Source organism: Rhinopithecus roxellana, chromosome 5 (assembly GCF_007565055.1).
Source record: "Rhinopithecus roxellana isolate Shanxi Qingling chromosome 5, ASM756505v1, whole genome shotgun sequence".
NCBI classification, from domain to species: Eukaryota; Metazoa; Chordata; class Mammalia; order Primates; family Cercopithecidae; genus Rhinopithecus; species Rhinopithecus roxellana.
Genome location: NC_044553.1, coordinates 112,088,928 through 112,233,106, shown reverse-complemented (window position 1 = coordinate 112,233,106; position 144,179 = coordinate 112,088,928). Strand labels below are relative to the sequence as shown.

Sequence of the window (144,179 nt, the reverse complement as noted above, 5' to 3'; positions counted from 1 at the left end):
TCACCCTCCGTGTTGCCATCAATTAACATTTGTAAATATTAGTGACGCTATCTGCTACAGACACTTAGCAGCTCCAGTGGAGATTGGTGCTGACTGCTGGAAACCCGTCTCGAATCCCTCCAGACCCTATATTTCATCCTCTCTGTCCATAATTGATTAGAGAGGTTCGTTTGACTGAAGGGATTCAGGCGAATTATCTTTAAATTTCAGTGGCAGAGGGAGCCGCTGACTCTTCACAGTATGCTTTGTGGAGTTGACACCTCTAAGACTCACTGTGAGCAGAAATTTCACTCCAACCTCCAGACTAGTAAATCTGTGAAAAACTAAACCTGGTTGCAAAGAATCTAAACGGCAAAATTCAGTGAAGACGCTCTTCTTAGGTCCAACCACAGCTAGAAAAATAGAATTACATCCAATGGAGCCAATCTGTTTAAGCAGGACTTACAGAAAGGGGCCACAGAAAAGGAATGCACAAGACATGGTTAACCGCGGTTAGGGTTAGTAATTAATTGTACTTCTGCACAGAAATGAAAGACAGTACCTATCATCTTTTCACTGCAAATTTATGTTTTACTCTGAAGAATTTATGGGACTTATAGGCACTTATGCAATTCATCCTAACAGTGTTTGGATGACTTGAAAGTGTTATTCTGCTTTTACAGCTAATTGATTTGAAACAGAGGAGTTGAATAACTGCTGAAGGTCACAGTACTTGTCAGTGGCAAAACTGGAATGAAATGGTTGTTAGTGGAGCCACTGGAAGTATAATTGGAACTCCTAGATGTTATATCAATAATCATGAGAATGATGGTTATTTACATAATCTATGAAAAATACTATTAATTGTCGCTATTAAGTGAAAGGCAAAGCATGTCATTTGTAGGGCATTTTAAAATCCAAGCAAATAATCAGAATATAACGTCTACATCTTAGATGGTTTTTCCAGGGGGATATGCCAATTTCTCATGTTTGCTGGATGCGGTGCTACACCTGACTCTGATAACAGACATCTTCACACTGCTAGGAGACATTAGCTGATCAAATGACCATGAAAATTGCTACTGTTATTGCAGCCACCACCTACAAAGTTCCCCCTAAGTGGCCTCTATCTACCAACTTTCTGAGACTTAGCCAAAGGGACTATTACACAGTTCTTGCATCCCAGACACCACATTTTCCTCTGAAGATGGTAGAATTTTTATTACACTTTCCTGTCTTCACTTGTCCTTCCTTCTCCCCTTTTCTGAATATCCAAACCCACCCTTTCTTCAAGGCTCATTTCAAATGCCACTTGCCTTTTCTTTATCTATTTCACTATAATCATGTTCTCTACTAGATAATGGGTTTCTCAGTCTAACGGCTATGTCTTTTTTTTTTTTTTTTTTTTTTCCTAGTAGAGACAGGGTTTTACTCTTGCCCAGGCTGGAGTGTGTAGCAGTGTGATGATAGCTCACTGCAGCCTCAACCTCCTGGGCTCAAACTCAAGCAATCCTTCCTCCCCAGCCTATCAAGTAGCTGGGATTACAGGTGTGCACCACTACAACCAGCTAATTTTTTTAGTTTTGATTTTTTTTGTTTGTTTCTTTGGTTTTCTTTGGTAGAGACAAGGTCTAACTATGTCATCTGGGCTTGTCTCAAACTCCCAGGCTCAAGAGATCCTCCCACCTCAGCCTCCCAAAGTGCTGGGATTAGGAGTGTGAACCACCATACCCAGTGGGGCTATGTCTTATTCACCTTTATAATACCCACTGGCCAGTCAGTACTTTGTCATAGAAAGTAGAATTTAATAATTAAATTAACACTGCTAAGTAAGGGGACTGTAAGAAGTTAAACACTGTTTAATATGCTAGTTCATTTAATCTCAATATTATAGGAGTGGTACTTTTATTATCCTTGTTTTGGCCAACTCCTTCTCAGTTCTCTTGGCAGGTTCCTACTCTTTGACCCAGGCTTTGCCTGTTGGAAATTCCAGAGGCTCACATCTGGGGCCTATTCTCCTGTCTCTGTCAACTTCCTCCCTCAGTGATCTCATCCATTTCCCTGGCTGTAAATACCATCCATAGATTGATGATGACCAGATTCATACGCAGGTAAGTGCTGATCTTGCCTCTGAGCTCCAGTGTATTTGACTATGTACTTTACATTATAGTCACTTAGATATGTCGCTTAAGATGTCCCCAAACCATGTTATCCTCTTAGCCTTCCCATCTCAATCAATGCTACCACCATCTGACTAATTACTCAAGCTAGAAAACTGGAAGACATCCTTAGTTCCTCCCTCTACTTCACCCACCAAGTCTAATTCAACCCTAAGTGCTATTTACCTGGAATTTATTTATTTATTTATTTATTTATTTATTTATTTATTTATCTATCTTATTTTTAAGAAGGAGTTTCACTCTTGTTGCCCAGACTGGAGTACAATGGTGCGATCTCAGCTCACTGCAACCTCCGCCTACCGGGTTCAAGTGATTCTCCTGCTTCAGCCTTCCAAGTAGCTGAGATTACAGGCATGCGCCGTCAGGACCAGCTAATTTTGTATTTTTAGTAGAGATGGTGTTTTACCATGTTGGTCAGGCTGGTCTGGAATTCCAGGTGATCCACCCGCCTCAGCCTCCCAAGGTGCTGCGATTACAGGCATGAGCCACCGCACCTGGCCAGCCTTGAATTTATTTTGAATCCATCTCCTATATCTCCTTTCCACTCCTACTTTATTCAAATGCATCTCTATCTTAGACTCCTGCCCCAGCCTCTCACTGGGTCTCCTTCCCTGGATCCTCCAACACACTCTGCAGATGGCAGCCTGAGTGATTGTCTTCAAACAGAAACAAAATCCCAAGTCCTTGTCATGATTTTTAGAGGCCTCCCGCCCCACTCTACGCTCACAAACTCCACACCACACCCCTACCCTTTGCAAACTAAATTCCAGCCCCCTGGGCCCCTTCAGTCCAGGAACCACCAAGCCCAGTCCCGCCCTAGGGCCTTCACACATGCTGTTCCTCTGCCTGGACTAATCTCTCCCCACCCCTCCTCCTCCTCTGCTTTGCCTAACTCCTAGTCTTCCTCCAGCACTGGGCTTATTGTCACTTCTTGTATGAAAGCAATCTCTCTAACTAAGTTGGGCCCTGTACTCCCTCTGCTCATTGCTTTCACTGAATACATGAATGCTGACTGGTTTTCCCAAGATCTCAGAGCTAGCAAGCTAGAAAATAGTGGACAGGGATGCAAATCCAGGTGACCTGACTTCAAAGACTTAACCATTCACTAAACTAAAGTTAATCTCTTTAAGCCCCATTACTAATTTTTAAACAGTGCCATAAAACCTGCTTCACAGAATATAAAGTTAATAAAGTCCTTAGCACAGTGCTTGAGTATGCAATAGATGGTAGCTATTATTATTTATGTAGCAATTATTCTGTGACGTACTTTCATACTTACAAAACCCTTAAGTAAAGGCAGTTGGTGCTTTGGAGTTAAAAAGAGAGTGCATGGAAAGGGAATTTGGAGGCCAAATAAATAGCAGAAATCAAAAATAAACATTGTCATCTGTTAGTGGTATGGCCTAATGAGTTGTCTTTTATATCAATGTTGTTCACTTTTCTTTTTTATAATGGGGTCAACTGAGCTAAATTCAGCTTCTCTGAATCTTCCATTCAGCACTTCTATTATGGCTTGGTGATAAATTCTGCTGTGAGCCTTTAAGATGAAAGCCAAACTGAAAAGTTAATTAAAGATAAAAGTGGATGCTGTCAATTTTACTGCTGAAATTAAATTCATTTTCACAGATTAAATGAAAAAAGCAAGTATTGATGTGATATTAAAATTCAACCCTTCATAAGAAACAATATAAGAAGAAAAGGTCTCTTTAAAGGGCTATTTCAATGACCACAATCAAAACGTAAAAGTACAGACATATTTTAATGTGGAGAGCTTCAAAAAAGAAAATCAATTGGCCACATTTTTATTAGATTGTAATAACTAAATAGCAATGCATAAAATCAAATATCACAAAAATATAAGCCATATATAAAACTAAACCTTCTCAACAGAATTTAATAATAGCATATATATATAACATAATGTGACAGGTTCAATTACCTACGTTCAAGAAAAATGCATGTTAACAAGGAAATGGCAATTCAGCTACCAAACTTTTTTTCTTTTTTTTTTTTTTTTTTTGAGATGGAGTTTCACTCTTGTTGCCCAGGCTGCAGTGCAATGGCGTGATCTCGGCTCACTGCAACCTCTACCCCCCAGGTTCAAGTGATTCTCCTTCCTCAGCCTCCCAAGTAGCTAGGATTACAAGCATGCCTCACCACGTCTGGCTAATTTTGTTTTTTTAGTAGAGATGTTTCACCATGTTGGCCAGGCTGGTTTCAAATTCCTGACTTCAGGTGATCCGCCCCCTTGGCCTCCCAAAGTACTGGGATTAAGGCATGAGCCACCACACCTGGCCTACAAAACGTTCTTGTTAAAAATGAAGATACTAGGCTGGGTGCAGTGGCTCATGCCTGTAATCCCAGCACTTTGGGAGGTTGAGGTGGGTGAATAACAAGGTCAGGAGTTCAAGAGCAGCCTGGACAATACGGTGAAACCCTGTCTCTACTGAAAATACAAAAAATTAGCTGGGTGTAATGCCAGGAGCCTGTAATCCCAGCTACTCAGGAGGCTGAGGCAGGAGAATCGCTTGAACCCAGGAGGCAGAGGTTGCAATGAACCGAGGTCCCATCACTGCACTCCAGCCCTGGCAACAGAGTGAGACTCTGTTTCAAAAAAAAAAAAAAAATGAAGATACTGTTTTTCACTTTTAAGAAAGTACAATACAATATCGCATGTGCCCTAAATGTTGAAAGCTTTTAAATCTGGGAATGATGAATTACATTATAAAATAATTTTTCTTTTTAAGACAAATATGAATTTCCATAAAGTCCTAGAGTAAAGTAATAATTTTTAATATGCAAAAGTTCAACATTTGTCTACTAAATAAAGACACCTTATTAGGAATATGTAAATGTGTATAATACAAATACATATTGTCTGTTCTCCATAGATGGTATACTATTATAAATGTTAAAATGAAACTTACGCTTTTAATTTGATATCTACAAGACACAATTACAAATATTCAATTCTGTGCAAAAGGTAGAATTGGAATTTTTTCTAATATCAAATATCTAGCCTCTATCTCTCCCTCAGGCTTTCTATTCTGCACTTGAGAGGTATTTATAGACACTGCTATGTATACCAGAAGTATACAATTTATACTGCAGGTTTTAAAGTACAAATTATACTGCAGGTTTAGACCACAAATGTTCCAGATATTTGTGGCTATAGACCAGGAGAACTGTCATCTTAGAATTTAATGTATTGATTGCCAAATTATTTGTTCCCAGATTAACTCTCGTTCAGTCAAGAGATATTATGAAATTCTGATCCTCAAAAGCACAAAAAAATCCAAAATTAAATATATTTCATTTCCATGTGTAATCTGTAAACTGCCATATGTTGCTTTTAGGGAAGTGATGGTAAAATGAAGATAGAGCTGCTTCTCTGATACGGTTTAGAATCTCTGCTTTAATTATCATCTCTTCTAATTTATTTAGCAAGGGTTCACTTTCTCATCTAGCTTCATTTCCCGTGGAATACTAATTGACATCAAGGTTTCTATATGGATAAGAAACAAGACCAGATAAGCAACCTCTCAGCAATACAAAAAGCTCCTTCTGAAGATTAGAGTTATGCATGGCATTGATTGTTCCAGGGAATTGATTATCTTTAATCTAATTCTAAGCCACCTGATCCAAATCTCTTAAAACTGGAAATCATTTGGTAATTTCCAGTTCCACAGCTGTCTCACACAAAACACAATTTTTCCTTGCTCTTTTAGAACATGGCTGATTAATTTTAGGTGTTTTAAATTTTTTGAAAACTGAAGAATACTTGAAGTCACCTGTATGGAAAATAATATTTTGATCCTTGATTATATCTGATCTTCTCAGTCATTGGTGAACCAGAATTGAAACTGCCTATGTTCTTAACACACACATGATCTTTTCAATGCTCTATGGTATAACAGATTGGGAAATACAGAAAGCTTTTGGCATATTGGGCATCGCACAGCCTTTGATTTGATAAACATGAGTTTGAATCTTTGCTGTCACTCCCAGCTATTCATTCATTCATTCAACGAATATTTAAGAAACAACTAATGTATATGCCAAATTCTAGGAATGATTTAGTGAACATGATAGTTAATGTCCCTGCATTCTTGGAAAGTACTGCCTCGGGAAGGAACTCAAACAATAAACAAGTAAACAAAGCTGGGTGGGAAGGAACTCAAACAATAAACAAGTAAACAAAGCTGGATGCGGTGGCTCATGCCTATCATCCCAGCACTTTGGGAAGCTGAGGTGGGAGGATTGTTTAAGGCCAGGAGTTCCAGACCAGCCTGGGCAACATCAAGAACCCCCTTATCAATAACATAACATAACATAACATAACATAACATAACATAACATAACATAGCCAGGTGTGGTGGTGTGCACTTGTGGTCCTAGCTACTTGTGAGGCTGAAGTGGGAGGGTCCTTTAAGCACAGGAGTTCACTGAGCTATGATCATGCCTGCTGCTGCACCCTAGCGTGGGCAACAGAGTGAGAACTTGTCTTTAAAAAACAAACCTTGGTTGGGCACAGTGGCTCATGCCTGTAATTCCAGCACTTTGGGAGGCTGGGGTGGGTGGATCACCTGAAGTCAGGAGTTCAAGACCAGCCTGGCTAATATGGTGAAACCCCATCTCTACTAAAAATATAAAAATTAACTTGGTGTGATGGCACATGCCTGTAATCCCAACTACTTGGGAGGCTGAGGCAGGAGAATCGCTTGAGATTATAGTGAGCAGAGAGTATGCCATTGCACTCCAGCCCTGGTGACAACAGCAAAACTCCATCTCAAAAATAAAAATAAAAATAAGCTTTGTCTTAAAAAAAAAAAAAAAAAAAAAAAAAAAAAAAAAAAACAACATAAGACCTTGTCTTTAAAAAAAAATAACAAAAAACAAGCAAGATAATTTCAGAATTTGATAAGAACAATTGAGGAGTGCTTGGCGCGGTAGCTCATGCCTGTAATCCCGGCACTTTGGGAGGCCTAGGCAGGTAAATCACGAAGTCAGGAGATGGAGACTATCCTGGCCAACATGGTGAAACCCCGTCTCTACTAAAAATACAAAAAATAGCTGGGTGTGGTGGCGCATGCCTGTAATGCCAGCTACCTGGGAGGCTGAGATTGCAGTGAACCAAGATTGTGCCACTGCACTCTAGCCTGGCCTGGCAACCGAGTGTAACTCTGTCTCAAAAAAAAAAAAAAAAAAAAAAAAAACGATTGAGGGATAAAATTGATGCAGTAGTTAGTGGGTAGGGACTTTTACTTTAGATCAAGTGGTCAGGAAATGCCTTCCTGACAAGGTAACCTGAGTTAGGACAGAAGATGGAGAAAGTGGCAGTCGTGCAGGATGGAGGGAAGAGCATTCCAGATAGAGGGGTGATCTAGCTAAAGACACTTAGGTAGAAAAGAGCTTGCTATGGCTAGGCACAGTAGCTCATGCCTGTAATCTCGGCATTTTGGGAGGCCAAGGCAGGAGGATCGTGTGAGCTCAGGAGTTCGCCAGCCTGGGCAACATAGTGAGACCTCATCTCTACTAAAAATAAAAATTTTCTGATTGTGGTGGTGCACACCTGTGGTCCTAGCTACATGGGAGGCTGAGATGGGAGTATCACTTGAACCCAGGAGGTTGAGGCTGCAGTGAACTATGATGGCACCACAGCTGTGGTGATAAAGAGAGAACCTGTCTTAAAAAAAAAAAAAGAACAAAGAAGTTTGTGTGAGGGAGGGGCAGAGAGGAATCAGGTACAGATTCTCAACAAGATAGGGGGACAATGGAAAACAGGGACCAATTCTGGTTTATACTGAAGATTATATTATTTGGGAAGGTGGGAAGGAGTTCTGTTTAAGCAAAGAATATGACAATACAAGCCAGGTGTGTTGGCACGTGCCTATAGTCCCAGCTACTGGGGAGGCTGAGGAGGGAGGATTACTTGAGCCCAGGAGTTCAAGTCAAGCCTCAGCCTGGGCAACATAGCAAAACGCCATCTCTACAAACAGAAAAAGAATAGGATAGTACAAATGTGAAATTGGGTGTGAAATTGGTTATTTACTTAGAGCAAAAAAAATTTCAACAAATTACATTATTTGTTGGACCACAACACTCAAAGCCAGAACAAATTTTTTAAAAGATGACAAACATCACAGTAACTAGAAAATGATAGTTTGACTATCAGTCTAACATCCTATGGTACTTTTCCCACTTCCTGTTTTGGTAATGATGAGAACTGAATCCTTAGCTTATAATTTTATACATCTGGAAACCGGAAGTGTTTATCATAGACTAGCTTCTGACTCCATATATTTCAAGCCTTGTTTCTCTCTCCAGTATTCATAAACTTCCAATGATGGGCACCATAGAAGACGTAGTTCACGTGGTGACACAACCTCTGCCCCTGTATCTTCTTGTCATGATGCCAGGTGAGTTGGCACAACGGTGATAGAAAACATCCCGAAGCCATTTCTACACTGGAATGGTCAACAATAAGCTCACTGTCCATGAAAGTGACTGTGAATTAACACATTCCATTACACCCATGACCTCTCCCATGTCTTCCAAAAGGAGGAGAAATTTGTGCAGAAACAAACAGTAGTGCTTTTCAACTGCTGTTAAAAGATATTTTGCGGCCAGGCGCAGTAGCTCACTCCTGTAATCCTAGCACTTTGGGAGGCCAAGATAGGCAGATTGCCTGAGTTCAGGAGTTCGAGACCAGCCTAGGCAACATGGTGAAACCCCGTCTCTAGTAAAATACAAAAAAAATTAGCTTCGCATAGCAGCATACGCCTATAATCCCAGCTACTCGGGAGGCTGAGGCAGGAGAATTGCTTGAACCCAGGAGGTGGAGATTGCAGTGAGCCAAGATCGTGCCACTGCACTCCAGCCTGGGCGACAGAGTAAGACTCTGTCTCTGAAAAGAAAAAAAAAAAAGGTATTTTGCGTATGAGCATAAGAATACATTATTAGGGTCCTTCCCAGAGCCTAGGAAGGAGCCATGCAAATGAAGACTTGAATCTTAAGCTGCATTAGCTTCACAGTAAATTGGGGAAGTTCTCCGATGGGAAACCTATGTGAGGTTTAAGACATGTGTTCATGTGCTCCGACTGACATATTAAGAAGATCCCTCTAGCAGTGAAGGAAAGAATAGGTTGGAGGGGAACAAGCATGGGCAGCTATTATAGAAGTCCAGGCAAGGGAATGATAGTGATGGCTTGCATGGAATGATAGCACTGGAGTTGTGTGACTTGGCACAAATTACTCACCTTTTCTGATCTTTGGTTTCCTCAACTACACGATAGAGAAATTGCCTCTAAATCACTGAGCACAGAGTAGGCCCTCAAGGGTTTACAAGGTTGTTGTGAGAATTAGCACTAACATTTATAATGTAGCTGACACTTACTGTTTATTCAACAAATGATAGCTTCCACTCTGCTGTAAAGAGAAACAGGGCTTTCTAAGGCTGCAAAATACTTGGGCGCGGTGGCTCTCGCCTGTAATCCCAGCACTTTGGGAGGCTGAGGTGGGTGGATCACCTGAGGTCAGAAGTTCGAGACCAGCCTGGCCAAAATGGTGAAACCTCATCTCTACTAAAAATACAAAATTAGCCAGGCGTGGTGGTTTGCATCTGTAATCCCAGTTACTCAGGAGGCTGAGGCAGGAGAATGACTTGAATCTGGGAGGCGGAGGTTGCAGTGAGCCACGATGGTGCCACTGCACTCCAGCCTGGGCAAAAGAGTGAGACTTCATCTCAAAAAAAGGAAAAAGAAAAGCAATTAGAAGAAAAAAGTGTTTTTACATTTCTCCATTAAGAGTATTTTTAGGCTGGGCGTGGTGATGGCTCATGCCTGTAATCCTAGCACTTTGGGAGGCCGAGGCGGATGGATCACTTGAGGCCAGGAGTTTGAAACCAGCCTGGCCAACATGCTAAAACCCCCTGTCTGCTAAAAATTAAAAAAACAACAGCTGGGCACGGTGGCAGGTGCCTGTAATCCCAGATACTTTGGAGGCTGAAGCAGGAGAATTGCATGAACCTGGGAGGTTGCAGTGAGCTGAGATTGTGCCACTGCCCTCCAGTCTGGGTGACAGAGCAAGACTCCATCTCCAAAGAAAATAAAATAAAACAGTCTTTTAAAATAGCTTGCCTATAATTTGCTGAAGGTTACCAGTATACTCATTCAGTATCTAAACTGGGCCAATGAGATAAGTTAATAGTGGCTAACTCTGGGCAAGATATTATGGGTGATTTTTATTGTATTCACTGTGTGTTTTCCAAAGTGATCATGCATTGCTTTCCTAATCAGAGAAAGTAAGTTATTAGATTGTTCAGGACTCAGAAGACAATTTACCCTGGATTCTCCCATTCCATGTGATTCCTAATTTTTCAGAGGTCATTACATAAAGCTCTTAGGTACAGAATCAAAGACATGGCCTCTCTAGTGTTAAGTATAAAGAAACTTAGAGAAAACACTCTTCCTGCCAAGATGAAAGGAAGTGAAAATCCTCTCCAACTGTGAGACCTACTTCTATAACTAACAGATTCATATACATTTACTCAAATAATCAACCCATTTCCCATTTCTATTGGGTTCTTATAGGAGAAAATAGGGCAAAGTAGATTTTTAAAAAAATCCATATCACTAATGTTCATGTATGGCATAAAGATGGATTTTAAAATAAACCAAAAATTCTACTTCAAGGTGTATACTCAAAATAAATGAAAACGTGTGTCCACACAAAAAACTTGTACATGGGTGTACATAGCAGCATTACTCTTAAGAGTAGAAATAACTCATATTTTTGCCAATGAGTAGATAAACAAAATGTAGTATAACCATACAATGGAAAAAAATATATCTCTGCTTTTTTTCTCTAATCTAGTAAAAAATTACTAATGCATACTACAACATAGATAAACCTTGAAAACATTATGCTAAGTGAAAGAAGCCAGACACAAAGGACCACATATTGTATGATTCCATTTACATGAAATGTCCATAATAGGCAAATCCGTAGAGATTGTAAGAAGATGAGTGGTTGCCTAGGACTGGGCAGTGATTTGGGAGTGATGGCTAAGAAGTATGTGGAGTTTTATTTTTGGGGTGATGAAAATGTTCTAAATTGATTGTGGTGCTGGTTGCACAATTCTGGGAGTATACAAAAACCGTCCGAAATGTATGCTTTAAATGGGTGAATTGTATGGTATGTGAACTGTGTCTCAGTAAGGCTGTTACCAAAAAATAACAAAAATAAATGGAGAAAGGTAAATAACTATCATTTCATGTAATTCTGAATTCACTCAAGAATGGAAAATTCCCAAGTAGTCTGAACAATTGAATTAAAGTTTCATGATTAATTTAAATACTGCTTTTAAAAATAGATTAACAATTATATTTTGCAAATTGTGTATTATAAAGATGATTACACCACAAATTTACTAGAATAATGTTGATGTACTTTGGCATGGGGAATATTTTTATGTGCATTGTACTAACAAGAACTTGAAATGATAGCTTTGTTTACATAAACACAAAACAACCCTTCAGTACATCAGCATCAAAAACAAAATAAAAATGCAAATGCTACAATGAAAAAAAATGTAACACAGATGACAAACAACTATATTTAAAAGAGCTCACAAATGAATTTTTAGAAAGTTAAATTCTCTGATAGAAATTGGGCAAAAAAGATGATCAGACAGTGCACACAAGAATACAAATGAGTAATATCTGGAAGAAGAAGGGGAAAAAAGCATTTGACATGGGTTTACCCTGATGTGTGATATGCAATGTTGTTTATAGAATTCTTCCCTACTAGGAATATTAACTCTAACTGGTTTCATGTGATAACAATAGTAACAATAAAGGCATTAGGAAATTTTAAGAGTCGTTCATCATGTTCACTGAGTACTTTTTTAGATCAGATTGTGACTACTTGAATTTGACGCCCTTGTCATCCCTTTCTCTTTCTCTCTCCTCTGTCACTCCATGGCAGCTTCCCTTCCTCTCTGTTCCCTTTGCTACAGTCTTACACCGTCATCCTTCCTTGCCTATTTCAGTAGCCTCCTAACTCACTGTCTCTTCCCACCTAGTCCATCTTCTGGGCTCCCAGAATCATTGTTCTAAAGGAGTCAGAGTAATTGTTTTTCTTACTCACTAAAAAATCTCAGCTGCCTCTGCATTGCATACAGCACAGACTTCAAGACCTGCAAAGCTGTCTTCTCATCCTAGTGTACATTTCCAACCTCATCTCTTATTTCCCCAGTAAGTTGTGCTCTAGCTCTGCTTAGCTACTGTGAAGTTTTCCCATTACCAAGCCTTTGCACGTGCGGTTCCTTCTGCCTTTACTCCCTACCCTTCAGCACACAGCTACCTGGAGTCTAGCACTCCTCCACAATATTAAGTAGTTGATTATCTGCTTTTCCTGCAAGACTGCAAGAGCCGAGAACATGTCTTATCCATGTATCCCCACCACCTAAAATTATCGGGAACATGGTAAGTGTCCAATGAAGCAATGAATCAACTTTCTGGTTTTGTTTTTCAGAGTATGGAATATTTTTGCACTGCTAAACAAACACTCTCATGAAACTTTCAAAGTGCTAGACTGGCCAGGCGCGGTGGCTCAAGCCTGTAATCCCAGCACTTTGGGAGGCCGAGACAGGCGGATCACGAGGTCAGGAGATCGAGACCATCCTGGCCAACACGGTGAAACCCCGTCTCTACTAAAAAAATACAAAAAACTAGCCGGGCGAGGTGGTGGGCTCCTGTAGTCCCAGCTACTCGGGAGGCTGAAGCAGGAGAATGGCGTAAACCCGGGAGGTGGAGCTTGCAGTGAGCTGAGATCTGGCCACTGCACTCCAGCCTGGGCGACAGAGCAAGACTCCGTCTCAAAAAAAAAAAAAAAAAAAAAAAAAAAAAAAAAAACCACAAAGTGCTAGACTATACAAATTCCAGAGTCTTCCTTTATTTTCTAAGAAGAAACACCAGAAGTAAAATTATACATAGGAGTACATGATTTTTTTACATGATTTATTTTTAAAAGCATGATTTGAAAGCTCACCAAAATGAAATCAACTTGACTTTGATTTTAAAGTTTTGACTCAAGATTTAAAACTTAGCTGTCTTTGGTTTCTACTTAATTATACTAAGGTGCTTCTGAGCTGGTAGGGTCCCTGTGAAAACCCATAAGTTTTGCCCAGATGAATGAAATGCTCGCTATTAGTGATGGGCCCCTGTTCAGATGTGTATCAATTGCTAAGCCGACATTTGGGATGCATCAGGCAACGCTCTGGAAACCAACAGCCCTGCAACTCAGGTTAAAAATATGCCACAGAGGCCGGGCGCGGTGGCTCAGTGGCTCAAGCCTGTAATCCCAGCACTTTGGGAGGCCGAGATGGGCGGATCACGAGGTCAGGAGATCGAGACCATCCTGGCTGACACGGTGAAACCCTGTCTCTACTAAAAAATACAAAAACTAGCCGGGCGACATGGCGGGCGCCTGTAGTCCCAGCTACTCGGGAGGCTGAGGCAGGAGAATGGCTTGAACCCAGGAGGCGGAGCTTGCAGTGAGCTGAGATCTGGCCACTGCACTCCAGCCTGGGTGACAGTGAGACTCCGTCTCAAAAAAAAAAAAAAAAATATATATATATATATATATATATACACATATATATATGCCACAGAGCAGAGTGTATATATATATATATGCCACAGAGCAGAGGAAAGTGGGGCTAGTGTGAGAATCTAGACTAGGTAGGGAAAAAAACTGAGTTATAGAGTAGCCTTTGCCTCACCTCCTATCTTTTGCTTTTCCCCATGGTATGAATTTATTTCAACAAAAGGATGAATACATTGAAATTTGCCTGTTGTTAGGGTCAAATTCTGAAGACTTTCCTGATGTGGCAGCAAACTATACCAGACTCTCTTATCCACTATTGCCTTTGAAGAAGCTGTCCTAGCTTTCGGCAAGTGTTGAAGGGGTAGTCAGAATACAGAAAATCCACCAGTGCTATTGATCTGGATGGGAAGTGGGTATTTTTTAGGATTTCACACCAGCATATCCAGGGCATTTATTCATTCATCAGTATTTATTTGTTGCCTAACATGTGCCAGTTTCTGTTCTAGGTACTGAGACACAACTATTGAATGAAAACAAAGTACTGCTCTGGAAGCCTGTATTCCAGTGGAGAGAGACAATAAACAAATACACCAGTTGGTGATGAGTGCTATGGAGAAAAAATCAACAGGGTATGTATGGGGAATAGAAAATGTTAAGTGTGAAGGGGAAAAAGATTGCTTCTTCACAGAAGTACCCCAAAAAAGGTGACATTCAAGCAGAGACCTGGAGATGAGGGAGTGGGCGATAGATACCCAGGAAGACCATTCCCAAGGCAGAAGGATTGGCAAGTGATGCGAGGGGGGCTTGGCATATTCAGGACTGTGATGTCAGCACTTTGGGAGGTTGAGGCAGGAGGATCACTTGAGTCCGGGAGTTTGAGACTGGCACGGGAAACACGGTGAGACCTTCCCTGCTTGCTGTCTCTACGAAAAAAAAGTTTAGTGTTGTTCCTAAGCATAAGAGGGCTGTGATGTTAACACTCTGGGAGGTCAAGGCAGGAAGAGGGTTTGAGCCTGCAGTGAAATAAAATCACGCCACTGCACTCCAGCCTGGTTGACAGAGCAAGACCCAGTCTCAAAAAACAAAACAAAACTAAAACATTCAGGTAAAGAGCTGTTGGCTGAGTTCTATGTTAATGAATCCACAATATACATTTAAAAAGGTGTCTTTAAGTAGAAACACACAAAAAACAGGTTATGTACTGATCAGTTGGTAAAAATGTGACCAGTGACTTGTAGGACCCTAACCCAGTACTAGGTGCAAGAGTTCAGTTATTTAGTTTTAGTGGTGACTTTAGAATATAACTACCAAAAATAATGAGAACCAGCTGTACAGAGTAACGGAATAATTTAGAAGTTCAAAAAAGTACTGCAAATAGGGCTTGGAAATACCTTAGCCAATACAGAAAACTGCAGGGAGCTGCATTAAGAAAATCTGCAATGAGGCATTAGACCGCAATCCCGTATTTGATTGACAACAGCTGAGAGAAGGGTAAAGCCTGGCTCAATGCACGGGTCTCATTCTGGCTGATGGAAATGACCTGAAGAGTTTAAGCTATGTTACTATCTGGGTTCCACCACAGAGCTTAAGTTAATTGATATGGCATGCTTACAAGTTGCAAAAGCTTCCCAGGTGATTCTAATATGCAACAAAACCTTCTAAAGGTTTATTTAGCATTCCTGAGAATCACATGCAGAGCTTGTTAAAACAGATTACTGGGTTCCACCCTCAGACATTTTAATTCAGTAGATCTGGGATGGGACATCAGAATCTGCATAGGTGATGCTAAAGCACCATGGCTATGCATTAAGTGCCCCATTATCAATTCTGTCATGAAGCCACAGACACCCAAGGGAACTCCGGTTGAACAAAGCCCAGCAACAGAGTTCCCTTCAGCCAACACGTAACTGTTCTTATCTCTTGGTTCCACTTTTCCTCTGTGGCCGTAACTTCTATACCTCATCTTCCACGCAGCTTGGGCTGCTGCCTGTGGGCAGCCTCAGTCCTAGCTGCAAGATCCACACCCATATATCAATTCTGGCTCAAGTGTTCATTCTCAAACCAATCCCTGCAGACAGCGACAAATAATCTGGCCAGCTTGAGGAATGTGCCCATCTTTGTGAAAGGACCGTAAGCCACAGTGTGCAAAAGATGATCGCCCTGTCGGTTTTTGTATATTTAACAATTACTGCTACAGAGAATTTATTCCTTCATTTCCGTTTTCCAAATTTTATTCCAAAAAAAGAGGATGTGTGTGGAAGATTAAGATGTCCATGAAGAGTAACCATCATCATTACAATAAGGTATTCAATTGGACAGAAATGACAAGGACCCAATTCAGTATGTAATGTCCTATTTTCCCACTGCACCACTTAAAAAAAGTCAAAGACTTCCTAGTGTGGAAGAGTAGGACAGCTTTTACACTGAAATGGTGCCCCAAATGAGTAATAAAATCTCCAATTTTGTCTATTTATCCTTTTCTTTCTGTTCTTTTTCTTTCTTCTCACGCTCAGCTTTAGCTTCTTCTTCCTCATGTTTTTTGATCAACTGTTCTACTTCTTTTTGTTTGAGAACTCTGATTACCGTCTTTCCATTCTCTCTTGTTAGTGTTGCAATTTCCACTAAAAACAAACACATACATGTATTTGTATTGCAGGCAGGCATACTTAGCAGAGAAACTTAATAGGCACTCATGGTTTATGCTGGTCACATCATTTAAACATTAGTTCAGCACTCTCCTGTTTTATGCTTAATATTATTCCCTTTTATGAGAACAAAATATCTTTGATTTTGTAATGTTTTAATTACAATTTTTACTTAAATACCTTCTCCTCACCCATCCCAACTTTCTTAGTGGCCATTTTGTCACTCCCTTAGAAAAAGTATAATCGACCAATTGCTATTGCTGGCCTGCTATTAGCTGTGCCGATTAGACGAACCACAATTTTCTTGTAGGAACCTCTGAGGGCTCAGCCAGAATCTTCAACTGGTAATAATAGCTTATTTTTTACGGACTTTTCAAGTATTTTTAAAAAAAAAAAAAAAAAAAAAAAAGGGGCATGAAATGGCCAAGAAAAGCAGACTGATACCTCAAGTGGAAGGAATTTTTTTGTACCAGGGAAAGTGAGTAGTGCCTCCTTGAAACTGGGTGGAAGTAGACAACAGAGGGCAATCTGCATGTAAATGACATTTTCTTTTTCTTTTTATTGAGACAGAGTTTTGCTCTCATTGCCCAGGCTGGAGTGCAATGGTGTGATCTCAGCTCACTGCAGCCTTTGCCTCCCGGGTTCAGGTGATTCTCCTGTCTCAGCCTCCTAAGTGGCTGGGATTACAGGCATGCACCATCAAACCTGGCCAATTTTTTTGTCTTTTTAGTAGAGGCGGGAGTTTCACCATGTTGGTCAGGCTGGTCTTGAACTCCTGACCTCAGGTGATCCGCCCACCTCGGCCTCCCACAGTGTTGGGGATTACGTGCGTGAGCCAATGTGCCTGGCCATAAATGGCATTTTCTAAGGAACACCAGGAGCTAAACTGTCCTAACATAAAACAACATGTTAATTTACCACAATTTCTGAAAAACATTTAGAAATATTCTTTTTCAGGCCGGGCGCGGTGGCTCAAGCCTGTAATCCCAGCACTTTGGGAGGCCGAGACGGGCGGATCACGACGTCAGGAGATCAAGACCATCCTGACTAACACAGTGAAACCCCGTCTCTACTAAAAAAAAAATACAAAAAACTAGCCGGGCGAGGTGGCGGGTGCCTGTAGTCCCAGCTACTCGGGAGGCTGAGGCAGGAGAATGGCGTGAACCTGGGAGGCGGAGCTTGCAGTGAGCTGAGATTGCACCACTGAACTCCAGCCTGGGTGACAGAGTGAGACTCAAAAAAAAAAAAAAAAAAATTAGCTGGGCGTGGTGGCGTGAGCCTGTAGTCCCAGCTACATGGGAGGCTGAGGCAGAAGAATCACTTGAACTCAGAAGGCAGAGGTTGTAGTGAGCCAAGATTGTGCCACTGCACTCCAGCCTGGTGACAGAGCAATACTCCATATTTAAAAAAAAAAAAAAAAAAAATTTACAGCTGCTAATTCCCCTTGGCTCAGTTGAAATCATTAAGGTAGAGGATATGAATTACCTTACCTTTTTCAGCAGAGAGTTTACTAACATCCATGGTCTTATTTAGTACTTTGATAGCTAAAGCAAGTGCTGACTTCAAGGTCATTTCTCCTTCTTTGTAGTCTTGTTTCAACATTGACACAGCTGCCTATAAAACATGAATCAACACAGAATTTTAAGTTTTTACATTTTTTAGAAACATGAATTGGTCTAGAAGAAAAATGCCTGAATTACTATTGGCATTACAAGTATAAACAATTTTTTTTTTGACACGGGCTCACTCTATTGCCCAGACTGGAGTGCAGTGGCATGATCTTAGCTCACTGTATCCTGCAGTCTCCCCAGGCTCAGGTGCTCCTCCTCCCACCTTGGCCTCCTGCGTAGCTAGGATTATAAGCACATGCCATGGTGCCCAGCTAATTTTTGTACTTTTTGTAGAGATGGGGTTCTGCCATGTTCCCCACGCTGGTCTCAAACTGCTGGGCTCAAGCAATTTGCCTGCCTCGGCCTGGGATTACAGGCATGAGCCATCATGCCTGGCCCATATAAATAATTTTGATGACAGGGAGGGCACACATGGCACAGGGTGAGAAGAGGTGGTACTGATGCTCTATATAGTGTGTCTTTAACCTGAGGTCCTCAGTCTCCCAAGGGGTCTGTCATAGAATTCAGTGGGTCTGTAAACTAGGATGTGAAACAAAAATCACAACTTCTAATTTCACAACTCCTAACTGAAAATTAGCATTTATTAATGTAGTTAACGAACCCCAGTATATTAGCTATACCAGCAACTCTGTCCCCAACAGAAATCACAGATATTTCCATATCACATTAAGGCTGTTGCAGCTATCTTCAAATACTGTTTACATTCATCACCACGGCAAAATTATGGCATCTATCAGACGTTCTGCCAGATTTCAAAGCACAACAAAAATACTCACAGCGCTATTATTTCCAATGCATGTGGCCTTCCATCCCCCGTAATTTCCACTTGGGTCACTCTGATAGAGCTGAAAGCCATAGTGCTTATCCCAGCCAATGTACAGCAATGAAACACCAAACGGACGTTTTCCTTTAACAAAGACAAAAAGCCAAATATATGAATAATCTAAATTTAGTATCATTATAGTTACTTGAGCTCAGTGAATGTAGCTAAACCTTTCTCTGTGAACTTAAGCATTCATAAACTGTTCTGTATTCTGGCTACCAGAGATAAGCTCCATTACAAATTCCACTTTTGTTTCTACGATTTGGACACAGCCAGGAGAGGGAACAGACAAAGGACCAGTACTGAATTTCATTATTATGTAAACAGCAGTTAGTTTCCAGATTTGAAAATGCTGTTTTGGACTTTCAATATCCTATTAATAAAACTACGGTAATCTACATGGTGGAGAAACACGTTCATTCATGAAGCAAGAATGTATGGGCCGAGTGCAGTGGCTCAAGCCTGTAATCCCAGCACTTTGGGAGGCCGAGACGGGCGGATCACGAGGTCAGGAGATCGAGACCATCCTGGCTAAACCCCGTCTCTACTAAAAAATACAAAAAACTAGCTGGGCGAGGTGGCAGGCACCTGTAGTCCCAGCTACTCAGGAGGCTGAGGCAGGAGAATGGTGTAAACCCGAAAGGCAGAGCTTGCAGTGAGCTGAGATCTGGCCACTGCACTCCAGTTTGGGCGACAGAGCGAGACTCTGTCTCAAAAAAAAAAAAGAAAAAGAATGTATGAAATTCTAGTGTTTTATGCTACTGTAGGATTAATATGGTTAACTGTAACACGTTAGTTTCAAATAGCTAGAAGGATATGGAAGGCTCCCAACACAAAGAAGTGTTTGAGATGATTAATGTGCCATTTACCCTGATCTGATCATTATGTGTACCGAAACATCATTATGTACCCAACGAATATGTACAATTCTTTTTTTTTTTTTTTTTTTTTTTTGGAGATGGAGTCTTGCTCTGTGCCCCAGGCTGGAGTGCAGTGGCCGGATCTCAGCTCACTGCAAGCTCCGCCTCCCGGGTTTAAGCCATTCTCCTGTCTCAGCCTCCCGAGTAGCTGGGACTACAGGCACCCGCCACCTCGCCCAGCTAGTTTTTTGTATTTTTTAGTAGAGACGGGGTTTCACCGTGTTAGCCAGGATGGTCTTGATCTCCTGACCTCGTGATCCGCCCGTCTCGGCCTCCCAAAGTGCTGGGATTACAGGCTTGAGCCACCGCGCCCGGCCGAATATGTACAATTCTTATTTGTCAATTAAAAAAATTAAATTCAATTTAAAACAAAGGGTCTATTTTCAGTTTTTTACTACCTCAAAAGGGTTATAACTCATAAAATGTCTTAACTTTTTGGAATAACATTTTCTTTTTTTTGAGATGGAGTCTCGCTCTGTTGCCCAGGCTGGAGTGCAGTGGTGCGATCTCGGCTCACTGCAAGCTCCGCCTCCCAGGTTTACGCCATTCTCCTGCCTCAGCCTCCCGAGTAGCTGGGACTACAGGCGCCCACCAGCATGCCTGGCTAATTTTTTTGTATTTTTAGTAGAGACGGGGTTTCACTGTGTTAGCCAGGATGGTCTCGATCTCCTGACCTTGTGATCTGCCCGTCTCAGCCTCCCAAAGTGCTGGATTACAGGCTCGAGCCACCGCACCCGGCCCGGAATAACATTTTCAAAAAAATTAAGTACCTCCAAATTGTGTATAAGCTTGCTTGATATCACACAGTGCTGTAACCAACTGCTCACAAGGTATCGGCTCCTGATACTGTAATAAATACCTAGGATAAAGAGATGGGCATATTAGTAGTTTTCTCTAAAACACAGACTCTAAGGAAAATATTCTCTGAAAAGCAATCCATGCCATGGGGGCAACCTAACAGTCATTTGTAATTTGAAGGGGAGGGAACAAGTCAACATCCGAATATTCTCATAGTAAATAATATTTTGTAAGTTTGGTTGAAAAAAATCTGTAATTTTCAATTCAAAGATTTTTAATGACTTTAATCTTTGCAAAAGTGAGCTCTCCTTAGAAACTTCAAAACTAGGCCAGCCGCAATGGCTCATGCCTGTAATCCCAGCACTTTGGGAGGCCGAGGTGGGTGGATCATGAGGTCAGGAGATCGAGACCATCCTGGCTAACACAGTGAAACCCCGTCTCTACTAAAAATACAAAAATTAACCGGGTGTGGTGGCACGCGCCTGTAGTCCCAGCTACTTGGGAGGCTGAGGCAGGAGAATGGCATGAACCCGGGAGGTAGAGGTTGCAGTGAGCCAAGGTGGCGCCACTGCACTCCAGCCTGGGCAACAGAGTGAGACTCCATCTCAAAAAAACAAAGAAACATCAAAACTAATTTCTGTATCATCAGTTATGCTATTTATGACCATACCTTTGAGCAATAAGCCTTAGTTCATTAGTCAGAACATTAGCATCAGAAGTTATGCCTGCCACACTGCAAGCCATGTCCCTTGAAGAAAAAAAGATATTGATCTGTAAGCAGGGAAGATGCCTGCAAGGAGCGTTTATAAATATTAAAAAGCACAGAATTCTATTAGCAATTCACTACGTTTGCTTCACAGCAGCTACTTCCTTCAGAAGAAACCTATAAAAGTCTTATCTTTGTAGGAGACGTTTACTTGATGTCATTCAACATGAAAGATAAATAAATGCACCCTTAAGTTCGTTAATAGATGTATTTATCATTACCACCCTGTGAATAGGGTAACAGGATTAACGCCAAGAAGCTAAAGTAAATCTCAAGAAGATTTAGCAACAGAGAATACAAAGACAGGCTCGCCACAATGGCTCATGCCTGTAATCCCAGCACTTTGGGAGGCCGAAGTAGATGGAGGGCTTGAGCCCAGGAGATTAAGACCAGCCTGGGCAATGTGGCAAAATCCCATCTCAACAAAAACTACAAAAACTAACTGGGTATGGTGGTGCGCACCTATAGTCCCAGCTACTTGGGAGACTGGGGTGGGAGGATCACTTGAGCCTGGGAGGCAGAAGTTGCAGCGAGCCGAGATGGCGTCACTGTACTCCAGCCTGGGTGACAAAGCGAGAATCTGTCTCAAAAAAAAAAAAAAAAAGATTTTGCTAGACAGACTGCTCTTGAGTAGTATTCATTTCCTAAGGCCTGGCTTGATGGAGGTGACAGGGGACAGTGGCAGGAGGGTTTACAAGCCTGCTTAGGAAGTACAGGGCTAGACTCCTACTCGAGATGCATTTCATTTTTTTTGGAACATTTCCTGAGGGCTGCCCTGGCTCTCTTATAGCTGAGACTCACCCTGTGACTATGCCTAGCCAAGTGTGCCAGCTGTTGGGTGAGCCCAACAGAGGCTCTGTGGAGGGGTGACACCACTTTGGACAAGTGTATCAAAAGGCCCTGATAATCAGCATTTACCAAGCCCACCATCACTGAAGGGAAAGTCTCTACTTAGCATGGCCAGCTCTCCATGAGCTGCAAAGTTCTGCACACCTAAATATAACGAACATATCATACCGTGTACAAGGCTTGGCTAAATTCTTCCGAGACCTCCAACAGGCTTGTTCTTTAGTAAGATTCAGTATAATTCAACAAAATCCTGCATAGCTATTCTAAACAATACTTTAAGGGCCTACTATATGCCAGACACTATACTATTTTATTTCATTCATTTTATTTCATTAAACTGCCACAACCACTTTAGGAGACTCTGAGGCCCAAAGAAATTAAATAATTTGTGCAAGATCACATAGCCTGCACGGGGGAAGCCTGGAGCTGAACCCAAATCTGTGTGACTACTAAGTCTGTACTCTTACCACTACGCAATGCTAGTTTCTCCACTAAGTGTTTGCCCTGCACTTAAAAGGAGTAACACATGGTACCAGGCCTCAAAGAGGTTTTAAGCAAAATAAAGGCACAACTTCAATCCTACCACATCACACGGAAGAGCCCTCCCAAATTACATAGATCCCACTTATGTGAGAAAGTGAGATTTTTTTAAAACTCTTTCCTAAAATCTCACTTACTCATTGAGTTTATAAATTTTTTCAGAAAAAAAGACTTCATCAAGAAGCTTGTGGATGTTGCGTCTCTCTGCTGCAAGCAAAACACCATCATTTGCTAAAATTCCCAAACAGGTGCCTGCATGTCCAATAGCTTCCATGGCATATTCAACTTGGTATAAGCGACCTACAAAACAAAAGCAGTGAGAAGCCAAGACTCTCCTCTATGCTCTTGCACCACTGACCCAAAAGAAATCAGCAATGAAGCAAGCTAGAAACAAATTCCCACTTTCACTCTTCTATGGTATAATCAACCCGGTGACCATAATTGCTTCGAAGTACAAAAAGGATGAACTTTGCAACTACCAAAAAAAGTTTGTAATTTTTTTTTCTAAAAGTCTAACACATGTTTTTTTTAACTTGAGGCAGATTAAACAATTTCTATTTTACCTTCTGGAGAAAATATAGTGGTCCTGGAGTCATATCTTCGAGACTGCAAAGGAAAAACACATGAGTGATTCCTAACCACTGAAAGTAGGCCAACTCCTGCAAGCCTACAAATCACCTTACAAAACCTATCCTGGTATACGAAGTTCAGCAGGTGAGAGGAAACTGACAAGAAAAAAGGCCCCATCTCACTGCTTTCCTTCTATTTCAATTTTCCCACACAAGTCTGTAAGCTGAGTACAAGCAATACTATTTATCAGGCAACAGTTTACTGGCACGTGTATTAACTTACCATGTTTTCTGAACTTTATATAGTTCCTGTAAAAAGAAAATCAGATCATCATCAAAATAAGATTCACAAATTAAAAAGCATTTGCTGACTTTACAAATCTGTTTTATTTACTCCCTTTATTCAGCTAAGTGTCAGGCGTTATGCTAGATGCTGGAATACCAAAATGTGTAAAACCAATTCCTGTCCTGAAAAGCTAATACTGGCAGTTAGGTGAGAGAGGTAGTCATAGATTATAATGCGGAAAGAGGAACCGGGGGTAGAATGGGAAAAGGGATGATGAAAAAAATCCAGAAAGTATTTTTTGAGAAACCGATACAGAAAATGAAAGTAAATCAGAGACGGGAGAGGCAGAAATAAGGCTGAGAACTCTTGGGTCTAAGAGAAAGAACAGGGGAAGAAAGAAGGGAAGGGCACTCCAGACAGAGCAGAAGGTATGAACAAAGGGTACTGAGGCAGGATAGCTTAGTGGGCATGAGACAAACTACTGATGTTTTTAAAAATATATAAATAAGAGCTAAGCGAGTATCCAAATCCTGCGGAGCCTTGAATGCCAAGTTAAGACACTTAGCCCTTCTCCAGAGAGTCCTGAACTTGGGGGTGGAGGCAGTTATCTTGGGTACCATCAGTACCATTCGTGCAAAAGGCAATACTGGGTGCTCAGCGTTATTTGGTAAAGCCTCAGTCCAAAGCCCACATTCCCAAATACTGGAATATAGGGAATCAAGACTGGAAAGGTAAGCTGGAATCAAATCCTGGAGAGCCCGCGTGCCCAGGTAAAAACAGAATTTTCTCCCTCAGCCACTGGGGCTCCTCTGAATGATTCCCAAGGCCCACAAGAACTGATTAGCATTTTAAATGATCACTCTGGCTGGTGAGAGACGGAGGGCAGCGAACACCATGGTTGAGGTAATAGGAAGGTGCAAAGGAAGGATGGCCCAGAGCAGAGAAACAGGTAGGACACAGAGAGACACGCCGGGGATTTCTGATTCGAGCGTAAGCACAACTTTCTGTGGTCTCCACGCCTGACGCCGGTCACAGCACGATTTTGAGTTCACCGGCACCTCCGGGAGCGCTAACTTTCACGTACCGAACTCCCGGGGACGGAAGCCGCCCCGACTCCTGGGTCCTGCCCACAGACCCCCCACCCTCAGCTCGCCCCCTCGCCGGGCCCCGCCGTCCAAGCTCGGCACGGGGAAGCCCCCGACGGCGGCCGGCGGGGGCCATTCCCGGCAGCTGGTCCGTCACCGTGGAGGCGGTGCAGAGTCATCGTGCCCACTGCTCCTCAGCGGCAACTGCAGGCCGGGACCGACTGTCTTGACGTTCACGACACCAGCCCAAGGGAAGAGCGGCCATGCTTCCGCGGGCCCCCAGGGGCCAAAGGCTCACCAGATGGAAGACCCTGAAGACTTCAGATGTCCACTGAGCCTTTATCTCCGGGGGAAAATAAACCACCAGCGCTGATCGAACAACCGCTGCTAATATGGCCCCCGCGCTTGCGCAGAACCGCTAAGGGAGGGGGTAGTGGGATGGCCGAGGACACGGAAGTCCTCCTTGTGGGGCGGAGTTAGAACCCGTGGCCCTAGTGGAAGCTGGGGCGCGGGGGTGCGGAGGCGCTGCGGCGCTGCAGCAGGTGGAGGAGTTGCTGTGCCATGGGGAGGAGGGCAGGAAGACCGTAGCCAACCAGAAGGTGGAATAACTAATTTCCTTCTCTTACCCTTGGCGCTCTACTTTCACTTTCTCTTCACTATTCAGACCTAGGATAGCAAATAGTGTGGACCGGCTTCTTAATTGCTACCATTCTTGTCCTGTTTCCCGAAATGGTTCCAATCACATGAGACTTTACCCCTGTCATCATCTCCCTTTTTCATTCTGGCTTTCACTTTTACTGTTGATGCATACATTTTGGACATTTACCTTATGATGAGGAAAGCTGGGTGGCTCACGCCTGTAATCCCAGCACCAGCACTTTGGGAGGTCGAGGAGGGTGGATCACCTGAGGTCGGGAGTTCGAGACCAGCCTGGCCAACATGGTGAAACCACGTCTCTACTAAAACTACAAAAATTGCCCGGGTGTGTGGTGCACGCCTGTAATCCCAGGAAGCTGAGGCATGAGAATCGCTTGAACTCAGGAAGCGGACGTTGCAGTGAGCCAAGAGTGTACCACTTCACTCCAGCCTGGGCAACAGAGTGAGGCTCCATCTCAAAAAAAAAAAAAAAAAAATTATGATGATGGTCGGGCATGGTGACTCACGCTCGTAATTCTACTGCTTTGGGAGGCTGCGGCAGGAGGATGGCTTGAGGCTAGGCGTTTGAGGCTGTAGTGAGCTGTGATCGCGCCACTGCACTCCAGCCTGGGTGACAGACAAAAACTCTGGCTCTAAAAATTAAAAAACAATTATGGTGAGGTTCACACTTTTGGGAGAATTTTCACCTTGGTCTGTTTCTCTGCTTTTCACCAGTCAGAAAGGATTTCCCTGACCAGCGTAGTTAAAACAATACCCTACTGTCAGCATATACTCGCACCATTTTATCTTCTTTACTGAAATTGTCATACTTATGTGTTCATTATCCATCTCTCCACCCTTTTCCTCATTCAGCCTCGGTCCCTATGTAAACTATCTACTGTTCATTTCAGGTTTTTTCAGGCTAGAAGGTTGACTAGATCTGGGTTCATATGAAGTCATCTGCTCAGTCTCTCCCAAAAAGCAGCCCATTGGGCAGAAACTCCGTCCTCTTCATGTTGGTTGCAAAATAATTGGGGGATGTGGGCTTTGAAAAGGAGATAGCTTGGAAGGAAGTTGCATTTTGGGGTCTCACCTACCGTCTCTGCTTTCCAAGCACACAGGGAAGTGAGCCAAGGCAAGATGGCAAAGAGTCACATGCAGGTGGTGCTCTGAAAGCATCCTCAGGTGGTGTAACGTATGGCATCTCTGAGGGCCCCTGCCTACCACCTTAGTTCATTCTGCAGAATTCAGTGAACAGGAACTTTTAAGTCAGAGGTAGAATTTCTCAGGTCAAAAGAAGAAGGATTAGTTGAGAAAAAGGACAAAAGAAGAATGAGTCTGACAAGTGTGGGTGACTGAGTAGTTCCATCTGATCTGAATGGAGGAGATAATACAGGAAGTAAAGAAGGAAAGGCGTTTGAGGCCAAAGTGTAGAGTGCTTTCAGTGCCAGAATTTGTTTTGGTCAGTAATGGGAAGACAGGATTAAAGTGATGTTTTAGGATGATGAACCCTCAACATCTCTCATCCCACATGTTCCTCTTACAGTGTGCCACAGATGGTTCCCATTGAGAGGTTCTGTGTCCCCTTATTCTGAATCTGGGTGAGCCTGTGACTACAATGGAAGGGATATCATGTGACTTCCAAGAGCAAGTCACAAATAGTGATATGGTTCTGTCTTGTCCTCTTGGGATGGTCGTTCTTGGGACCCAGACACTATGCTGTGAGGAGGCAAAGGCCACATGGAGAGGTGTTTGGCCAACAGCCTAGATGAAGTCCCAGTGTCACCTGCCAGATAGCTGAGTGAAGATCCCTCCAGATGATCCTAGTACCCAGTTGTAACCAGGCAGCTTAGCTTCAAATTGCATTAAATTTTTTTCCTCCTTTTCCTTGGGTTTAAAGATATAACCTTGAGGCAAACTGCAGAAGCCTTTTCTAGACTCCACATCCTTCCCTTTCTCATCATATATACTCCCTTCACATAACTGTCTATTAGTATCTAATTATGTGTCTTCTTAGAAGTTCCAGGGGTCAATCCTGAGACACAGAGACCAAGTCTGGAGACCCAGCTGCAAGGTTCCACAGATTACTTCAAGGCAGCTAGTTAACAACCTGGCCATTGTTGAAATGCCATCAGCCCAGGGTCCAGGTGGACCAGAACCCAAGATAGCCACCAGAACAAGACACACGGACAACTGTACTCAGCCCAGTTCTTGCATGTCTTCCTTATCAAGTTTTTTCTTTTTAAACCCCTGCCTTCTTCCTAAAAATAGAAGCCATTAATTTGGATAGGAATCTGACTGCTTTCCCTTTACTATTTTTGGTTAATAAATTCTTTCTATCATACCTCACCCTTGTCAATTGGACTCTTAAGAAACGAGTGTTCAGTTACACAGTGATTGAGTCTCTCCCAGGCATCAAATCTCTCCCAGCCTTAAAGTCTTCCTAGCTGAGGCCCCAGCACTGGGGAGCAGAGACAAACTGTCCCAGGGCCTGTCTGAATTCATGACTGCCAGAAACCATAAGCTAATAAAATGATTGAAGTTTTAAGCCATAATTTTTTTGGTCATCACACAGCAATATATGTAACCAGAGTTTTTATCTGCCTACGTAATACGAAGTGCAGAGGTTAGGGAGACTAAGAACACCAGAAAGTAAAGGTGTGTTGTAGTCCAGGGGCGTTAAAAGCCTGGACAGAAGGCATTTGCAAGAGCAAAGAGTCTTTGCCAGACATATGGTATTAATTACTAAATCTGGAACTGGGTTTTCTCCACGTTGTTTGAAAGGACCAGGACCTGGCACTTGTAGTAGTGTGTTCATTCTTACAGTTTATTCAACAGATCTTTACTGGGTCTTCTAGGGGCTTGGCATGGTGCTAGGTCCTGAAGGTAAAGTAAAATAAATGTTTAATTTATGCATTGTATTAGGGTTCTCCAGAGAAACCGAATCAATGGGATGGATGGATGGATAGGTAGACAGACAGAAGGGGATTTATTATGGAACTAAATTATGGAGGCTAAGAAGTCCCACGATTGCTCTCTGTTAGCTGAAGAACCAGTGAAGCCAATTGTGTGATTCAGTTTGAGTCTAAAGGCTGGAGAACAAAGGAGATGATGGTGTAACTCTCAGTCTGAGGCTGAGGACCTAAGCAGCCCTGAGGGGCTGCTGGTTAAGTCCTGGAGTTTGAAGGCCAAGAACATGGAGTTTTGCTATCTGAGGGCAAGAAAAGATGGCTGTCCCAGGAGAGAGACTGAATCCATCTTTCCTTTGTCTTTTTGTTCTATCCAGACCTTCAACAGATTGGATGGTGCCCACCCATATTGGTGAGGGGGATCTTCCTTACTCAGCTACTGATTCAAATGCCAGTCTCTTCTGGAAACTTCTGCACAGACATGCTCAGGAATAATGCTTTGCTACCTATCTCTGTGTCCCTTAATCCAGGCAAGTTGACACCTAAAACTAACCATCACAGCCACCAAAGAGTTTATATAAACCACATGAAATTGATTGATTGGAGACAAGTTAGAACAAACACCAAATAGTAAAATATCAATGTAATGTAGCATATAAACATCTAAACAGTGGTCAGCAATATTTGCATTAGGAATTGCGTGAAAGGAAATCTATGTTAGCAGGGGCAATCAAGAGGGAAATCTATAGAGTTTCATCAATTCAGAGGATCAACACTGGTCTGAAAGTGAAACCCAAGTTTCAGTCCATTTTTCTGGTTCCCAGTTTTTAGCTTGAGTGGTCAACCTAGATAAAAACCACAATCCCTTAAATTTGAGAAACGTAAGTGCTTTCATGGGAATGATCTCATTTGTTCCTCCTAGTGTGTGTGAGTGTGTGTATGTGTGTGTGTGCAGCAGGGACAGGAGAGGAGGGAGAGGGAGAGAAAGTAGCGTGGAACTTCGTGGTAGTGAAGAGCATGGTCTGCATCAGAAAGACCTGACTTAAGCCATAGCTCTCTTTGAGCAAATTATTTTTACTTTTTCAGCTGCTATTATCTGAAAATGAGGATTAATAATAACAGTACTTCCCTCATGGGTTTGTTGTAAAAATTGAGTAAGCTAATGTGTGTAAAATACTTCAGTGCTGAATAAATGTTGGCTTTTATTATATATTGTTAAAAAACAGCACAGGCTGGGTATGATAGCTCACGCCTGTAGTCCTAGCATTTAGGGAGGCCAAGGCAGGAGGATTGCTTGACTCCAGGGGTTTGAAACTAGCCTGGGCAACAGTGAGACCTTATCTCTACAAAATAAAATAAATTAGCCAGGCATGGTGGCACATGCCTGTACTCCCAGCTACTCAGGAGGCTGAGGTGGGAGGACTGCTTGAGCTCAGGAGGTAGAGGTTACAGTGAGCTGTGATCACACCACTGCACTCCAGTGTGGGTGACAGAGTGAGACCCTGACTCAAACAAACAAAAAAACCCAAAAAAAACCAAAAAACTCAAGAAAGACAGAGATTCCTAAAATTCTACGATTCTAAAAACCAGTAGGGCTCACTGAATGTAAGAGAGGCAAGCAAAAAATTACTCCAATATTTTGAGTTTGGATAGCCTGGAATATGGTTCATTTATTGAGTAAATAGTTACTGAGTCCTATGTGCCACACACTGTGTTAAGCACTTGGCACTGTTCTCTCATGAAATTCTCACAATGAACTCTGTTAACTCTATGAGATAGGTATTACCCCAATCTCTACAAAAATTTAAAGAATTAGCTGGGCATGGTGGCACATGCCTGAAGTCCCAGCTACTAGGGAGGCTGAGGTGGGAGGATCACCTGAGCCCAGGAGGTTGAGGCTGCAGTGAAACCCTGTCCCCCTGCCCTCAAAAAAAAAAAGAAAAGAAAAGAAAAGAAAAGAAATGAAACGAAATTGAGGGACAAAGAAGTAAAAAATGAACCATATAAGACAATTTAGAGAAATATCTACTTTGGGAAGACTAGGTAGGTAGACAGAAAGATGGAGATAGGATCAATGCCTGTTCCTATATATAGAAAGATAACTATTGGGTATTTGAATGGCCAGGGTTCTAGGCTTGAGTCTTCTGTAGACAATGAATAGTTGAAACCATAAGAATAGTAAACAGCCATTTACTAAATCATACTAAAGGAGACATGAAGAGAAACCAGTGAAGGAAACACAGTGGGAAACCTTCAGCCAAGTATACAGTGAGCTTCAGTCTACCCAATCTACTTCATAGTCATCCAAAAATAAATTATAGAGAATTAAAATATATATGCTTAAGGAGGTTCCTGGTATCAGTCTGAAAGGAACCATAATATTTAGGTAGGTGAGGGGTTAGTGGCCTTGCCTGGATGTCATTATTTGCTTCCTTGCAGTTCCCAGGGTCTTCCAGCATCTGTCTCTGGAGTTCCAGTTTCAATCACCTTCTCAGACAAGTTAAAATTTTTTCTCCAAGAATGCTGCCTGTGGCCAGGCGTGATGGCTGACGCCTATAATCCCAGCACTTTGGGAGGCTGAGGTGGGTGGATCACAGGGTCAGGAGTTCAAGACCAGCCTGGCCAACATAGTGAAACCCCGTCTCTACTAAAAAATACAAAAAATAAGCCAGGCATGGCAGTGGGCGCCTGTAATCCCACCTACTCAGGAGGCTGGGGCAGGAGAATTGCCTGAACCTGGGAGGTGGAGGTTGCAGTGCCGAAATTATGCCATTGCACTCCAGCCCGGGCAATAGTGTAAGACTCTGTCTCGGCCGGGCGCGGTGGCTCAAGCCTGTAATCCCAGCACTTTGGGAGGCCGAGACGGGCGGATCACGAGGTCAGGAGATCGAGACCATCCTGGCTAACACGGTGAAACCCCGTCTCTACTAAAAAATACAAAAAACTAGCCGGGCGAGGTGGCGGGCGCCTGTAGTCCCAGCTACTCCGGAGGCTGAGGCAGGAGAATGGCGTAAACCCGGGAGGCGGAGCTTGCAGTGAGCTGAGATCCGGCCACTGCACTCCAGCCCGGGAGATAGAGCGAGACTCCGTCTCAAAAAAAAAAAAAAAAAAAAAAAAAAAGACTCTGTCTCAAAAAAAAAAAAAAAAAAGAATGCTGTCTGTGCTTTCTCCTAAAGCATCTTAGTGTGTGCCTTCTCCATCCTTTCTTCTGGCACACATTTATTTTCAAATATTTTTAAAGACCTCTTTGTAGGAAAGGCACTATAATAGGTGTGATAAGAAGGGACGAGGAGACAAAAATAAGTTCTACATGGTCTCTGCCCTCAATAGCTCTCAGGCAAGATGACTGTACAACCATAATCCATTATGCAAAGTGATGGGCCATGAAAAAGACACAGTGCACTGGGATTTGAAAGAAAGGACAGATCAGAGGAGGTTTCATAGAACTGCTAGTATGTTATCTAGGTCAGTATGTTATGTCCAGATATTTAAAATATGTCAATATATCTGTATGTATATATTATTTTAAAAATTGAAAACAGTCATTAATCTCAGGGCTGGAATAGATCTTGTGAGATTATCTGATTCAAAATGGTATCATATGTGTTTATAGACATGGCAAGTGAGACTCACAGAAAAATATGCTTGCTCGTGGTACTTTTGTGAATTTTAAAAAATTGTCATGAGATTGCTTGAAGACCTAGGGATTTCATGTGCTCTGTCATATTCAGAATTGATCCATTCCATCAATTGATTTTTAACTATACAGGAAAATCCTTCCTAAAATTTGATTGGACCCTATTTTAATTATCCACATTAAAGTGAACTTTTAGTCACATGGAGATCTCAGTCACATGGAGATCCCAGATTCATAGGATTTGGCAGTTTCAAACCAGATTTCTTCTACAGCTTTCTGACCCATGTCAAACATTTGCTGTAAGTGTTTCCACCCGGTTTTTGCAGTAACCATGAAATAGTCTTTGTTCTCTGGGTATAGCTGGCAAGAGTATGCAGCCATGACAAGTGACTGGCAAAAACGACTGCATACAAGTAAAAACAAAGCACCCTTCTCTACAGCTGTCAGTGGGGTGATGCTTTCAAACCCTGCAAGGACATGGCCTCCTACTTGTATAGGATTCTTGCTTTCAATCATCATGTACATGATGGTAATTGCCAGTTCAAACACATAGTAGCCATAGCTCATGTCATCAAAGTCTAAAATCCCAGACACTTGATATTCAGCATTTCCAGAGGCTGACTTGCTAGACTCTATTAAAATATTATGGTCATTAAGATCTCCATGATTGATACCTGAAAATAGAAAAATCACATAAAAATAGTTATTGAATATCCCAATTTATTCCCCTTTCATTTCTCTTTCATAGGCAAAGCCATTCAGATAATTTGATGAGCAGTCAGAGATAAAGGGCCAAGCCCTATTTTTCTTGAAGTAAAATAATTTCATCTGAAAAGAATAAAAGCAGTTAATTTGGGGTGGTTGTTTTGCTTTTCATCAATACAAGGCCAGAAGATGGAGACTGCAGTCGCTACAAATACCTGATTTTGGCTATTAAAAGAGTAAAGTGAAAAGAACTGCTCAAACCCAGAAATGTTTAAAAAGAACAGAAACATATTCATATTGTTAGAAGAAACAAAGAGTCCTAGAATGAACCAGATTTACCTTTATTTTCATCTAGGATTTTATTTTTATTCTTTGAGATGGAGTCTCACTCTGTTGCCCAGCTGGAGTACCCTGGCACAATCTTGGCTCACTGCAACCTCCATCTCCTGGGTTCAAGCAATTCTCCTGCCTCAGCCTCCTGAGTAGCTGGATTACAGGAGTGTGCCACCACACCCAGCTAATTTTTATATTTTTAGTACAGGCGGGGTTTCACCATGTTGGCTAGGCTGCTCTCGAACTCCTGACCTCAAATGATCTACCCGCCTCAGCCTCCCAAAGTGCTGGGATTACAGGCCTGAGCAACCATGACTGGCCTCACCTAGGATTTTAAACAAAATTTTCTGATAATGTGGTAATTCTAAATTTCCCATTTTTTGATTCCTGAAATAGGTGGTGAGATATATATATATATGTGTGTGTGTGTGTGTGTGTGTGTGTATATATATATATATATATATTTTTTTTTTTTTTTTTTTTTTTTTGAGACGGAGTCTCGCTGTCTCCCAGGCTGGAGTGCAGTGGCGCGATCTCGGCTCACTGCAAGCTCTGGGTTCACGCCATTCTCCTGCCTCAGCCTCCCAAGTAGCTGGGACTACAGGCGCCTGCCACCATGCCCAGCTAATTTTTTGTATTTTTAGTAGAGATGGGGTTTCACTGTGTTAGCCAGGATGGTCTCGATCTCCTGACCTCGTGATCTGCTCGCCTCGGCCTCCCAAAGTGCTGGGATTATAGGCGTGAGCCACCGTGCCTGGCCTGGTGGTGATATTTTAAGTCAGTACTACTCAAAGTGGGGTCTGTGGCCAGTACTGGTCTACAAAATGTTACTAGTCTGCATGAGATAAGAACAGAGTTGAGAGTGTTTAGAAAATTTTACAGTGATATGACATCCAAGAGTGTGATCATTGGCCTTGTCTCATTGAACGGAGCGTACATGAGTTCAAGTTTTGTCAAACTCCCATGGTTAGTTGCATGTGACACGAACTGTAAGCGAATCATGCATAGTAGGACCATATGCCAGACTGTAATGGGTTAGGGGAAAAAACGCACACTTGTCTTTTACCATTGATAGTCTAAGAAGCACAGATTTAAGCCACTGACTAAAGATTAGTAAGAGATGTAAGTGTCCATGAGCAATGAAGCCCTGAGTCACATACATGATATAAAGTATATAATTTTTAACTTTTAATTATAATGCTGACTTTTTCTATATGATTTAGGATTGTGTAAATCATGCTTAAGCAATGTAACATAGTGAGTGGGCACATAGAAACAATATTATTGTAAATCATAGATTTTAAAGTATGTATTTCTGAAATTGGGACATATTATATAATTGACTCAAAAATATATAAGGTAAAATTTGACTGGGCGTGGTGGCTCATGCCTGTAATCCCTTTGGCCACTTTGGAAGGCCAACGAGGTGGATTGCTTGAGTCTAGGAGTTCCAGACCAGCCTGTCCAACATGGTGAAACCCTGTTTCTATTAAAAATACAAAATTTAGCCAGCGTGGTGGTGGGCATCTGTAGTCCCAGCTACTCAGGAGGCTGAGGCAAGAGAATCACTTGAACCCGGGAGGCAGAGATTGCAGTGAGCCCTGCACTGCAGTCTGGGCAACAGAGCAAGACTCTATCTCAAAAAAAATTTATATACATATATATATGGCAAAATTTGACAGAAATACAAGCAAAGAATAGGCAATCTGCAATCATAGTAGGATTAAAATATACTTTAACATGTACTTTACTCAATAATTGTTAAAAAAAAAAAAAAAAAAGCAGACCAAAATGTAAGTGAAAGTTACAGAAAATTTAAAAATTATTAATAAACTTGACATAATGGGCATATATAACTTCATACCCAACACTGCAGAATACACTTTCTTTTAAAGCACACATGAACCATTCATAAAAATTTACCAAATACTACATGATAAAGTGTATTTGAAATGACTGAAATCATATAGAGCTTGATCTGTCTAATATGGTAGCCACTAGACACATATGGCTATTTAAATTCATTAAGATTCAACCTGGAGGGCTGGATGTGGTGATTCACGCCTGTAATCCCAGCAGTTTGGGAGGCTGAGGTGGGCGGATCACTTGAGGCCAGGAGTTCAAGACCAACCTGGCCAGCGTGGCAAAACTCCATCTCTACTAAAAATACAAAAATTACCCAGGCATGGTGGTGCATAATTCCAGCTACTAGAAAGGATGAGGCATAAGAATCACTTGAACCCAGGAGGCAGAGGTTGCAGTGAGCTGAGATTATGCCACTGAACTCCAGCCTGGGCAACAGAGTGAAACTGTCTTTAAAAAATAAAGGGCCGGGCACGGAGGCTGAAGCCTGTAATCCCAGCACTTTGGGAGGCTGAGACGGGAGGATCACGAGGTCAGGAGATCGAGACCATCCTGGCTAACATGGTGAAACCCCATCTCTACTAAAAAATACAAAAAGCTAGCAGGGCGAGGTGGCAGGCGCTTGTAGTCCCAGCTACTCAGGAGGCTGAGGCAGGAGAACGGTGTAAACCCAGGAGGCGGAGCTTGCAGTGAGTTGAGATCCGGCCACAGCACTCCAGCCCGGGGGACAGAGCGAGACTCCGTCTCAAAAAAACAAAAAGAAAAAGAAAAACAAAACAGGATTCAAGCTGGGTACATTGGCTTATACCTGTAATCCCAGCACTTTCAGAGGCTGATGTAGGAGGATCACTTGCAGCCAGTAGTTCAAGACCAGCCTGGGCAACATAGTGAGACTACATCTCTATAAAAAAAAATAAAAAATCTGCTAGGCATGGTGATGCATGCCTGTAGTCCCAGCTATAAAAAAAATTTTTTTAGCTCAGTAAGATTAAAATAAAATTGAAATTCCTATTCCTTAGCAGCACTAGCCACATTTCAAATGCCCATAGCCACATAGGAGCTACTGTATTGAACAACACAGATATAGAACATTTCCTTCATTGAAGAAAATCCTACTGGACAGCACTAATATAAAGTATGTTCTCTGATCACAATGTAGTTACCGTAGAGATCAACAATAAAATATAACCAACAAAGTTCATCGTATTTTGGGGAACAGGATTTATACTTCTAAATATCCATGAGTAATAATACAAAAAAAGTAGCCAGGCATGGTGGCACACACCTGTGGTCACAGCTATTTGGGTTACTGCAGCAGGAGAATCTCTTGAACCCAGGAGGTGGAGGTTGCAGTGAGCCGAGATCGCACCACTGCACTCCAGCCTGGGTGACAGAGCAAGACTCCAGCTCAAATAAATAAATAAATAAATAAATAAATAAATAAATAAATGGTGAATTTCATGGTTTGTGAATTACAACTCAATAAAGCTGTAAAAAATAACAGGGCCCTGGTGCGGTTGCTCATGTAATCTTAGTGCTTTGGGAAGCCAAGGTGGGAGGATCGCTTGAGCCCAGGAGTTTGAGACCAGTCTGAACAACATAGAGAAACCCTATCTCTACAAAAATAAAAATATTCACCAGGCATGATGGTGGATAGCTTAGTCCCAGCTACTTGGGAGTCTGAGGTGGAAGGATCACTTGGGCCCAGGAGGTCGAAGCTGCAGTGAGCTGTGATCGCGCCACTGCACTCCAGCCTGGGTGACACAGCAAGATTGCCTCAAAAAAAACAAATTCAGAATTACACATCCAAACATACCATACCATGAAAACACATGCCAGAGAATGGGACAAAATATTTGTAACACATATAACTAGCAAAGGACTCATATCCAGAATATATTTAGCATTTCTACAAATCAATGAGAAAAAAAAATTCAATAGAAAAAAGGCCAAAGACTTGACTTGGCATTTCTCAAGAATATATTTCAAATGGCCAATAAATAGGGAGATGGGCCCGGCGCGGTGGCTCAAGCCTGTAATCCCAGCACTTTGGGAGGCCGAGACGGGCGGATCACGAGGTCAGGAGATCGAGACCATCCTGGCTAACATGGTGAAACCCCGTCTCTACTAAAAAATACAAAAAAGCTAGCCGGGCAAGGTGGCGGGCACCTGTAGTCCCAGCTACTCGGGAGGCTGAGGCAGGAGAATGGCGTAAACCCAGGAGGCGGAGCTTGCAGTGAGCTGAGATCCGGCCACTGCACTCCAGCCTGGGCGACAGAGCGAGACTCCGTCTCAAAAAATAAATAAATAAATAAATAAATAAATAAATAAATAAATAGGGAGATGGATTTTAAAACCATGATGTAATGATAAAGTATTATGTACAAATCAGATTGAGAAAATTTTAAAAGTCTGACCACACCAAGGGTATAGAACAATGAAAACTTTCACACTCTGCTAGCTGTAGTATAAATTCATAGAACCACTTTTGAAAACATTGGTATTATCCAGTAAAGCTGAATATAGACATTAGACATGTCCTATGACCTAGCAATCCTACCCCAAAGTATACACTCAAAGACTAATGAACATGTATACTGAGACTCAAGCATGTTCATGACACCACTGTTCTTAGTAGCCCCAAATAAGAAACAACCCAAGTATCCTTTAAGAGTAGAATAATGTGTGGTATAGTAGTGAATACAATATTCTAGTTATAAAAGTTAGCCAACTCTAGCACATGCAATGACACGAAGAATCTTATAAAAGTAGTATTGAGAAAAAAAGGGAAGATAAGTGAATATATATGGTAGAGAGGCACAGTAGGAGCAGGGAGACCAGTTATAAGGCCACTGCAATCATCCAGATCATAGGCTCTCCTTTGAAGAAAGAATGGATAGAATTTGATTAGATTTGTGATGTGAGAGAAAGAACAAAGTGAAGCCTGATGACTCCTAACTTTTTGTCCAGATTAACTAGGTGAATGGTGGATACCACTTTAATGAGATGAAGAAGATTGGGGGAAAAACAGGTTTAAAGGGAAAAAAATCAACTCTGTTTTTATGCTACACCTTACATTGTGTTTACACAAAGTAAGTCAACACCGAGAAACACATACTGCCTATCTTAGGCCTTGATAGAAATGCCCTTCAGTTACTTGCCTTTTTTTTTCTGAGATGGATTTCACTCTGTTGCCCAGGCTGGAGTGCACTGGCACGATCTAGGCCCACTGCAACCTCCACCTCTAGGGTTCAAGCGATTCTCTTGCCTCAGCCTCCTGAGTAGCTGAGATTACAGGCACACGTCACCATGCCCAGCTAGTTTTTCCATTTTTATTAGAGACTGGGTTTCCCCACATTGGCCAGGCTAGTCTCAAACTCCTGACCTCAAGTGATCCACCCACCTTGGCCTCCCAAAGTGCTGGGATTACAGGTGTGGGCCACTGTGCCCAGTCAGTTCCTTGCCTTTGACCAGTACTTAATGCTGGATGAAAAAGCTGGTTATATCTAGATATACACCCTAGAGAAACACTTGTCTGTGTACACAGGGAGATATATACTACAGCAGCGGTTCCCAACCTTTTTGGCATCAGGGACTGGTTTCATGGAAGACCATTTTTCCATGGACAGGAGACTAGGGGAAGGATGGTTTTGGGATAAAACTGTTCCACCTCAGATCATCAGGCATTAGATTCTCGCTTAGATCCCTCGCATGCGCAGTTCACAGTAGGGTTTGCACTCCTACGAGAATCGAATGCTACTGCTGATCTGAGAGGAGGCAGAGCTCAGGCGGTAATGCTTGCTTTCCCTCTGCTCACCTCCTGCTGTGTGGCCCAGTTCCTGGGGTCTGGGGACTCCTCTACTAGAGGGTTCATTGAAGCATCATTTATGTAGCAAAGAAATGGGAAGCAACCTAAAATTCCATTAACAAGAGAATGGACCAAAAAATTATAGTAATAGTACATGCAAATAAGTTATGGTATATTCATACTATGCAATACTATTTAGCAGTTAAAACTAATAAACTGAACTAAAACTACAAATATTCATATGAATCAATCTGCAAAACATGTTGAATAGAAAAGGCAGGTTGCAGAATAATAATACACAGTGTGATACCATTGATATAAAGTTTGAAAAACACAAACCCTACTATAAATAATGTATAAATCATGCATATGTAATGTGCAAATTTAATGGGAAGAAGAGAGGTAGACTCATGTAAAGTTTAGAGGAGGCTTCAAATGTAGCAATTTTGAGGAAAGTAAAAATATTATTATTTAAAAAGCAATAGAAGCAAATATGGCAAAATTTTAAGATTTGATAAAGCTAAATTGTACCTCCATACTTTTTTGATGATATGAAATTTGACAGTTTAAATATCAAGAAAAATACTTAATTGGGAGAATACTCACATTCTCGAAAATGACTTAATTTGGTCATTACTTCCTCCTTGAACAGATGAATGACATGCTCGACAATCTCTCGGTTTCGATTCTGGCCCAGGACATACAGGTATTTCTCCAGAAGAGGAACATTTTTCAGATTCCAGATGAAGTTCTTCCGATGAAGACTACTTAACTTTGGGTGATGGAATTTCTGAATCAATCAAAAGCGAGATATTCTTAGTCTCTCGACAGAGCAACCACTGTTGAGAGGTGGGAGGTGCTGCACATTTTTCTTTTTTTTTTTTTTTTTTTTTTTTTTTTTGAGACAGAGGAGTCTTACTCTGCCGCCCAGGCTTGGAGTGCACTGGCACGATCTCGACTCACTGCAACCTACACCTCCTGGGTTCAAGTGATTCTTCTGCCTCAGCCTCCCAAGTACCTGGGATCACAGACATGTGCCACCACGCCTGGTTAATTTTTTTTTTTTTTGTATTTTTAGTAGAGATGGGGTTTCACCATGTTGACCAGGCTGGTCTCAAACTCCTGACTTCAGGTGATCCACCTGCCTGGGCCTCCCAAAGTGCTGGGATTACAGGTAGGAGCCACCTCGCCTGGCCGGTGCTACATATTTTTAATCAACCAGACCTTGTGAGAACTCACTCACTATCACAAGAGATCTGCTGCTTCAGAAGACTACCTGCTCTAGACTGGCCAGGGAGTCTCTGAGGGAGACAGGTGGCATTCTCTCATGGTCATTGACTTGCCCCATTTACTTTAACTCACAAAATAGTAAGCCCTTCGTATCTGTGCAGGATGTCTCAGTTTGGGGAGCACATTCCCAGCTCACTTGATCCTCATGATTATGTAAAGATAGGCATTATTGCCCACAGCTTACAAAAGAAATCGGAGGCAGCTCTAAAGAACTCTGTTCTCACCCATGCCCCTTGTAACCTCTTTGACTTCATCTTCTACTGGCTTTGCTCACCTACTTCAACCACCCTGGCCTCCCTGCTGTTCAAGGAACATGCTAGGCATGTTCCCACCTCACAGCCTTTTGCTTTTGCTGTTTCCCTTTTTGGGGATGCCCTTCACCAGATGGTTAGTGCCGTCATTTCTACCAGGTCTTTACTCAAAAAACACCTTCTCTGTGAGAATGTCCTGACCACTCCATCTAGAATTTCAACCCTCTCCCTGATATTTTGTACCTGTCATCTCTGCTTGTTTTTTCTTCTTACCACTTATTGCTAACATTTGTCATAGTTCACTTACTTATTTTACTGTCTACTCTCACTAGAATATAGGCTCCATGAGGGGTAGGGCTGTTTTTTGTCTGTTTCGTTCACTCCTGTATCCCCACACCTACAACAGTGCCTGGCACATTGAAGGCACTGCTTGAGCAATACTTGCTGAATTAAAGGATGTTCTTAGAATAAAAAAATTCTGGAATTGGAAGGGCCTTTAGACTTTGACCACTCTATCTAAAGATGTAAATAATTTTCACTATCATTGCACGAATGGGGAAACTGGGGTTCACAGAGGGATAACAACTTGTAATTATAAGGCTGAGGGAGGACCTGGATCTTGTGACCCACAGTTCAGACCTCTTTCACAGAGTGAGTGCTGGAAGATGCCTTGATGGTCATCCAGTGAAGTTTATTTCAAACTTTTTTGCACAACTTGCAGTAAGAAACATATTTTACATCATAACCCCAGTATACAGGCACACACATATAAAGAAAAAAGTCTTAGTAAACAATTCTCAGACCATTATATGTGACATATTCTGGTGTTTTTAAAAATTATATTCTGGCCGGGCGCGGTGGCTCAAGCCTGTAATCCCAGCACTTTGGGAGGCCGAGACGGGCGGATCATAAGGTCAGGAGATCGAGACCATCCTGGCTAATACGGTGAAACCCCGTCTCTACTAAAAAATACAAAAAACTAGCCAGGCGACGAGGTGGGCGCCTGTAGTCCCAGCTACTCGGGAGGCTGAGACAGGAGAATGGCGTGAACCCAGGAGGCGGAGCTTGCAGTGAGCTGAGATCCGGCCACTGCACTCCAGCCTGGGCAGCAGAGCAAGACTCCGTCTCAAAAAAAAAAAAAAAAAAAAAAAAAAAAAAAAAAAAAAAAAAAAATTATATTCTGGCCAGGGCATGGTGGCTCACGCCTGTAATCCCAGCACTTTGGGAGGCTGAGGTGGGTGGATCATTTGAGGTCAGGAGTTCGAGACCAGCCTGGCCAACATGGTGAAACCCCATCTCTACTAAAAATACACAAAATTAGCCAGGCATGGTGGTAGGTGCCTGTAGTCCCAAATGCTTGGGAGGCTGAGGCAGGAGAATAGCTTGAACCTGGGAGGCGGAGGTTGCAGTGAGCCAAGATTGCGCCACTGCACTCCAGCCTGGGTGACAGAGTGAGACTCCGTCTCAAAAAAATATATATATATAAAATAAAATTTAAAAAATGTATTTCTTTTAAAAGTTCCTCTAGGCCAGGCATGGTGGCTCACGCCTGTAATCCCAACACTTTGGGAGGCTGAGGTGGGCAGATCACGAGGTCAGGAGATCAAGACCATCCTGGCTAACACGGTGAAACCCCATCTCTACTAAAAAATACAAACAATTAGCTGGGCATGGTGGTAGGTGCCTATAGTCCCAGCTACTTGGGAAGCTGAGGCAGGAGAATGGCATGAATCTGGGAGGCAGAGCTTGCAGTGAGCCGAGATCATGCCACTGCACCCCAGCCTGGGCGACAGAGCGAGACTCCGTCTCAAAAAATAAATAAATTTAAAAAAATTAAAAAAAAAAAAAAAGTTTCTCTGAATGGATTTCAATACTCACTATTATGACCGGGAGTTTGAGAGCCTTCCCCTGATGATTCTCTTATCAGTAGCATTTTCTTGCTAAATAGTCCTGTAGCCTGTTGGAATACTTCTTGATATGGTTTGGATCTGTGTCCCCACCAAATCTCATGTCGAACTGTAATCCCCAATATCAGAGGTGGGACCTGGTGGGAGGTGATTGGATCATAGGGGTGGTTTCTTATGAATGGTTTAGTACTATCCTTTGGTGCTGTTCTTGTGATAGTGAGAGTTCTCATGAGATCTGTTTTTTTTTTTGTTGTTGTTGTTTGTTTGTTTTTGAGACAGTCTCTCTCTGTTGCCCAGGCTGGAGTGCAGTGGTGCAATCTTGGCTCACTGCAATCTCTGCCTCCCAGGTTCAAGCAATACTCCTGCCTCAGCCTCCTCAGTAGCTGGGATTACAGGCACCCACCACCATGCACAGCTAATTTTTGTGTTTTTAATAGAGACAGGGTTTTACCATGTTGGCCAGGCTGATCTCGAACTCCTGACCTCAAGAAGGCTGCAGAAATTTGCATACATAAAAAGAAGCCAAGCACTAATAGCCAAGACAATGGGGAAAAGTTCTTGAAGTCATTTCAGAGACTTGTGGCAGTCCTTACCATCACAGGCCTGGAGGGCTAGGAGGACAGGATAGTTTTGTGGGTCAGGCCCAGGGTCCTGCTGCCCTACACAGCCTTAGGATATTGCTCCCCACATCCCAGTTGTGCCAGCTCAAGCCATGGATCAAAGGGGTATGGTACAGGTACAGCTTGGACCACTGCTTCACAAAATGCAAGCTAGAAGCCTGGGTGGCTTCCAAGTGGTATTAAGCATGTGGGTGCACAGAATGTAAAAGTTGAGGCTTGGGAACCTCTGCCTGGATTTCAGAGGATGTACGGAAAAGCCTGGATGTTCAGGCAGAAACCTGCTGCAGGGGTGAAGCCCTCATGGAGAACCTCTACTAGGGCAGTGTGGAGGACAAATGTGGGCTTGGAGCCCCCACACAGAGTCCCCACTGGGGCACTGCCCAGTGAAGCTGTGAGAAGAGGGCCACCATCCTCTAGACTCCAGAATGGTAGATCCACTAGCAGTTTGCACCCTGCCCCTGGAAAAGCCACAGGCAACACCAGCCCTTGAGAGCAGCCACAGGGGTGGGGCTGCCCCAGGCCTTGAGAGCCCACCCCTTGCATCAGTGTGCTTTGGATGTGGGACATGGAGTCAAAGGAGATTATTTTGGAGTTTTAAGATTTAATGACTGCCCTGCTGGGTTTTGGACTTGCATGAGGCCTGTAGTCCCTTTAGTCCCTTCCTTTTGGCTGATTTCTCCCTTTTGGAATAGGAGTGTTTACCCAATGCCTATACTCCCATTGTATCTTAGAAGTAAACACCTTGTTTTTAATGTTATAGGCTCATAGGCAGAAAGGTACTTGCCTTGTCTTAGGTGAGACTTTGGACTGTGGACTTTTGAGTTAATGCTGGAATGAGTTAAAATTTGGGGGAACTGTTGAGAAAGGATGATTGAATTTTGCATTGCGAGAAGGACATGACATTTGGGAGGCCAGGGGCAGAATGACATGGATTGGTTCTGTGTCCTTACTAAATCTCATGCCAAACTGTAATCCCCAATATTGGAGGTGGGGCCTGGTAGGTGATTGGATCATGGGGGTGTTTTCTCATGAATGGTTTAGCACCATCCTCTTAAGGCTGCTCTCATGACAGTGAGTGCATTCTCATGAAATCTGTTGTTTAAAGGTATGCAGCACCCCCGCCTTGCTCTCTCTTGCTCCTGCCCCTGCCATTTAAGACACCTGATCCCACTTTGCCTTCTGCCATGATTAGAAGCTTCTTGAGGCCTCCTCAGAAGCAGAAGCCACTATGCTTCCTGTATAGCCTGAAGAAGCATGAGCCAATTAAACCTATTTTCTTTATGGATTACCCAGTCTCATGTATTTCTTTATAACAATTCGAGAATGGACTAACAGACTTCCCATGGTATGTACTTTTTACCCTTATTGAGATGGCTTTGTGTTCTTCCTTTTGTGCAGTTAAAATCTGCCTCTGCCTCTCTAATAGTATCCATGCCACTGGTTCCAACTATGACCTCTGAGACCATCTGGAACAGGATTAGTCCTCCAGGTTTTTGAGGATAGCACTCCTGCTCTCTCTCTTCTTTCTTTTTTTTTTTGTTTAATCTGAGACAGAGTCTCACTCTGTTGCCCAGGCTGGAGTCCAGTTGTACAATCTCAGCTCACTGCAACCTTTGCCACCAAGGTTCAACTGATTCTCATGCCTCAGCCTCCCAAGTAGCTGAAATTACAAGCATGTGTCACCATGCCCAGTTAATTTTTTAGTATTTTTAGTAGAGACAGGGTTTTATCATGTTGGCCAGGCTGGTCTCGAACTCCTGGGCTCAAGTGATTCACCCACCTTGGCCTCCCAAAGTGCTGAGATTACAGGTGTGAGCCACCCCACCTGGCTTTGGAGCTTCTCTTTTTTTTTGAGATGGAGTCTCACTCTATCACCCAGGCTGGAGGGCAATGGCACGATCTCAGTTCACTGCAACCTCCATCTCCCAGGCTCAAACAATTCTCCTGCCTCAGCCTCCACAATAGCTGGGATTACAGGCAGCTAACTTTAAAAAAGTTTTTTTAGTAGAGATGGGGTTTCCCTATGTTGGCCAGGCTGGTCTCGAACCAGAGTCTTCTCTTTTGTACATTTAACATCCTGTGTGTTAAATGCCAATTGCGATCACAAAGACATTGCATAGTAAGCACTGAAAAAACACTGTTAGGAGCTGTTACTTTTGGAGACTGGGATTATGGAGGAATGGAGATGATGGTGGAGAGAAAAAAATTTTCATTTTATACCTTTCAGTACTGTTTGAAATTTTATACTGTGCATATTTATTATTTTTAAAGAAAGTAAAATAGCTGGGCATCATGGCTCATGTCTATAATCCCAACTAGTTGGGAGGCTGCGGTGAGAGGATCACTTGAGCTCAGGAGTTCAAGATTACCCTGGGCAACACAGTGAGATCTCATCTGAAGAAGAAGAAAGAAGAAAGAAGAGGAAGAGGAAGAGGAGGAGGAGGAGAAGAATGAGAAGGAGGAGAAGGAGAGGAGGAAGAGTAAAAAAAGAAGAGGAAGAAGAGGAAGAGCAGCAGGAAGAGGAAGAGGAGGAGGAGGAAGGAAGAGGAAGGAAGAGGAAAAAAGAAGAAGAAGAAAAGTGAAATAAAATATTCTAGTTGGGTTACCAGTGGAGCGACAGTCTACTCAGGGAAGGCTCTGAGTCAGCTTCTGAAATGATGGCACGATTGTCCCACACAGCCGTGGAACTTCTCTAGTATGGGGTACTGGGAAAAATCCTGGGGTTGAGTCAGACAGATCTAGGTTTCAACTGGTTCTGGCCACTTAATATCCCAGATATTCGTTTCCTTAGATAGCAAAATCAAGCTATCAATTACCAGTTTTACAATCAATTGTGGATTCACTAAGACATGAAATGAAAACTTCATACATATAGGTGCTCAATACATGTTTGTTAAAATCAGTGTTGTCCTTGATCTGCCTGACTTCTCTGGCTTTTCTATCCACTTGGTTCCTTGCTACACCAACCTGAATTCTTGACAATTTAATCAGCACTCTTTATTAGCCTATCTTAGCCCTCCTCTTGTTATTAGGCTGGTGCAAAAGTAACTGCAGTGTTGCAATCAAAAGTAATGGCAAAACCACAATTACTTTTGCACCAATCGAATAACTCCCTCATTCTCTACCCCACACCTCAGCTCCCATTTCCCATGCATATTGTATTCTCAAGTACAAAGCTTTTACCACAGTCATACTCATAAGCCTGTCCTATATTTTCTTCTTTCTTATAGTTAATGAAATCTCCTGAGATTGACTTCCAGCCCATCTGTGGACCAAATGGCAACCAAATTCCAGTACTATTTGGTCCCTTCACTTGTTAACTCCTCAGTTCTGGCCCCTACAATCCCCAGAACTACCTTCTTTGGATCCCACAGGCCTACCTGACCAACTGCGGGAAGCTTCAATGGCCCAACCATGTCCCCAGCAGAGCAGCCACCAGCCTCGGCCATGCCTACATGACTAAAATACCACACTTGTATCTATTATCTTTCATAGACTCTACAGTTCTTATACTTACAGAAAAACTAAGAACTTAGCTCCTGCAAAGCCATGGGGTAAGACTGGGTGAGGGGATGAGCAACAGGAATAATGCATGATAAGATGCATGTAATGCCAAATGAAGAAGGCTTGGTTCCCTCTAGAGCTCTGTTGTCCTCTGTAAGACAACTTAAAGTAAGTTGCACAGCAGAGCAGTAGGTGGCTAAATGCACAGCAGAATTGACTCACTGTCAGCAATGATGTGGTGCTATTTCCCTCTGAAACTATTACTTTTTCAGAATATAGAAGGAAAAGTTGAAAGTTCAGTGGCCATAGGCATATGAATGAAGCCCACATATAGGGCAGAAGGAAAGGTTACTGGTAAAGGAAAGCTATTATGTAACAGACAGTCATTTAAACAGCTCAATAGCAGGTTTAAGTCTGAGGAAGGTAGACAGACTTTACTGAGCACTACAATCAGTTCAAAGGTTTTTGTTTTGGGTTTTTTTTTTTTTTTTTTTTGAGACGTTGTCTCACTCTTTCACCCAGGCTGGTGTGCAGTGGTGTGATCTCGCCTCACTGCAATCCCCACCTCCTGGGTTCAAGTGATTCTCTTTACCTTAGCCTCCCAAGTAGCTGGAACTACAGGTACCTGCCACCACGCCCGGATAATTTTTGTATTTTTAGTAGACATGGGGTTTCATTATGTTGGCCAGGCTGGTCTGAAACTCCTGACCGCAAGTGATCCACCCACCTTGGCCTCCCAAAGTGCTGGGATTATAGGCATGAGCACCTGGCCCAGTTCAAAGGTTTTCTAAATAAAATTAATATGTGAAGAAAATTTCCTAAAAATAAGTTAATTAGAATGGGCTATTTAAATCCAAATTATATTATTATGAACAAATGAACATTTTAACGAAAGTCCACAAATGAATTTGCTCAAACTTAATTGAAAACTATTTCAAGTGAAATGTTTAATATGTTTACCACCCAAACCCTTGTAGAAGCTCAATAAATATGTGTTGAATAGATGAATAGAGTGCAATATAAAATGGTGATTATTGTAAGTACAGAAGAAGGTCTGTGGGTTTATAAACATATGCTAAGCACCAAGTATGCCCCTGGGGCTGTGGAATAGTGTGGCACATGGAATAAATGGTTCAGAGAATGTCATCTCTGGATGATGGAATTACCAGTAACTTAATTTTTCTTTGTATTTTTATCTGGTTTTCTTTACACAACAGATCACACAAGGATTTTTAATCAGAAAAAAAGGTTACAATATTTCTATTTGACAATCTAAGGATAAATGAATACTACTTACACTGCAGGGGCTTCAGTTTTTATTTTTTTTATAAAGAGTCTTGCTCTGTCTTGCCCAGGATGGAGTACAGTGGTGTGATCTTGGCTCACTGCAGCCTCTGCCTCCTGGGTTCAAGTGATTCTCCTGTCTCAGCCTCCTGAGTAGCTGGGATTACAGGCATCCACCATCACACCCGGCTAATTTTTACATTTTTAGTAGATGGGGTTTCACCATGTTGGCCAGCTGGTCTTGAACTCCTGACCTCAGGTGATCCACTTGCCTTGGCCTCCCAAAGTGCTGGGATTACAGGTGTAAGCTACTGCGCCCGGCCTGGTCTTGAGTTTTTGGCCAAGAGGGGGTTTACCCTCCTGCCAGAAAAATCAAAAACAGTGGACAAAATACATTAAACACGGTTTTCAAGTTATTAGACATTAGGTAGTGAAAAACAGTGATCCCTGAGAGAATGAAAACAAATAAGGGTCCCACGTGTGGTGGCTCACGCCTATAATCCCAGCACTTTCAGAAGCCGAGGCAGGTGGATCATTTGAGGTCAGGAGTTCAAGACCAGCCTGGCCAACATAGTGAAACCCTATCTCTACTAACAATACCAAAAAATTAGCTGGGCAGTGGTGGCAGCTACTCAGGAGGCTGAGGCAGGAGAATCCCTTGAGCCTGGGAGGCAGAGGCTGCGGTGAGCTGAGATCGTGCCACTGCACTCTAGTCTGGGTGACAGAGTGAGACCCTGTCTCAAAAAAAATAAAAAATAAAACACACACGGGTAGTTTGCCCCAGCTCACTGCCTTGAGAGAGGATGCGGTGCAGAGAGGGAAGACCCAGATGGAGCCCAGAGGACTCTCTGAGTTGAGGAGGTAGAGCTGAGAGTCCAGGAAGACCAAGGTAGTTTGAGTTTGCAGGACAGATGACCAGGAATGGGAGAGCTGCAGAGAGAGAGCACTCCAGGGATCTGCATTATGTTCCCCTTGATAATTTAGCAGATTGGTGTATGACCCATGTGTAAATGTGAGGAAACTACTCAAAACTGGGAAAAGAGCTACCTGAAGGGATTAGAAGAAAGAGTACCTGGCACGCACAGGACCAGGAAGAGTGCCTGTTCCTACCGTCCACACTGGAAAACCTCACAGTTCACAGGACACTGAAGGATTCTGATCAGTAGTAAATTGATCCTTGGTCCCATCTATCAAGTAGTAAAAGCATGACCCAAAAGGATCAAACTGCTTCCAAGTAATTTCACTACATCCACTCAAGGAATCCCAGTGGATGGCAAGCATAAGAAACTCGAGGAAAACTATACAAAGTCACACCTTAATCAAACTGCTCAAAACTGGAGATAAAGAGAATTTTTTTTTTTTTTTAAGATGGAGTCTTGCTTTGTCACCCAGATTGGAGTGCAGTGGTACAATCTTGGCTCGCTGCAACCTCCACCTCCTGGGTTCAAGTAATTCTCCTGCCTCAGTCTGCAAAGCAGCTGGGATTATAGGCATGCACCACCATGCCCAGCTAATTTTTGTATTTTTAGTAGAGATGGGGTTTTGCCATGTGGGCCAGGCTGGTCTTGAACTTCTGACCTCAAGTTATCTGCCTGCCTCAGCCTCCCAAAGTGCTGGGATTACAGGTGTGAGCCAACCCGACGGGCCTCAAGAGAAAGTCTTAAAAGCAGCCACATACATACAAGAGACACATTACATTCAGAGGAACAATCTGATGGCAGATTTCCTGTCAGAAATAATGCAAGCAATGGGCCGGGAGGCAGAGGTCACAGCACTGCACTCCAGCCTGGGTGACAGACAGAAACTCTGTCTCAAAAAAAATAAGAAAAGAAAAAATGCAAGCAAGAAGTGGAGCAATGTCTTTCTTTTTTCTTTTCTTTTTTTTTTTTTTTGAGACAAGGTCTTGCTCTGTCACCCAGGCTGGAGTGCAGTGGTGTGATAACAACTCACTGCAGCCTCAACCTCTTGGGCTCAGGTGATCCTCCCACCTCAGCCTCCCAAGTAGCTGGGACTACAAGCATGCACCACCACGCCAGGATAATTTTTTGTATTTTTAGTAGAGACAGAGTTTCACCATGTTGCCTAGGCTGCTCCCAAACTCCTAGCCTCAAGTGATCCTCCTGCTTTGGCCTCCCAAAGTGAAGGGATTACAGGCGTGAGTCACCGCACCTGGCCTAAACCTCTTTTCTGTATAAATTACCCAGTCTCCGGTATTTCTTTATAGCAGTGCAAGAATGGCCTAATACTAAGACCAACCCCCTGGCGAGGCGTGGGGTAGCTCATGCCTGTCGTCCCAGCACTTTGGGAGGCAGAGGCGGGAAGACTGCTTGAGCTCAGGAGTTTGAGACCAGTTTGGACAACATGGCTAAACCCCATCTCTACAAAAAATACAAAAATAAATTAGATGGGTGTGGTGACACACTCCCGTAGTCCCAGCTACCCAGGAGGTTGAGATGGGAGGAATGCTTGAGCCTGGGAAGTTGAGGCTGCATTAAGCTGTGACGGTACCATTGCACTCCAGCCTGGGAGACAGAATGAGACCCTATCTCAAAAAAAAAAAAAAGACCAACCCATCTCTTCCTCCTTCTCCTCAGCTCACTCAAAGTGAGGATGACAATGAAGACCTTTATTTTATGATGATCCATTTCTACTTAATAAATAGTAAATATATTTCCTTTGTCTTGTGATTTTTTTAATATAAAAGGTACTCAGTCAATATTGAATAAATGAAGATGTTTTATGGGTGAGTCTAAAAGGCACCTGTCATACATTATATTGTTTTTATAGGGCAAAAACATCCTTAACATACATTATTAATCCATTTGCAACCTAGCTATTGCTTCACACGGAGCTCCAGCTGATTATACTGTGACTGGATGAAATCTTCAGGTTTCCATTTGTGAATATTGATTGTTTTCAGTGAGCAGCATGAAGAATATCATGAATTTCTAAAAATTTAGGTAATCTTTCCAATACACCAGTAAGATTTATTTATTTTTTAATTTAAAGAAATTGCCCAGGCGCGGTGGCTCAAGCCTGTAATCCCAGCACTTTGGGAGGCCGAGACGGGCGGATCACGAGGTCAGGAGATCCAGACCATCCTGGCTAACGCAGTGAAACCCCGTCTCTACTAAAAAATACAAAAAAAAGTAGCTGGGCGAGGTGGTGGGCACCCGTAGTCCCAGCTACTCGGGAGGCTGAGGCAGGAGAATGGCGTAAATCCAGGAGGCGGAGCTTGCAGTGAGCTGAGATCCGGCCACTGCACTCCAGCCTGGGCGACAGAGTGAGACTCCGTCTCAAAAAAAAAAAAAATTAAAAAAAATTTTTTGGAGACAGTATTGCTCTGTCGCCCAGGCTGGAGTAGTGGTGTGATCTCGGCTCACTGCAACCTCCACCTTCTGGCTCAAGCAATTCTCCTGCCTCAGTCTCCCAAGTAGCTGAGACTATAAGCACATGCCACCATGCCCTAAATTTTTGTATTTTTTAGAAGAGGCAGGGTTTCACTATTTTGGTCTCAAACTCCTGGCCTCAAGTTAGATCCCTCTGCCTCAGCCTCCCAAAGTGCTGGGATTACAGGCGTGGACCACCACACCCGGACTACACCAGTAAGAGTTTGGCAGAAGTTGGCCTTACTGTCATAAAATGTATGCACTCTAGGACTCCATTCCCTTCATAACATACCTTAGGTGCACCATACATAAAAAGAGAATCTGATTCTTAGTTTATTTTAAAAATAAAATAACAAACAAACATCCCTTAGAATAAAATAAAGCCCCATATCTTACCTGCAGTGTCTTATCCAATTTGGCAGCTAGCTTTCCGATTTCATACAACAGCTGGGGGCTGATGGGAATCTCAGCTATGGGTCTTCCTGGGAGATAAGTCAGCAGCCTCACCAAGTAGCTTCTGATTTCAGAGCCACTATCTAAATGGATGGAATAAAATATCCTTTGACTATTTTAAATATATACATTGAGAGACAGATAGATATAGATAGATATTTAGATATAATAGAATTAGAAGCTATTCTGCCTTTGCAAGTATTATTGAAAAGAACAGAAATTATAGAACAACAACAAAAATGTGCTAATCTAAAACAGCTCGGCAGGATTCTGAGGCAGAGTTGAGCAGATGAAGCAAGAAGGTAGAATACACAAACCTTAAGAACACTGGAACTGGCCATTGACATAGCAACAAAATTATAGCCCTAACTCTGCTAGCCTTAGCTCTACACAGAAATTACCTACTGTGGTAAATGAAAGCAACAACACATACTCTTTTATAAGTTCACAGTTGAAGGGAGTGAGGTACCAATAAATGACTTCCAGAATCAGGCTTCTTGCAGGACAGCCTGTGTTTGCAACACAGGACAATAACTATGTCTCAGGGAACAATGGGCCTCAGGTATTTGTAGCAATGCAAATTAAGAAAGAATGGTGAACAATTAAGAGAGAAAAAGACAATCAAGATTTCAAACCTTTAAAAAAACTTGAAGAAATTGGTTTTAGCCTGCTGCTTAAAGAGCTGAATTAGGTCCATTCTTGGCATTTTAGTATTTTGAGGTGAAAAGGACTGTCTCACAGATGAGGACTGGTGGTCTTAGGGATTTAAGTGGTCTATGTGTCCAAGGTTACATATACAGTAATGACAAAGCTAAAATCTAAAATTCCTGATTTCCAGTATTCTTTCTACTATACTGCAGCACCAGAATTTATAGCTTCTCTAATAAAAATATTTTATTATTTTTCTGGTTTAAAAAAAAAAAAAAACAAGCCAGGCATGGTGACTCATGCCTGTAATCCCAGCACTTTGGGAAGCCAATGCAGGCAGATCACTTGAGGCCAGGAGTTCAAGACCAGCCTGGGCAACATGGCAAAACCCTGCCTCTACAAAAACACTACAAAATTAGCTGGGCGTGGTGACGCGTGCCTGTAGTCCCAGCTACTTAGCAGGCTGAAGCGGGAGGATCACCTGAGCCCAGGAGGTCAAGGCTGCAGTGAGCTGTGACTGCACCACTGCACTCCAGTCTGGGTGATAGAGTGAGACCGTCTCAAAAAACAACAAACAAAAATAAAAACCCAAAACCACCAACAACAAAACAAACAAACAAACAAAAAATGTTCCCCTGATTTTCACAAGTTCCCTTAGTTACTATCTGTCAGGGCCTTTCTAAACAGAAAACTTATACCACATTGGGCTCTAACCACTACTCAATCAGAGGACCAATCACCACTTTGATGATGCTGTGGTTTCTCCCAACACTGAAAAAATAACCACCTCTAAGGGTGTACTATTGAGGCTGCTAAAAAAATAACAACCACATCTACCCTTGGAATTATGAACTTGCCCTTCATAGTTCTACTTGTGGTCAAAAGGCAGTGATGTGTCTGGATAGGTAATGGGTCAGCAAGTTGGTCATCTCTTACCTACAGACACGAGAGAAGCTGTGTTGTCTCCTTTAGCGCGACACACAGAGGATGTTGGAAATCCAGCTGCTTTCAAAAACATGATGATGTCATTCTGCACTTCAATCCGGTCTGGATTTTTGCTAGCCTTGGTGTTGCTTATTTTGAGGACATATTCAGTTGGGCCATCTTTGGTTTTTGAAGCGTAGACATGAAAGTTTTGGTCATCATAGCTAGGAAGTGGCTGGACCTTGGCAACTTTCAACCCAAACACTGACTCCGCTAATGCAGAGGCCTGTTCCTCACTGAAAGTGGGTTTGCTAAGAGCCTCTGACTGCTGATCATTTCCACTTGACATTATGTCTAGGGGAACAAAAAGTAGCAAACAGAAAGGGGACACAGGATGAACATATTTATTTAAATGATTTTTCTCAAGACAGACCAATAATGTTTTTATTGATTCTGTACTTCTTTTGATTGTTAAGTTTTACTCATAAAATTAAAAAATATCAAATCAGTGAATAAGATCAAGAAGTAGATGTTTTGACAAGTGCAAACAAATTCTTATAGGACAAATTACTTTTAAACTTACCTCCCAAACACAGATCAGGAAAGCACCTTGGTATCACCTCGTCCAATCCCTCCTCCTCCCCCATTAATTTTATAGGGGAAATTTTGGTTCTGAGAGGTTAAGTGACTTGCCCAAAGTTACATACTAAGTCATAGTAAGAATTCAGCTCTCGGGCTGGACCTGGTGGCTGAAGCCTGTAATCCCAGCACTTTGGGAGGCAGAGGCAGGCAGATCACCTGAGCTCAGGAGTTCGAGACCAGCCTGGCCAACATGGTGAAACCCCATCTCTACTAATAACACAAAAATCGGCCAGGCGTCGTGGTGGGCACCTGTAATCCCAACTACTCAGGAGGCTGAGGCAGGAGAATCACTTGAATGCGGGAGGTTGAGTCCGCAGTGAGCCAAGATCGTACCCCTACACTCCAGCCTGGGCAACAGGGCGAGACTCCATCTCAAAAAAAAAAAAAAAGAATTCAGCTCTCTAGACTTCTAATCCATGATTATGTCCTTTTGACTATATTCCTACCATCTTAGGTTTAACAATAAATTCAAATACAGTGATCTTTTATAGTCACAGTTTTGCTAAATTATAAGGATCATTATTTAATTTATTATGCATATTTCAAATAGAAAAACATAGACTGATGAGCTAAGTATTGTGTGAGTCACTAGAGGAGATAAGGCCAGAGAGCCAAAGAAAACCCTGTATTAACTATAAGTATTAACCTGAAATGATTGAATTAACACTGAAGTGACTGAGATTACCTTAAATTGTAAAGAATATGTTTTCCACTGCTGAGGGGAATAGGGGCTTAAAATTAAAATTAAGGTCAATTGCAAAAAGTAAAGTTACATTTGAGTTTGTGACCTATAAAATTAATATCTGCCAAAACTGTGACAGAAGCTGAGAGGGAGAGAAATTACTACAGCCTAAGGGAAGACATTCTTGAGAAGATAGATTTGAATTTTTACTTTTAAAGATAGAGATGGGGGACTAATTTTGTTGCCCAGGTTGGTCTCAAACTCCTGGCCCCAAGTGATCCTCCCACTTACACCTCCCAAAGTGCTGGGATTACAGGGTGAGCCACTGGACCCGGCCTGAATTGATTTTTTTTTTTTTTTTTTTTTTTGAGACAGGGTCTCGCTCCATCACCCAGGCTGGAGTGCAACAGCGTGATTACAACTCACTGCAGCCTCAACCACCAAGTTCAGTGATCCTGAACCTCAGCCTCCTGTGAACCTCTGCCTCCTGGGTGGCTGGGACTACAGAAGCCACCATATCAGGCTAATTTTTTGTATTTTTTGCAGAGACAGGTTTTCACCATGTTGGACAGGCTGGTCTTGAATTTCTGGGCTAAATGATCTGCCTGCCTCAGCTTTGTAATCCTAAAGTGCTGGGATTACAGACATGAGCACTACGCTGGGCCTTGAATTTTTAAGTATGATTTGGATACATGGGGGAGGCAGGAGACTGTTGTCTTTCACTTGGTAATTCCACCCTCTGCTACTCATAGCTGGTATATTTCCTGAGCATCTAGCTACATGTGAAAGACAATGTAGGACTTCTGAACATCCTTCAGGAACCAAATATTTAAGGTTGTTACAATCTCATGTTGTTTTCCCAAAATAGTTTTATTCTAATCCTTCTTTCATACTAAGTTGTAAATAATTGATAACATCGTGAGGGTGAGCTGCATTTTAGGGTATGTTTTGATTGCTGTTCAGGGGATACAGTATTATACAAAAACAATCATATCGGCTGGGCACAGTGGCTCCTACCTGTAATCCCAGCCAGAACTTTGGGAGGCCAAGGTGGGAGAATCACTCAAGGCCAGGAGTTCGAAACTAGTCAGGGCAACATAATGAGACCCCCTTCTCTATTGAAAAAAAAAAAGAATCTCATGAACAGTTAGCTTTTCTGGAAAGTGGAAGATGTGTTGTTTCTGACAGGGAAGGGGCATGAGAGAACTTTCTGAGAGACAAGTGTTCTACATCTTGATTAGGCTTTGGTTACATGGCTTACATTTGTCAAAACTTAAAACCTAAGTAAACTAGTAAGATCTGTGAATATCACTGAATGTAAAATTTACCTTTAAAAAAGAAAGAGCCCTTCTGAGAAACTGGCTAGGACAAGAGAGGTGGATCTTAGGAATTTCTTGGAACTCCAAAAATCAGACCATATGCCTGTTAATGCCTAATTTACTTGGCTCTGTCACAGCAAAATCCCACCTAACTCCAGTGAGGGAAAGGGGATAACATTCAGGGAGACACACCAGAAATCTCCTATATGACCCCCTCCCTGCCTCAGTCCCAGGACTATAGCCTGATGACTCAAGTTAAAATAAGGGTACGTAGAGACAGTGGCTGACGCCTGTAATCCCAGCACTTTGGGAGGCTGAGGTGGGTGGATCACCTGAGGTCAGGAGTTCAAGACCAGCCTGGCCAACATGGTGAAACCCCCATCTCTACTAAAAATAAAAAATATATAAAAATAAAATAAAAATCAGCTGGGCGTGGTGGCTGGCGCCTATAATCCCAGCTACTCAGGAGGCTGAGGCAGGAGAATCACTGGAACCCAGAGGGGTGGAGGTTGCAGTGAGATGAGACCGCATCACTTCACTCCAGCCTGAGCGAAAGAACAAAACTCTGTCAAAAAGAAAGAAAAGAAAAGAGAGAAGAGAAAGAGAAAGAAGAAAGAAAAGAAAGAGAGGAAGGAAGGAAGGAAGGAAGGAAGGGAGGGAGGGAGGGAGGCAGGGAGGAAGGGAAAGGTAAACCTCAAACGCTAACCACCCCCTCCCCCCTGCCATGGCCTTCCCTGATCCTCCTACCCAAAGTGATTGCTCCAGCCTCTTAACTTGCATAGCTTGTGCCACTGGTCGGTTTCCATCACCTGTTACTGCAAGTTAATGCATTCTTGACAATCATGTTTCCTGTTTACTTTCTAACCAGGCATTTGCTTTCAGAAGCAAGTTAAGCCATTCAGATTTTGTTCACTGAAAATATTGTGACAAAGCCTAAATGGAGTTTCAAAACAATCTTTGCACTTGAAACTTCTGGGAACCAACACATCCTGTCACACTGTATTTAGGCTTAAAACTTTACAAGGAATTTTAACATTCCTTCTGGAGATAGGTAAACTGGTATAAGGTAAGTATTCAAAATGTAATATGAACTGAAGCATTAACTCCAAGATGAACTCCTGGAGTCATTTTCAACTCCCAAAGTGTGAGAGATGTCAGAACAATTCTGAATTTGAAATGAATGATAAGTTCCTAAAGTTGGAAGGAACCTTAGAGGAAACTGGTGAAGGCCAATCTCCTTTCTAGTCCAGATGTTCCCATACAATCTTTGACTTGTTAAGCTCCTTTTAGGAGAGCCCTGTTTTCCATAGCTGTATAAAGCAAGGTTGTTAGCTCTGGCCATCCAAAGCGACTGATGTAATAAAAAGTTGTGCTGGGAGAAATAGGACATATTTTAGTCCCAGCTCTGCTACCTAACCTCTGAAACTCTGGACTAGTCATGTTCTCCTCTAAAACAGAGTTGGACTAGATTATTACTAAAAGTCTCCTCTAGCTCTAGTATTCTTTTTTTTTTTTTTTTTTTTGAGACGGAGTCCTGCTCTGTCGCCCAGGCTGGAGTGCAGTGGCGCGATCTCGGCTCACTGCAAGCTCTGCCTCCCGTGTTCACGCCATTCTCCTACCTCAGCCTCCCGGTAGCTGGGACTACAGGCGCCCGCCACCACACCCGGCTAATTTTTTTGTATTTTTAGTAGAGACGGGGTTTCACTGTGTTAGCCAGGATGGTCTCCATCTCCTGACATCGTGATCCACCCGACTCGGCCTCCCAAAGTGCTGGGATTACAGGCGTGAGCCACCGCGCCCGGCCCTAGCTCTAGTATTCTATGCCACTAAAGTTCTTTTAAGTTTGCCTTTTTTCTTTATACAAGGGCTCCAAATCATAGAACTAATGGCACAGATCAAGTCAACTCCTGAAAGTAAATAAAAACAAAGAAAAAAATGTTTATCAGACATGTCCATCTTAATCAAATGTCTCCTATGTATGGAGAGGAATTCTCTTTTTTTTGAGATAAGGTCTCACTCTGTCACCCAGTCTGGAGTAGTGGCGCAATCACTGCTTACTGCAGTTTCCAACTTCTGGGCTCAAGGGATCCTCCCACCTGAGCTTCCCAAGTAGCTGGAACTGTAGGCAGGTGCCACCACGCCTGGCTTTTTTTTTTTTTTTTTTTTTTTACTTTTTGTAAAGACAGGGCCCCACTATGTTGCCCAGATTGATCTCGAACTTCTGGGCTCAAGCAATCCTCCTACCCTGGTCTCCCAAAGTGCTGGGATTACAGGTGCAAGCCATCATGCCTGTCTTTTTAATTTTATTTTATTATTTTTATATTTTTAGAGACAGTGTCTTGCTATGTTGCCCACTCATACATTTTTAAAAATTATTAATTTTTTTTCCAACTTCATTCAAAGGGAGAGGAGGAATTCGGGTACTATAGGTTGTTGCTCTATATATCCGGCCAACAGTATTTTAGCTCCTGAAAAAGCCCGCAGGAAGCAAGTGTGATTTCCAACTCCAGGATCTGCGCCAGACTCTCACCACCTTTGTCCTACAGCCAGCAGGGGCTGGACCTTAAGCTCTGTACTTTGTGCAAGGTATACCAGACAAGAAACAGGAGTCATTATTGATTCTTTCCTGTCCCTCACTCCCAACGTGTAACAAAGTCTAGTAAATTCAACCTTAGCAATGTCTTCCAACTCTACCTTTCTTCTCCTACATTCCTTTTTGCTGCGTCCTTCCAAGGGATTATACCCAGTCAATCTCTGTATTCTCAGCCCCTAGGCTAGTCCCTTATTTAATATTAAATGGTGAACTAAGGGTGACCTTCACTCCACAGACCCATGGGGCAGTTCACCCCCAAGGGGATCATGAAACAGAAAGGTGGGGAATCTAGCATCTGTAGCTTTTCAAAGACAACAATACACTACTAGCTGCTTTTAAGGGTCTTCCTGGTGGGTGAAGGGGAAAGAGTGGTGGGTGAGCGGGCTGCGGAGGGGCTGCTGAACCAAGAGGCTGGAAAAGAGAGGAGGAGGGCGCACCAGTCAGGTTCGCAGGGTTATCAGTGAGGTCCAGTGGAGCTCAGAGACTGCTCCCAGTAGACACCTGCCAGGCGCAGGCACAGTCCTCGGCCAGCGACCCCACACAGACCTGGGAGGGCTGCCCTCGACAGCTTCTCGGGTGCCATGCTTTCATACTGGGGGCCCAGCTCAGCCCTCCTAGGTTACAGGTGAGGTCCGGGGAGAAGGGTGACTTGCCCATTACGCACGCCGCGAGCTGAGGGTAGCGCGGACTGGAGGAGCCTGAGGCGTAGGACTCACAGCTCCACACTCGCAGCGAGCCTCCCTGCCCTCGGGGACGCCCCCGACTCCCGCAGCGGGGACGCGGGGCTCGTCTCTGCTTTCCCCTCCTTGGCTCACCCGCAGCGACCCGACGTCCTGGGGTGGATCTCGCTCTCCAGCAGCCGGGTACTGCGGCCTCGGCCCCGCACTGTAGCCAGGAGGTAGAGCACGGTCCGCAGAGGCCGCAGCCCCCGCGCCCCTCCTCCAAGCCCCGCGAGTCCTGACTTCTGATTGGTTTCCCCCGGTCCCTCGTCGCCCAGTCAGCGCAGACTATTGGAAGGCGGGGCGAGGCCGGGAGACCCGGATTTTTTTCCTGGCCCCGCCTAGGAGGCTGCTACAGAATGGAACAGAAATTCAGAGATCCGACTTCCGTTGACTTTCTGCAACCCTGCCCCGCCTTCTCACAGTGAGTATCCCAGTCAGAATTCGGCTACATTTTCATGAACCGGACTCCTTATTCCTGATTGGCTCTCCGGGTTGCCGCCCCACCCCCGAGTGGGCAGGCTTTCGGCTCTTGAGTGGCACCTCCGAGTTCCCCAGGGTCCAGGTTGTCGTGGCGGTAACCCTGATAGCTCCTCACCCGCATCCACGTTTTTGTTTCCTAGCCTTCCCTCCTTCTGTTGGAGGCACGTATCCTGGAAGTGATACGTTTAGAAAACGTGGCCCCAGGGAGACTCGACCCCAGGCCAGCCCCAGGAACTGCAAGAGTCCTGTTTGGAAGGCCTGAGTAAGGCCTGGCTGCGTTCCGCAGGGAGATGCTGGAATGTTAGAATCCGAACAGTTTAGGCAGGGCGCAGGTGGGTCACGCCTGTAATCCCAGCAATTTGGGAGGCCGAGGCGGGAGGATCACCTGAGGTCAGGAGCTCGAGACCAGCCTGGCCAACATGTGAAACCCCCTCTCTACTAAAAATACAAAAATTAGACTCAGGGGGTAGGTATGCCTGCAGCTGCAGAAAGCTGTATGGGAACAGACACACAACTCTCCCTCCCAGATAAGCGCAACAAAGAGACACAGAAGCAGTCCAAGCCTCTAATAAACTCTCCCACTCCGAATCCTTAAAAACTTAGTCTGTAAGAGTGTGCTTCTGACCTAACTTGGCCAGACGCCCCTGTCAAGTTTGTTTTCTCTAAAATAAACCTCTCATGATCTTAACTGTCAAGGGCATGAGGCACTGATACATAGCTTGATGCCGTTCTCCAGCAGAGCAGGACTTCTTGGGTAAGTCAGAGCACTCTATCTACTGTAGGCTACTGGAAGAGAGTCATGGGCACTGGTCCACTCATGCCTACAACTTGGTCTCTATTTTGTTTTTGCCAAGGCACATCCACCCTGTTTTCTGTCAGGATATAATACACTCGGATTATCTATAGTCACCCTGACTTGGATGATTCCCAAACCCCTATCAACCACTTACTGAGGGAGGCTTCTTCCCCTGCTTTAGATATGGTTCTTACCTGCTTCACTTCTTTTTTTTTTTTTTTTTTTTTTTTTTTTTGAGACGGAGTCTTGCTCTGCCGCCCAGGCTGGAGTGCAGTGGCCGGCTCTCAACTCACTGCAAGCTCCGCCTCCCGGGTTCACGCCATTCTCCTGTCTCAGCCTCCCGAGTAGCTGGGACTACAGGCGCCCGCCTCGTCGCCCGGCTAGTTTTTTGTATTTTTTTAGTAGAGACGGGGTTTCACCGTATTAGCCAGGATGGTCTCGATCTCCTGACCTCATGATCCGCCCGTCTCGGCCTCCCAAAGTGCTGGGATTACAGGCTTGAGCCACCGCGCCCGGCCAACCTGCTTCACTTCTAATCTCCAAAAGGCAGGGCTGTTTTTCACAACCCCAGGGGAACATAATTAATATCTCATTCCTTTATATTGTCAAAGAATAATTTTGACTTGGATTTTTCTGTAACCAGAATTGGAATCCTATTGGCTCCCTTAGGCCCCTCTGCATGCCTTTTCCCTTGAGTGGCTTCTGAGTTATTTCCACCTGACATTATTCCAGCTATTTTGGTATTTTTCTACTTCTCTTGGGATAAGGGAATGGGAATTAAGACTGTATCTGTAAATTGTGAGAACTGGAGGCAGGGCTACTGGATCCACAACTGCCCTCTTTGGTATGTGCCTGTTTCCACTCCATGAATTCTTCTGAAATATTGTATTTGGTAGGGTGCGGTGGCTCACGCCTGTAATCCGAGCATTTGGGGAGGCTGACGGAGGTGGATTACTTGAGTTCAGGAGTTTGAGATCCGCCTGGACAACATGGTGAAACCCCATCTCTACTAAAAAGACAAAAATTAGCCTTGCATGGTGGCAGGCGCCTGTAATCCCAGCTCCTAGGAGGCTGAGGTAGGAGAATCGCTTGAACCTGGGAGGTGGAGTTTGCAGTGAGCCGAGATTGCACCACTGCACTCCAGCCTGGACGACAGAGCAAGACTCCGTCTCAAAAAAGAAAAAAAAATGTACTTTGTAAATTGCCTTTTTCACTTTAAGTGACCATTTCCTTGTTTTAAAGAATATCCTCATACATAAATCTTTCGTGCACTTTATGTGTTTAAACTACTCAGCGTCATATTACTAGGTATAAGATAATAAACACTTTTAAGGCCTTTTTATTTATTTTTTTTTTTTGAGACAGGGTCTCAATCTGTTGCTCAGGAGTGCAGTGGCACGATCTCAGCTCACTGCAGCCTCTGCCTCCTGGGCTCAAGGGATCCACCGACCTCAGCCTCCCGAGTAGCTGGGACTATAGACGTGCATCACTACGCCCCGCTCGTTTTTTGTAGAGACGGGTTTCACCATGTTTCCCAGGCTGGTCTTGAACTCCTGGGTTAAGCAATCCTCCCACCTCAGCCTAGCAAAGTGTTGGAATTACGGGCGTGAGCCGCTGTACCCGGTCTAAGCCTCTTAATACATGTTGCCAAATCATGTTTTCCTCTCAATAATGCCAACATTGGATATCATGATTTTTTTTTTTTTTTTGGAGATGGAGTCTTGCACTGTTGCCCAGGCTGGAGTGCAGTGGTGCAATCTTGGCTCACTGCAAGCTCCGCCTCCCGGGTTCACGCCATTCTCCTGCCTCAGCCTCCTGAGTAGCTGGGACTACAGGCGCCTGCCACCACACCCGGCTAATTTTTTGTACTTTTTTTTTTTTTTTTTTTTTTGAGACGGAGTCTCGCTCTGTCGCCCAGGCTGGAGTGCAGTGGCCGGATCTCAGCTCACTGCAAGCTCCGCCTCCCAGGTTCACGCCATTCTCCTGCCTCAGCCTCTAGAGTAGCTGGGATTACAGGCGCTCGCCACCTTGCCCGGCTAGTTTTTTGTATTTTTTTAGTAGAGACGGGGTTTCACCGTGTTAGCCAGGATGGTCTTGATCTCCTGACCTAGTGATCCGCCTGTCTCGGCCTCCCAAAGTGCTGGGATTACAGGCTTGAACCACCGCGCCCGGCCTTTTTTTTTTTTTCTTTCTTTCTTTCTTTTTTTTTTTTTTAAGTAGAGACGAGGTTTTACCGTGTTAGCCAGGATGGTCTCAATATCCTGACCTCGTGATCTGCCCGCCTTGGCCTCCCAAAGTGCTGGGATTAGAGGCGTGAGCCACCGCGCCTGGCTGGATATCATGATTTTAAAAAGTTCCACCAGCGTAAGACAAGATGTGTTGTCATTTTTTTTTTTTTTTTTTTTTTGAGACGGAGTTTTGCTCTGTCACCCAGCCTGGAGTACAATGGTGTGGTCCCAGCTCACTGCAACCACCACCTCCTGGGTTCAAGCGATTCTCCCGCCTCAGCCTCCCAAGTAGCTGTGACTACAGGCACATGCCACCATACCCAGCTAACTTTTGTATTTTTGGTAGATACGGGGTTTCACTATGTTGGCCAGGCTGGTCTCGAACTGACCTCGTGATCTGCCTGCCTCAGCATCCCAAAGTGCTGAGATTACAGGCGTGAGCCACCGTGCCTGGCCAGATATCTCATTTTAAGCCGGGCGTGATGTTGCAAGTCTATAGTCCCAGCTACTCCAGGAGGCCTAGGCAGGAAAAGTGCTTGAGCCCAGGAGTTCGAGGTCAGCCTGGGCCACATAGTGAGACCCGTTTCTAGGGGTGAAAAAAAAGTCATGTCATTGTATTAACGTTTCTTCAGTTGGCTACTGGAGCAGTTTTACGTAGTGGCTCTCAAACATAGCTCAGTGGCTGGTCATGGTGGCTCATGCCTGTAATCCCAGCAGTCTGGGAGGCTGAGGTGGGGAACTGATTGAGGCCAGGCTTTTTTTTTTTTTTTTTTTTTAAAGAGCTCAGTGATAAAAAACTGGAGTGAAACAAAATGAACAATTTGCAGTGAGATTATAGACATGATTTTACATTATAAAACAATGTCCCATAAAATATCCCAGCAGTTTTATGATACTTCCTTTATATATTACAAGTTGTTTAAAATGCTCAAAATTGGCTTTAATCTCCACAGTGGGCTACAGCTAAAGCAGCGCTTAGAGGAAAATTTAAATATTTACATTTACATTGGAGGAAAAGTGTTAACAAAGCTGGGGGAAAGGAGGAAATTAAATAAGTAACAGAAAGGAAACACTTAAGAGCAGAAATCAGTAAAAGAAAACAAACCGGGCACGGTGGCTCATGCCTGTAATCCTAGCACTTTGGGAGGCTGTGGCAGGCTGATCACGTGAGGTCAGGAGTTTGCGACCAGCCTGGCCAACAGGGGGAAACCCCGTCTCTACCAAAAATATAAAACAAATTAGCTGGGCATGGTGGCACATGCCTGTAATCCCAGCTACTCAGGAGGCTGAGGCAGGAGAATTGCTTGAACCCGGGAGGTGGAGGTTGCAGTGAGCTGAGATCATGCCACTGCACTTCAGACTGGGCAACAGAGCCAGACTCCGTCTCAATAAAAAAAAAAACAAAAAAAACCCAAAACCAAACAAAAAACCAGAAAACAATGTAAAAAATTGGCTCTTTAAAAAATTAATTTAATTTCTAACCCCTTAGAAAGACTGATCACGGAAAAAAAACACAAATTACCAATATTGGTAATAAAAAGGGACCCTGCCACAGATCATACAGATAATAATAGATGGAAAATATTGAAAAAAATGCTTTAAAATTCAGTACTAACACCACGTAAACACAAAATTCACAGTGACAACACACTTATTCAAGAGACAGGATCTTGCTGTCACCCAGGCTGGAGTGCAGTGGCATAAATCATACCTCGCTGCTGCCTCAACCTAGGCTCAAGCAATCCTCCTGCCTCAGCCTCCCAAGTAGCTGGGACTACAGGTGCACACCACCACACCAAGCTAATTATTATTATTAAGAGACAGGGCCTTGCTATGTTGCCCAGGGTGGGGTCAAATTCCTGACTTCAAGTGATCCTCCTGCCTTGGCCTCCCAAAGTGTTGGGATTATAGGTGTGAACCACCTCGCCTGGCCCACACTTGTCGTTATACAAGCAAATTTTGTGAGAATTATTTATTTGCTTTTGCAATAAATGCATTTTTCAAGTATACAACACAGGTTTACAACATACATCAAATCAAAACGGTAAAGCTGAAGCTACTTTGTAATTAAAAAGCGAAATTAGCATCAAGTGAAAACTGTAAGCCAACTAAATGCTACACTGATGAAGCTGGAAATTTCCTCCTAGACGGATATTCAAACTATCAGCTTGTGCCTATGTTAGTATTAGCCTTTGTAATGCAAACTTCTTAGATACTAAATTGGAATCCTTAGAAAATTCTAATAAAGTGCCAATTGTGGTTTATGATTACTGAATTCTAATAAATAAACCTTACTCATTTAGGTTGCTAATAATAGTGGGAAGAAAGTCTTTTTGAATCAATGTCCCCGCCTAAATCTCATGTGGGACTGTAATCCCCAGTGTTGGAGGTGGGGCCTGGTGGGAGGTGACTGGATTATGGGGGCGGTTCCTTATGGTTTAACACCATCCCCCTTGGTGCTGTCCCAATAGTGAGTTCTCCTGACATCTGGTTGTTTAAAAGTGTGTGGCACCTCCCCTGTCCCTCTTCCTCCTGCTCCGGCCATGTGAAGTGCTTGCTCCCACTTAATCTTCCACCGTGACTGCAAGTTTCCTGAGGCCTCCCCAGAAGCCGAGCAGATGCCAGCATCATGCTTCCTGTACATCCTGCAGAACCATGAGCCAATTAAACCTTTTTAAAATAAATTACCCAGTCTCAGGCATTTCTTTATACAATGCAAGAACAAATACACCTGGGATCCTGGCTCCCAGCTTCCGATGACTTGCTTCATGAACATTAATGAACAGGCAGCACAGGAAGCAGGCATCCTCTTGCCCTGCGCTGCTCCTGTAGCACAGAGGCACACAGGAACACATAGCATCTGGATGGCAGCACATTTTTTTTTTTTTTTCCTGAGACAGAGTCCCGCTCTGTCGCCCAGGCTGGAGTGCTGTGGCGCAATCTCCGCTCACTGCAAACTCTGCCTCCCGGGTTTATGCCATTCTCTTGCCTCAGCCTCCCAAGTAGCTGGGACTACAGGTACCTGCCACCATGTCCAGCTAATTTTTTTATTTTTAGTAGAGACAGGGTTTCACCATGTTGGCCAGGATGGTCTCGATCTCCTGACCTTGTGATCTGCCCACCTTGGCCTCCCAAAGTGCTGGGATTACACGCATGAGCTACTGTGCCCAGCCGGATGGCAGCGCATTTCCTACATCATTTTGTTTTATTTTCAACTACTACAAAATAGAACAAGAATAAAATGTGATAATACAATTTTCTTTATTAAAAATAATTTACAGCATCAGTAACATATACACAATTGTCAACTGAACTTTGCCTCCAATATATTTTTATACAATACTTAACATTATTGAACTTAAAACTGTTACACTGTTTTGTTGGCTTTAAATAATAGACAATAATTTTTGTCTATTACTTAGTGATAGACAAAGTGATTACTTTGTCTGTTACTTAAGTGAGATTATGGTTTCATAGCCACATATTATGTGTAAAATTGATAGAAACATCAGCAATATCACCCTTTGGGGGAAAAAACACTGAAAAAGCCAAAGTCCACCCTCCTCTTCTCTCTTATTACTCCAATCAAACTAAGATAGGATAAACATCCAGTATCTTAGTATCTTCTCCTAAACCTAAAGACAAAAGAAAGGTGTCTTCTATTCAACCACAGAAAAATGTCAAGTAATTTCTCCTCATCCTCTCATTCATCACTGTGAAAGCAAATGAACACAACCTTGTTACCATATATGCAGGCAACTATGATTCTGACTTAGGTCCTAGCTTTACTTTCCTTTAGTACAACTGTTGTTTGATTACCAACGAAAACCTGAGCACTCTGGCTAGAGGCATACTAGTACCTTCTTTCAAATGTCAGCATGGAGATAAAATAGTGACAACTGTCATCTTAGATACTTTTTAGATATAATAATGGCAATTCAGTGGCTGGATGACATTTTCACTGATTCCATTGTATAGGCAGCAAAACCCCAAAATATGAAAATGGCAATGACATGTAGCATAATGTTTTTAAAGTATAAAAAAAAAACCTGCTGTTGGTAATGACCTTTGAAATTGTACTTTAAGCTTACAACACTGATTTGCTTTTCTTGTGTGTCTGACATTACACTTCCTTATTTTTTTTGGTAACACAAAATTATCCAGCTATAGTCAACAAAGAAGATATAGACAATAAAAACTAACAGATGCCACATTTTGCAAACATAGCATTTCGCTAGAGGCAGAATTATAAGGTATACATATTAAAACATACATCCACGACTCTCCTCAATTTGAAACCATGTTTATCAAGTTTTTACTTCATTGTATATAAGCCAAAAAATTAAGAGAACCTTGATTTGTTCCTGAAATACAAGATTTGCTTGTATTATTACTAGACTAGGTAGACTGGATATGTGAATGTTTAATTCATAGTTAGCTAGCTTTACCATCATCTCCTGAATCAGCTGCTAAGGATGCCTGTGCCTCCGCCCATAACTATATATAGAGTATGCTTTCAAAACAATATAGGCCGGGCGCGGTGGCTCATGCCCGTAATCCCAGCACTTTGGGAGGTCGAGGTGGGTGACCTCACGAGGTCAAGAGATTCAGATCATCTGGCCAACATGGTGAAACCCCGTCTCTACTAAAACTACAAAAATTAGCTGGGCGTGGTAGCGCATGCTTGTAGTCCCAGCTACTCAGGAGGCTGAGGCAGAAGAATCGCTTGAACCCGGGAGGCGGCGGTTGCAGTGAGCCAAGATCATGCCATTGCACTCCAGCCTGGTGACAGAGCAAGACTCCGTCTCAAAAAACAAAACAAAACAAAACAGATTTGTTTCCTGCTGCACAATCTGGAATTACCATTTCTTCAGAGCACATACAGGCATTTCATCATTCAACTTGTAATTTCTCCTAACTCATGTTTTCATGTAAATTAAAAACACATGCACTGACAAATAAATATACAGTATATATCAAGAACACAATATAACTTGAAAGTGTCGAAGAAAATACTTATACAAAATTTAAATAAAGAAATCATTTTGTCAAACTCTAGTCCATCTTATTGTCTAAACACATATTTGCAAAATATTTTCAAAAGATTGTATGATTATGTGCAAAGTTCTCAGTGGTCTTCATCCACTGGTTTGGTAGTTTCAGCATTTTGCTTAAAACAAATAATTCTTTATGCAATGTGAACTAATTCTGAATTGCAGTAACTAAGTCATAGAAAGATCTCTATGTGAAAAAAAAATCACTACAATTAACCTTTAGCCTGCTAAATTTCTTAATTAAGAAATGGTATAGAACCTTCTATAATTAATTTTCCAACCTTTTTTAAAAAAATTGCCAAACATCTTGTTGACAGAACATTTGATGTGATGGGCAGACATGCATATTGAGGATACATAGTACTCAGCAACTTAAGTATTTTATCCTTACAGTCAGCTTTGGTTAAAACATAACAAAATTAATAGAATCATGCATCGCAGGTGATAAATGATTCAAAATGGCAGGAAATCAATTTAATGAAGAAATAGCAACATTTAAAAAATGCATAGGGTTGAGTACCCGTATAATTGAGGGTGGATAATTTAAATGTCTAGAAGAAATCAGTTCAGAGTTTAATGATTAAATAACATTCTCTTTAGCAACTATGAGTGTGAAATTTTGGTTAATGACACCGAAAATATTAGGTTATAGGAAGTTACAGTATTACATAAGGTGAGCAAAATAATCTAATCCAATTAATATAATGCCATCGGGGGCTTGTCAGATAGTCATAGTGGCAAACTGCTGAAACATTAAAGGCTGCGTCATATGTGATATGTATTTCCACTGCTAATACATGGTGCCACACAATCAGTTGTATTTTGCCATGGTCCATCTTCATATGTGGAGGGAACCTTGGCTGGACTGGACAGAATGATTGTGACCTGGGGCAGGTTCTATCCCTTGAAGTTAGACTAAGGATAAACCTGATTATATGACAAACTAAGAATGCCAAATGTGTCCAGCTCAATTCTGAAGAGCAATTAGTATACTTAAAAGGTCCACTTATAAATGAGATTCCAATGACCACAATTTTAGAGTCTAATCTGGCTTCTTGTATTTCAATCTGCTACTCTTAAACCAACAAACAGTAGTACACAGTTTTATTGGTGCAAAACTAAACAACTCCAGGAAGGTTACTCATATAAGAATCTTCAACACAAATTCTGCCTTTATTTACAAAATGGTCTGATAAAATATCGCCCCCCCCATACTTACAGGTCTCTTCCACAACACACTTCACACGTTGATTTTAGCAATGTTAATAGCACCATTCGTATATTATTTAAAATCAAGAAGATTTCATTTCAGTTACTATGTTGATTCATCATCATTTACATCCATGGATAAGTGAGTATACTGGGACTATCTGCAGCTCCATGGTAAGGATTCCTGGGTCCAGCACAAAAGGCTTTGCAGTTATCAGTTATGAAAGGTATCCATGGTAAGTAGATACTATGAGAATTTTCGTGCCACAAAGTTTAATAATCCTCCATGTTTGTACAATGTTATTTCCACATCATCTTCAAACGAAGCAATCACGCTGAATACTTTTCCAGTGCTTGTCTTTAAAGAAACAAAAACATTTCATGTGAGCAAGTAAATCTTCCAGGTGCTACTTGGTGGTTAAGACCATTTGTCTTCATATTTAATGACTATACTTGCCACATATTCTGTCTGATTTATCCTGGTTCTAATTTCTTATATTCTGATTGCCTGAAACTTTTCTGCTGCTTGAAAAACACCTGAGATACCTGATCATGGGCTTCATAGCTAAGTAGAAAAATAGCTACATTTAAATTTTGACTTATTAATTGGGGAAGTTATACTCACTGTTCATATTCATTTTACACCAAATATTCATTGCATCAATAACTCCTACTCTTTCCCCTTTTTTCTTAGTTGTAAAGTCTGTTTTGCTCTAACTTTGAACGTTCAACTTTGCTCTCTCTTTGGAGTGGTATGTATGCCTCGGTTAAAATTAGATTGGGACAGCAAAAAAAAGACCACCATGAAAAGGAAGCTGGCACTTGTTAAGTGGAAGTCAAGATTCCCCTCCATGTGTTCTTTTTTCTGGTATAAGCATCCAGTTCTTTCCACTTTTCCTCAGAAAACTTGAACTATTAACACAGCTAGATTTAAGTATGGCGGAGTGAGTCATCTTAAATGGCAACTTAACATGCATTAAGAGACTTCAGTATATAATTTACAGCAATTGATTCTTATTCAATTCATAAACATTTGAGTGCATAATCATATATTTGAAAATTTTAGAGATACCTGTATATTCAATGTAATTCCAGGAGACAGTTCTTCAGGAAATGTTAAAGAAAATGTTTCTCTACCGGAGAGGCCCAAGGAATCTGCATTTTCTCCTGGAAGGAACTGAAGTGGAGCTATGCCAATTCCAATCAAATGATCTTTGTGTATTTTTTCATAACTTTCGGCCAAAACAGCTTTCACACCCTGTAATAAATGTGCATTTTATTTCCTCCAATCACTTCTGAAAGTTATTTACTGAGCATTTAAAGGGGGTAAAAATCTACTTTGGCCTTTCTCTAAATACTTTTAGTCTAATACCTCATACTGCATCAATATTCCATCAAAGTATTTACAGAAACTTTATAGATTATTTTTCTGAATTTTTATGGAGCTCCCTAAATTATTCTGGCTCCCCTTCTGCTGCTCTAGGGTTAAGTACTGCTGCTGCCTACTACATCGTAAGAGCTCTATAAATGGGGTGGTTCCTTTGACCCCAAGGTAGGGGGCTCAGAAGGATTTCTATTTAAACATGACAGCTCTAATATATGTGTTCAACACTCTTGAAATGCCACTAAAATAAAGGAATAAAGAAGGTATATGGGGCCTTATATGGCACAGTGGCTTATATGCTTATAATCCCAGTACGTTGGAGGCTGAGGCAGAAGGATTATTTGAGGACGGGAGTTTGAGACCAGCCTGGGCAATATAGTGAGACCCCGTCTCTACAAACAAAATAAAAAATAAAATAAAAAATAACAAGAATAGGCTGGATGCAGTGGTTCAAGCCCGTAATCCCAGCACTATGGGAGGCCGAGGTGGGCGGATCACTTGAGGCCAGGAGTTTGAGACTAGCCTGGCCAACATGGCGAAACTCCATCTCTACTAAAAACAGAAAAATTAGCTGGGCATGGTGGTATACCTGTAATCTCAGCTACTAGGGAGGCTGAGGCAGGAGAATCACTTGAGGTCGGTAAGTGGAGGTTGCAGGGAGCTGAGATCATGCCACTGCATTCCAGCCTGGGCAACAGAGTGAGACCCTGTCTCCAAAAAATGTAACAACAATAATGAAGAGGGTATAAGCCCATAGTAACAAAGGGAATAGGATGAGAGAATTCTATAAATATTTAGAAAACAGAGATAGATAACTGATTTAGAAGACAATGTTGAAACCACAGAATGATAAAATGAAATTAGAGAGTGATACCAGTCAAGGTCTGAGTTAATGTGCAACATAAGTCCCAGGAAAAGGATTGAGATTCAGAGGATGAGCTTCTCAGAATACTTGTGGATACAGGTTACAAGCCACACAAAGTAGTAAGATCCAGCTCAATCCCCACTCCATAAGAGTAGAGGTTTATTCTCTGGAAAAAAAAAATGAGCCAAAGGCTCTAGGCTTGTGTTTTTCAACTTTTTTCTCCACTGTCTACCTAAGGAGTCTTTTAAGACTTTCCCCCCCTATAATTGTGTCTTCCTGTTCACCTCCTTTCTCTCCAAAATTTTAACACCACTAAGATGCCGTGTATCTTTTCATGTACTCTATATTTATCTGTACTTCATGTGCAAAAAGTAAATATTTTTTTTTTTTTACCACCTGAGAACCAATTTCTGTTCCTTGGGAGTGCCATCACCCCTCTTGAGAATATATTCTTCTTAAAAAATTTTTTTACTCATTTTTTGTTATAGTAGAAATAAGGAAGAGAATACATTCTCTAGACTGACAAACACTGGGCAATAGGGGCTTGAGAATACCCCTGAAACAGGAAACTAAGTAGATGTCTACATCCTGAACAAGTCTCTTTCCTTGAAGAAACTGAATGGCCACAGAGAAAATACAGATAATGACATATAGAATCTCTCAATGAAAAGGTAGCTTATCACCCAATCACCTATAGTAAGGCACAGTAACTGACAAAACCGAGCCCCTATCCACGGCTTGTAATCAGTTTTTTAATATCTAACAAATGGAGGGCCAAGCATCCCCTGCCATGAGGAAAGCTTTCAACATCAAATACAAACACGAAAACACTTTCCAGGATAAAAAGAACCTATACCTATCATTAATACTCATAATAATACTTATAATTAGTATCTTAGAAGGATGAGATTTTGGTTTATTCCTATAGCCCCTCAGAGTATTTACATTTTAAAGGAGATATTAAAGATTAAAATAAGAATGAGGCCTACATGATATCTGTGTTTCAGCCAGCCTTTTTAAAGCTACAATTGTAAAGAGAAGCACTTGTCAGTATGAAATGGCAAAAAGCACATGTCACATGACTATTCCCCCCAGCAGATGGCCTATTTGCTCTGCAATAAGGAAATAGTCTCAGGAGAAATGTCCTCCTGGCAGACAGCCAGGCACCACAATCTCCTATTTAGGGGGAAAAAAGGTGAAGCTTGGCCCACTACTTCAGAGTCTTTTACCCACTAATGGGGCAAATCGGAGAAAATTAAATCAAAAGGAGGCAAATAAAATTAACAGTGGGGGCCGGGCACAGAGGCTCAAGCCTGTAATCCCAACACGTTGGGAGGCCACAGCGGGAGGATCGCTTGAGCCTAGGAGTTCAAGATTAGCCTGAGCAAAATAGGGAGATCCCATCTCTACAAATAATACAAAAATTGGCCAGGGGTGGTAACTCATGGCTGTAGTCCCAGCTACTTGGGAGGCTGACACAGGAGAACTGATTGCACCTGGGAGGTCATGGCTGCAGAGAGCAGTGACTGCGCCACTCCACTCCAGTCTGGGTGACAAGGACATGGACTCAAAACAAAAAAACCAAAAAAAAAAAAAGATCAATACGTATAAATAATGATAAAACAATATTTTAAAACAGAATTTCCTTTCCCTCTATTATGCTGACTTCTTCACATAAGACTGATGTAGGTTTAACCAAACTCAAGAGTATTAAAATGATACTAACGAGTACAAAGTATTATCTAAGATCACTGAAACAAACAAACAAAACCCTCTATACCTATGAGGTTCAAATAACTCTAAAAAATCCAAATAAACTTTGACAGTATGTTACTGACAAAAGGGAACATTTAAAACTCTTTGAAGCTTAAGATGATAAATTTTAAGATTCAATACCAGTAAATATGGTCCTTTGGCAGCCCAGTCTCTGGAGTTTCCTGAACCATATTTCTTTCCTGCTAAAATAATCAGTGGGATACCTTCTTTCTGGTACAGCTCTGCAGCCTCAAATACATCTAGCTGTAGATTAAAACAAACACAAAAAATCTTTAATACAAATTTTGATCCAGTTAGAATTGTCTAAATACTTTGTGTGCATCCTCACCGTCTGTCCTGACGGAAAATGAATTGTTTTAGGAGCTGGTTTTCCAATAAACTTATTAAAAAGCTTGATATTTGCAAAAGTGCCTCTTGTCATTACAGCATCATTACCTCTTCGAGCTCCGTAAGAGTTGAATTCACGAGGGGTAAGGCCTACAAGAAAGTAATGAAAGTCAGTTTTCATTACATATGGAAAACAATCACACACTATTGAGTTGTAAGACTTACTAAAAAATTTTTTTATCACAGAAAATTTCAAACACAAACAAAACAAAACCATGAATGTCCACGTGCCTATCACCAAGCTATAACTTAACGGATTCTTGGTTTCTTCTACAGTCAACCCCATTAGATCATTTTGAAGCAAAACTGAGATATATTTTAACAGCATACATTTCAGTACATTTCACTAAAAGATATAGACTCTTAAAATCTTTACACCAAAAAAAAAAAATCACAATAATTTCTTAATATCAGATAGTCAGTCAATATTCAAATGTCACTGATTATTTCCATACTACTTTAAGTTGGCTTGTTCAAATCAGGATCCAAATGCAGTTCACAAATGCATTCAGTTGATCTCAAGTGTTTTAATCTACAGTTGACCTTTAAACATAAATTTGAGTTGTGTGGGTCCACTTATACATCCATTTTTTTCAACCAAATGCTGACAGAAAATATATTATTCACAGGATGCAGAAAACTGCAAATACGATTTTTCATGCATGTGGCCTCTGCATGAATTCTGTAGGAATTCAGTATGTGTGCATTTGGGTATACATGGGTGGTCCTGGAACCAATCCCACATCTATACCAAGGAGTGACAGTATATGTTCCCTCTCCTTCCTCCTGCTTGTGCTCTATCTGATGAAATAAAGTCACTTGTATAGTTTTCTGTACCCACATTGTGTTGACTGCATCTCCATGGATCATTTAACAAGTTCTTCTGCCTTCTGTTCTTGTAAATCACATGTTAGATCCAGTGGCTTGATAAAATTTGGGTTTTTAATTTTTGGCAACAATGCTTCATAGGTCATGTGTACTTCTATCAGGAGGCACAAGATAGCCAATTGTCTTTTCCTGGAATGTTACCAAGCTCATTGTGGTCTAGATTGCTTATTTTACTAGAGACTGTAAAATAGTGACACTATAATTCACCCATTCCTTCTTCATTTTTTAGCTATAAAAGTTCTATAAAGAAAAACTTTCCAGCAGGCATGGTGGCTCCTACCTGCAATACCAGCACTTTGGGAGGTCAAAGTGGGAGGAATGCTTGAGCCCATGTGTTGGAGAACAGCCTGTGCAACAAAGGGAAATCTCATCTCTACAAAAACTTTAAAAATTATGCAGGCATGACGGTGTGAGCCTGTAGTCCCAAGCTACTCAGGAGGGTGTGACAGGAGGAGTGCTTGAGCCCAGGAGTTCCAGGCAGCAGAGGGCCAACTGCCACTGCCCTCCAGCCCGGGCAAGAGTGAGACCCTGTCTCTACAAACAAACAAACAAAAGACAAACTTTCCTTCATCAATGATTTGGTTATGCTGAAATACATTCTATACAGGAAAGGCTGGTTAAAGAATTGATAATATTTACCAGTTTTCAAGCTAATGAGCTGGTCCGGGCCCTGAGACCCTTAGACAGAAGACTGATGGTCTCTTGACAACTCCCTTGTTTTTGGTAATCTTGGTAATTTTTGGTAAAATCGTGTACATTTTCCAGTCCCAGATCTGGAATCACTAATTTCTCCATGAAGCACTGTGTCACCATACTGGGAAATAGTATTTAGAAAACATAATCTGGGTGCTAGGGGTATTGCTACTGGATTAGTGACTATATATAATGTTTTAGGGAAAAATAACTGAACATGAGTATCTCAACAATCAACAACTGACTTTCATCGGCCTCTGATCTGGTCTTTTACGCAGAGGCAACAATACTCTACATTTGTGCATTTAAATTCTTACTTCAGGGTGGGAGTGTTAGGAGGTTTGAGTGTCTTTATTTTTAGAAAATTCTAATTGATGAACACTACTGGATTAAATGTGCTAAGAAATACATACCAGAAGGCATAATAATTATAAAAATTGTACATTTGAGAGAAGTGTTGACTGTTTTTCTTTTTTGGAAGTATGTCACAATTATGATGAAGATGGAAATCACAACCAAAAAAATATTTATAGAAAAGAAAACTTACTTCTCACCACTTTATAATAAGAGCTATGCAATATTATCACATGTCAAGACAAGCTATATTGACATTTTGGCCAGGCACGGTGGCTCATGCCTGTAATCCCAGCAGTTTGGGCAGCCAAGGTGGGCAGATCACTTGGTCAGGAGTTTGAGACCAGCCTGGCCAACGTGGTGAAACCCCGTCTCTACTAAAAATACAAAAACTCAGCCGGGCGCGGTGGCTCAGGCCTGTAATCCCAGCACTTTGGGAGGCCGAGACGGGCGGATCACGAGGTCAGGAGATCGAGACCATCCTGGCTAACACGGTGAAACCCTGTCTCTACTAAAAATACAAAAAAAAAAACTAGCCGGGCAAGGTGGCGGGCACCTGTAGTCCCAGCTACTCGGGAGGCTGAGGCAGGAGAATGGCGTAAACCCAGGAGGCGGAGCTTGAAGTAAGCAGAGATCCGGCCACTGCACTCCAGTCTGGGCAACAAAGCGAGACTCCGTCTAAAAAAAAAAAAAAAAAAAAAAAAAAAAAATACAAAAACTCTCTGGGCATGGTGGCATGTGCCTGTAATTCCAGCTACTTGGGAGGCTGAGGCAGGAGAATTACTTGAACCTGGGATGCAGAGGTGGCAGTGAGCTGAGATTGCACCACTGCACTCCAGCCTGGGTGACAGAGTGAGGCTGTCTCAAAAATAAATAAATAAATAAATTTCAATGAAAAAGCGTGTCATTTTAATTACACAAGCATCAAACAAGCATCCAATAAGCTAATCAGGTAGCAGTACTACAAATTCTGCTTTTAGCAAAACTTTGTCTCACTGTCAAAACAGTCCCTTGATAACAGGGCAACTCTACATGATTAATCATGTAGAAATGAAATAAAATCTTACTAGTTTAAAATTTTTATCTCCAATATAAATAGCCTTTACATTTACATTTATTGTTCCTATAAAATTTTAGGCTCATGAAGCAGAAATTCATTGTCTTTTGATTTGATACACATCATTCCCAGCCTCACACATGTACATTTTACAGCCCATAAAATACACATTTAAATTCTTTACTCTCATAATGGGAAGATGGTTTTAACCAAATGAGCAGGCCTCATTTGGTAGGTAAAACCAAGCTGATTTTTCAATAAAGTAGCACTGAAAAAGAAAAATCTTATTTCCAATCAGCTGTTTACTGAGACTATAAGGGCTCAATTTAAAATTGTAATTTCATTGTCTAAAGTCACAAGCAAAGACAGGTACAGAAGGTACCCGCCCCCCTCCACTCTCCATTCTTGCTTAAGACAAACACACTGGCAGTCAGGTACCTATGATAGCATGTATTTACTGGAAAAAAGGAACATGACCAATAGAAGCCTCTTAATCAGTAAGAAACAAGAAAAAACAAAAACACTCTAAAGCCATGTACACATACCCTCTGTTTGTCAAATACTTAGCGGCAGCACTATTCCTAGCGATACTTCCTGCAGGTGATATATGATCTGTTGTGACAGAGTCTCCCAAATATAATAAGACATGGGCATTTTCAATAGCCTGGAGTGCAACTGGCTCTTTGGTCTAGAAGGTAAAAGTTCAAGGCATTTAACTCTTTACAAGACTTCTTAGTTTATAACAATCTTTAAAAGATCAAATAGTCAAACAGTACTTACAAGTTTATCAAAAAATGAAGGGCATCTGATATAAGTAGACTTTAAGTCCCATGGAAACAAAACTGAATCCGGTGCTTCTAAGGAATTCCACCGTTTATTCCCCATCTGTGAATACAGTTAAAAGGGCTCAGAAGAAGAGGCGCATGAAAATGATCAACAGAATAAAACAGTACTTAGGTCAGAACAAAAACAACAAAAATAGGCCTTATCCATTTGGAAAGAAAATTAAGACAGGGTATTCTTTTTTTTTTTTAATTTAAAATTTTTATTTTTGCCCAGGCTGGTCTTAAACTCCTGAGCTCGTCTTAAACTCCTGAGCTCAAGTGATACGTGTGCCTTGGCCTCCCAGAGTGTTGGGATTATAGGCGTTAGCCACCATGCCCAGCCAAAACAGTGCATTGTAAAAAATCATGAGGTTTTTGGACAGAATGATTAAAAATTTGCTCCTCAAATTCTAGCACACCAGATCTCCAGGTACACTGTAAGGGGAAAGTTTCAATATAAACTGAACAAAAAGACTACAGAGTCCAAAAAAGTTAAAGAATTTAGAAAGATTTCTACATGTTGCTACGGAGAGATTAAGCATGTATGAGGTATGCTGTTAATGTCTAAGAATGTTATAATGGAGAAAAATCTCTGCTTTTTCAATGTATTTGTTCCACATCAAAGCCTTCAAACTACATCCAAAAATCTCACCATTTCTTAGGCCAGGCACAGTGGCTCACACCTGTAATCCCAAACTTTGGGAGGCTGAGGTGGGTGGATCACTTGAGTCCAGGAGTTTGAAACCAGCCTGAGCATCTATATATTTTACAAAAAATAAAAAACTTAGCTGGGCCTGGTGGCGAGCGCCTGTGGCCCCAGTTACTCGGGAGGCTGAGGAGCAGGACTGCTTGAGTCCAGGAGGTTAAGGCTGCAGTGAGCTGGTTCAGGCCACTGCACTCCAGCCTGGGTGACAGAGTGGGGCACCATCTCCCAAGAAACACCAAAAAATAAATAATAAAAAAAAATTGCATAATTTATATAATTATTCTCTTTACAGCTTATTTGCCTCTCCCCAGAATTCTGGGTTTTGTTCACTGATGTATTCTGAACACCTAATCAATTCTTTCTTTTCCTCCTCAACTTTTTTTTTTAACTTCTGGGGTACATATGCAGGATGTGCAGGTTTGTTACATAGGTAAATGTGTGCCATGATGGTTTGCTGCACAGATCATCCAATCAACACTAATCAGTTCTGATAACTCTAAGACATTTTCTTTTTTTTTTTTTTTTTTTTGAGATGGAGCTTTACTCTTGTTGCCCAGGTTGTAGTGCAATGGCACGATTTCGGATCACTGCAACCTCTGTTTCCCGGGTTCAAGCGATTCTCCTGCCTCAGCCTCCTGAATAGCTGGGATTACAGGCATGCGCCACCACACCTGGCTAATTTTTTTGTATTTTTAGTGGAGATGGGGTTTCTCCATGTTGGTCAGGCTGGTCTTGAGCTCCCGACCTCAGGTGATCCACCTGCCTCGGCCTCCCAAAGTGCTGGGATTACAGACATGAGCCACTGTGTCCAGCCGCCATTTGCTTTTTAATTATAGATTCCAGATACAAACTATTACACATCGAAAACCGCGCTCAAATAATGTAATTTTAATTTTTATTCTAGTCAGAAGACAAGATATATGAAATAAAAGAACACTGCAAATTGATTAAACTATTTAAGAAACACATAAGACTCTTACTTCTATTTTATCTTTTAATGCTTTAAACATGGATAGTATAACATGTTCTTCCTCTACTCGATGAACTTCTTCTCGACTAGGCCAAATATCATGCAGGTAAATGTTCTTGCCAGTGGGGTCAGTACCTGGTTAAAATTTTTGAACATGACACTCAGTAAAAAAATAACTCTCTGAAAATGTTCATACCTTTTCAAAGACATATTATGGACATCAAGTAAATGATTCAACTGGGTGCTTCAGGCTTAAGCGGCTAGAAGAACTAATTACCTGCACATTTTATTTTCTTCACATAAACACAGAAATTAATAACTATACATTATAAGTTTTCCTGAAATAACTCAAAGAATAGATGGTCTAAGAAACATTTCAAAAATATAATGACTTCTATGGGGAAACATATGTGTAGGTATACATATACATAAAGGAAAAGATACCTAAAGGTTCTGTCTGGAAATCTATATTCACTGTGCCTGCTATAGCATAAGCTACCACTAAGGGTGGAGAGGCAAGATAATTGGCACGAACACAATCACAAAGACGACCTTCAAAATTTTTGTTTCCAGATAAAATTCCACAGGTAACCAAATCACCCTGAAAAAAAACACAAACACACAAACATACTCAATTCTAGAGATGGTACAAATTTGGATAATCATATATAAGCAATCTTAAAGTCTGAGGGCGAGATTAACCAAAAAACATATTACTAATTTTTAAATATAGAACTATCCATCTTGCGAATAAACTAAATCAATTCCTTATATTATGAAGGAATTATTTCAAGGATCTACAAATGAGTCTTTGAATCATTTAAACATTCACAAGTTACAACTGCCAAGAGGTGCAGAGTTTACAGAAATATTAAACACATCAATATATATTTTCTATAATTTAATAACAAAACATAGTTAAGAGAATCATTTAGATGTCTTGCCGATCCACACATTTTACCTGTTTTACCGCATTTAAAACTGCTTCTGATAAGGGGGCTGTATTTCCCACACAAGTTGAACATCCATAACCAACGATTTCAAATCTGCATTTCACAAAAAAAAAATGTGACTGAATAGCACATCACAATATCTGTAGAGAAAGGACAAGTCTTACCTTGTAATTCTATCACTGTAATAAGATTACTTAAAAGACTATTCATGACACATGGATTAACCTTCATCAATACATTCACTTCACAACATTCTGAGCAATCAAGTCTAACTCTCAGGCATGCTATTTGAACCAACTCACTGCAGCCTTAACCTCCTGGGCTCAAGCAATTCTGCTCCTTAGCCTCCTGAGTAGCTGGGGCCACAGGCGCTCACCACCAGGCCCAGCTACTTTTTTTGTAAAATAAAAAATAAAAATGCTCAGGCGGGTCTCAAAGCTGAATGCAAACCTTTGAAGAGCCTTAACAGCACTTATCACTGCACAAGAGAATTCCCCCAAATACTACTTGCTAGGAATATAACATGACCTTTTAAAATAATTGATTCTGTACTTCCATCCAAGGGTTTAAAATGTAAAGAGGACCTGGCTATAATAACCTGACCAAAGGTCCCAAAAGAGGTACTGTAACTGGGCACTCTGATAGGAGTAATCTCTTAATTATCAACCAGTTAAACCCAAGAAGACTTCCTGACAATAAATCCAAGATGATACAACTAAAAGATTACAGGCACAGTCCTCTAAATTACTTTCAGATGCTATTCTAAAAGCAAAAAAATCTAAAATTTATCCATTTTGCAAAGGAACTGATGACTCATATGTTCTAAAACACACACTGAAAATATAGCTAGGCTGGGTGTGGTGGCTCAAGACTGTAATCCGGTCTGAGATGAGCAGATCACTTGAGGCAATGAGGTTGAGACAAGCCTAGCCAACATGGCGAAACTCTGTCTCTGCTAAAAATATAAAAATTAGCTGGGTGTGGTGGTGTACACCTGTGGTCCCAGCTACTCAGGAAGGTGAGGTAGGAAGACTGCTTGAGCCTAGGAGGTCGAGGCTGCAATGAGCTGTGACTGCACCACTGCACTCCAGTGTGGGCAACAGAGCAAGGCACTGTCTCAAAACCAAAAAATTCCAGCACAACTAGCATCAATTGTTTTGGATTACATAAAAATGTATGTAATTTTTTTTTTTTTTGAGATGGAGTCTTGCTCTCTTGCCCAGACTGGAGTACAGTGGCATGATCTCGGCTCACTGCAACCTCCGCTTCCTGGGTTAAAGCAATTCTTCTGCCTCAGCCACCTGAGTAGTTGGGACTGCAGGTGTGCATCACCATGCCTGGCTAATTTTGGTGTTTTTAGTAGAGACGGAGTTTTACCATATTGGCCAGGCTGGTCTCAAACTCCTGGCCTCGTGATTTACCTGCCTCGGCCTCCCAAAGTGTTGGGATTACAGGCGTGAGCGACCGTGCCCAGCCCAAAAAACATAAGTTACTTTCTCCAAGGTTCAGGGACAACTTAAACTTATGTATTATAGACCCAATAACCTCATAAAACTAAAATTATGACAATTTTCAGTTAATAAATGCAAACTGTAAGATTTCTTTCTTTTTTGAACTGACCTACACAACTGACCTACACAAGTATATACATTGTGTATACTTGGTATCTTTTCTTATACTGTAACTGTTATTTGGTTGTACTTGTTTGTCTTGTCTTTCCAACTAAGTATCTTGAAGCTAAGACCACATCTCCTACTTCTGTGTATCTGAGCTGGTGCTTTGCTCATTTGATATGCCCAATAAGTGTTTCCTGAGTGATAAGGCATCAAAAATTGTATGGTAATGGCAAGGTAGCAAGTAAAACTAAAGCATATTTTTTCTATCTTCTTTTTTGTTGTTGTTGTTGTTTTTTGAGAGAGAGTCTCGCTCTGTCCCCCAGGCTGGAGTGCAGTGGCGCAATCTCGGCTCACTGCAAGCTCTGCCTCCCGGGTTCACACCATTCTCCTGCCTCAACCTCCTGAGTAGCTGGAACTACAGGCACACGCCACCTTGCCTGGCTAATTTTTTGTATTTTTAGTAGAGACGGGGTTTCACCGTGTTAGCCAGGATGGTCTCGATCTCCTGACCTCGTGATCCACCTGCCTCGGCCTCCCAAAGTGCTGGGATTACAGGCGTGAGCCATCATGCCCGGCCTCTATCTTCTCTCTTTTTTTTTTTTTTTTTTTTTTTTTGAGATGGAGTCTTGCTCTGTCGCCCAGTCTGGAGTGCAGTGGCGAGATCCCAGCTTACTACAAGCTCTGCCTCCCGGGTTCACGCCATTCTCCTGCCTCAGCCTCCCAAGTAGCTGGGACAACAGGCGCCAGCCACCGCGCCCGGCTAATTTTTTTTGTATTTTTAGTAGAGATGGGGTTTCACCGTGGTCTTGATCTCCTGACCTTGTGATCTGCCTGCCTCTGCCTCGGCCTCCCAAAGTGCTGGGATTACAGGCATCAGCCACCGCGCGTGGCTATCTTCTCTTTGTGTATGAAAGGCACAAACAAGCAGCTTCAGTACCTACTGAACACCAATACCAATATGAAGAGCGATAGCTGTCACTTACCCAAGCTTACTGAGATACGGTAATACTCCACTTGAACTGAGGTAATGTGTAACCATCCCACTGCCTGGCGATAAACTTGTTCTTATATAAGGTTTAACACGTAGACCAGCTTCAACAGCCTTTTTAGCCAAAAGACCTGCACAGCCAAGAAACAATGATTTATTATGGCAGTGTTTCTTTCCCTCTCTCACTCATATTAAAGTAAAAAGTGAGAAGTAATTTATTTAACAGATTCATCTCCAATTCAGATTAAAGTATGAATTCATAAACTTATTGTCATTATTTTTTCCCCTTTATTCTACTGATTTGCTTCATTTACAACAAATTTAAAATTACAGTAAATATACTAGCCTTCATGTTGAAAATTATTAAGATACAGGCTGACATCATTCACACAACTGGAAACAAAAGATGCACATATATAAGTACACATTAACAAAACCATCTTTTTTTTCTTTCTTCTTTTCTTTTTTCTAAAGCGAACCATTTTAAAGTCATAATTACAATAAGCTAAGCGGAATGTAACACATTATACATGGTTTTATACATCGAAGGAAATGTTCCAATGGGCATACAAATTGATTTCATTTACAATCCTTGCCAAGACAATGATCTTTTACTACTTTTATAACTTTTAATGAAATCTTCCACAGTGTTATGGTTAACTTCTAGATAATCAAGAAATACCTGCTAAACAACTATAGTTCTAAATTAACAAGAGAAGCAGATACAACCTAAAATTAATTGATAGGTAAGTTATAGTAAACAGTAAATTTACCTTCAGTGTAATAAAAACAAAAGAACATAAATCAAACTCAGGCTCCTTAAGATCTAACTAAAATACTAGAAAGTCTCTCAATATCAAATGTAGACACTCTTGCATCAAAGAAACAGAAAGTTACAATAACAGAAAAGCTAACAATAATTAAGGAAAAAAAAAAAGTATGGCCATAAACTACAACCCACCTGCGGCAAGCATGACAGATGGATTGCAATTATTGGTACAACTGATAACTGCAGCAATGACCACTGATCCATGAGACAGCTTATATTCACTTCCTTCATAATGAATGGAGACAATATCCTTTTGTTTTTCAGCTGCAATTTGGAAGCCTTTAAATCCAACCTATACAAATTCCACAAAAATATAAACTAAATATTCTGAGTATGTACAGAATAAAATACGGGCAGAAAACATAGCAGACTGGACATCTGATGATTTAACATTAAAAATCATATTTGTGAGTGATGCTCAAGGCCCATAACATTCAGTAGTTGTTTAACTCAGCTGAAGCATAAATCTGCATAGGCACAATAAGAGTCTGGTATGTTCACAAGTAAAATTTTTATCTACTAAGAAAGTCCAGCCTACCACTCAGAATCCAGATCTTATTTGGCTTTGTTGTTCCTAATCATCCCTGTTTACAGTAATTCTCAAGAGATGGCACATATTTTTTTCTGCTAAAATGACCCCGAAGATTTCCTCCAAAGGGATCCTATGTGTGTCAGTGCGGTATAGCTGAAACAAGATTGGCTATGAGCTGCTAATTATTGAAGCTAATTGACAGGTACATGGCAGTTCAGTGGACTATTTTGTTTTTGTACAAGTTTAACATTTTCTGAACAAAAAGTCAAGAAATCATAAAAAGAAAGGCTCTGAAAGGAAAGCCAAGTACTAGAGATCTCAGAATAGAGAAAGTGTCAAGACTAAAACTGTGATTCTGAGACAGAAAATACAAACCCCAAAAAGCCAGAGACCACCTGGTATTCAGTCACATTTACCAAATTTTATGAGAGCAGACCAGGTGTGGTGGCTCATGGCTATAATCCCAGCACTTTGGGAGGCTGAGGCGGGCAGATCACTTGAGGTCAGAAGGTGAAGACCAGTCTGGCCAACATGGTGAAACCCTGTCTCTACTAAAAATACAAAAATTAGCCAGCAATGATGGTAGACGCCTGTTAATCCCAACTACTTTGGGGGCTAAGGCAGGAGAATCACTTGATCCCAGGAGGGAGAGGTTGCAGTGAGCCTGAGATTGTGCCTCTGCACTCCAGCTTGGGCAACAAAGTGAGACTCTGTCTCAAAAAAAAAAAAAAAAAAGAAAGTTTCTGTGATGATGTATTCAATTATCTATGCTGTTCATCAATACAAGACCCATATGTAGTTATTCAGCATTTAAAAATGAGACTACTGTGACTAACAAACTCAACTTTAAATTGTATATAATTTTAATTTAAATAGACACAATCAATCTCTGATCCTCACAATGGAATTGTACCAAACGACTGACTGGCACATCAGACAGAAGGAAAATAAGGGGGCTGCTGGTGTGTGCCATAATATATAAAACATAGCAGTGAATTGAGTTTATGGGTCACCTTGTTGGTTCTTTACTACTAACAATAAAGTAACCTACCTTTTCATTTAAGCAAGCCTGGAAATCGCTTTTCATATCTGTCACAGCAACTCTATCTTGAGGTCTTTTTGGACCACTAACAGATGGAACTATTGAATTCAGATTAATCTGGATCACCTAGGAAATGAGAAAGAGAAAGAACAAGGAATCAGAATTTCTCACAATGGATTCCAATTCAAGCATTACTTTCCAAATCAGAATAAGTATATTAGTATTTACTTTAATGCAATTTGTTTTAATAGTATAATACACCCTCAATCCCAAGAAATAAAGATTTTAAAACAAACACATTTAAATGTATGAAACATGAAAATTTGCTAAAAGCAAGACTAGCAAGTATGCAATTAAACTACCACAACACCAACTATACTGCATATACAAAATCTAGTTTCCCAAGTGTTTTTTCTCACAAAGATAAACACTGTCTTAACTGATGTCCAATGATAAAATAGATGCCTGTGTCAGCTGTCAACTTATTGCTCTGAGCTCCAAATTCACCCTCCTTTGCCAGCTCTGTGATCATAGAGGTAAACCATTAGTGAACATTTCTCCTTTGTCAGCACACATGATGTGACAACTGGTCACTAGAGGGTGCTGAAGGGACACAGCAGACAAAGGGTTCTTCTTCCTATTCCAGAGGGTTTCACTGGCCAGCCTGCTGCAACCCAAGCTTTTATTCCTTGGTTAAGAAATCGTATTTTTTGTTAAAAATCTCACTTCCCAACTAGATTTTTATTTATTTCTTCTGGTATTTCTATTACTTCTTTCATGCATTTATGTGAATATAATCAACTCGAAACTTTTCATCATGGCTTTCAACATTATTTTATATCCCTGTTTATTCTGACTGATCCAACTACTTACACTTTATTTATTTACTATTATTATTATTTTTATTAAGAAAAGGTCTCACTCTGTTGCCCAGGCTGGAGCACAGTGGCACAGTCAGGACTAAATAAAGCCTCAACCTTTACTTAGCCCCACAAGTAGCTGGGACTACAGGCATGCGCCACCATGCCTGGCTAACTGAATTTTAGTAGACATGAGGTCTCACTGTGTCACCCAGGCTGGTCCTGAGCTCAAGCAATCCTCCCGCCTCAGCCTCCAAAAGTGCTGGGAGCTCAAGCAATCCTCCTGCCTCAGCCTCCAAAAGTGCTGGGATTACACGTGTGAGTAACCACACCTGGCTTACTTATACTTTCATTTAGTGGATTCAGGCAATCCTAGTCTTTGCCCATAAATATCCATTTAAGAAGTTTCTCTTGAAATCAACATCCTAATGATTTTAATTTCTTTATACAGTCAGGTTTGTGTTTTTTCTTAAGAGACAGGGTCTTGGGCCGGGCACAGTGACTCACGCCTGAATCCCGGCAATTTGGGAGGCTGAGGCAGGTGGATCACTTGAGGTCAAGAGTTTGAGATTAGCCTAGCCAACATGGTGAAACCCCGTCTCTACTAAAAATACAAAAAATAGCCGGGCATGATGGCACGTGCCTGTAATCCCAGCTATTTGGGAGGCTCAGGCAGAATTGCTTGAACCCGGTAAGTGGAGGTTGCAGTGAGCTGAGATCGCGCCACTGCACTCCAGCATGGGTGGGTCTTGCTACCACTCAAGGCCAGAGTGCAGTGACTCCATCATAGCTCACTGCAGCTTCAAACTCATGGGCTCAAGCCATCCATCCCTTTTCTGTAGGGACAGGGCCTTGCTTATGATGCTGGTCTTGAACTTCTGGCCTTAAGTAATCCTCTTGCCTTGGCCTCCCAAAGGGTTGTAATTACAGGCATGAGCCACCATACCTGACCTGGTGAGATTTTTATTTATTTTTTTTTTTTTTGAGACAGAGTCTCGCTCTGTTGCCCAGGCTGGAGTGCAGTGGTGCGATCTCAGCTCACTGCAACCTCTGTCTCCCAGGTTGAAGCGATTCTCCTGCCTCAGCCTCCTGAGTAGCTGGGACTACAGGCACATGCCACCACGCCCAGCTAATTTTCTGTATTTTTAGTAGCAACAGGGTTTCACCGTGTTAGCCAGGATGGTCTGGACCTCCTGACCTCGTGATCTGCCCTTCCCGGCCTCCCAAAGTGCTGGGATTATAGGCATGAGCCACCACACCCGGCCATTTTTTTTTTTTTTTTTAAAGACAGTCTCACTCTGTTGCCTAGGCTGAAATGCAGTGGTGTCATCTCGGCTCACTGCAACCTTTGCCTCTTGGGTTCAAGCAATTCTTGTGCCTCAGCCTCCTGAGTAGCTGAGATTACAGGCCCCCGCCACCACAACTGGCTTTTTTTTTTTTTCTTTTTTGTAATTTTAGTAGAGATGGGGTTTCACCACGTTGGCCAGGCTGGTCTTGAACTCCTGACATCAGGTGATCTGCCTGCCTCAGCCTCCCAAAGTGCGGGGATTACAGGCGTGAGCCCACCGCACCTGGCCAAGGGTTTGTAACAGGCATATTTATTTCATTTTATTCTACCACCAAAGTTTCCCCTTTTTCTTATTCTTTCCACTTCTGTATTTTAAAAAATGTGAAGGAGGAAAATACATGGACAAAGCACTAGATCTAATAGAGGTGAAAACGATGGAAAATGATCAGAAGTAAAAAGATTTGCCCAAAGTAGCACACAAATTCAATTTCTGTGGGTCCTATATGTATTCATTTATTCACCTAACATGTTTACTGAATATCTACTATGTGCCAGCATTGTTCTAGGAGCTGGGGATACAATACCAAACCAAAGTTCCTGTCCTCGTGGAGTTTAATGAACAGTTAACCAAAACTGTAAAACCATGTTGCTAGAAACCTTTGACACACTCCTAGAAAACGAATTTTATTAAAATTTAGTCTTTCCTGGAAATGAATTCTGCCTATTTTGATATACATTTCCAACAGATAAATCTTTTTTTTTTTTTTTTTTTTTTTTGGAGACGGAGTCTAGCTCTGTCACCCAGGCTGGAGTGCAGTGGCCAAATCTCAGCTCACTGCAAGCTCCACCTCCCAGGTTTACGCCATTCTCCTGCCCCAGCCTCCCAAGTAGCTGGGACTACAGACGCCCGCCACCTCGCCCGGCTAGTTTTTTGTATTTTTTAGAAGAGACAGGGTTTCACCGTATTAGCCAGGATGGTCTCGATCTCCTGACCTCGTGATCTGCCCATCTCGGCCTCCCAAAGTGCTGGGATTACAGGCGCGCCCGGCCTTTCTTTTTTTTTTTTTTTTTTTTTTTTAGACAGGTTCTCGCTCTGTCACCCAGGTTAGAGTGCAGTGGCTCACCACAGCTCACTGCAGCCTTGACCTCCTGGGCTCAAGCCATCATCCCTACTCAGCCTCCTGAGGATCTGGAACCATGGGAATATGCCACTACTCCTGGCTAATTTCAGGTAAGTAAATACTTAGATTGTAAAATATCTTTATAACTAACATGTAAGACTGCATAGTAGTGTGTATCTTTAATAAAGGAATGTTGCAAAATACACAAGTAAACCAGATGCAGATAACATCAAAACTGATTATTCTGAAGGGAGATATTACTCTTATCATAAAGTAGAAATAAATTAGAGCAAAGAATTAAGAGTCACTATTATTAAATACTAAAAAATTAGACTTCATAGGCTGGGCTTGGTGGTTCACACCTGTCACCCCAGCAATTTGAAAGGCAAAGGCAGGAGGGATTGCTTGAGGCCAGGAGTTTAAGACCAGCCTAGGCAACATGGCAAAACCCTCTCTCTACAAAAAAAAAAAAAAAAAAAAAACCCAAAAACCACAACTAGACTTCATAAAATATTACAAAATTCACTACAATAAAACTCTACGTAAAATTAATGAATAAAACAAAAGTACTGGGCTACAATAACATTACTTAAATAATAATAATAATAATAATAATAATAATAATAATAACAGTAATAATAATGATAGCTACCCCCTCAGCCAGGCCCAGCAGCTCCTGCCTGTAATCCCAGCACTCTGGGAGGCCAAGGCTAGAGAATCTCTTGAAGCTAGGAGTTTGAGACCAGCCTGGGCAGTAAAAGGAGACCCTGCCCAGGGTCCAAAAAATAATAACATTAAAAAAATAGTAATATTAAAACAAAAATGGGGTTAAGCATGGTGGTGGCTCACGCCTGTAATCCCAGGAAGGTGGGAACTTGAGCCCAGAGGTTGAGGCTACAGTGAACCATGATTGTGCCACTACACTCTAGTCTGGTGAGACAGCCAGACTGGGTCTCAAAAAGCAAAACAAAAAGATTAGCTACCCTTTACTGAGCATTTACTATGTGTCTGAACTATTCCATGAATTTGTTTTTAATATCTAAGAATCCTTAGAGGCAGATACTATTGCAGTATCTAAGAGATGAGAAAACTGAGGCAGAAAGGCTAAATAAATTGCCCAAGGTTATACAGCGAACACATCTTAGAGCTGGGATTCAAACCCAGGTGGTCAGGTACTCCAGAATTTACTTTTTTTTTCTTTTTTGACACAAGTCTCACTCTGTCACCTAGGCTGCAGTGCAGTGGCACGATCTCAGCTTACTGCAACTGCTGCCCCACAGGCTCAAGTGATCCGCCCACCTCAGCCTCCCAGGTACCTGGGACTACAGACACAAGCCATGCCCAGCTAATGTTTGTATTTTTTTGCAGTGAAAGGGTTTTACCATATTGCCCAGGCTGGTCTCAAACTCTTGAATTCAAACAATCAACCCACCCCAGTCTTTCAAAGCACTGGGATTACACCACAATTTATACTCTTTACTACTAGGTGGGTTATTCTGCATATACCTGGGAGTATTCAGGTTTTCCTGAAGAATTCTGGTCATTTCGAAACAATTTCACAGCTTTAAGGTATGTTTCCATTGATTCGAGTTTGGCTTTGCTAAAACCTAAAACCAAGATGAACAAACAACAAAATGCAGTGAGAAATTTCTTTACTTATTATTTTTTTCAGACAGGATTTCACTTTGTTGCCCAGGCTGGAGCACAGTCCTGCAATCACAACTTCACAACTCACTGCAACCTTGACCTCCCTAGCTCAAGCAATCCTCCCATGTCAGCCTCCCAAGTAGCACACCACCGTACCTGGTTAATTATTTTTTTACAAATGTTTGTACAGATGCGGGGGGGGGCGGGGGGTCTTGTTTTTTTTTTTGAATAGGGTGGTCTCGAACTCCCGGCCTCAAGAGATCCTCCTGCCTTGGTCTCCCAAAGGGCTGGAATTATGGGTATAAACCATAACATCCCACCAATAAATTTATTATTTTTAGAAACAGGGTCTCACTGTGTCATCCAGGCTGGAGTACAGTAGTGCCATCATAGCCCATTGCAGCTTTGAACTCCTGGGTTCAAGTGATTCTCCTGCCTTAGTCTCCCAAGTAGCTAGGACTACAAGTCTGTACTGCCACATCTGGCTAATTTTTTATTTTTTATTTTCTTGTAGAGATCAGGGTCTTGCTATGTCGCCCAAGCTAGTCTCAAACTCCTGGACACATGTGATCCTCCTGCCTCAGCCTCCCAAAGTGCCAGAATCATAGGTGTAAGCCACTGAGCCTGGCCTCAGTAAGGAATTTTGAAATCTTTGGGGGTAAGAGTACTGAATTCCAGTGATGAGCAAGAAACAAATACTATTTACATATTCATTTACATTTCTCTTTCTCCTAATCCTTGAGAATCTACCACGTGAGAAAGCCCAGACTACACAGAGAAACCACATGAGGGTGTTTTGCCTGACAGCCTTACCTAAGTCCTCAGCTGCTGACAGCTCACAATTTGCTGTCAGACATGCAAGCAGAACAAGCCTTCAGGATTCCAGGCCCTGCCTTTCAAATCTTGCAGTTGAGGCTCAAAACATGAAACAGAGATGAACTGTCCCCACTGTGCCCTGTCTCAATTACTGACCCACTGAAACCATGAGCTAATAATTACTGTTTGTGCAACCCACTAAATTTTAGGATAATTTGTTACACAGGATCACTAAAATCTTAACTCAAGATTAATAAGCAAGGAATGAGGCACTTATAACCATTTCTACTTTGAATGTTCTACCAACTCAAATGCAGAAGTTTTGCATTTGGGGGGATCATTCCCTCCAGAATTCTATATAACCATTCATTAATTTTGCTGTCTGATTAACTAACATAATAATCTGCCCACACACTGAAGAATATTACAATATATCCTCCAAATATATATCTATGTTTAGAAATGAGTAACTCAGCAATGATTACCTCATTAAAGAGATTAAAAAAAGAGATCTTACTTTTTAAAGAGCAGCCTTATGAAATATCAACATTATCTTGTTTTATAGGTACTTTCTACTTTATTAATCTAAACAGTCAATAGAAGAGTGTCCAAAATTCCTAGTTAATCAGATTACAAAACGATTTGGAACCTGTGGTCCTATGTTGTTTTTTGCAAAATTTTGTGCTTCTTCTTCTTTAGATAGAAAACTGGTTCCCAAACCCCACTTGTCTGATAGCTCCTCTACTCTTGGTTGTAGAAGGGGACTGCTGTAAGTATGTTTAAGGCTGACTTCCATTAAACCGCAACCTCTGACCCCTAAGTAGAGGCGGAGGTATCTATTATTATGGGGAAACAGTCAAGTCAGGACCAATGGTTTGAATAATTCCTTTAAATTGTTTTCAATGGGTCACAGGGAACTAGGGTTTGAAGACACAACACTCTTTAAAGACATCTGATGTTTGCTTGGAAGTTGTTATTTCAACATAATGTAATTTTGTGAATAGTAAATAACATGTATAAGGTAGTCATTTATAAAACATTATCAAACACATTGGAAATGTAACATGCTTATTCTAATAATCTTTTATCTTCTTACCTGTATGTTCTAAATGTTTTAATGTCACATTGTCAACAGGGAAAAAGCTGAGGATAGCACCATATTCCGGACACATGTTTGCTATTGTAGTTCGATCAACTATAGATAATTGTGAAACTCCACTTCCAAAAAACTCAACAAACTTTCCAGCCACTCCTACTTGCCTGAGGTGCTATAAAAGGAATACAAAGAAACACATACAAAATTGCAAAGACAAGATTAGCAAGGATTGTTTGAAAACTATAAAATATAATTTTTAATCAATACTAGTGATGGTGAAGGAATGAGATTCTTCGTTGTCGTTAAGAATCAACTCATTCTGGTTTTGGGGGTATTTTAAGATAAGGAGTCAAGAGAAGACCGGTCCAATGTCACTGTTAATCAGGGTAGAAAGGGGCCTGAAAGCTCAAGGTGGCTATAATTAGCATTTTCATGTCTTTGAAATCAGGGCACATCAACTCAATAGTGTGTCTGTTTAGCTGGCAGCCCTTTTTCTTTCTTTTAGAAACAGGGTCTCACTCTGTTGCCCAGGCTGGAGTGCAGTGGTGTGATCACAGCTCACTGCAGCTTCCAACACCCCGGCTCTAGCAACCCTTCCACCTTAGCCTCCCAAGTAGCTGGGAACTACAGGCATGTGCCACCACACCCAGCTAATTTTTTTTTTTTTTTTTTTTTTGAGACGGAGTCTCACTCTGTCACCCAGACTGGAGTGCATGGCCAGATCTCGGCTCACTGCAAGCTCCGCCTCCCGGGTTCACGCCATTCTCCTGCCTCAGCCTCCCGAGTAGCTGGGACCACAGGCACCCGCCACCTCGCCCGGCTAGTTTTTTTGTATTTTTTAGTAGAGACGGGGTTTCACTGTGTTGGCCAGGATGGTCTCAATCTCCTGACCTCGTGATCCGCCCGTCTCGGCCTCCCAAAGTGCTGGGATTACAGGCTTGAGCCACTGCCCCCGGCCACCCAGCTAATTAAAAAAAAAATTTTTTTTTTGTAGAGACAGGGTCTTACAGTGTTGACCAGGCTGGTCTTGAACTCCTGGCCGCAAGTGATGCTCTTGCCTTGGCGTCCCAAACTGCTGGGATTACAGGTGTGAACCACTGTGCACAGCCCCTTATTCTTTCTTAGCAGTGCATAAAACAGTGGTGTTTGTTAACCACTGATGGCATCTTAGACTTAATGAAATACTAATAGACTGATGAAACTGTATATTTAAATAAATTATATACTGACTATAAAAATTTTTCAAATTGTAATTACTGGCCCAAATGTTTACAGCATCTTTAATCACAGGCAAATCCCACTTTGGTAGAATTTGTTAACATGTGGTTTCAAACTTAATTCCTTCTAAAATTATTTTTCTTGGTTATTATACTATCAAGTAACCCAACCAGTTATTCGTCTTTTCTAAATTGTAAAATGGTCTCAGATTGGTATAGGAGGAGTGACTAAGGAGGTGACTAAGAATGAAACTATCCTCGATCTATGAATAATATTAAGCCCTAACATTTTGTAAGTGCCAGGGATCACTTAATCCAAACCCTTTTTTATAGATACAGAAACTCAAACCCTACGTGTAAAGATGTTTCCTCACGTATGGTTGTATTTTTTAGGATGAGAGAAATATAGATTAGATATTACAAACCAAATACTGCTCTCATCAAAAACACAACACAGGATTACTCCTGTAAGGATCATAAATGGAACAAGGTCTCAAAAAAGAAGTAATAATATATTTAATAAATGTAAACATACTTAATAGTTTAATTTTTTAACAATAAATTAAAATGTCAAAAAACACATAGTAATATTGTCAGGAAAAAACAGCCAGAGAAGCTAAAAAGCAGCATTAATTTTCAGGATGTCTAAAGTAAAGAATTGATTTCTGTAAAAACATAATGGGATATTCCTTTTCCTTTAGAAATAATCCTGCAATTCCCAATTGACTTCTTGATCTTTTGGTACCATACATTGAATCAATAATTTCTCTAAGATGCCAAATTCTTTTCTAATTACGGAAGAAGGATCAAGACCAAATGCTGGGAGGGAGGCATTATCATTTCCTTAAGCTGGAGCATCCGGAAAGCTTTCATATCAATAATCTAAGCAAAAATGCTGAGACTGATACTCCTGAAAGCCTCTGTACCAATCATCTAACCAAAAATGCTGAGATTGGGATCCAAATTGGAATTACATGTGGAACATTTTCCAGGTACATTCATTTAACAAAATAGGACTTAAGCATTAAAATAAAGTTAGTAAAAGCCAGACATTTAGGAAGAAGAGTTACAAATTATTATTCACTAGGAAATCCGTGAGCCTGTGTATTAATACGCTTAAGAAGCTCAGTGTACGTATTGAAGTTCTGCAGCCAGTATTTTAAAAATTCAGAGAAAAGGTTTTTACATAATCCAGAGAAATGTTAAAACGGCAACAGAAAAATGATATATCACATTTCTACAGTCCATGTTTTTGAAAGCATTACTTAGTAGAGCAACAGTTTCTAATGGGCAAATAATTTAAAGAAGATACAATCAACTTTTGCTAAACATTTTTTTTTTAATTCACATAGGAAAAAGAAAAAAAAATCATGTAATCAGCAAGTGTTCATTAAGGCAACAAGGCACTAATAAGGCATAATGGTTAAGAGAATGGACTCAAGAATCTGACTGTCTGGAATCTTTGTTCTACCCCTTACTACTCAGCCCTTTGACCCTTTGGTAAGTCACTAAACCTGACACTGTATCTTAGTTTTCTCAGAGTTACAATGAGAATAGTAATAGCACCCATCTCACAGACTTGTTACAAGGAATAAATGAGCTAACATAAGTGAACACAACAAATTTCTTTGTATTTATTAGTACAAAGTAAATGCTACATTTGTTGTTATTACTATAACTATGATGACATGGCTAATGTCAGAGACCCGAGGAGGATGCAGTAATGAACCCAAATCCCTGCTCTCATAGGGCTCTTCCATTTTTATAAAAATAATGTTCACTAAGTCGTAGAGCTACCACAACTTTAACTTACCTTTGTAATACCAAGAACAACATCTATGGATGTAACAAAAGGGTTTGATGACCCAGTTAACTCACATCCAACCACCTCTGGTAAAGTAAGAGAAACTGGCAGACCAAGCATAACTGCTTCTGTTTCAATGCCTCCAACCCCTAATGTAATAAAAACAGGTATATTAGCACTGTATATTTAAAGATAATTTATCTCTGTAACATCTGAATCTCTAGGTGTTTCATGAGCTTGTCTTACACAGTACTTTACAGAGTTGCTGTATTGCTATTAATGTGGACACTGAACCCAAGGCTTCCCAAAAGAAATGACTCCACGCGCATGGTCAAAAAACTATTATTTTACCTTTATATTCAAGATAAAATATTAGTTTTAAGTATATTCAAGTTAAAATATTAGTTTAAGTATTCATTATGCTAGGCACTGTAGTGTATTCAAGATACAGATAAAAACAAAATCCAGTCTCTGCCAACCTCAACAAGTTCAGTCTAATGAAAAAGGACAAAAAATTCAACAATTATAACATGCTGTGAAAGAGTAAGTTTACAAAGTGAGGTACACTGAACTCGGCAAGGGAGTTAAGGTTTTCAGAAGATAACTGTGGCCAGTCTTGGATGAGTTAATAGTAGCCACATTTCACAAAGTCATGGTCGGCAGAATGCATTCTGCCAGAAGAAATAGCCTATGCAAAGTCATGGAGTATAAAAGAGCACAGTTAGCTGGGCTCAGTGGCTCATGCCTGTAATTCTAGCACTTTGGGAGGCCGAGGTAGGTGGATCACTTAAGGCTAGGAGTTCGAGATCAGCCAGGCCAACATGGTAAAACGTCATCTCTACTAAAAATACAAAAATTAGCTGGGTGTGGTGGCATGTGCCTGTAGTCCCAGCTACTTGGAAGGTTGAAGCATGAGAATCACTTGACCCCAGAAGGTGGAGGTTGCAGTGAGCCAAGATTGTGCCACTGCACTCCAACCTGGGTGACAGAGCAAGATTCTGTCTCCAAAAAAAAAGAAAAGAAAAGAGACAGCCCATATAAGTAAAGAAATGACTAGTCTCTAAGATGGGTGTTGGTGAGTGGCTAAAGGGACACCAGAGGTTGTGAAGGGCCTTGTATAAAATGGCAAGAAATCTGGACTAATAAAGAAGACCAGGAGAAGCCACAAAGTACCTTAGACAAAGAAGCAACCTTTGTAGACATATCATCATCATTCAATTACTTCACAAATGGTAGTGCTGTACTAGGCACTGTGTAAATTTCTTTTGATAAATCCTCTTTTACAACACTGATCACAAACTCTTGATTAATATTTTGTTGTTGCTGCTACTATTACAGATGAAAATCACAGAGCCTCAAAGAGGCTATAAAAACTCAATAATTTATGTTCTTTTACAATGTTCTTGACATTCTTAACCCCAAAAGAAATGAAATATATTTAGTCATTTACTTACCCCACCCCAGAATCCCTAAACCATTCACCATCGTTATATGTGAATCTGTGCCGACTACACTGTCTGGAAAGAGGAGGTCCTTTTCTTCAAAAACCACTCTTGACAAATATTCTAAGTTTACTTGATGAGCCATTCCAGTTCCAGGAGGGATTACTGCTACATTCTTAAAAACTCTTGAACTCCACTGTATTTTGTTTAAATTTAAGAAATACAAATGTTAGTATTTGAATCTGTGTTCACAATCAAGGTGTAACATTAACACTAAAAATATTTTAACTAATGTTCAATACGGTAAATAAAAAGTTCATATCACATAGTTAAAAACAAAGATACAGATATTGAACCTAAATACATTTTTTATTAAGATACCCTTCAGGTCAAATAAAAATATTTTAAGTCCAGACAAATGACAGTATTCAACTGTGTTCCAAAGATTCTCAGGAATGGGAAGAAAGAAAGGCTCAGTGTACAAGGCTCCCTCCAAGTTCTCTCTCCTAAACTAGAGCCACTGTTTTCATCTTTCTTTACACAATAGGGTTTCCAATAGGATTTCATTTGAGGCACAAAAGCGTTCTATTACTATAATGCCTTTAGAAACTACTAAAGTGGCTGGGCAGAGTGGCTCATGTCTGTAATCGCAGCACTTTGGGAGGCTGAGGCGGGCAAATTGCTTGAGGCCAAGAGCTCAAGACCAGCTTGCCCAACATGGCAAAACCCCGTCTCTACTAAAAACACAAAAATTAGCCAGGCAGTGGTGCACACCTGTAATCCCAGCTACTCAGGAGGCTGAGGCACGAGAATCGCTTGAACTCAGGAGGTGGACATTGCAGTGAGCCAAGATCACACCACTGCACTCCTGTCTGGGCAAGAGCATGACTCTTCCTCAAAAATAAAAATAAATAAATAAATAAAGTAATAAAATAATAAATAGGCCAGGCACAGTGGCTCATGTCTGTAGTCCCAGCACTTTGGGAGGCCGAGGCAGGAGGATTACCTGAGGCCAGGGGTTCAAGACCAGCCTGGCCAACATGGTGAAAACCAATCTCTACTAAAAATACAAAAATAAGCCAGGCGTGGTGGTGTGCACCTCTAATCCCAGCTACTTGGGAGGCTGAGGCAGGAGAATTGCTTGAACCTGGGAGGTGGAGGCTACAGTAAGCTGAGATCACGCCACTGGACTCCAGCCTGGGTAACAGCGAGATTCTGTCTCCCCGCCCACCCCCCAGCAAAAAACAAAAACAAAAACAAAAAAACAACTAAAGATATAAAAATTGTACCTATCATTAGTTTATATATTACATTACACAAATTTCCCTGAATCATTTATACCTTAAAAAACTGAAGCCTCTCTCGATTTCTGCCGAATTCTACTTCTTGATTTTTTAACACTGTTTCAGGTCTAAAAGGAAGAAGAGCTGGCATTAAATATATGTATTACAAAAAAATACTTGCCTTGTTTCTTTCTAAGTCATCATTCTTAGGTGCATATATATATATACAAATATATTATTAAAATCTTTGGAAGAACTATTTATTTGGTTTCTCAGAATTATTTTCTTTTTCAACAAAGTTCTGCTTTAAAATAACACACTAGAAAACTACAAAAATGAGTTGTACTTTACGGAGTGTAAGGAAGCCACATTACACCAACGTCCAAAACTGTACTTAAGTGATAATAAAAATACACTGTTGGGTTATCCACTTCAAGAAAAGAGGAAGGTAGTAGCTTCAACGACAAGCATGTACTTTCCTCCCACCTGGCTCTTGTGCCTGTTAAACTAGGAGATGGGTGCTGATTATTGCTATGCAGCATTGATGAACAATACCTCAACATCATTTTATAGTTTAAAAACAGCTTTTTGCAAAAATATTTCATTCATCTCATACCAAAAGAAGGCTCTACTTTATGTATAAGTAGCAGTTCACTTTACATGGATTATAAATATAGTTTATATGAATTATTTAAACTAAGAGACAAAAATAATTGACCTCTATGCAGTAACATAGTACCATTTTTAGAAAATTATTTTTATCTAATAGATATTTAAAAAAATTATTGCAAACAGCTTTAAGCTGGTTCTTTTACCTGCCAGCTGGTGACTGGGTGCTCACTAGAATATCAATATAACTTAGATTATACATGTCCTCCAGGGACCAGATAATTACTCCAGATAATTACAGTTGTTTAACTGTTAACTTTTTTTTTTTTGAGACGGAGTTTCACTCTTGTTGCCCAGGGTGGAGTGCAATGGCGTAATCTCGGCTCACCGCAACCTCTGCCCCACTGGGTTGAAGCGATTCTCCTACCTCAGCCCCCTGAGTAGCTGGGATTACAGGTATGTGCCACCACACCCAGCTAATTTTGTATTTTTAGTAGAGATGGGGTCTCTCCATGTTGGTCAGGCTGGTCTCAAACTCCTGACCTCAGGTGATCGATCTACCCCCCTCAGCCTCCCAAAGTGCTGGGATTACAGGCATAAGCCACCACACCCGCAAAACTTTTTTTTTTTTTTTAAACGAATATTACTTTAATAATTCATAGTTGAGTCATCTTTTGAAGCCAAGCATATCTTAGTGAGATTTTTCCAGGGCCTCAGGGAACACAGCTTTCTGAGCCACTCCAATTATTTTACCTTTCAACAGCACTTATGGCTACAAAGTGCCATATAAACATTTATTGGCTCATAACCTGACTTCAAATAGGGGGTAATTTGAAGTGCCAAAGGTTATGCTCTCATCTTTCTACTCAACTTCTTAAGTCTGTAATTAATACTTCATTGACATATTAAAGGATACCAATGAGTCACTATTATCACATAGCCAGGAGCTACAATAAAATCTATCTTAATACTTTGTAATTCAGAGTCAAAATTATGGGGAAATGTTACAGAAGATTGGATTTTTAGAAACAAAAATATAGCACTAAGCACTTATGATGTGCCAGTTATAAAAGAAACAAAAACTAAAGAAATCAATGATTTTGAATCAATAAATCTGCCTTTTCAGGAAATTAATTTCTGTATAAGAGGTGTTAATCTCAAAAGTCAACATGTTCCTAACAACCAGGACAACTAGGCAACAGGAACAAGAAAGCGATTACACAAAACTGTCAAAATTTGATGGCAAAAGACTCACAGATTATACTGAATCCTTAGAAAGGAAGAGCATACGAGGTCACTATAACCTGTGGCTTTATAAAAATATTAAGCCTAAAATTTTAGAACTAGGCAGAATTTGGAAGATCCGGTCAGGAATAAAGGAATTAACGTATTATTTGGTACTTAGGATAAATGAATGGACATTACTCTTAGCTACTCTAAATCTTAAATGTGTTAAACTTTTTAAAACCTAAAGTGTAAGTATTTTTTACTAAATTAAAAAAACAAGGCCAGGTGGACTGCTACATGCCTGCAGTCCCAGCACTTTTGGAGGCCAAGGTGGGATGACTGCATGAGCCCAGTTCAAGACCAGTCTGGGCAGAATAGTGAGACCCCATTTCTACCCCCAAAGAAGGTAGATAAAACTAGTCAGGCCTGGTAGTGTGTGCCTGTAGTCCCAGCTACTCTGGAGGCTTAGGCAGGAGGATCACTTAAGCCCAGGAGTTGGAGGCTGCAGTGGACTATAGATGGTGACACTGTACCCCAGCCTGGGTGACAGAGAACCCCCCATCTCAAAAAAAAAAAAAAAAAAAAAAAAAAAAGACAGTTTACTAACAATGGGATAAGCTGTTATATTTTACATGAATTATTTAAGACAAAAACAATTCACATAACTCTCCTAAAAATAAAAAAATGGCTGGGCACAGTGGCTCATGCTTATAATCCCAGCACTTTGGACAGCCAAGGAAGAAGGATCACTTGAGACCAGGAGTTCGAGACCAGTCCGGGCAACACAGTAACACCCCTTGTCTACAGAAAAAATTAGCCAGGCATGCTGGTGCATGCCTGAAGTTCCAGCTACTTGGGAAGCTGAGGCGGGAGGATCACCTGAGTCCAGGAGGTCGAGACTGCGGTGAACCATGCTCATGCCACTGCACTTCAGCCCAGGCAATAGAATAAGACTCTGTTTCAAAACAAAACAAAAAAACCCACTTTGGAAGGTCAAGGCAGTAAGATCGCTTGAGCCTAAGAGTTTGAGACCAGCACAGGCAACATAGTGAGACCCTGTCTCTAAAAATAAATAAATAAATTTTAAAAGTTTGGAAACTTTATAGTATATATTTTAAAAAGTCGTAGGACTCCCTTTTTTTTCCCCCGAGACAGAGTCTTGCTCTGTCACCCAGTGGCGTGATCTCTGCCTCCTGGTATAAGCGATTCTTGTGCCTCAGCCACCAGAGTATCTGGGATTACAGGTACCCACCACCATGCCTGGCTAATTTTGTATTTTTAATAGAGATGGGGATTCGCCATGTTTGCTAGGCTGGTCTCGAACTCCTGACCTCAGGTGATCCGCCTGCCTCAGCCTCCCAAAGTGCTGGAATTCCAGGCATGTGCCACCTCACTTGGCCATAGAACTCTTTTTCTTATTTAAAAAAATTACCTATTAGGAAATGCAGCCAAATCCTAGGAATAGAATTATTTTCTAGGCATATTTACTACTTTCCATGTTACCATATAGGAAATCACTTATTTAAAAGAACTTACTAGATTTGAAACATAAAAAAATAATAATTTTATTGTTAACATAGGGCCTTTTTTTTTTTTTTTTTTGAGACAGTCTCAACTCTGTCACACCCAGGCTATATAGTGCAGTGGCGTGATCCTGGCTCACTGCAATCTCCACCTCCTGGGTTCAAGAGATTCTCCTGCCTCAGCCTCCTGAGTAGCTAGGACCACAGGGGCGTGACACCACACCCAGGTAATTTTTTGTAGAGACAGGGTTTTGCCATGCAGCCCAGGATGGTCTCAAACTCCTGAGCTCAAGTGATCTGCCTGCTCTGGCTTCCCAAAGTGCCAGGATTACAGTTGTGAGCCACCATGCCCAGCCAACATAGAGCACTTAATGCAATAGGAAAAGATAAGAAACCCCCTAGTAGGAAAAAAATGCTAAAAATATATACAGAGAATTAACATAAGAAATATGAATGACATTATAATGAGTATACGAATGGTACAAATGTACTAAAAGTAAAAATTTTACTTTAAAATGAGACCTCATTTTCTGCTTACAATCGTCAAAAAGATAAATTATTTTTACAGATAAATCTTAAGAAAGGTTTGTTTTCTTAGTAATGGTAAAGAGAATGGTACTTAGAGATCACCATTTTCACTAAATTTACTTCTTTTAGTATAACAGGAAATACATATAAAAATTCAATCCAGTACTTAAGTGTGAAGGTAACATATTAGTTACAACACAACATAGTAATTGGGTGGGAATGAGAATAAATTTGATTTTCTTAACTGGAAAATAACCTGGTATTAATAAACACTAAGAAAAACAATCTCATACTCAGGCACTGGTTGCAAATGAAAAGGACACAGGATGGGTGTATTCTCAATCTGTGAAGAAAATGTTCCTGAGTTTCGGCCTAGTTCTCCAGAATCACAAGATCCTCGGCAGGTAGTCTGGCCTCTGCAGGGAAGCTTCTTAGGCTGCACTTTAAGTGGAGAAAGCTTTCCTGCTTTCTGCAGGTCACCACCTCCAGGGTTTGGTGCATTCTGTATTGCACTGTCATTCCAAAAAGAAAACAAAATAAAGCCATTTAAAAGGGACAAAAATTAGCTCTTAAAAAAAATGCACACTAGCAACGCTATCTGGAAGTAACTGAATGATGTTTGAAGGCTAATGTATCATTTAACTCAGGTTTCAAAGGCAAATCTTGGATTATATATATATGTGTATATATATGAAACAGGTCATTTAAATTTACAGAAATGAAAACATAATTCTAAGAGTCCAGTAAAATCACTTTCATATACTCTACTAATTCACATAACTTTTAGCAAGTACTGAAACAGATTTTTTCCCCCTAACAACTTAAAAGAAATTTAGAGCTACAGTTTATCTCAAGGGCAAAATCTCTCTCATGGGCTATAATAAATTACAGTCTTATTCCACTACTCCAGGGAATGTTTTAAAAAAGTTAATTTATGGCAACAGAAATACATCTTCTCTAGTTTGGTCTTAGTCAAAGGGGTCTTATAAATACAAGATACTTATTTCAGTGGAAGGAAAATAGAGCTTTAGTGAGTTCAACGTTTTTAATCACCAAATAATTAAAAACATTTATGGCTCACATCTTTCGATTCTTTCTGAAAGACAAGTAGGTTAAAAAACAAAAAGGAAACAAAGACTGAATTCAGAGGTTCACTCCAAAAAGCAGGTCCTAGGCGTATACATTTCTACCAAAAATGTCAGCAGAAATACACAAATATGAAAATAACTTTACACTCAGACTAATTCCAAAAAACCCCACCATTCCGAACTTTTCACCAGTTTTAGCTTTTATATACTAGCCAATACTAAATTTAGCATACTTTTCTCTGCCATAAATTATCTCTATTCCTTTTCCTCTACACGACACATTTCCAGTCAGTTAACTTGCATGGCTGTCTATAAATATTTGTATTGACGCACCATTTACTGAAGTCAATTTGTAAAGAATGGTCAACTGTAAGATCTGTTGGACAAGCAGGATGGACTTTCTTAGGATCACCTCCAAGAGTTTTCACTGCCTCCCTCATAGCAGCAAAATCCACCATTGCCGGTATTCCACTAAAAAATAAAGAATGGTCAAATTATAGTCCAAATTGTTTTTTATACATGCTTAATAAATGATAAACTTTTTCATTTTCACATTTTAAAAGTATCCCTGTCTAGTTTACATTCAGTTTTCATAATGTAATTATCTAAATTTAGGATATCCTGGTTTAATGGGAATTAACATTAAACATTATCTAAGAACTGAATTACTCGGGCAAATGTGCCAAAAATAGTAAGAGATAATTTTTGGAGGCATAAGTGAACTTCAAGGAAACTGCCTGTGAAACTCTCTTTCGCCATGTATTTTTTTTGATGCACCTTCCCCTTTTCCTAGTTCCACCCCCTTCTGCCTAGTGCCTTCATGTTACCCCAAAGCTATCCACAGTAGCTTTTGCCATTTTACATTCATCCCCCATCTATCCAGCCAACTATATAACAAGTATTATCAAATGCCTTCAGTGTGCTAGATACCAATGGTACAAGGCCAAGTCAGACACAGTTCTGGCTCTCAAAAAAACTTTAGGGAAGGTAATGATTACACAATAGTATCATAAGTACTATAATAGCTGCATAAAATAACAGCTTGAGCCCAGGAGGTCGATGCTGCAGTGAACTATGATCACATCACTGCACTCCAGCCTAGGTGACAGAGTGTTGACTGTATCTCAAAATAAGATCAAGTTTTCAATATGTTAAGTTTGTAAACCTATTGGCTATGTGGAAATCATAAGCAGGTAGTTAAGCAAAAGTAGTTTCTGAATAAATGGTGTAAGAAATACCATTTATTTCTTATGCGGCTATGTATTGCAAGTACTGTAATGGCAGCATAGATAGGTTACAAAGAGCTGTGTCACATAAACCAGATTTGAGTGGGTGGGTGAAGAGGATGTTCTAGCTAACCCCTATGCCTCTTTCAAAACTCAGCTCAAGGTTAACTCTTCCAATAAATAATCCCTGGACACCCAGATCAGGCAAAATCTTTCAGAGTATGGTAAAGGCTCTGGATTTTGTTTTAAGTGTGATGGAAGCCAGCTGGTATATGGAGGGATAATATGACTTGATTAACATTTGTAACCAAGTCACTCCATCTACTGTGTAAAGAACAGACTATTGATTGCAAGTGTGACAGCAAGGATACCAGTTAAGAGACTACTGCAGTTATAGTCCAGGTTAAGAGAGAATGGGACTAGAACCACAACGACAGTGATAGAGGTGGAAAGAAATAATTGGACACAAGATATATTTCAAAAGTAGCACTTACAGAGCTTGCTGATAGACTGGTTAGAGGGTATTAAAGAAAGAGAAAAATCAAGGCTAACTCCTAGATTTGAAGCCTAAACAAATGGGAGTGTATGGTGCCATTTACTATAACAGAAAAGACTTAGAAAGAAATATGTGAGTTGAGATAGACAATCAAAAAATCAAGTTTTGATGGCTAGGGTATGGTGGCTCATGCCTGTAATCCCAGAGCTTTGGGAGGCAGAGGCAGGAGGATCGCTTGAGCCCAGGAGGTTGAGGCTGCAGTGAACTATGACTGCATTACTGCACTCTGGCCTAGGTGACAGAGTGAGGCTCTACCTCAAAATAAAATCAAGTTTTCAATATGTTAAGTTTGAGAAACCTATTGGTTACATAGAGATCATAAGAAGGTAGATAAGCAAAAGTAGTTTTTGAATAAATGGTATACAAAACAGGTACCTAATTTTTAATGAATTGCTTCAGTTTAGAAAGGGCAAAATTTTTAAGTTTATAAACTAACCTTAAAATTAAAACAAAACAAAACAAAACAAAAAAACAGAGCCATCCATCAGGGAGTCTGAATTTTTATTTTTTTTCTATTTTTAGAGACAGGGTCTTGCACTGTCACCCAGGCTGGAGTGCAGTGGTGGGATCACAGCTCACTGCAGCCTCAACCTCCTGGGTTCAACTAATCCTCTCACCTGAGCTTCCAGAGTAGCTGGGACTACAGGCATGCACCACTATATTCAGCTAATTTTTAAATTTTTTTTTGTACAGACAGGGTCTCACTATGTTACCCACACTGATTGCAAACTCCTGGGTTCAAGTGATCTTCCTGCCTTGGCCTCCCAAAGTGCTGGGATTACAGGTGTGAACAACCACACCCAGCCAAGAGTCTCAATTTTAAAAAAGAAACACATTCTAAGAGTTCATTTATGAAAAACCCACTACTTACGTAAAATCTTGAAGAAGAACACGGGCAGGGAAAAAGGGCACTTCAACATTGCTTTGTTTGGTTTTCCAGTCTAAAATGTTCATAACATCTTCCTTCTTCATTAAAAAGCCATCACAATTTCGTACAGCAGCTTCCAACAAGACCCGTATTGAATAAGGCAGAACATCTGATTCAATAAAATATTACGATTAATAAGCAAACAGTCATACCTATATATTATTTTTAAAATGCCATAGCAAAAAGTTAGATAAAGACAAAAATGCAGGTTTCTCAATTTAAACAGTACATTTTTAATCTAACAAACTAGAGTATAACATCGTTCATGTTAACATCACGTGTTTTGTAACTGACTTTCCTGTACATAACCTCAAAGCCCTGAAAAAAGCAGAGATAAAAACCTTCATACAAGAGTTGCATTGATTTAGGAATATCATACTGCAACCATGACAAATACTTGACATTCAAGGAATTCACAGAAAAACCAAAAAGCAGAGAATATCAGAATTGAATTAAATAATGTAGACATCCCCTAGTATGGCAAAAAGAAAATGATTAAATTGTATAAAGTCTATAATAAATTTAAATTATTTCTACCAAAAATGATTAAAGTTTAAAAGTAAACTGGAATGCCTGAGTGAGTAAAATTCATTTCACAAAAACTTTGATTCACTCTTAATTACTTTAAGGACACAACTGAGAAAGTGATTTCAATATCTTTAAATTTTCAATCATATTAAATTCTCACACCAGATTGTGCCACACAAAAGTGTTTCCTTAGGATTTAAAGAGAAGACTGAATTAATATGGGGTTAGTTGAATAAATCACTGTAATTCACACAATGGATTACCATGCAGCTATTTAAAGGAGTGAAGTTACATGCTGATAAAGAGTGAGCTCCAGAATATATCATTAAGAGAAAAAGCAGGGCAGAACAGGGTTTATAGTATGCTAACTTTCCTGTAAGAAAGAGAGTTTAAAAATATACCCATATTATTTTAAAATAATTAAACATAAGATCATCAAATGTGTATTATGAGAAATATGATCTTAAAAATACATCAGCATGTGTATTTGAATAAAAAGACACAATGAAAGGATAAATGAAAAAACTAAGCATATATCTCACACAGCATTTCCACTTACTTCCTTATTGGGAGTACCTTCTTGGTACTAAGTACAAAAAGAATCACAAGAAAGAAAAGTTATTCAGTCATTAGTGCTGCTATTCACAGACTGTGATTTGTGTAACAAGCAGCAAGCAAAAAAGTACTTTTTGTTACAGTGGTTTCAAGAACATACAAGTTTAAAATCAGAGTAGCTAATGAGAGCTAAAGTAACATGAAGTTTTTTTTTTGTTATTTCACAGGAGCATTTGCATTTTGGGAATGAAATTGTTAAACCTGAAGTCTTGGAGAATATGCTAACTGTTCACTGGGTGGGGTGGAGGGGGGCGAGGAGGAGGAAGTATACAGAGAGAAGACTTCTGTGCCTGTTGAGTTACATTAGTTCAGATCGTCTAACCATTGTTCTATATATGTAATTTAGTTAATACTGTTGTGTTTGAAGTATACAAAACTCCTAATGCTCAAAGTATGTTAAAAGTAGAGGCAGTAAAATAATCCGTTTTTAAACATCCTTTTTTTTAGGAAGACCTGTCTTCTGGGAGTGGTATTTGTTAACCTACCTCTTAGAGCTAGATACAGTACTGTACTTAGTCCCTGAAATGATAGAAGAGGGAAAAGGGGTGAAGGGTGAGGCTCTTTGCCAGTGTCTCCATATCCAGAGGACAGGTTTTAGATATTAACCATAGGTCTCTATGTGCATTTTTGGTAAAACATCTGTTTATTGTGAACAAAGTTCAATCTTTATTTTGCAACATCTAAGCTTTATAGATGTCCTGAGGTGACAATGTATGATAAAAAGCAGAGCTAGTGAGTTAGCCAATTTGTAAATATCTTGGTATAATTGATAGAAAAGATGCATCTTGAACACAGAACTATTAAACCACCTAGGTAGTGTATATCAGGCCTTATTCAATAGGTTGGCAGCTGAAGGGCAGAAGGTAGCTTTGGGGTTCTCAACTAACAGTTCATGATATGTGAAAAAGCATGATACATACTGTATGATCTCAATCACATAAAATTGGATGTCATGTATATACACACACAAGACCTAAGGGCATGTCAAACTGCTTATGATTGTGGATGACTTTGTTCCTCATTTCTTGTGTTTTTCAGTTTCCAATAGCGCATGTTAATTTTTTTTTTTAAATGAAGCTTATTTTTAAAATCTGGGGGAAAAAGTCACAGTAGCCAAGTTAAAGAAAAAAAAAGTCCTTACATTTCAATTATAAACATGGATATGAAGTTATGATTTATTTTTCTCTTCCTAAAAAATAGGTGTTTCCTAGCTCTGTCACTGAAAATGCCCAGAATAACAACAACCCAACAGTAACAAACCCTTAATAACTGTTTGTTTTTTCTTTTCTTTTTCTTTTTTTTTTGAGACGGAGTCTTGCTCTGTCGCCCAGGCTGGAGTGCAGTGGCCGGATCTCAGCTCACTGCAAGCTCCGCCTCCCGGGTTCACGCTATTCTCCTGCCTCAGCCTCCTGAGTAGCTGGGACTACAGGCGCCCACCACCTCGCCCGGCTGGTTTTTTTGTATTTTTTTAGTAGAGACGGGGTTTCACCGTGTTAGCCAGGATGGTCTCGATCTCCTGACCTCGTGATCCGCCCGTCTCGGCCTCCCAAAGTGCTGGGATTACAGGCTTGAGCCACCGCGCCCAGTCCTGTTTGTTTTTTCTAAACACTATTTCCTAAACACACACAACAGAACACTTTTTCAGAGAAATGACTGATTCTAGTCTGGAGAAGGATTTGTACAAAATGAGCCTGGGATATCCAGTGTCCGAAACCAAAGAAGTTATCAAAGACTAATAGGGATACTAATGGGTCAATTTGAGCATCAAAATGAGTAATAACTATAATTCACCAAAATACATCAAATATATAAATAGCCCTTAGTTCATAATGACTCTTAACCTTTCATTGATCACCAATGAAAGTTGCTAGGGTATCAACTCATTACTCTGAAAACTGACAAAGGTGGAAAATCAATAGTTAACATTATCTTTCCTTACTTCAGGTAACCAAATAGAGAAAAGTACTTTGTTATAGAAGAATTACAGCTAGTAAATGTGGAAGAAATGATGTAATTTGAAAGATCACCAATGTGCAATACCTAATGAAATAATGGATCTAGATAATGGTCACAAATAGGCGCTAAAATCATTAGGATTTATGTGGATGGGGAACTTGCAAGCTGATAACACTCATACCCACTTAGCATCACCAAAAGTAAGAGATCAGAGATATTATTTGCCTCCTGATGAAACAAAAAACTACATGTACCAACTAAGAAGTGTTCTTGCAAAAACAAGGATGTAAATAAACCTGAATCTAATTAAACCTCTAGCTCTAACTCCCAGTTAACCGGAAACATGGGGGATAGTAGGGAAGTATGAAACCCCAAAGAAGCTATCAGTCAAATCTAGAATGTGGGACATTCTATAGAATAAAGAACCTAGGTTTTTCAACACAAAAATGGCATGAAAAAAGAGGAGAGGAGGACTATTACAGATTAAAAGAGACAAAAGACATAACAACCAAATACTATGTGTTGGCCCTATTTGGATACTGTTTCAACGAACCAAATGTAAAAATGTATTTTTGAGACAACCAGAAAAATCTGAATATGATCTCAGTTTTAGATTTTATTAAGTGGATGGGCTCAGTGGCTCACCACCTGTAATACCAACATTTCAGGAGGCCAAGGCAGGTGGAGCACTTGAGGTCAAGAGTTACAGACCAGCCTGACCAACGTGGCGAAACCCCATCTCTACTAAAAATACAAAAATGAGCCAGGCATGGTGGCATGCGCCTATAATCCAAGGTATTCAGGAGACTGAGGCTCAAGAGTTGCTTGAACCCGGGAAGCGGATCCTACACTGAATTCTACAAGCAGACACCTTGCCACTGCACTCCAGCCTGGGCGACAGAGTGAGACTGCGTCTCCAAAAAAAAAAAAAAAAACCCCGATTATATTAAGGGATTACTTAATTTTGTTAGGAATAACAATGGCACTGTGATTTTTTAAAAGTCCTTTTATATATCAGCTACGTATATGGAAGAATACAGGTTAAAAAACGGTGAAATACATGAAACAAAAGATTGGCAAAATGCTGATAAATGGCTGACAATTACGTGGTGGGTTATAAGACTATTCTCACCCTACTTTTTTTTCCCGATTAAGAATATACTTATTGGCCAGGTATGGTGGTGCATACCTGTAATCCCTGCACTTTGAAAGGCCAAGGAGGGAGGATTGCTTGAGTTCAGGAGATCAAGACTAGCCTGGTCAACATGGTGGAAACCCCATCTCTGCTAAAAATACAAAAAACTAGCCAGGTGTCCTGGCGCGCGGGTATGGCTCCAGCAACTTGGGAGGCTGAGACAGGAGAATCACCTAAGCATGGGAAGTCAAGGCTGATCCTGCCACTGCACTCCAGCCTGGGCAATGGGAGTGAGACCCTGTCTCAAAAAACAACAACAAAATGAATATATTTATTCACTTTTCTAGTATGTTCCAGCACTAGGTGAACAAATGAGATGTGGTATCTGCTCTTACGAAGCTGGAGCCTACTGGGAGATTCGGACCATAAACAAGTAAACAAACAAATATTTAGAAACAGTAGGTGCTATGAGGGAAGTGAGTAGGGTTCAGGACAGAAGATAACACCCTTAGATGGAGTGAGTGGTGAAGGCACCTCTGCGAAAGTGTGATGACCAGCTGGGAGTGGTGGCTGCTGCTTGTAATCCTAGCATGTAATCCTTCGGGAGGCGAGGCTGGAGGATCATTTGAAGTTTGGAGTTTGAGACTAGCCTGGCCAACATAATGATAGGCTTAATTTTTTTTAGAGCAGTTGTAGGTTCACAGCAAAACTGAGAGGAAGGTATAGAGACTTCCCATATACCCGCTACCCCACACATACATAGCCTCCCACACTATCAACATTTCCCACCAGAGCTGTACATTTTTTACCATCGAACCTATATCAACATATCACAATCACCCCAACTCCAGTTTACATTAGGGTTCACTCTCACTGTTGCATATCGCCCTACTTTCATGTTTGAAATTTTTCACACACACAGACTCATAAAACTGTATGTAAAGTAGAAAAAGGACTACAGTATCCTTTTTGAATACTAGATTCAAAGCCTGTATTTACTACAGGTATGACCTCTGGAAAGTGACTAAGTTAATACATTTTCTCACTAAAATGGGACTGTCAGCTACCTAACAGAGATGTGAAGAATATCTTTCCTACCTCATCTATCCAGTTGGTACATGTAAAGCTCTCAAAGTACAATAAATAGTTGGCATTTAACCAGTATTAGTTTCCATCTTTACTTCAATCAGAAACATAAAAAGTCCCCCAAGCCAAGGGGAATTACAGGGTAAAATTTTTTTTAATAGAACATTTGGAGATAATGAGAAGGCAAATATTATCACAGAAATTATATACAAGATTAACCTTTTATTTAGATAATTATTATGGAAAAACAATCTCAGGAATATTTTTTGTTTATAAAAGTTATAAACCCACTAGAAAAAAAAGTGATAGGGAGAGGCAAAGTCAACAAAATTTTGAAAAACAGAGTATTACTAGATGGATGACTAGTAATGGATTGAGCAGAATAGGGGAGAGACAGCTGAAATTTATAAATGTCTACATGGGGGAAAAGTAAGCAGAAACAAAGTTTAGGAAATCAGGATTGCCTGGGATTTCTTAGGAGGAGTGTCAAAATCTAGCAGACAATGGAACAATGCCTTCAAAATTCCAAATGAAAATAATTTCCAACCAAGAAATTTTTACACAGGAAAACTATCAATCAAGCAAGGTCTCAAAAATGTATTTCTCAGGCATCCTTTCTTAGGAAGCTAGTGGAGGACATGCTCTATAAAACCAGAGTAAACAAAAAATAGAAAACCACTAAATCTTAGAAAGTCTCCAAAACAAAGAGAGCGCAGACTCTTCTACGACAATGGCTATGCAAGCTACAATGCAATCAGTCCCAGATGGACCAGAAGATGAAGTCCAGATAGGATGTCACCAACAGAAGAAAAAAAAAAAAAAAACCCATAGATTACATGATTATACCAAGAGGAGGAATTTAGTTCTTTTGGAGAGTTCAGAGATGATTTATTCATAACGACATAGAATACTAAGCAACCAAAAAAGGCAATCCATTAATCCCAGGAAAAATACAAAGTTATATGAGAAATAAGATACAATCATCATTTACTACATGCACTAAGAACATTTATAGTCACAATAACATAAATGCTGAACATTGACTCCACCAAAAATTATGAGTTGCATAAATACACAGAAGAAGTGTCAAATTACCATTTTCACAGTACAAAACTACTAAAGTCTAAGACTGGAAAATCAAGAAACAGTAGTATAAGAAGGGCAATTTAACAACATGGAGGAAATTACCAGAAGAAACAGTCAAGGGAATTGAAAATAGTACTCTCTGGGGAGTAGAAATTGGGGACAGGGCAAAAGGCTACCGTTTTAGTTATAATTAAACAAGTAGGGTTTTAAAAAATTCTTATTCAAAAATTAAAAAGCAATTATCAAGAGTGCTATGAGAAAACACTAATCACAAATGTATTTTATTTTTTTGAGACAAGGCCTTGCTCTGTTGCCCAAGCTAGAGTGCAGTGGCACGATCATGACTCACTGTGCCCTTGACCTCCTGGGCTCAGGCAATCCTCTCACCTCAGCCTTCAGAGTAGCTGAGCTATAGGCATACACCACTATGCCCAGCTTATTTGTGTAATTTTTTTTTTTGTAGAGATGGGGTTTCGCCATGTTGCCCAGGGAGTTCTCAAACTCCTGGGCTCAAGCAATCCTCCCACCTTGGCCTCCCAAAGTACTGGGATTACAGGCATAAGCCACCACACCTGGCCCCACAAATGTTAACTCAACATTTTGTCATGAAGAAGCACCAACGATCTCAAATTTGTCTAAATTTGCAAAAGTAAAGACTAGAGACCTACTGCCAGGGAAGATGCAAATGAATAAATATACCACTCTCTCTGAAAACAAAAACAAAATGTCTTATTTCTCCCTGTGGTAGCCAATCTCCAAGATGATACCAATAATACTTGCCTTCTGATAGTCATGCTCTCATATAATCTGTACTGAAATCAGTTCTGCTTGTCTGACTCAATAGAGTATGGCAGAGATGACAGAGTGTGTCTGCCAAAGCTGGGCTATAAAAGTATTTTGGCTTCAGCCTTCCTCTCTTACTCGGTGAAAAGTCAGCAGCCTATTATGAGACTATTGAGCAGCACTGAGGAGAGGCCCATATGGAAAATAACTGAAGCCTCTCCATCATCAGGAAGCGCCAGGCTGTCAGCCATGTGAGTGAGGCCTTGGGCCACGACTATTCAACTAAGCCACTGCAAATTCCCGACCTACAGAAATTGTGACTGTCATAAATGTTTATTGTTGCTTTTGGTTTAATTTGTTATGCAATAGATAACAAATATGCTTTTCTTCCTCAACTTTTCCAACAATAACATCTGCAGTTGTTTATTTAAGACTAAGGGGCAGATACAGAGGTACTTTATATAAATTATTCCATTTAACCCTTAAAGTAAACCTACAGGTAGATATTCCAGTAGAAGAGTTATAACAAGAGAGTAAACCAACAGATGTGAAAAAGGAACACATGCTCGGTTTTTTTCTTTTTAATAGAAATGGATCTCCCTATGTTGCCCAGGTTGGCCTCCCAACTTCTGGCCTCAAGCAATCCTCCAGCCTTGGCCTTTCAAAGTGCTGGGATTAAAGGCAGGAGACACCATGTCCAGCCTTGGTTTGCTTTTTCAACAATATTAATTCTACATCCCCACTTTCAAACAAGTATAAAGTTCAGGAAGGCCCATTTATTCCCTTTCTTCCTTCCTTCTCTCGCCATCTCACCTCTACATACGCTCTTATGCTCCAACTATACCATCCTGCAAGTTCCCTAAACTTCAGAACCTCTCTGATCCCCACTCTTACCACACCTGTTCTTCAATACTGTGGGGACTTTCTCCTTACTCGTAGGCACCAGCCTATCCACGCTTTCCTTACTTATGCAGTTAGGGTCAATGTGGTTCAATCTCTCATCCCCAAACCCTACATTAATCCTCTTTGTTCTTTTACCCCATTTGCTCAAGAAAACACCAATCCTGTTCTTTTTTCACCCCACTCCCGCAGTTGGTCCACTCCACATCACCTCCCTGCTTAAGCACTATTCTCTTTTTTAAAACTATAATTCATCCTTTCCAAGTGTATGATTTAGTGATTTTTGTAACGTTAAGTTTACCAAGTTGTACAATCAACATCATAGATCAGTTTTAGAACATTTTCATCATCTCAACAGATCTCTCATGCCTATTTACTGTTAATTCCTCTCCCCCTCCTCTCTAACCCAAGAAACCACCAATCTACTTTTTGCCTTTCCTGTGCGTTTCATATGAATGGAATCATAAAATAAGTCTCTTACGTCTGTATTTTTTTCACTGAGCCTGCTTTCTACAGTTCATCCACATTGTAGCAGGTATCTATAGTCAATTTCTTTTTACTGCTGAATAGTATTCCATTGTATACCAAAGTTTTGCCTATTCATTCACCCACTGCAGGACATTTAGGTTGGTTTCAAGCTTTCGGCTATGAATAATGCTGCTAAGATCATTTGAAAATCTTTGTGTAATAAGTGTTTTCATTTTTCTTGGATAGATACTTAGGAATGAAATTGCTGGGCCACATGGTATATTTATGTTTAACTTTTTAACAAACTGCCAAATTGTTTCCCAAAGTGGTTGCACTATTTTACATTCCCACTAGCAGTGTATGAGGCTTCCCATCTCTCCATATCCTCCCTAACATTTGTCATTGTCTTTTATACAGTACCCATTCTAACATGAATGGTAATTTGTTGTGGTTTTAAGTTTTATGTTGAGGAAGAACAATGAGGAAAAAATTCCTAAAACATCAACGCAGAGAAACTGGTACCCATGTAAATACATGATTATAACTTCAATCAGGTCTTCACTACTCACCCAGAAATCCTAATGTTTCTCTGATCTGCTTATTTTCCCACACGCCACATCAATTAATTCTTATCTTCATCCACTCTCCTTAAAATTTAATCTCTATCTTCCACAGGACCTACCCCCACTTCCTACCCCACTGATAAACATAAACTAACAGTTCCTACCTCTCAACTTCCTCCTACTATACCCACAAGCCTCGCTGCCTCTGAATTCACCCTTTCACCAGTAAAGGGAGCTGCGGACTTCTTCCTCCTACTAAATGATAACTTCTCTATAGGATTTTTGCATCCTATTTCCATTAACCATTTTAGGACCCAAGAGTCATCATTTCCTCTCTCCTTTTTTTGCAAATTGGTTTGCAATTCAATTGGTTTCTTCCCATCAATATTTAAACAGCTCTTAGCCCCAAGTGACAACAAAAGTACTGCTTTCTTCAAATTCTCTATATTTTCAGCGCCCACTTTTCCACCTTCCATTCACCTTAGCCCTAATCTATATGACTTCTATCCTTAAACACAAATGAAGCAGGTCTAGCTAAAGTCCCAACAGCCTTGTAGCAATATTCAACAGAGCTATTAATTACCTCCTTTTTGAAACACTCTTTCTACTGGATTCCACAGCACCATCTTCCAGTTTTCTTTCTAACATATTGTTGGAAGACAATTTTCCATGTCTCCCATCTCACATTTCTTCAAGACTTGTGAACAGAGGCAATGACTGCCTTTGTTCCAGACTACTTTTTCAGAGATGTCTATATAGTGAATAGTCTTCAAATACACGATAGCGTCTCGCTCTGGAGCAAAGAGCAGGCATGTTTACTACCCGTTATAAAAGACTTGGGTTTCCTAAGCCACAGTTCCTTTTCTGTAACACAGCCCCTGTGTGTGCAGGTGTTACCTGGCCTTCTTCAACATTACCTTGTAGAAACTGGAGCTTGGGAAACCAACATAAATACTGGTAATAAGGATAATGCTTTGCTGTGAGTAATAAACTATCCATTGTCTCGGATCCAGGAGTCAGGTGCCTCCTGCCAACACACAGGAAACTACGTCAGGTTAATTTGTTAACTTTCAAGGAAGGTAAAATTTTAGATCCTCTATAGTTCTTTTTCATTTTTTAAAAATACAGATAGAGGTCTATGTTGCCCAGGCTGGTCTCTAACTCCTGGGCTCAAGAGATCCTCCCGCCTCAACCTCCCAAAGTGCTGAGATGACAGGCGTGAGTCACCATGTCAAGCCTTTATAGTTCTTAACACTTCTAGGTAGCCCTATTTTCCTTTTTAACCTCTACTCCTTTATCTGATCTTTAAATGTAGGAGTTCCTCAGAGTTCATATTGAGACTCACTTTTTTTCTTACTCTACACTGTTTCCTCCATGGAGTACAACTGCTCCTATGGCTTCAATTATCACTACATCTACACTAATAATTCCAAAATATTTTCTGTAGTCCAAGTCTGTCTTCTAAGCTCCAAAACCACATGCCTGGTTCCTCCCGAACATGTTTACTTTAATACTGGTATGTTCCCAAATTCACTAGTACCTAAACTTGAACTCAGTGACTTCCCTTCTGCCCCTTCCCCTTATCATCATCTCATCTTCCATTTCCTAGAGCAGTAAATAGCACCACACCACCATCCTTCCAGATGTACATGCCAAAACAATGAGGCATCTTCCTCAATGCCTCTATCCCACATCTTTTTGTCTTCTATCAATATCACCATTAAATCTAGTCCAAATCACCACTACATCATCTCTCGCTTAGGTTCCTCAGGGGGTGCCTCCAACACCATACTGTGATTTTCAAAATGTGGTCCTAAACTGCTGATGCCTTAGCGGGACTCAAAGCAGGGGCGCCAAATTGTACTACAGGTTGAGTATCCCTAATCCAAAATTCCAAAATCCACCAGGTGTGGTGGCTTACTCCTGTAATCCCAGCACTTTGGGAGGTCGAGGTGAGTGGATCACCTAAGGTCAGGAGTTTGAGACCAGCCTGACCAACATGGTGAAACCCTGTCAGGTGCAGTGGCTCACGCCTGTAGTTCCAGCTACTAGGGAGGCTGAGGCAGGAGAATCGCTTGAACCGTGGAGGCAGAGGCTGCAGTGAGCCAAGATTGTGCCACTGCACTCCAGCCTGGGAGACTAGAGTGAAACCCCATCTTAAAAGAAGAAAAAAGAAAAAAATCCAGAGTGCTCCAATGAGCATTTCCTCTGAGCGTCGGTGCTCAAAAAGTTTCAGATTTCAGATTTTCAGATTAGGGATACTCAACCTGTAGTACTTGTATTGTTTATTATCACACAAAATACCAGTTTCACTTAAAAATGTCCCTAAGAAGCAGAAAAACTTAATTTTATTAAATCTCAACTGCTGAGGTCAAGTCTTAATATTCTGTGTGACAAAAATAAAATATATTTATACAACATTTCTACTCAATACCAAAGTACATCAGTTGCCTGCAGAAAAACACTTGTATGATTGAGTTGCAAGCTAAAATTAAGCCATTTTTTTTCAAAGAACAGTTTTTCACTTGAAGGAACTGACAAATTATGGTTACTCAAATGTGTATATTTGGCAAAAAGTTTCTCAAAAGTGAATGAAGGCTCAGCACGGTGGCTCACACCTGTAATTCCAGCACTTTGGGAGGCCGAGGTGGGTGGATCATCTCAGGTCAGAAGTTTGAGACCAGCCCAGCCAACACGGTAAAACTCCGTCACTACTAAAAATACAAAAAATTAGCCAGGCGTAGTGGGTGGGCACCTGTAATTGCAGCTACTCGGGAGGCTGAGGCAGGAGAATCGCTTGAACCTAGGAGGTGGAGGTTGCAGTGTGCCAAGATTGTGCCACTGCACTCCAGCCTGGGCAACAGAGCAGTATTTGAATGAAATAAGCTTCTACCAGTCTGCTCATTACATTATTGGTCTTTGAGAAATAAGAGTTCATCAAGTTATACAGAACTTCCAAATGTGGACACCATTACACTGTATATTAAAACACACACACACACACACACACACACACACACACACACAAATACATACAAATGTGTTAATATCACCACAGCCCTCTCAACATGGGAGCCGGAGTTCCTATATAGCTGTACGCTCTGAAGGCCTCCTGCCTGTGCCAGTACCTGGACTGCGGCACTCTCGTAAAGAAGGCCTGCTGCTCTGACAGCACGTGGACTCCATCTGTAAGCTGCCTCAAAGGTCACATATTGAGCCGTCACTCCTTCTGCAAGCCCCAACACGGCCTATGAGCTCTGAAGGGCTATTGCCCCCTACCAGCATGTTTTCCCAACGCATGCCCACACCACTAGTTTCTGATCATCAGATCCCCTGCCTGCACTCCAGAGGGTGGCCTACTGCCTACCTAGCAACTCCAGATCAGCTCCAACCTGGCCAAAACCAATATACTTCTCTGTTATCTGTGAGCCAACCCACACCTATTCCAGTGAGTTCTGAACCTCTTCCAAGTTTGTCCTTCCTTGGGTATTCTCCCTTAACCCTACAGTACTACATACAATTTTCCTGTATTACAATTATTCTTATCGTAGTTAATAATTATGTATATTAAGCTTCCTCTGTTTAACCTATTATGTGGTTTCTATCTCCTGACTAGACCCAAATTGCTACAACATAGTACTGTACTGTACGCATATTTTCCTTGTATGTCCCCATTACTAAATCGTGTGTTTTCTTTAGCACAGATACTCTCTTAGCCATCTTTCATTTGCTAGAAATATATAAGTACTCAATAAATATTAGCTGAATGAATTAAATGGTATTGTTGAGAGACTCATGCAACAAGTAAAAAAAAATGGACTAGATTACTACCTGCCTCTTCTAATCAGGAATTTCTAGAATTCTATGAATCCATAAAGCTAACCCTTTAAGGACAGGTAATTAAAAACACCACGGAGGAACCAGGATGCTGGTAATTTAAACTGGTTAAGTATAGTAATTCATGTTATCCCACTTCTGAAATAATCTGGTAACAATAAATATCCTTTTGATCAGTTACTTAGTAGAAGATCCAATAGGTGGTTCAGCCGCTGGAAAAAAAAATGCTGAGGACTGCTATTGTATATGGGAAGCATCTGATGAAAGGCAAACCAAGGCTCCCAAGACTGCAGATTCTACTATTCAAGGCTAAATAGCTGCTGCAAAGATTAGAAAATAAAGTGTATCTCTCAGTAGAGAGGTTACAAACTGTCTCATGTCTGCTGGCCTGCAGACATGTTTTGCTTGTTCTGCAGAGTTTTAACATTTTAAATTTAACTGCCAACATTTAAAAAACCACAGGTCTTTCAATCAGAACACTTTACAATACCAACCTTATACTTCTGCTGGAACTTAGTAAGCACCTACTCTACATAGGACATGCACCTTCCTGTTTGCCACACAATTCCCAGCAGAGCATTTCACTTGTTTATGTTGCCTCTCTGGTCCCTATAAGCATGAGCTTGCAACCCCTGCTGTAATAGGTTTTTACAAGCATAGGTTTTGGAATCAAGATTTTTGTTCATGCTTCTGTTCCACCACTTAGTAGGTAATGGTAATTAGTTGTGGGACCTTGGCCAAGTGTATAACAGAGCTTATAGAAGTGGATAAATACATACTCAACAAATACTTAAAAAAAAGTTTTTTTATTACTGACATTACTAAACTGGGAAATAGCACGGCATTGGAGAGAAAAGGTGTTGGTCTTGAAATCAGAAGATCTGAGTTTAAGGATAAGTTTCCTCACCTAGAAGATATGTTGTGACCTTAGGCACATTACTTAGATTTTTAACCTTATCTGTATCACCTGCACACGGCAGATTTAAAACTATCTTCCCTGCTTATCATGAAGCAGCAGAGTGAAGTAAAAGGGTTTTGTTATTGGTAAAAATGGAAAATTCCAAGTTCAAGCAGTAGTGAAGAAATTACCCATGAGGAATATCAGTACTCTAGTAAGCAGGCTTTAGATAACTGAATGTAACAGAGAAACCCATCAGCCTGAAGGAAGAGGGAAAGACTCTGAAGCCACAGGTTCTCTAGGCCTGCCAAAAGCCCCCAGAGACTGCATTTTTGGAGTCCAGACTGGGAAAGGGGGGCTAGAAGACCAGAGCAGGAACCAGCCAGCAGAGCTACAGGGTAAAGCTAGCCCTGCTGAAGGCTAGGGGCCTGGAGAAAAGATTAGGAAGCCCTTCTAGAAGGCCCTGTAAATCACATCAGGCCTGGCAACAAGACTAACCCATGCCCATGTCTGACTAGAAGCAAAGAAGTATTTCTGTCTCTAACCAGAACCAGGCAGGACAGGGATGATTTCCAAAAAAGAAAGTCTGACCTCCACAGAACAAGACCTTGTCTCTTCAAATAAATAAACAAACTCTGACCTTTTTTTTTTCTCTTTTTAAACAAATTGCCATTGGGCCGAGCACGGTGGCTCATGGCTGTAATCCCAGCACTTTGGGAAGACAAGGCGGGCAGATCACTTGAGCCAGGAGCTCGAGACCAGCCTGGCCAACATGGTGAAACCACATCTTTACTAAAAACATAGAAATCAGTCGAGCGTGGTGGTGCGCACCTGTAATCCCAGCTACTCGGGTGGCGGAGACACAAGAGTTACTTCAACTCGGAAGGCAGAGGTCACAGGGAGCCGAGATCATGCCACTGCACTCCAGCTGGGATGACAGAGCAAGACTGTCTCAAATAAACACATACTTACATACATACATACATTGCCATTGACAGAGTCCGAGGAAGCAAAAAACAAAACAGATTCCTGCATAAGATTTTGTTTTTTCACCTGTACTGGCAGGTCCTCAGAATGCCTACACCATAGCCCTCTTTCTAAAAAGTTTCTTCTACACCAATTGCTAGTGGGCTCTGGGTAGCCTTGCCACCCTGTCATGAATGGCTGGGACCTGGAGCCAGCCTTCCAACAGACAACCAATCTAGAGTCTGGCCAGTGGCATAGGGAATAGCCAAGCACAAATGCCACATCTAATAGCCTGCCTCAGTCTCGTTCTGTGATACCTTGAACTTGACTTAGGGAGAAGGCAGAAAACAGATGGAAACAAAAAGGAACCAAGAGAAAAAGAAAAACAGAATAATGGGCTGGGCACTGGTGGCTCACACCTGTAATCCTAGCACTCTGGGAGGCCAAGGCAGGAAGACTGCTTGAGGTCAGGAGTTCAGGAGACTCCCATCTCTATAAAAGATTAAAAAAAATTAGGCCGGGAGTGGTGGCTCACACCTGTAATCCCAGCACTTTGGGAGGTTGAGGCAGGAGGATCACCTGAGGTCAGAAGTTTGAGACCAGCCTAGCCAAAATGGTGAAACCCCGTCTCTACTAAATATATAAAATCAGCCAGGTGTGGTGGCACATACCTGTAATCCCAGCTACTCAGGAGGCTGAGGCAGGAGAATCGCTTGAACCTGGGAGGCAGAGGTTGCAGTGAGCCGAGATCTCCCCACTGCACTCCAGCCTGGGTCACTGAGCGAGACTCCATCTCAAAAAAAAAAAGGAAAAGAAAAAGAAAGGAAAGCAGAAATAGGGAAAATCAGCTCAGTCAGAATCATGGGCTCTACATAATGCCTACCGAGGGGAACAAAAAGTCTGATCTGACCACACAATCAGATCCCCTCAATCTCCATATTTCTTTCAAATCTTCACAATAAACCCCCCAATTTAATGTAGAAGAAAAAACATTTTTTTCTTCACTTCATTCACTGACAGAAATTGAGCCAACAAGAAAAATAATATCTACTATTGATCAAGGTTCAGAAACACATATTCTTTTCATTCACTACTGGTAAGCATGTAAACTGGCATCATTTGCTAACATAATACAACAGATGTCCTTCGTGGTGCCTATCCAAACTGCTACCGTTCTCAGTGGCCTGTGGCCTCCTTGGCTACAGCAGCGAAGCAAAAGCCAATCCCCTGGCAGGCTGATGACCAAAAGTCTTGTGAGAAAGGAGACACTGGGGCAATTAGATTCACCTATCAGAAATGTGTAATCAGGACAGAGACTGAACCGGAAAGGTGTTAAGAGGTAAGCTAGGGTCTGAGGTTGCCATTTGAGGCCATGTACAAAGTGAGCGGGCAGAGGGGGATTGTCTATAGTGAAGTAGAGGAAGTAGAAGAGTGGAACAGGGTAGAAATCTGAAGCTCCTCAGAGAAAATAATAAAGAACTTTCTTTCTTTTTTTTTTTTTTTGAGACGGAGTCTCGCTGTGTCGCCCAGGCTGGAGTGCAGTGGCGCAATCTCGGCTCACTGCAAGCTCCGCCTCCCGGGTTCCCACCATTCTCCCGCCTCAGCCTCCGAGTAGCTGGGACTACAGGCGCCCGCCACCTCGCCCGGCTAGTTTTTTGTATTTTTAGTAGAGACGGGGTTTCACCGTGTTAGCCAGGATGGTCTTGATCTCCTGACCTCGTGATCCACCCGCCTCGGCCTCCCAAAGTGCTGGGATTACAGGCTTGAGCCACCGCGCCTGGCCATAGAACTTTTTTAATTCTGGGCCACCACCATTTTCTTGAGAGACAGCCACATTTCATTGGCCTGGGGAGTGCTGTATCATTACAATAAATCCTTCTTCACTCGAGCTAGTGTCTGTTCCTTGGAACCAAAAGGGCCTAATCTAGAATAGGAATTGACAATAAAAGCAAAGTTGAAATGTGGAGGGTTGATAAATATATGGCTGTACATGGACTAGTAGGATAATGTCAGGTAAAGGTAATCCTTGGAAAGTTATGTACTATGTGTACAAATTACAAGCAAACTATTTCATTGCCTACCCAACCCAGTCTTTTCAAAAGTCCACATAAAAGATGAACAGATTTGTGTCTCTACCAGCAAGATAACCGGACCAGCAATAGACTCCTGACAAGTGCAGTCAAAATAGGTTAAAACAACAGGTAAGCCAGATACAACGGATCACACCTGTAACCCCAGCACTTTCGGAAGCTAAGGCAGGAGGATTGCTTGAGGCCAGTACTCAAGACCAGCCTAGAGACCCTGTCTCTACAAAACATTTAAAATTTAGCCAGGCATGGTGGCATGTGCCTGTAGTCCCAACCACTTGGGAGACTAAGGCAGGAGGATCACTTGAGCCGAGGAGGTCCAGGCTGCAGAGGGCCATGATTGAACCACTACACTCCAGTCTGGACAACAAAGCAAGACCCTGAGGAAAAAAACAAAACAAGTACAAGATTCACCTAGAGGTACAGTCTTAACCGGTTGGTAATCCAGCCGTAACATACAAGAATGGTCAGCAGTGGCCATATTGGGCATTATACAAAAATGAGTAAGTAAAGTAAGCTGTAGAGATGGAAGACTGGATATTCAAAAAGAAACAAAAAATAAGGAAACCAGGCAGCCTTCAAGTGACAAACAGAACACTGCCTCTGGCTTAGAAATTCTGGTTCCCTGAAACTTGACTACGCTTTCTTCCTTTGTCTTTGGATGTCTGGAAACTGCAACCTATTTTTTACTTGAGTGAGTTTTTGTTCCTTACAGTCCAAGGTAAAAACTGGAACCAGACCGGGCGCAGTGGCTCATGCCCATAATCTTAACACCTTAGGAGGCCAAGGTAGGTGGATCACCTGAGGCCAGGAGTTCCGAGACCAGCCTGGCCAGCATGTCGAAACCCTGTCTCTACCAAAAATACAAAAAAAGAAGGGTGTGATGGCATCGGCCTGTAATCCCAGCTACTCCAGAGGCTGAAGAAGAAGAAGCACTTGAACCCAGGAGGTGGAGGATGCAATGAAATGAGATTGTGCCACTGTACTCCAGCCTGGGCAACAGAGCAAGATTCTGTCTCAAAAAATAAAAAATAAAAGACTGGAACCAAGAGAAAATAGTAAAAGTATAAAAATAAAAGTGTGTGATGGGGTGGAGGGAATAACATACTTTCAACCCAACAATTCTATATAATGACAAGTTTGCACAAAAATGTAAGTATTACACATGCAAAGCTTTATAAATAGAGAAAAGTTACTATCAGCTTCAATATTCAAAGGTCTGTTAACTAAACCATAATGCATTCATACAGGCAATATTGTGCAGCTATTAGAAGCTGTAGAGAAGTACAGGTATCCCTTTCTACCTGAACTCATGGTCTGTGACTGAGAAACCAAATAGATTCAGATGGCAACGGATACCTGTATTCAATGACATGGAAATGTTCATGATATATTAAGTGAAAAAAAGGTTACAACATATACTCTATTTTTATTAAAAGTGGCATATTTACATATACTTTTGTATACACATAAAAATGAGACTTTCTGTACCGTCTGCAATGTTCTTGTCTTTCTGTGATTCTTCTAAATGATAAAAACTTTCCTAAAAAATTAAATACAGCATTTTCTTTCAAAGGCTACAAGGTAGGATTTGGACACTAAGTCCCAGCTCTACTGGAGGACTAAGCAGTACTGTGGTTAAAAAAGCAAGCAGACATAAAGGACAAAAGAAAGAGTGAATGAGATGACCTGAGATAAAGAAGGGTGCCTGGGGGCTTTACACCACCAGAGGCCCTGTTGCCCAGTAACAGGTACTATCTTAAAACTACCTTTCACTCCAGTTAGGCCAGTCTCTCTACTATCTTCCCCTTCATTCAAGATAGTCATTCATGTTTCCACTATGCTGTTCATTCTAATTATCTGGTGTTGACTGTCCTCCATCATACATGGAGACAACACTGATTTTTCCTCTCCCTAAAAATAGCAATAGTTTCAAATTCAGAGATCTACTTAAGAGAGTCACCCAAATCAGCTACTCGAGAGGCTGAGGCGGGAGGATCTCTTGACCTCAGGAGTTCGCGGCTCCAGTGAGCTATCATCATGTCACAGCACTCCAGCCAGGGTGACAGTGAGACCCCATCTTTATAATTTTTTTTTAAGAGTTACTCAAAATCTACATTTTGAGACTACCTAGATTTTGACATGTTTCTAGTCAGCGCATTGTAGTGCCAGACAACCAGCTCCAGAATATTAAAGAGATTCCCCACACCTGGCTAAGTGCAGTGGTTCACGCCTGTAATCCCAGCACTTTGGGAGGCCAAGACAGGAGGGCTGCTTGAGGTCAGGAGTTTGAGACCAGCCTTGTCAATATGGCAAAACTCCATCTCTACTAAAAATAAAAAATTAGCCGGATGTGGTGGCACACACCTGCAGTCTCAGCTACTCGGGAGGCTGAGGCATGAGAATCGCTTGAGCCCTGGAGATGGCTGTGGCAGTGAACCAAGATCGCACCACTGCACTCCAGCCTAGGTAACAGAGCGAGCCTCCCTCTGTCTCAAAAAAAAAAAAGATTCTGCACAAGCAAAATGATATAAGATCAAAATGTAATCAATGTCTCAGATGTGCCCACTTCCATAGAGGTACCTTGAGTATAAATTTGGGAAGCGAAAGGATAAATAGCAGTAAAAAAGCAGAAATCAAATAATCTGTGTTGAACTCTATCTAAAGTCAGAATAAGAGAAGGCATCAGGTTGGTAACGCAGATAGACTAGTCTGGTTCACTTACCACCCACTCCCAACCACTTCTCCCTTTCCTTTCTCTATTGTAAAAGCTGTAAAAGTAAAATACAGTACCCCATCTTATCTATGCCTTTCTGTGGTTTCAGTTACCTGCAGAACAGCACAATAAGATATTTTGAAAGAGAAAGACTATATTCACATAACTTTTATTATAGTACGTTGTCATAACTGTTCTATTACCAGCTATTGTTAATCTCTACTGTGCCTAATTTATAAATTAAGTTATATCACAGATATGTACGTCTAGGAAAAAAATATATACCAAACAGTATATACATGGTTTGGTACTATCTATAGTTTCAGGTGTCTACTGAGGGTCTTGGAACATATCCCCCATGGATAATAGAAGACCATGATTATTCCATCTTTCAGCCTTCTTGAAGCTAAGAGTGGCCACTGACACTTTGGCCAAAGAGGCAAAAGCCCCTGGAGAGGGTTTTTATTTTTGTTTTGCTCCTCCAGCTGTTTAGAACATGGACATAATGCCTGGAGGTGCAACCAAAAGAATAAAAACAAAATGGGAAGAAAGGACGAGCCTAGATCCTTGCTGAGATTGGTGCTGCACAGCCCCATTCTGCCCATCTCCACACTTTGTTACGTTAGAAAAATAAACTCCTATTTCTTAAAGTCATTGGACAGCAAGTTTTCAGTTCCTTGCAGCTGTAGGCATCCCTAATACAGTTAGCATGGAGCTTAGAACAATGTTTCTCAACTATCTTTACTCTGCAACATTTATGAGGGATAGAATCCATTCCCTTCATTAATTGTTACTCATTACAACAGTCATTTTCAACCTAGCAGGCATCAAAATGTGGAATGGAGGCAGAGAAGACTGGCTCTGAACCTTGGTGACTACCAAAGCAATGTCTTTTTGTAGGGATATGTCTAGGAGGCAATTCAATCTGTTCCTTTCAAAAATGCAGTAAGTTCCTTTCTTTCAAAGTCAATTCTTCAAATTTCACTCCTTATTAGGAAATTACTTATTACTTAATAACCTCTCATGATAATCACTCTATTGAAAAACCAGGAGGGGTTGGGCACAGTGGCTCACTGCTATAATCCCAGCACTTTAGGAGGCTGAGGTGGGTGGATCACTTGAGGTCAGGAGTTCGAGACCAGCCTGACCTACATGGTAAAACCCCCGTCTCTACAACTATCTGGGTGTGGTGATGTACGCCTATAGTCCCAGCTACTTGGGAGGCTGAGGCAGGAGAATCGCTCGCACTCAGGAGGCAGAGGCTGCAGTGAGCTGAGATCACACCATTGCACTCCAGCCTGGGTGACAGACCAAGATCCTGTCTCAAAAAAATAAGTAAAATAAAATAAAATAAAAACCAGGGTATTGACCCCACATAAATAAAAACCAACTTTCTGTTTTGAAAGTATTTATATTCACAGGTATTCTATTATTGCATTTATCATGGTTATAAAAACTGGTAATTCTGGAATTACGTTAAGTATACATGTACTCTGTACAGTTACGTACAAATTCCCATGACAGCTTACTTCCCAGAGAAAATTTAACTTTCAGATTATCAATCATTCCCTTTCAATACATTTTACAGTTGTTTTTGATAGTTTCCTACTGATTCCTTAAATTTAAGAAATATAGGTCATCTTCAAGTAAGCACATTTCTACAGATTATACAAAGAAAGTATTTATACTCAATTTTCAAAACATCATATGTGCTCCTTTAATTTATTAAACTATGAAATCTGGGTTAAAAGACTTCCAAGCCAGGATCACTAGATTATTTTGGAGAAGTAAAAGGGAACCAAAACGACTATTCTTGTAAACAATCAATCTAGCTGTTTTCTTTTCAAAATTAATGCAAACTCATCATCAGTGAAGGGATAAAATTAATGGGAAAGACATACATCATTAAGAAAATGACCAACCTCCTTTAACAAACACATCAACACAAATCACTGCAGCTACACATGCAAGGTAAAGGATATTGCTCTCATTTTGGCAAACTGTTTATTTTTAAATGACAACCTAATTCTAAAATGGGGATTCTCTAAGATACCCCAAAATAGCTGTCTTTCACAATACACAAAAACTATTGCACACAGCAGTGAAGAATATTTAAATCCCTCAAAATCTACAGAAAAATCAAAAGAACAATCTTCTTAAATAATGCAAGAAAAAAAAGGTTAAAAGTCCTTCCAAAACTGACTGCAATAGATGTGGCATTCAATTTACCTTTTCATGTCACTGTCATGGAAAAGTTCACAAAGAATAATCAGTCTTCTCAACAGGTCTCTTTATTGGCCTAATTGAGAAAGTTACTCAACTGTCAGTAAAGCCAAAACTCCCATTCAATGCTCTACAGGTCACCCACATTCACTCGTCCGAGACCACAGAGAAAGGTTTGACCTTGATAAGGTGAATGAGAATGTCTGCCAAAACTATAGGTGTGGAGGTTGAGGCAAACCACGCCCAATACTTCAGAACAACTCAAATCAATGGGTCCTGTTGGTGATTCCTATTCAACAGACAGCAGAAAGAACAGATGTGGGCATTGTTCATTTGACAAAGTAAAACAGGCCAGGCACAGTGGCTCATGCCCGTAATCCCAATACTCTGGGAGACTGAGGCAGATGGATCACTTGAGATCTGAGACTAGCCTGGGCAACACAGCAAGACTCCATCACTACAAAAAATATAAAAATTAGCCAAGTGTGTTGGCACGCACCTGTAGGCCTTGTTACTTGGGAGGCTGAAGCAGGATCGCTTTAGCCCAGGAGTTCAAGGCTGTATGAGCTATGATCATGACATTGTGCTCCAGCCTGGGCAACAGAGCAAAACTCTGCCTCAAAAAAAAAAAAAAAAAAAAAACAAGAAAAGAGAAAGTAAAATATACATTTAATTGGTGTAGAATATAATCAGTCAGTCAGGTTCTTCTAAAAATCACATTAGGCCAGGCGCAGTAGCTTACATGTATAATACCAAAACTTAGGGAGGCAGAGGCGGGAGGATTATTTGAGCCCAGGGGTTCAGGACTAGCCTGGGCACTATAGCAAGACCCCCGTCTTCACAACAACTTGAAAACTCCATTATTGGTTTCTTTGAGAAAAAAAAAATAGTCCTTAATTAACTTAAGATTTTTAAATGAGAAGTGAAGGTATGGGCCTACATCTTCCCTGAACAAAAGTTGTCTCAAGAGGAGTATTTAAAATGGTATAGGTATGTGTGGGTGTACCTGTTACAATACGGTGGATATACATTTAAAATTTCTTCAGCTCAGCTTGACAAATGCATTTTCATCGTTAGAGACTAAACAAACCCAAGAAAATGTAAAGCAACATTACCATACTTGGTGCCTCCAAGTTTAGATATATCGAAGAACTTCTTATGTGAACTGTCATTTAATGTTTCAATAAGGTACTCAAAGGCGTATCCTGAAAAAATATATATATTTTCATTAAACGCAGCAACAAAATACCTTATTCAAGTGAAAATACCTGGAAACTAGCTTTATCCAATAGAATTTTCTGCAATGGTAGAAATATTCTATGTTTGAGCTGTCCAGTAAAGTAGACATTAGCAACGTGTGGCTATTGAGCACCTGAAATGTGGCTACCGTGCCTAAGGAACTGAATTTTTAATTTATTTAATTTTGATTAAAGTCACACAGGGCTAGTATCCACCACACCGGACAGCACAGCTCTAAACCATAATTTGTCAAGTAAAAACTAGTAAGATAATTCACTCCTGAAATGTAACGAAGAAAACCTGGAAAGGGACAGTAAGAATGATTTAAATAATCCACGGGGACGTTTTGGAAAGCCATGTCTTGAAAACTGCAGAGACAGGAATTTGTGAATTCCACAATTAACATTAGAAGGACTGATTAAAAACAAAAACCAAAAGACGGATTTTTACAGAGCATTCAATAAACCAAAGCAAAAAAACTTCTCAATTAAGTCCTTACCAGAGCGTAGTACTGAAAAGTAACAGAATATCTAGGAAATTAGCATATTCTCCCCGAAAGAGACAAGTCCTTCTGGTTTTGCACGAATTGAAGCTGAACTACAAAGTCAAAGATCCAGAGGTCTCATTTGAATGTGCCTCAGCTCCCAACATTCTAGGGGGCAGTGGCGGGGAGGCAGCCTTGAGGTTGAAAAGAACCTTCAGATCTTTTGTGCAGACTCATAGCGGTGGGTGGGCAGGACCCTCAACATTAAGGCTTTCATCCAAAAGGAGAAAACATAAGCACAGCCCACTTTCAGAACAAATAGTCTTTTTTCCTTTTCTTTTCTTTTTTGTAGAGGGAGGTGGACGGGGGAGGAGACAACGTTGCAATAAATGGTCGGAGAACTGACTGACCAATGTTCAACCTTGACTGCCCCTCATTCGGTTTCCAGAGGCACAGAGAGACTGAGGGGCCTGAGGCTGGACCGTGGAATCAACATCTAGCTGCGTGAGACCCGAACACGGAGACGCAGGCCCCCGCCCTCATCGCTCGCCAACGGGGGGGCGGGCAGGGGAAGATGGTGGGCCTCTCCCTGCCCCTGGCGTTGCTGACGGGGGCCAGGAAGTCGCTGGCAGCAGGCAGCGGCCACCGAAGAGAGAGGGGTGCTGGTCAAGGCCAGCGGTGGGGCGGCCCGCCCTGCGGGGGTCGCGCAAGAGGGTGAGGACCCGGAGCCCCAGCTTCCGCGGCCTAGGCTCACAGGGCGGCCCAGCAGGCAGGCCCTGAGGGGAGCACAACCCGAGCCCCGAGGGCCTGGGCGCCTGCCGAGCGACTCCAGGCGAGAAAAGCAAGGAATTCGGCGCCTAGACAGCGCGCGTTTCCAACTGCCAGACCCAGCTCGGAGGCCCGAAACTGACCTGCTTTTGGGGCGTCCATCGCCGGAGACCATATTATCCCTGCGGGGAGGGGGCCAGCGGGGGAACAAGGGGGAGGCCGGGCAGGGAAGAGGGGTAGGAAGACAGGCGGACTGGCAAGGGAGGAAAGAAGGAAGCAGGCTCGCGCAAATATCGCGAGAGCCGCAGAGCCAGCCCCGGGTCTGCGCTCGCGGGATTTGTCGCCTAACTCCCGCGAGATCGTCGGACAGAAAAACAAAGAAAGAGAAGGGGCGGAGCTCACCAGGAAGCGTTTTCTCGCGCCGTTGCCCCTGTTCTCGCGAGCGGGGGCGGAGCGCTGGGGAGGCTCCGTTGGTGGCATTGGCGTGGCTAGTTTGGCCTTGGCAGCGATCCGTTACTTAGTTGTGGCCTTAAGTTTTCTGTTGGGGTCATGAGTTCGAGCGGTGTGTGCATTCCCACAAGGTGTCTGTTGGAATCAGGGTCGGAATCGGAACTGTTAGGAGAAAGAGCTCAAGGAGAACTGCTTTCACCTAACTATAAAGGCTTGCATTAACTTGTCAGACATGGGCGACCCACACGCGTGTTTTCAAGTGGGGGCGGCCATACTGATCGGGCGCCTGGGAGGTACTCAACTGTTGAATGAATGAATTTTTTCTTACACTCCCATAGCTTCCGTCTCTACCGACTTCTTCCCAGTGGCAGTTAACATGCTTAAGCCTCTCCAACCCTCCGCCTCAGCTCCTTCAGTCCCTATGTTCTCCACCTACCAAGCATTATCTTCTGTGGACAGCAACATTTTTTTTTTAACCAGGAAGAGTCTCTCATACTCGCTCTCCCCCACCCACTTCTTGTCCTCTTCCAGTCTGGCTTCCACTGCCAGAAATGCCTTTAGCCAAGGTCAGCCATAACTCCACTTTCTAATCTCACATATATCAATCTTGACTGGTTCTCTCCCATTGTTGAAAAATACTCTTCCATCAGCTTCTGTGACCTCAGACTCTACTTTCTTTTCTTCTCCTAAGGGTGCTTGATTTCAGGCTCCTCTGCAGTCCTCTTCCTCTGCCCAGGTTTTAAATGTACTGGGCACTTGATTGGCACAGTAGCTCATGCCTGTAAATCCAGCACTTTAGGAAGCCAAAGTGGGAGGATGGCTTGAGCTGAAAAGTTCAAGACCAAACAGAGCAACACAGTGAGACCCCATCTCTACAAAAAAAGTTTAAAAATTAGCTGGATGTGGTGGCATGCACCTGTAGTCTCAGCTACTCAGGGGACTGAGGTGGGAGGATCCCTTGGGCCCAGGAAGTTGAGGCTATGGTGAGCCATGATTGCACCACTACACTCCAGCCTGGGCAACACAGCAAGACCCTGTCTCAAAAAAAAAAAAAGCATTGGACATTAAATGTGCCCCCAGGGCTCTGGTCTTGTACCTTCTCCCTCTGTCCATTTTCCCTGGCCCATCTCATACATCCTTTGATTTAAGTTATTAGTTAATATATTGATGCTTCCCAGTCTGCCTGTGACCTAAACCTATCTCCTAAACCCGGAGGTATATATCCTAGTACCCATGGGATGCCTCCACATCCCAAGGCACCTTAAACTAAAAATCTCAAAAACCGAACTCATCACTTCCCTCCTTAAACCCCACTATTTCTTTCGTATTGCCTGTATCAGTGAATGGCGCCACCATCCACCTGGTTGCCCAAGCCAGAAATCAACACATTATACCCGACTCCTTCACCCACTCCCTTTAATCATTGATCCAAGCCCTGTCAACCCAAACTCCTATCTATTTCCTTTATTCACCTTGGTGTATTTTGTAACATCTCTTTAAAATCCCAGCATGAAATTCATAGGTAATATAATCTACATACACAACTATAAATACTCTACTTAATCACCTAACTGTAATATAAAGGAGAAAAATAGGAAAGTAATTTATTAGAAAATAATATGTATTACAATATGTAGGTGCACAGGCATGTCTCTATAGATGACAAAATTGAGTAGTCAGATGCTTGTATCTACTTAAAATGAATGAGTTTGGTTTTACAGGACATCTAATATTCGACTGGACCAGGCCCAGTTGGTGGCTCAAGCTTATAATCCCAGCACTTTGGGAAGCCAAAGCAGCAGGATCGCTTGATGCTAGGAGTTTGAGACCAGCCTGGGCAACATGGTGAGACCTTGTCTCTACAAAAACTTAAAGAGTTAGCCAGGCATAGTGGTGTATGCGTGTAGTACCAGCTACTGTGCAACAGAGGCAGGAGGATCACTTGAGCCCAGAAATTCAAGATTACAGTGAGCTATGATTGTGTCACTGCACTCCATCCTGGGTGACAGAATGAAACCCTGTCTCAAAAAACGGTAAGGCCGGGTGCAGTGTCTTATGTCTGTAATCCCAGCACTTTGGGAGGCCAAGGCAGGCGGATCACGAGGTCAGGAGATCAAGACCATCTGGCTAACACAGTGAAATTCCATCTCTACTAAAAGTGCAAAAAATTAGCCGGGCGTGGTGGCGGGTGCCTGTAGTCCCAGCTACTCGGGAGGTTGAGGCAGGAGAATGGTGTGAACCCAGGAGGCGGAGCTTGCAGTGAGCCAAGATCACGCCACTGCACTTGAGCCTGGGCAACAGTGCAAGACTCTGTAGGTAATATTCAGCTGAATATGGTCAACACTTTTTATTTATGTCTGACATTGCAAAATAAGGATTCAATATATACATACATATCATGCATAAATATATATTATAAATGCATATATGGTAAATTCACATATGTATAAAATGTACATATATATCATGAATGCCCTCTAAAGACTAATAAAAATATATTTGTGACTCAAATTTTGGAAGTGTTGTCACTATTGTGATTTTCTGAAATGGTGAGTAACTCTTGGTAAAGTTCAAAACAAAAAAAAATAAAACCTTTGCTTTTTTTACACAATAGTTGTATTCCTAGAAAATTCCATATATATTAAAACCATACACAAATTACTTTTGTTTTTACTTGTATATGGGGTTAAACTCTAGGCTCGGATAATTATAAACAAATTTATTGCTATTGTTTTTATGTTTGTGTGTATGTTTAATATACTTGAATATCTGACAGTATAGGTCTTGTTTGATTCTTTCTTTTTTTTTCTTGAGATGGAGTCTTGCTCTGTAGCCCAAGCTGCAATGCAGTGACGTGATCTTGGCTCACTGCAACCTCCGCCTCTCGGGTCCCGGTTCAAGCAATTCTCCTTCCTCAGCCTCCTGAGTAGCTGGGAATACAGGCATGTGCCACCATGCCCAGCTAAGTTTTATATTTTTAATAGAGATGGGGTTTTACCATGTTGGCCAGGCTGGTCTTGAACTCCTGGCCTCGTGATCCGCCCATCTCAGCCTCCCAAAGTGCTGGGATTACAGGCGCACGTGCACCACCAGGCCTGGCCCTTGTTTGATTCTTTGTTGTGTAATTCTATAGTGTGGAATGCAGGTAATCTAACATTCATTAAATCCCAAGAGTGTCCCATGATGGTGACAAACAAAAACACCCATTTTCTCAGTGTCCTGCTTCCACTGAGAAGCACTAACTTAGAACAATCATGATATGTTCCCGTGTGGCTGGACTCATTACCTTTTTTTTTTTTTTTTTTTAACAGTTTTACTTACTTTTTGAAAATTTTATTTATTTTAAGACAGAGGTCTGTTTATTTTCCTAGGCTGAGCTCAAGGGATTCTCCTACCTCAGCCTCCCAAGTAGCTGGGACTACAGGCATATGCCATCTCAGTCAGCTTTAACAGTTTTATTGAGATTTAATTTAAATATCATAAAATTTACCTATTGTTAAACTTTCTTATTTTGTGATAATTGTAGATTTACATGTAGTTGTATTAAGTAATGAAGATCCCATATATTCTCCACCTAGTCTTCCCCCATGTAGCATAGTACAATATAAAAACGAAGAAATTGACATTCATGCAATCATTCCACCTTATTCAGATTTAGGTAGTTCTACATGTACTCCTTCGTAGGGTGTGTGTGTGTGTGTGCGCATGCACACATGCGCGCATGCACGTGTGTATTTAGTTCACATGTGTGGCTTTGTGTGACCATCACTACAGTCAATATATGGAACATTTCCAAGGATCCTTCCTGTTACTGTTTTATAACCGCGGCTGTTTTCCTCCTAGGCTGCCATTTCCTCATCCCCTACACCCTATTTTGAATGTTATACAAATGGAAGCTTATGGTATGTTTTCACAGTACATTTTTTTTTCAAGTTAAATTTCCAGGGAGATTTTAGCACCCCTTTAGATCAGTGTCTTGGGCAATGTCCAGGCTGATTCATCTCTCCTTTTTTTTTTTTTTTGAGAGAGTCTCACTGTGTTGCCCAGGTTGGAGTGCAGTGGGGTGATCTCGACTCACTGCAACCTCCATATCCCGGTCTCAAGTGATTCTCCCACCTCAGCCCCTGAGTAGCTGGGACCACAGGTGCATGCCACCACACCCAGTTAATTTTGGTATTTTTTGTAGAGACAGGGTTTTCCTATGTTCCCTAGGCTAGTCTCAACTTCTGTGCTCAAGCTGTCTGCCCACCTTGGCCTCCCAAAGTGCTAGGATTACAGGTATGAGCCACTGCACCTGGCCCATCTCTACTTTTTAAATTAAACATTTTATTTTGAAAAACAAAATTCAAGAATACAGAAGAATTGCAAGATAATTACAATAAAATTCATATACACTTTAACTAGATTTATTTATTCACTGTTAACATTTTGCCACATTTGCTTTGTCTCTCTCTCCCTCTCTGCTATTGCAGAGGTAAGATCCTCATTATTTCTTATTCTTTTTCTTTTTTTGAGACACAGTCTCACTATGTTGCCTGGTCTGGGGTGCAGTAGGTATTCACAGCAAGATCATAGTGCATAGGATTCAATCAATCCTCCTACCTCAGTCTCCCAAGTAGCTGGGACTACAGGTGTGTGCCACTGCACCTGGCTATTTCTTATTCTAATTTTTTTGGTACCATTTCAGAGTAAATTTTAGAGATTATGACCCTTCAGTCCTAAGTACTTTATCATGTATCTACTAAAAATTATCAAATTCAGGAAATGTAATTGATACAATACAATCAATTGTATCAATACAATTCCTATCCAAATTTTATGAACTTGAATTATCAAATTGTATTAAAAATCCATAGTCAAACATTGACACAATTTACAATCCATATTTAAATTTTGTCAATTGTCCCAATATTGTTCTTTCTAGAAACTCTTCTCCAACCCAAAATGCTATCCAGGATAAAGCATTGCATTTAGATGTCATATCTGTTTAGTCTCCTCTAATTTGGAACACTTCCTTAGCATTTCATTTTCTCTTATGGTATTGACATTTTTAAAGAGTATTGGCTCATTGTATTGTGGAATGTCCTTTAATTTAGGCTGGCCTGTTTCTTCATGATTAAATTTAATTATGCATTTTTGGTAGATATGCTGCATAAACCATATTGTGTTCTTTTTGGTGCATCATATCAGGAGGCACCTGCCTTTACTTAGTTCCTCTTTTTTTTTTTTTTTTTTTTTTTTTGGTAATGGAGACATCACTTAACTTAAAATCAGAGCAGAGTTTTAATCCCAGGTCCATGAGACTCTTTTTTTCTTCTTCTTCTTTTGAGACAGGGTCTTGCTGTTACTGAGGCTAGAGTGCAGTGACACAATCAGCTGACTGCAGCCTTGACTACCTGGGCTCAAGTGATCCCCCCATCTCAGCCCTGCAAGTAGCTCAGCCTCCCAAAGTGCTGGGATTACAGGCATGAGCCACTGTGGCTGGCCTCCATGACACTGTAGAGCCCATGTTTTCACCCACGTGCACCTCTGTGGTTAGATATGGTCTCAGTTATTACAGGGGGTGAGTTGGAGGCTCCCATAGCCTTTCTAAATCTTCTCAGTATGATCTCTCAGTAGCTAAGTCCCCAGTGAGGCCGTGTTCTTTCAATCTATGTTTTAGTTCTACACAAAGTCTGTTTGGTTATTGATAGTTCCAACATAAATGTCATATCTTCAAGAATCAAAAGCATGATAAACAAGATCTCCTGCCATTCTGTGGCTGACCTTTGTAGCCACTGCTGAGCCTCATCGTGGGTAAGATGAGAGCAGTTGGCTGCCAGCCCTTGGCATATGAAATTAAAGGGAACCATTGCTCATCCAAAGAAGGTAACTACATGTTCTGCCTATCCAGCCAAGAGGAATGCAGATAAGAGTTTTTTCTCTTCACTAATGAGAGTAGACCACACATTAAAAGGGTTTTTTGTTGTTGTTATTATTGGTCTGTTTGTTTTTGTTTTTGTTTTTTAGAGATGGAGTCTTGCTCTGTTGCCCAGGCTGGAGTGCAGTGGTGTGATCTCAGCTCACTTCCACCATCTACCTCCCAGGTTCAAGCAATTCTCCTGCCTCAGCCTCCCGAGTAGCTGGGATTACAGGTGCACGCTACCATGCCTGGCTAATTTTTGTATTGTTGTAAAGATGGGGTTTCCCCATATTTGCTGGGCTGGTCTTGAACTCCTGATCACAAGTGATCCTCCTGCCTCGGACTTCCAAAGTGCTGGGATTACAGGCATGAGCCACCGCACCCAGCCCACACATTAAAAGTTTTTAGAAGCTCACTGAAATCCCTGTCTATTGCCAGCAGGTGATTAAGGATGTTGTTGCAGGCTTATAGAGCAGAACGCTGTCCTTGGAACTGTGTTAAGATATGGAAATGGAAAAGACCCTTATTCCTTGGACCCTAATTCCATTTTCTAAGGGAAAAGGCAGAATTGCCATCAGTAAAATGACATGGAAACATAAATTTCAAATGTACTGTTGTTATGGGTTGAATTGTGTCCCCCACAAAATTCATATGTTGAAGTCCTAATTCCTAATACCTGTGTATGTGACCTTATTTGGAAATAGAGTCATTGCTGATGAGATCATACTGGAGTAAGGTTGTTCCTAATCCAATGACTAGTGTTCTCATAAGAAGAGAAAACAGGCACATAGACACACAGGGGAAAGGCCATGTGAAGAAATGTCAGCACACAGAGAGAAACGCTATGGGATCATGAAGATGGAGATAGGGCTGACAGGTTTACAAGCCAGGAAGAGAGGCCTGGAACAAATTTTTCCCACAGTTCTCAGAAGGATCCAACCCTGCCAACACTTTCATTTCTGACTTCCAGCCTCCAGAACTGTGAGGCAATAAATTTCTGTTGTTTAAGTCTCCCAGTTTGGGAAATTTGTGATGGCAGCCCTAAGAAGCAAATGCAAATACCTTTTTGGAAGACCTAAGGTACAGTGAAGACAGTGCAGCAGAGCAGTCAGGAGTCCTGGGTTTCAATCCCAGCCTTACCCCAATTCTGCTGTGTGGCTACGCCAAAATGAATAAATCTATCAGGCTTCAGCTGCAGAATTCACTGGTTGAAGTAAACACTTTCTAGGTTCAAGAATGATTTTTATAGACTGTGATTTTATGTTTCCACTTTCAGACATAAGTCCTTTCCTTTGCCTCTCTCATCAAAGAACACCATTATGTCCTATCAAATTAGAGCTCCTGATGTCTCTCAGTTTATCTCTTCTACTGCTGCTTTGGTTTGGGTTCCAATCACTCTTATCTGGACCATTGCTTGGGAAGGAGACTGAGGGCATTTGATCATTTTTAACCAAAAAATAAATAAATAAATAAGATGATTTTATATGGCTCAGCCTAAGAGTCATTTCCTAAGTGGTGTCCCTGTTTCAGGCTTGCCTCCCCAACCCTCTCATCATTGCTCTAATCATGCTTTACAACCCCACCAGGATATTCTTTCTTTTTTTGTTTTATTTTTGTTTTTTTGAGATGGAGTCTCGCTCTGTTGCCCAGGCTGGAGTGCGGTGGTGCAATCTCACCTCACTGCAAACTCTGCTTTCTGGGTTCAAGCGATTCTCCTGCCTCAGCCTCCCAAGTAGCTGGGACTACACACACGTGCCACCACGCCTGGCTAATGTTTTCATATTTTTAGTAGAGATGGAGTTTTGCCATGTTGGCTAGGCTGGTCTCCAACTCCTGGCCTCAAGGGATCCACCCACCTTGCCCTCCCAAAGTGCTGGGATTACAGGCATGAGCCACCGCACCCAGTCTCATCAGGATATTCTTTCTGAAAGGCAAATTTGATCATGTCTGCTTAAAATCTTCAAAATCTCCCTGACCACCTTCAAGATGAAATCGTAACTTTCCAGCCTAGCCTTTGACGCCTTTTGGGGCCTGATCCTCACCTACTCTCCAGTCTTACCTCTTGTCCCAAGCCCCATTCTTAACTAACACAGAACCCAAACAGAACTAATACCACCTGGATTTCCCTGAAAATAAACCTCATGCTCCTTCAAACCTTTGCACATTCATCAGCCAACTTCTAGTTGTCAATCAGAAGCTGAAGCTCCTCTTTTTGAAGCTTTTTCTGCTCCTATGCACTCCCCTCCACTGCTACCCTGGGCTCCCTCTTTATTGCCCTCAAAGCCACTCATGCCTCCCTCTCACAGCACTTAGCTTGCCATGCTGTAATTCTTTGTTTGTCTGTTCATTCACTAAACTGAACTCCCTGAACACAAGCACCAAGTGTTTACTCTCTCTCCCTATCTCCTAGCGCAGGCCCTGGCATATGCCATTGCTCCAGAGAGTCTTGTTGAGTAAATGAATTGATAAGTGAATGAATAAATGAATGAAAAAAACCCCGATTCTGCATGTAAGAAGTTCCAAATCTGTACAACAGGAAAATGAGACATAAATGATTTGAATTATGAAATGATTCATCTTTCAAAAATAATTTTCTACAGGAATTCTGTAAATAGCAAGCTATCCTACTGATTTTGAAAATATGACTTATATTTTAAAATTCCATCAATAGAAACCTGACTCTTGTAAAGTGGTGGCCTGGATACTTTGGTTTGGTTCAACCACCATTTGAGTATTACATGCTAATACCAGAACAGTGAGGAGGATGAGACCTGCCCTTGAGAAGCTTATAAATAGATAACATTAGTATAAGTGATAATGAAAGTAATAATAGTTAATGCCTATTAAACCTTGTTAAGGCAGAGGGCAGTGGTTCACACCTTTGGGAGGTCAAGAGCGGCGGATCCCCTGAGCCCAGGAGTTGGAGATCAGCCCAGGCAACATGGTGAAACCCTGTCTCTACCAAATATACAAAAAAATTAGCTGAGTATGGTGGTGCATTACTGTGGTCCCAGCTACTCAGGAGGCTGAGTTGGAAGGATTGCTTGAGCCCAGGATGTGGAGGTTGTGGTGAGCCAAGATTGTACCAACTGCACTCCAACCTGGGTAACAGCATGGACCCCATCTCAAAAAAGGAAAAAAAAAAACAACTTGTTAAATACTTTACATACATTATCTCATGAGCACAGTGGCTTACCTGTAATCCCAGCACTTTGGGAGGCCAAGGCAAGGAGATCGCCTGAGGTCAGGAGTTCAAGACCAGCCTGGTCAACATGGCGAATCCCTGTCTCTACGAAAAAATACAAAAATTAGGCATGGTGGTGCACATCTGTAGTCCCAGCTACTGGGGAGGCTGAGGTGGGAGAATCTCTTGAATGTGGGAGGCGGAGGTTGCAGTGGGCTGAGATTTCACCACTGTACTCCAGCCTGGGTGACAGAGTGAGACCCTGTCTCAAAAAAAAAAAAAAAAAAAAATCCTCAAAACACCCCTAGAAGGCATGGTATTGGGTTGTTTTCAGCTATAAGTAAAAGAAACATTCAACTCAAACTGGCTTAAATATAATACAAGCCACACCTTGTACCAAGTGAAGTTCTTGTATTTTCTCAGAAACATTAGCCAGCGACATGGGCAACAGAGCAGCTCCCTTACAGAATCAGAGAAAGGTGGAACTTGAGCAGCTTTGTGAATGGCTCACCTGCCAGGAAAAAGCAGTCCCATTGAACAACACACATTTATCTGATGGCTGATCTTAGCCAGGCCTTATGGTAAAGGCTGGGGACACAGGATATAAGGCTAGCTCCAGGATGTAAGGGTTCCCTTAGTTTGAAGAATTGGGACAATGAGAGATAAACAGACGGTAACAATGTGTCTGAGGAGTCAGAAAAGATGTTACTGAGAGGCAGTAGTAACTGAACTCAGAAACTTGGTGATCAGGATCTTTGTGGACATTTGATAAGTCATTTCCTGTGTCTCCTGTCCAAATGATTCTGAACTTCCCCTGGGCAATTCAGCTCTTCCCCAATTCGCATCCACAGGTCCACCATGGATCCAGCATTCAGATCAGAAATTGGAGATTTAACCTAATTAGAAGCAACAACTCACAACAAGACTTGTTAGGGCTTCTGAGAAAGGGAGGCTTTCTTTTTTCCTCAACAAGTTGTGAGAGGGAGGTTCTGACATCTGGAACTGCTGGAGCCATTTTATCACCACAGGAGTGAGTTTGGAGGTGGGGCCTCCACTGTGTGGTACCTGAGAATAAAGCCATTCTCTATGGAAGGCACAAACAAGAGAGAGAGAAATTCTGGACCCCAGGTGTCATTCTTTCCATTTCTGAATCAAGCCTTGCCTGTTCTCTACAAGAACTTTCTTTGGAATTCTCTTCAGTTATGTGAGCCAATGAACTTCCTTTACGGTGTTAAATAAAATTTACAGGAGGTCATTGGTTTGGATTGAGCTCCTGCACTAGGCCCAACAGACCAAACCATAATGGAGTCACTCACACTGAAGTTCCATGCCACCAAGCCTAAATCAAATTGTTTACCTGACCTTAGAAGAAATCAAGAGAGAGAAGTAGTCAAATCCTCAAACAGGCCAGCTTTATCTGGTGTGATAAGGAAGTCCCTTCTGCTTCTACCTTACAAGGAAGGTAACTTTGAAACAACCAATCTGCTTTTCATTCTCTGTTTCTACTTTCTTCAGCCCTTTTCTGCCCATAAACCCAACCTCCTCTGCTCAGCTCATTGGAACACTCATTTCATTTCATAGTGTCAAAAGACAAAACAAAAGACAGAAACTAGGCCGAGAAAAGGCTTGAGCCAGGAGTTTGAGACCAGCCTGGGCAACATAGTGAGACCCTGTGTCTATTTGTTTTAAAAAAGCATAAAGAAATTTTTTTTTTAAAATTTTAAGTAAAAAACAATAATAATAAACAAATTTAGTTTAAATATTTCTCCATGTCAAAATATCAATGACATTCTTCACAGAAATAGAAAAAAAAATCCTAAAATTCATGTGGAATCACAAAAGATCCCAAATAGCCAAAGTTATCCTGAGCAAAGCTGGAGGCATCACACTACCTGACTTCAAAATACTATTACAGGCACACCCTGTAATCCCAGCACTTTGGAAGGCCGAGGTGGGCAGATCACCTGAGATCAGGAGTCTGAGACCAACCTGGCCAACATAGTGAAACCCTTTTTCTACTAAAAATACAAAAACTAGCCAGGTGTGGTGGTGCATGCCTGTAATCCCAGCTACTAGGGAGGCTGAGGTAGGAGAACTGCTTGAATCCAGGAGGTGGAGGTTGCAGTGAGCCGAGATAGCGTCACTGCACTCCAGCCTGCGTGACAGAGTGAGACTCTGTCTCAAAAACAAACAAATGAACAAACAAAGCAAAATATTACTACAAAGCTATAGTAACCCAAACAGCATGGTACTGGCATTAAAATAGATCCTTAGACCAATACAACAGAATAGAAAAGCCAGATAGATGTAAACCCACAGGTTTACGGCCAAGTCATCTTTGACAAAGGCTATACATTTATAGTCAACTGATTTTTGATAAAGGTGCGAAGAACATACATTGGGGAAGGGACAGTCTCTTCAATAAATGGTGCTGTGAAAACTGGATATCTATATGCAGAAGAACAAAACTAGACCCTCGTCTCTCATCTTATATGAAAATTAAATCAAAATTGAATAAAGACCTAAATGTAAGATCTGAACTACGAAACTACTAGAAGAAAACATGGGAGAAATGCTTCAGGACAGTTGTCTGGGGAAAGAGTTTTTGGATAAGACCTCAAAAGCACGGGAAACCAAAGCAAAAATAGACAAATGAGATTATATCAAGCTAAAAGGCTTCCGTGCAGCAAAGGAAACGATCAGCAGAGTGAAGGGACAACCTACAGAGTGGGAGAAAGTATTTGCAAACTATCCATTTAATAAGGAATTAAAAACCAGCTATATAAGAGGCTCAACTCAATAACAAAAGAGTAAATAATTCAATTAAAAAATGGGCAAAGGGTTTGATAAACATTTCTAAAAAGAACAAGTAAATGAAAAATGATGAATATCGCTAATCATCTGGGATGATATCAGAAATGCATATCAAAACCATAATGAGATATCATCTCATTCAAGTGAAAATGACTTATCAAAAAGACAAAAAATAACTGGTGAGGATGTGGAGAAAGGGGGCCTCTTGTACACTGTTGGTTGCAATGTAAGTTAGTACAACCACTATGGAGAACAACATAGAGGTTCCTCAAAAAACTAAAAATAGAACTACCATATGACCCAGCAATCCCATGGCTGGGTATATACCCAAGAGAAAGGAAATCAGTATATCAATCAATGAGATTCTGCACTCTCATGTTTATTGCAGCACTGTTTACAGTAGCCAAATTATGGCATCAATCTAAGTGTCCATCAACAGACGAATGGATAAAGAAATGTAGTGTATATATGCAATACAGTATCATTCAGCCATAAAAAAATACGGTCCTGTCATTTGCAGCAACATGGATAAAACTGGAGATCATTATGTTGGGGGTCCCAAGTTTTTATTTTTCTTTCACAGAGCCATGCACAGAGAGACAAATATCACATGTTCTCATGCACACGTGGGAGCCAAAAAAGCAGATCTTATGGAGGGAGAGAGTAGAATGAGGGTAATCAGAAGCTGGAGGAGAGTTGGGGGATGGGGGGGTGCATGAAGGGAGGTTGGTTAAGGGGTACAAAAATATAGTTAGAGAAAAAGTATAAGTTCTAGTGTTTGGTCTTGCTTTGCTGCCCAGGCTGGAATGCAGTGGCACTATCTCAGCTCACTGCAGTTTCAACTTCCCAGGCTCAAACAATCCTCCCACCTCTGCCTCCCGAGTATCTGGGACCACAGGCATGTGGTACTAAACACCATTAATTTTTATTTTTTGTAGAGACAGGGTCTTTCTATGTTATTTAGGCTTGTCTCAGACTCCTGGCCTCAAGCAATCCTTCTGCCTGAGCCTCCCAAAGCGCTAAGATTAGAGGTGTGAGCCACTGTGCCCAGCCCAATTTGTGTTTTTGTTTGTTTTCTGAAACTTGCACTAAGAGAATTTAACTGATGTAGCTATTTACTAGCTGTGCAGTTTTGGGCAAGTTACTTAACATCTCTGAGCTGCAGTTTCCTCAGCTGTAAAGTGGGGACAATACTACGAACTACTTGGATTGTTGTGCCAATTAAATGTATCTGAGGGTTTGTATTTATTTCCAATCGTGGCTGTAATAAATTACCACGAACTTAGTGGCTTAAAACAGCACAATTTAATTATCTTACAGTTCTGGAGATCAGAAGTCTGAAACGGGTCTCATTGGGCTAAAATCCAGGTGTCAATGGAGCTGCACTCCTTTCTGGAGGCTCTAGAGGAGGATTCATTTTGTCACCTTTTCTGGCTTCTGGAGGCTTCACGCATCCCTTGGCTCCTGGCTCTTTTCCATCTTCAAAGCCAGCAGTGGTGTCACTCGGACCTCTCCCTCAATCTTCACATCTATCTCTGACTCTGCCTCCTTCTTTCACTGATAATGAATCTTGTTGTTACATTGGGCCCATTGGATACTCCAGGATAATCTCCCCATCTCAAAGTCAGCTGATTAGCAAACATAATTCCATCCTAAGCCTTCATTTCCCCTTTTGCCATGTAACATCACCTATTCACAGGTTCCAGGGACTAGGGCATGGACATCTTTGGAGAGGTGGGGGAATTATTCTGCCTACCACAGTGGCCTATTTGGGTATGGACATGTACCTAGCATTCAGTGAATCATTCCCATAGACTTTGAAGCACAGATGAAGAACATTTAACCCCACTTGGAGGGAATTTAAAAAGGTTTCTAAGAAACCTTAATAGAAAATGATTTTTTTGAGCTGTGTCCATTTAAAAACAATGTCCAAGGCTGGCGCAGTAGCTCATGCCTGTAATTCCAACACTCTGGGAGGCTGAGGAGGGCAGATCGCTTGAGCACAGGAGTTCAAGACCAGCCTGGTCAACATGGGGAAACTCCATGCTGAAACTCTACAGAAAACAGAAATATTAGCCTGGTGTGGTGGTGCACACCTATAGTCCTAGCTAGTTGGGATGCTGAGATGGGAGAATCACCTGTGCCCAGGGAGGTCTAAGCTGCAGTGAGCCACAATCATAGCACTGCACTGCACTCCAGCCTGGGTGACAGAATGAGACCCTGTCTTAAATAAATAAATAATAAAATAAAATAAAAACAGTCTGCCATTTACTGAATACGTCAGACAGTGTCTAGGCTGTTTGCATAAATTATTTGTAATCCTCATAATAACCTTGAAGATAAATATTATTAACCCTGTTGTACAGAGAAGAAAACTGAGACATGGAAAGACATAATCCCTCATTAGCACTAACTCGTTAGTTGGTGAAACTAGAAAAAGTCATTTTTGGTAAGAGCAAAAGAAGAAAAAATGCTTAAAGTTTAGGGCCCCTACTAAAGGGAAGACGGGCCCAGGAGGGGCCTTGCACTGTGGTTTCCCAGATGGCTGGAGGACAGTGTCTGGGTGCTGGGAGGGATGTTTGGGGAGAGAGAAAAAAAGGGTACAGGAATATAAAGGGTATTTGGGATGATGCGGAAGTCACATCCCACTTAATTTACAGATTTCATAAACACTTTAAAATGTCACATGGCCACGTGTGATGGTTCATACCTGTAATAAATGTGAATAAAATAATAAAATTAAATGTCAGAGCAAAAAGGGAAGATGAGAAACCATCTAGTTTAATGGCTTTATATATGGG

At 41.4% G+C, this 144,179-nt stretch overlaps 3 protein-coding genes across 9 annotated transcripts; all 3 read right to left on the bottom strand.

Annotated features, from left to right (window-relative positions):
* Positions 1-15,970: 15,970 nt before the first annotated feature.
* Positions 15,971-25,107, bottom strand: PSMA4 (proteasome 20S subunit alpha 4). Of its 2 annotated transcripts, none has more exons than XM_010383148.2 (9): positions 24,839-24,958; positions 23,594-23,619; positions 23,305-23,347; positions 22,879-23,041; positions 21,257-21,334; positions 20,559-20,647; positions 18,822-18,952; positions 17,905-18,028; positions 15,971-16,390 (listed from the first exon to the last, which is right to left on the bottom strand). In XM_010383148.2, exons 2-9 carry the CDS (start codon positions 23,594-23,596, stop codon positions 16,236-16,238), a joined length of 786 nt encoding a protein of 261 aa, XP_010381450.1. In that variant the 5' UTR covers positions 23,597-23,619; positions 24,839-24,958; the 3' UTR covers positions 15,971-16,235. The 2 variants fall into 2 exon arrangements, with proteins under 2 accessions (XP_010381450.1, XP_010381449.1); XM_010383147.2 differs by lacking the exon at positions 24,839-24,958 and adding an exon at positions 24,980-25,107 and having other exon boundaries at positions 15,975-16,390.
* Positions 25,108-31,366: 6,259 nt separating this feature from the next.
* HYKK (hydroxylysine kinase) lies at positions 31,367-59,185 on the bottom strand. 4 transcript variants are annotated; one of them, XM_030930182.1, is made up of 6 exons: positions 58,894-59,178; positions 52,855-53,196; positions 51,214-51,353; positions 39,179-39,362; positions 38,582-38,676; positions 32,366-32,537 (listed from the first exon to the last, which is right to left on the bottom strand). In XM_030930182.1, the coding sequence occupies exons 2-6, from the start codon at positions 53,189-53,191 to the stop codon at positions 32,499-32,501; spliced, it is 795 nt and encodes a 264-aa protein (XP_030786042.1). In that variant the 5' UTR covers positions 53,192-53,196; positions 58,894-59,178; the 3' UTR covers positions 32,366-32,498. The 4 variants fall into 4 exon arrangements, with proteins under 4 accessions (XP_010381451.1, XP_030786042.1, XP_010381452.1 ...); XM_010383149.2 differs by lacking the exon at positions 38,582-38,676 and having other exon boundaries at positions 31,367-32,537; positions 58,894-59,185; XM_010383150.2 differs by lacking the exons at positions 32,366-32,537; positions 38,582-38,676 and adding an exon at positions 32,570-32,691 and having other exon boundaries at positions 58,894-59,175.
* A 6,361-nt stretch (positions 59,186-65,546) lies between these two features.
* IREB2 (iron responsive element binding protein 2) lies at positions 65,547-129,333 on the bottom strand. 3 transcript variants are annotated; one of them, XM_030930748.1, is made up of 22 exons: positions 129,172-129,333; positions 127,653-127,742; positions 104,634-104,799; positions 102,314-102,451; positions 101,186-101,404; positions 97,064-97,133; positions 95,735-95,918; positions 94,290-94,429; positions 91,260-91,431; positions 89,207-89,307; positions 84,441-84,557; positions 82,990-83,149; positions 82,024-82,159; positions 79,433-79,517; positions 78,916-79,072; positions 78,482-78,606; positions 76,752-76,856; positions 76,517-76,659; positions 72,921-73,068; positions 72,713-72,835; positions 69,640-69,825; positions 65,547-68,925 (listed from the first exon to the last, which is right to left on the bottom strand). In XM_030930748.1, exons 1-22 carry the CDS (start codon positions 129,188-129,190, stop codon positions 68,815-68,817), a joined length of 2,895 nt encoding a protein of 964 aa, XP_030786608.1. In that variant the 5' UTR covers positions 129,191-129,333; the 3' UTR covers positions 65,547-68,814. The 3 variants fall into 3 exon arrangements, with proteins under 3 accessions (XP_030786608.1, XP_030786609.1, XP_030786610.1); XM_030930749.1 differs by lacking the exons at positions 127,653-127,742; positions 129,172-129,333 and adding an exon at positions 114,728-114,750; XM_030930750.1 differs by lacking the exons at positions 97,064-97,133; positions 102,314-102,451; positions 104,634-104,799; positions 127,653-127,742; positions 129,172-129,333 and having other exon boundaries at positions 101,186-101,304.
* Between the last annotated feature and the right edge of the window lie 14,846 nt (positions 129,334-144,179).

Excerpts from the sequence above, each read along its gene's own strand:
- HYKK (XM_010383149.2), bottom strand. The coding sequence starts at position 53,191 with ATGTCAAGTGGAAATGATCAGCAGTCAGAGGCTCTTAGCAAACCCACT. Across the intron at positions 51,354-52,854 it reads AGCTTCTCTCGTGTCTGTAG|ATAGTGGCTCTGAAATCAGA; the intron begins GTAAGAGATGAC and ends CCATCCATTTAG. Across the intron at positions 32,538-39,178 it reads ATTAAGTCATTTTCGAGAAT|GTATCAATCATGGAGATCTT; the intron begins GTGAGTATTCTC and ends TTCTATTTTCAG.
- PSMA4 (XM_010383147.2), bottom strand. Across the intron at positions 21,335-22,878 it reads AAAATTTATAAACTCAATGA|GGACATGGCTTGCAGTGTGG; the intron begins GTAAGTGAGATT and ends TTTTTCTTCAAG. Across the intron at positions 20,648-21,256 it reads CTAAGGCTTATTGCTCAAAG|GTATTTATTACAGTATCAGG; the intron begins GTATGGTCATAA and ends TCTTTATCCTAG.
- IREB2 (XM_030930748.1), bottom strand. Across the intron at positions 83,150-84,440 it reads AGGCTTGCTTAAATGAAAAG|GTTGGATTTAAAGGCTTCCA; the intron begins GTAGGTTACTTT and ends GAATTTGTATAG. Across the intron at positions 82,160-82,989 it reads ATCTGTCATGCTTGCCGCAG|GTCTTTTGGCTAAAAAGGCT; the intron begins GTGGGTTGTAGT and ends TTGGCTGTGCAG.